General features: G+C 42.4%; 1 protein-coding gene across 1 annotated transcript; it reads left to right on the plus strand.

Annotated features, from left to right (window-relative positions):
* The first annotated feature begins 13,086 nt into the window (after positions 1–13,086).
* On the plus strand, positions 13,087–95,071 carry LOC140730956 (arrestin domain-containing protein 1-like). The gene is made up of 8 exons (XM_073052058.1): positions 13,087–13,241; positions 40,027–40,137; positions 60,598–60,648; positions 65,781–65,935; positions 77,489–77,671; positions 83,290–83,466; positions 87,814–88,213; positions 88,459–95,071. Exons 1-8 carry the CDS (start codon positions 13,124–13,126, stop codon positions 88,521–88,523), a joined length of 1,260 nt encoding a protein of 419 aa, XP_072908159.1. The 5' UTR covers positions 13,087–13,123; the 3' UTR covers positions 88,524–95,071.
* Positions 95,072–144,179: the final 49,108 nt, after the last annotated feature.

Consider the following 144,179-nt stretch of genomic DNA (forward strand, 5'->3'; position numbering starts at 1 on the left):
GTGGCTGTTGATAGGGCAAAATTGCAGTCAACAGGATGAGTTGCAATGCAAGAGGCAGACAAAATCGAAAAGGGTGAATACAGGACCAAAGGTGTTATACTTGAATGCACGCAGAATAGAGTAGATGAACTTGTAGCACAGTTACAGATTGGCATGTATGATGTTGTAGGCATCACTGAATCATGGCTGGAAGAAGATTATCACTGGGAATTTAATATCCAAGGATGCACATTGTATCAAAAGGATATGTGATGAGAGTCCTTGACGAGGATGATTTGGCTCCAAATGCTGGAGACTCCAAGGCTGGGATCGAGACATGGACACAAACAGGATCAAGAAACTGAGCACAAAATGAACGCTAGATGAAATCATTGCTAGGCTTACAATTGAGCATTGAACCCATGTTCATGTGTTCCTTAGATACTCAATTATTGGCACCCAAAACATGATTATCAATTAACAGGAATGTCCTAAACCCTTAAAGAGGCTGCACCAGCTATCCATTACCTCGTACAGTTAGAGCATTTAAATCTCCTCTCAGTCTTTATAAACAGAGGGGACTTTGACTGGTTTGGGTGTTGCTATTTTCTCCGTACCTTCCTCTGAGGATGACTCCTGAGACTTCTTTGGTGACAGGAGTAATTCAACAGGCTTCAGAGTCCTCTCTCTGAGTTCACCAAGTTCATCCGTGGAAGCAGTGGCCAAATCAGAGTCTGACTACCCCTCTGTACCCACAGGCAAAGGATCAGCATCAAGGAATCTTTCCCATCCTTGAGACCTGGTGGCTGGGTCCCTTCATCTTAGTGGCAAGTCTCCCAGACCGCTTGGGCACCTGCTTGCTCCTCTCCTAACCTAGAAAAGACCTCTCTCTAGTTCCTGTGGGATTCTAACTAGACTGTGCCTGGACTTGCACTGTCCCGTTGGCCAGAACCAGCTTGTCTGCTCTCGAGGACTGGACTAAGTTTCCAGAAGGTCTCCGGTTCCCTGGCACTAAAGCCTGTCCCCTTTCAGGTTGTTGGTCACTGGAGAGTCTAGGTGTTGGAACGCCATGCTGTAAACAAAGCCTCTTACAATGACTGGACCAGCCAATGATTCTCCCCTCTCTCCACTCCACGGATGAGTTATGCTGGGACAGCCAAGGGTACCCAAGGGTCAGGGGTACGAGTGGAGAGTCAATAAAATCGAAACAAATGTTTTCCACTTGATCTCCTATCCTTATTTGCAATTCCACAGTCTGATGCTGGACCAGCCCGGAACCTAGAAGTCAGCCATCCAAGACAGTCGTGGGCAAGGACTGGCTCAACTCCTGCAGTGGTATGTCAAACTGACGGACGTTTCCAAATCCAGAAAAATAACTCGCTCCCCTGAGTCCACAAAACCCACATAACACAGTCCACAAAAGTCTTCACCTGCCTCAGGTTCTTACCCCAGGTGAACTCCATCTTCAGCACAAATCCAGAATCTGTGGGATTTGGCATATTGGCTGCTACCGTCACAGTCCTCCCGACACTGGACAGTCTTAGCAGTTCCCCGGCTGACTGCAGCTTTGGGTATTTGGCCTGCAGGTGGCCTGCTTCCCTGTAGTAAAAACAGCAACATTGACTCCAGCACCGGGACCTCCCACGGGTGGAGAGCCTAGTGCAACCAACCTGCATGGATTCATGCAGTCCCTTCCATCATGATCGGTTAGTTTAGAAACTGCAGCTGCTTTTCCCATTGGTTAGCTGCCTGCTGTCCAGTTTCAAATATCCCAGGTGTACAAAGAGCACATATGGGGGATTTTTACCTCTCTCTCTTTGGTTAAGGTAAGTGGTGTACATGACCATTGGGAAGATATGCTCTGTGTGCTTTTAATTAAGTATGTTTGTTGAATATTCAGCTTTGTAGTTTCTGTAACCTGGGGGACATGAATGTTTGGTTAAATTTTTAATGTTTCCAAGTAAATGGTTAATACACTTATTTTCAGTCTGCGCTTTCTGTCTCACTTGCGAGACGCAGGAATCTGACTCAATATTACATTTTGGTGCTGTGAGCAGGATTTGGCTTTTTGAGCAGAAATGCATTGTAAAAGGTTATTTAAAAGAGTTGATCCACCCCCCCCACCACCACTTATGAGAGATGCAGAGTCCCCAGGGTGGACAGATAATGCCACAGGCTTTGGAAACTACTAATGGGCCATGGAATGCCGGTATTTTAAACTTGGGTATCCCACTCTTACTGAATGGAATTTAAAACTCCAAGCAGAATGGAGCACACTAGAGGGGGCACTGAAGTTCTACATTAGTAGGCTCTTATTACAGAATTCTACCGCAATAGTGGCATCCCGCCAAAGAATATTGAATTAACTCCTGGAGTGAGATGAGAGGACATGTGGCTTCTGACGCAGTTTTTCCAATAAAAGGGGTAGTGCTGTCTTTAATAGCACCAGCAGCTGGTCATCCTATAAGTACAGCGATTCAATTATTACAAGGTTTAGAGTGTGTAGAAGAGGGTGCGCATAGCCAGGTATGGAAGTTGGAGAAGCAGGCAGGGAGTGGGAGTCCCGCATATCTTGTAAATAAATGTTTTTAGCGTTGATTAAAGCTAAGATTCCGGTGTGCAGGTAAAAGGGGTTCCCACCCCCACCCTCTATGCAATGTAAGCAAGTGAGAGAGGCTGTTGAGGGGGAAGGGTTATTCTTCAAGCCCTCTGTAGATAAGGGCTCCTTTTGGCCTCTGCCAGATTCCTCGCATTCATTGAGTATTCCCTCCAAAGGGCTGTGGCTAATGTTCACCAGTAGTGGGAATTAGGGAGGTGGTTAGCTCCTCATTGTTGTATGGAGAGGGTCATTCGACCTGCATCCCTCTTCCCTGGAAATAGTGTGAATGATCTGAATGCAGAGAAATATTGTGTGTGTGTGTGTGTGTGTGTGTGTGTGTGTGTGTGTGTGTGTGTGTGTGTGTGTGTGTGTGTGTGTGTGTGTGTGTGTGTGTGTGTGTGTGTGTGTGTGTGTGTGTGTGTGTGTGTGTGTGTGTGTGTGTGCGCGCGCGCGCTTTACCTTTAAGAGATTATGTGAATGTGTTGGGCCCTGCCTAGTTGCATTTTCCTTCTCAGCTGTTCGCTGATGTGTACTGTTTCTCTGTGAGAAATTAACTGTCTATTTTGGGTCCTTACCATTTTCATACAAGGCTTTAAAGAAGAGTATAGCCTGGGTTTTGTGTACTAATCTGTCACTGTGTTTCACAAACAAGAAAATCTGCAGATGCTGGAGATCCTGCTTTTTCTGGCAGTTGATTTCAGTAGGTGCTCAGTGAAGTGGTCTCCCTATCTATGTTGGGTCTCACCAATATATAGGAGGCCACTCCGGGAGCACTGGACACAGCATATGACCCTAACAGTTTCTCAGGTGAAGTGTCGCCTCACCTGGAAGGACTGTTTGGGGCCCTGAATGGTAGTGAGGGAGGAGGTGTAGGGGCAAGTGTAGCACTTGTTCCGCTTGTAAAGTATAGGTGCCAGGAGGGAGGTCAGTGGGGAGGGATGAGTGGACAAGGAAGTCGCAGAGGAAGCGATCCCTGTAGAAAGTGGCATGGGGGAAATGAAAGATGTGTTTGGTGCTGGGATCCCATTGGAGATGGCGGAAGTTACAGAGAAATATGTACTGGGCATGGAGGCTGGTGGAGTGGAAGGTGAAGACAAGAGGAACCCTATCTCTGGTGGGGTGGCAGGTGGATGAGGGCAGACATGCGTGAAATGGAAGAGATTTGGTTGAGGGCAGCATTGATGGTGGAGGAACAGAAGCCCTTTCCTTTGAAGAAGGAAGACAACTCATTAGTCCTGGAATGAAAAGCCTCATCCTGAGAGCAGATGCGGCAGATGTGGAGGAATTGCAAGAAGGGATGGCATTTTTACAAGTAACAGGGTGGGATGAAGTATAGTCTAGGTAGCTGTGAGAGTCTGTGGGTTTATAAATTATATCAGTTGTCTGCAGATATCAGATAAAAGATATCTGAGGTAAGTTCTCTCCAGAGGTAGAGACAGAGAGGTCAAGAAAGGAGAGAGAAATGTCAGAAATGGACCAGGTAAATTTACGAGCAGGGTAGAAGTTGGAGGTAAAGTTGATGAAGTTGATGAGCTCCACATCCAGTCACTGACATAGTGCAGGTAAAGTTGGGGAGTGATACCGGAGTAGGCTTGGAATATAGCCACCCAATTTAATTCCACTTCCCATTCCCATTCCAACATGTCAGTCCACGGCCTCCTCTACTGCCCTGATGAGGCCACACTCAGTTGGAGTGTTATGTGTGACGAGCAAACCATGCGGAGATGGGGGTCCAGAGTTGACCCCCCTGTGAACTATGCTGCTAACGAGAGAGAGAGAGATGGGGGGGGGGGGAAGCATCCTGCTGCAGATGTGAGAGAGAGAGAGACAAAGATTTAAAGTTATGGCTCCATGGATGATTTAGTATTACGGCTCCATCGCTAATTGTTGACTTTAGCGCCAAGGACATTTGGCCTGTTTGTGTGGATCCCTGCTGACACAGCAAGGAGGCGCCAGCTGATGGACATGATGGATAGCTGGTACCCTGGCAGGGGAGATAAAAGACGAGTCTGCTGAGACACCGGCAGACACGCCACTGGACACTGAAAGAGTGTTGTGCACTCACAGGTGGGGGCTTGGAGGATCGATTTGGGGGAATCGATCAGAGGCTCACAGTGTGTGAAGGCAGACCGGTGGGGGCTTGTGTGTGTGTCCACCCTCGCCTGGGTGACAGGCTCACCACTGAAGAATGGTCTGGCCTGAGTTGGAGGGATCATAGTCAGCGACCACCACAGGACAAGAAGACAATGGAAGGTTTGCCTGCTGAAACTACTCATCTCTTCATCTCTCTCTCTCTCTCTCTCTCTCTCTCTCTCCCCCCCTCCCCCCCAAAAAAAAGGGTACAACAGCAACTACCTCGGATTAAAGTGAACTGAACTGAACTCTAGTTACAGTACCACCAGACTCCAACGTATCATTCCATTTCTGCTGGTTTGATAACCCGGTCACGGGGTACGTGACAGGAGAAGCAACACTTTGTATTCCATCTGGGTAGCCTCCAGTCTGGTAGCATGAACATTGACTACTCGAACTTCAGGAAATGCTTCTCTCCACCATTCCTCATTCCCATTGCCCTCTCTCACCTTATCTCATTACTTGTCACCAATCAATTTCCCACTCTTTATTTCACCCCTCCCACCCCCTTAGTTTCACTTATCACCTTGCGTTTCTTCCTCTTCCCCCCCATCTTCTAACTCTAACTCCTCATCTTTTATTCTCCGGTTCTGATGAAGGGTCTCGGCCCGAAACATTGACCATACTCTTTTCCATAGATGCTGACTGGCCTTTTGTGTTCCTCCAGCATTTTACGTGTGTTATTTCACCTATCACCTACTACATTGTATTTCTTCTGCCCCTCCCCCCAGCTTCTTACTCTAACTTCTCATCCTTTTTTCTCCAGTCCTGATGAAGGGTCTCAGCCTAAAACGTTGACTGTTTACTCTTTTCCATAGGTGGTGCCTAGCCTGCTCAATTCCTCCAGCATTTTGAGTTGGTTTAGTCAGTTGCTTTGTTACTTGTTTCCCCATGCAATTGGTTTTAGGGATGACTGATTTCATACTGGCCATGTGAAATTTGAGTTGATGGGTTAGAAATTTGGGCAAGTTTATTTAGATATGAGCATTCGGGGGCAATTCTAGTCCAAATGACTTATCTACCTTCAGACCTTTCAACTTCCCAAGCGCCTTCTCCTTAGTTAGAGCAACAACACTCATTTCCGACCCCTGACACTTAGACTTCTGATGTACTGCTAGTATCTTCTACAGTGAAGACTGACGCAAAATCCTTATTAAGTTTGCCCACCATTACTACCTCTCCCAAATCAAATCTGGCTCATTACACAACAAGCAATCCAGAATTGCATTTTCCCTAGTGGGCTCAAACACAAGCTGCTCTAAAAAGCCATCTCCTTGGCATTCTACAAATTTCCACTCTTGGGATCCAGCACTCAACCTGATTTTCCCGAACTACCAACATATTGAAACCCCTTATGACTATCGTAACACAGCCCTTATTACATGCCTTTTCTACTTCCCATTGAAATTTATATCCCACATTCTGGCTACTGTTCAGGGGCCTGTATATAACTCCCATCAGGGTATTTTTATCCTTGCAGTTTCTTATGTTAGACACACAAGAATTCTATATCTTCCAATCTTATGTCATCTCTTTCAAAAGATTTGATTTCATTTTATACTAACAGAGCCACCCCACCCCTCTGTCTACCTGCCTGTCCTTTCAAAATAAAGGTGTACCCTTGGATGTTCAGCTTTCAACTGTGATCTTCCTGACTCAAGAGAGGCCCACAATGTCATACCTGCCAATATCTAACTGCATTACAATATCATCCTTTATTCTGTATACTCCCATATATCCACCTGTGTAGCTACTTTCAGGGAGCTTTGAACTTGGACCCCAAGATCCCTCTGCCCTTATTAACCCTGAACAGTGTACCGTCTCTTTGCATTTGGCCGACCAAGGTGCAACACTTCACATTTGGCCGGGTTAAACTCCATCTGCTATTTCTCCGCCCCAATCTGCAACTGGTCTATATCCCATTGTTTTTTTGCCATCTATGCTATCCACAACATCACCAATCTTTGTATCATAGAACACAGAAGAGTACGGCGCAGAACAGGCCATTCAGCCCACAATGTTGTGCCGAACCAGCTAAAACACAAATCAAAAACACCCAGACACTAATCCCTCCCACCCACACCATGTCCATATCTCTCTATTTTCCTTACATCCATGGGTCTATCCAAACATTTCTTAAAAGCCTCTGATGAATTGGCCAGGTAGGCAGGCACCATACCAGGCAGCGCATTACAGCTATCCACTGAGTACAAAACTTGCCCCTTACATTCCCATTGAACCTACCCCCTTTTCACATTCAATGCATGCCCTTGGTATTGGACATTTCAACCCTGGGAAATAGATACTGTCTGTCCACTCTATCTATGCCTCTCATAATCTTGTAAACCTCTATCAGATGTCCCCTCAGCCTCCAGTGCTTCAGAGAAAACAATCCAAGTTTATCCAGCCTGTCATGATAACACATGCATTCTAAACCAGGCAGCGTCCTGGTGAACTCTTCTGCATCCTCTCAAAAGCCTCAACATTCTTCCTAGGGTGGGGCAACCAGAACTGTACACCATATTCCAGATGTGGCCTAACCAGAGTTGCAACATAACCTCTTGACTTTTGAACATAGTGCCTCAATTAATAAAAGCAATCATTCTATAAGCCTTCTTAACCACCTTATTGACCTGTGTAGCCAGTTTCAAGGAGCTATGAAATTGGGTCCCAAGATCTCTCTGCTCAGCAACACTATTAAGAATTTACCCTTAATAGTGTATTGTCTCCTTGCATTTGCCCTACCGAGGTGCAACATCTCACATTTATCTGCGTTAAACTCCATCTGCCATTTCTCAGCCCATATCTGCAACTGATCTATATAGTGCTGTATCCTTTGTCAACTTCTACACCATTCACAACTCCACCAATCTTGATATTATCTGCAAACTTACTAACACACCCATCTACATTTTCATAAAGGACATTTATATACATCACGAATAGTAGAGGTCCCAGCTTAGATCCCTATGGATTTCCACTTATGACAGACCTACAGCTTAAATAAGTCCCTTTAACTACTACCCTCTGTCTTCTATGTGCAAGCCATTTCTGAATACAAACAGCCAATTCGCCACAACGCCCATGCATTTTAATCTTCTGGATTAGCTTCTGTGATGGACCTTGTAAAATCAGAATCAGAATCAAGTTTATTATCACCATCATGTGTCATGCAGTTTGTTAACTTAGCAGCAGCAGTTCAATGCAATACATAACATAGAAGAATAAATAAATAAATAAATTTCAGTATACGTATATTGAATAGATTAAAAATCCTTAATTGAAATGCCTTACTAAAATCCATGTGAACAGCATCTATTGCCCGACCCTCATCAATCTCTCTCGTCACCTCATCAAAAATCTCAATCATGTTGGTAAGGCACAACCTTTCACACACAAAGCCATGCTGGCTTTCCCTAGTTAGTGCATGGTTTTCCAAATGCTCATAAATCATATCCCTAAGAATCTTCTCCAGTAACTTCCCTACCACTTACAGGAGACTCACCGGTCTAGTGTTCAGGAATATCTCCTGTTCCCTTCTCGAATAATTGAAGAACAATAGCTACTCGCCATTCCTCCAGGATCTCTCGTGGGGTTACAGAGAATAGAAGGATATTGGTCAAGGCCCCAGCAATTCCATCTCTTGCCTCCTTCAATAACCTGGAGAAATTCCATTAGGCCCTGGGGACTTACCCACCTTAATATTCATTAGGAGACCCAACACTTCCTCTTCCTTGACCTCTAACAGTATTTATACGCTCACACCGATCTTCTAGTCCTCCATGTGTTGGCGCGTGGCCAAGCACTTCAGGCATTCGTCTAGTTATCTGAAGGTCGCTAGTTCAAGCCTTGGCTGAGGCTTGCGTGTGTGTCCTTGAGCAAGGCACTTAATCACACATTGTTCTGCGATGACATCAGTGCCAAGCTGTAAGGATCCTAATGCCCTTCCCTTGGACAACATTGGTGGTGTGGAGAGGGGGGACTTGCAGCTTGGGCAACTGCCAGTCTTCCATTAAAAAAAACCTTGCCCAGGCTTGCACCCTGGAAACTTCCCAAGGTGCAAATCCAAATCTATTGAGACTAATGGAGTCCTACATACAGTCCTCCACATCCTTTTCCTTGGTAAATACTGATGTGTTACTCATTAAGGACTTCACCGATATCCTCTGCATCTAATGAGATGTTTCTCATTTATCCTTGAGTGGTCCTACCCTCTCCCTAGTTATCCTCTTGCTCTTGATGTACGTATAGACTGCCTTGGGATTCTCTTCAATCCTACTTGCCAGGGCTTTTAATGACCCTCCTGGCTTTCCTAATTCCCTCCCTGAGTTATTTTCTGGCTTCTTTATAATTCTCAAGGGTTCTGTGTGATTCTAACTTCCTAAGCTTTACAGACTTTTTCTTTTCCTTCTTGACTAAAATCATCACCTCCCTTGACATCCAAGGCTCTCTTACCTTGCCATCCTTGTCCTTTCTTCTGCCTGGAACACACCCGTCCTGTACTCCTTGCAATTGATCTTTAAACACCCTCCACATGTTAGATGTGGACTTGCCTAAAAACAGCTATTCCCAATTAACTCTCTCTGGTTTCTAATGCTCTCATAATTTGGCCCAATCCAGTTTAATACTCTCCTGCAAGCTCCATATCTACAGCTATCTTAAAGCTTTAGGAGTTGTGGTCATTGTTCCCTGTCCATTCGCCCACTGAAATATCGGGTACCTGGCCAGGCTCATTACCCAACATCAGGTCCAGAACTGCCCCTCTTCTTCTTGGGCCATCTACATATTAATTTAAGAAACCTTCCTGGAAGCACCAATCTGCTGCAACTAAACCACTTGCACTAAGAAAGTTCCAGTTTATATTAGGGAAGTTGAAGTTCTCCCATAACAACAGCCCTATTGTTTTTTCACCTTTTCTTAACCTGGCTGTATATCTGTTCCTCAATGTCCCGGTGGCCATTGGGAGGTCAGTGGTACAATCCCATCAGAGTGATTGCACCTTTCCTATTTTTGAGTTCTACCCATAGAGACTCAGTGAATGAGCCCTCCATTATGTCCCAAGTGCAGCTGTGATATTGTCTCTGGTTAGTAGAGCAACTCCCCACATCTTCTACCTCCCTCTCCACCTTTTTTAAAACAGCAAAACCCTGGGACATTAAGCACCCATTCCTGTCCTTGTCTCAACAAAGTCTCTGTAATGGCCACAACATCATAGTTCCAGGCACTGATCCATGCTCTAAATTCATCACCTTTACCCATAATACTTTCTAGCATTAAAATATATTAAAATCGAACTCTCCATCCCATCCCCTCCTTCCCCGCCATACTAGTTTAAATCCTTCTGAGAAGCACTAATGAACGTACTAGCCTGGACATTGGTCCCCCTCTAGTTTGGGTGCAACCCGTCCCCCTTGTACAAGTCACGCCTGCCCCAGAAAGGTTCTAATTATCCAAGAACTTGAAACACTGCCCCCTCGATACTATCCTATTCCTGCCCTGCTTAGAATGTGGCACTGGGATAAACTAGAGATTACTACCTTGGGAGGTCCTTCTCTTCAGCCTCTTCCTTAACTCCATATACACAATGTCAATTGTGCTAATGTGCACCACAACATTTGGCTGCTCACCCTCCCTCTTAGGACTATTCTGCAGCTGCTGTGAGACATTTTTAACCCTAGTCCCTGGGAGGCGAGAACTGGATTCTCTTTCGCGGCTGCAGAATTGCCAGTCCGTCCCACCCATCGAGTATCCTATCGCCTGGTTTTACCTTCTCTGCTGAGTCTCAGAGCCAGCCACAGTGACACTGGCCTGGCTGCTGCTGCTGGGCCCTGATAGATCCACCACCAACCCCTCCCTCCCTACAGTATCCAAAGCGTTGTACTTGTTGCTGAGGGGAATGGCCACAGGGAGCCCTGCACTAACTGCTTAGTTCTCCTGGCAGTCCCCCACTACCTTCTGAGTCCTGCACACTGGGTGTGAGCACCCCAGTGAAGATCTCACCTGTGAGGTTTCTCAGCCTCCTGAATGGTGCCGAGTACATTCAGGTCCAACAGTTCCTGACCGTGTCAGTCGGGAGCTGAAGTCAGGTGCATTTCCTGCAGAAGTAGTCGTCAGGGAGATTGTTATCCCTGAAATCCCACATCTGACTGGAGGAGCAGTCCACTGCTTTAACAACCATCCTGCCTACACTTGTTATACCTTTGGCTCTAAACTCTTAAGCTTAAGTTCTACCATCAACTAAATGATTCTAAACAACATCAATATTTCTGAAATGTTAAACCTGTTTAACAACCTCTGTTGAGGATTCTTGGCCTGAAATGTTGCCTGCTCATTTCTCTCCATTGATGTTACCCGACCTGCGGATTTCCTCCGTCATTTTGTGTGTTATTCCACAATGGCTGATGACATGGGTTTGTGGATAGTTTGTTAACATGAAACAGGAAGGATACAGATTATTGTTTTGTCAACCAGAAGTGATATTACTGAAACTTCAGCAAGCATACTCAAAAGGACTCAACCAATTAGTTTTGGCTGCTTAACCATTTATGTATTGTTCTTCGTGGGGTGTACGGGATGTCCAGGAAGGGATAGCACCTCTGGTGAAGGGGCTTGTCGTTCTTATTCACAGGCAGGTCACTCATCTTTGGTTCCCAATGGAGATTCAGCTCTCACCTGGGGCTCCAAGTAGCTGTTTACATTTGACAGTGGCCCCACCCTCAGCAGGTGAGGGTAACCTCATGCCAGTGAGATAGGAACATGTGAAGTCAGCTCTGGCGGATGAGATCTACAGTGAGAAGACGATACTGCAATGCTCTGTGGAGAGCAGAAGGCACGACAAGGTACAGGAGGCATCATGGTCATCCACTGTAACCAGGGAGAACCCCAGCTGTGACACTTGTTCATACCAATGGATCCGGACTTTTGAGGTTGAGCGAGTGGAGCTATCCCAATGCAACACTTTAAAAACTCTCCTACAGATTTCCTGTCATCATGTCAAACCACCAATGTTCTTCGAGCTACATCTGACACTGATACCTTAGATGCTATTTGTGAACAAGTCTGTTGTAAAAGTATCTGATTTTCATTAATCTTTTCCCTATATAGTATGGTATAAAGAAGAATTTGTAATTACACTTCCAAAATTATAAATCACATCTTTTTTACACTCAGGACATGTCATTTCAGATTGCTTATTTGCTCAAGGTCAATATTCTATTCATTCACTGTATGAATGTTTTACAATTGACACTGAATCAAACATTGCACTCACTCAAAAAGTATTTGGTGATGAGCCAAATTACAATGACACATCATTTCCTTGAATTTGATGGACAGCCAGATGCAAAGTGGGAGAAAGAAAAGTGGTGACAGAGAATGGTAGTGTTGTGTGCAAAAAAAATCCTGAAACACAATTACATTTGACCACAGCTGCAAATCAATTGCAGTCAGGGCAGGATTTGATCAGGGAAACAACACAACATTTTGCAATGAGGAGAAAAAATCAAGGCTTGAATCTTCTACTTTCATATCTCTTTCAGAATGTCCCAGATGAGGTACTTCAGAATTACCGGCAGTTATTAAATCAGAAAGCCAACAACTAATTGATAATTAGCAATGCCACACAATGTTATACCAACCAAATCTGTTTCGGTAACATTGGTTGAGGGATAATTATTGAACAGAAGACTCACACCGCCAGATTCAGGAATAGTTACCACCCCTCAACCAACAGGCTCTTTGAACTGAAGGGGTTAACTTCACTCAAGTTCACACCCCAACATGTTCTCACAACCTATGGACTCATTCAAGGACTCACCTCATGTTCATGATATTTATTGCTAATTTATTTATTGTTATTCTTTCTTTATTTTTGTACTTGCCCAGTTTGTTGTCTTTTGCACACTGGTTGAACACCCAAATTGGCGCAGTCTTTCATCGATTTTATTATGTATTTAATGATATGCCTACAAGAAAATGAATGTCAGGGTTGTATATGCACTTTGATATATTTTGAACTTTGAAGATGTTGGAAATCTGAAATTAAACATAAAGTGCCAGAAATATTCAGTGGGCAAGGCAGCATCTACATGGAGAAAAAAAGCAGTGCCGCATCTCCAGCGGGCACATTGAAAGACTCCAAGTCCCTCACTGTATGTATGTCTCACACCCCCACCCACAATCTCTGCTCCAGTACCCATTCAAATCCCCACAACACCACTCCTTGTCCCCTCACCCCTCACCCCATTCCAACCCTCCCAACAGCCCCCGACCTCTCTCGACCCACCGCACCTCCCCGGCCGGCTGGACTCGCCTCGGCGCATGCGCCACCGGGAGGGGCGGGGCGGAGCGGCTCTGACGTCGGCGGCCATCGGTGCGCCTGCGCGCTGCTTTGCGGGGAACGGGGCCGCGGCCATGGGGAAAGTTCAGGAGTTGTCCGTGACGCTGAGGAACAACAAAGTGGTGTATGGCCCCGGGGAGCTGGTGGCGGGGGAAGTGAGGCTCCGAGTGTCCGCGCACTTCAACTTCAAAGGTCAGTGCGCGACCCATTCCCTTCTCCCTTTGCCACTCTCGGCTCCAGCCGCAAGTTAGGGCTGTGGGGTGGTGGCGGTGGCGGGGGTTGTGGAAGCGGACGGGGTCCGGGGAGTTGGCGGGCGAGGTTGGAGCGGGGATCGTTGTTTGGTGAGACTGTCTGGGTCGGGGACCGTTGTTTGGTGAAGCTGCCTGAGTCGGGGGTGGGGCTGGGAGGGGTGCTGATGGAGCCCGAAGGTAGGGACCGTTGTGTGGTATAACTGTCAGTAATGAACCTGGGGTCCGGGGCGGTGTTTTGGTGGTTTTAGGGGTGTTGGTGGGGCGCTGATTGTTAGGGAGAACGTAACCTAGGCTATTTCTGGGTGAACCGAGAGAAGGGGCTGCTGCACAGAAGCCGCAGTGAGAAGCTCGTGTAAGGCGAGTCAGAATATTGACTTTCAGCCACTAAATGATCTGAGATAACATGCCTTGAGTGAACAAAGCTGTGGTTTATGGTTTTGGAAGGATAATCACAAATTTTACTAAGTATTACGCTATTTAGGGAAACTAGAGAAATGGAATCAAACATTAATGTGTGGAGTTAGACCTGAAGAAACAGGTAGTTGGAAAACTGACATTAATTTTCATTAACTGATACTTAAATTATTGTTGCTTTTTACATACAGTACTAAACCAGTATTCATAAATGGGTATTTGAGTAATCAATATTTTCTAAACTGTGAACTGTATCCAGAAACACCAGTAATGGATGCTGAGCAAATGGGCATCTTACCTGAAGAACCTTCTGTCCTTTACCTATAACTCAACTCATTCAGTGAAATTTTCATTGACTGATGTTTGGGAATATTTAAGAATAAAGGATAACCATATTCTGACTCATAAAGCAAAAGATTTTAGAAGGAGAGAAGTGTATTAGAGAAAACTTAAGTACCTGACATGAGAATAAAAGTTAGCATTAGGTTTCTTCATAGTCATAATGACAGATCTTACTGAATCAACACACAGTAATACAGATTTTTCTAAATGATAATTTAAACTTCTATATGGTAGAAAATGGAAGATTTTCCTACTTGGAAAACTGGAATGGTTGGGAATGGGAACCACAGCAGCTGAGCAACAGGTGGTGGGGTTGAGAGCAAGAAAGATGATCTGACAACCAGTTCAGGCTAAAGAACATGGTGGACTGAAGGGCTGAAGCATGTTATTTCAATGCTAGGAGTATTGTGGGAAAGGAAGATGAATACATCATAGGTGTCCGCCTACCCACTGCCAAGGACATAGAAACCGAAAGGTGCCAGAAAAAGGCCAGTAACATCATAAAGGAGCCCTCCCACTCTGCTCATGGATTGTTTGTCCCACGCCCGTCAAGGAGGAGGTTACGTAGCATCCATGCCAGGACTAACAGCTTGACAAAATTACTTCCCCCAAGCTGTAAGGCTGATCAACAGCTCCACCCACTAACCCACCCTTCCATACACCCAACAACCACTGCTTATCATTTCCTGTCAGCCACCTTACGGAGCATCACCTTACAGCTATGCAGTCTATGTTATCTTATGTATAAAGGTATTGATTAGGAGCAGTGTGTTGGGCGCGCCCATGTCTGATCCTACATCCTAACTGTAATGCGTGTGGGAGTTGTTTAAAAACCAGCTGATCAGAGTTCAGGATCGTCATGTTCCAATAAGGACAAGAATGTTAAGGGAGCCTTGGATGATCTGTGAGGTCCTAAATATAGTATGGAAGGAAAAGGAAGAAATTGTAAGGTTTAGGAAACTAAAGTCAGACTGGGCCCTTGTGGAATATAAAATTATAGGAAAATGCGTAAGCATGTTAGGAGGCCAAAACAACCCATGAAATATCCTTGACAAGGAGAATACCAGAGCATTTCATACTTCCACTAAGAAAGATAACCATGGAGAGAGTATGTGTACAGAGGAGTACATTTGTGTTTGGAGTCAGAGCAAGTGGTTTTTAGTATCATGATTTGGAGGACAGTGAAAGAGTGGGGCATGCTAATTTGCTTAGACATGTTGAGATTAAGGAGGAGGTGGTTTTGGGTCTTCTGAAGAGCATTAAGCTGGATAGGTCCCCAGGGTCTGATGGTTTATATTCTAGAATATTGAGATAAGTGATGGAATTATTTGGATTTTGTCAAAGATCTTTGTCTTCACTAGCAACAGGTGAGGTCCTGGAGAACTGGAGAATAGAAAATACTCTGCTTTTGTTCAAAGTAATCAGTTGTAGGCCAGCGAGCCGTACATCAGTGGTAGCAATCTATTGGAGAGGACACTGGATAGAATTTACGTGTATTAGAAAGGTGTGGCCTGCTTGGGGAAAGTCATCAAGGCTTGTATAAACAGGTCATGCCATACAAACTTGAATATGTTTTTTGAGGTTACAAAGGTGCTTGGTAAGGTCATTATCTTCACAGACTTTAGTAAGGCATTTGATAAGATCTCTTCATGGCAGGATGATTCAGACGATGAAGATGCTTGGATCCAAGGTAAATTTGGATTTGGAACTGGTCTGCCCAAAAGACAAGAGTGGAAAGCTGTTATCCTGGTTGGACGTCCATGGCAATAATTAGTGCTGGGACCTCTCATATGTGATGTATATTAATGATGTGGATGGGAATGTAGATGGTGGATTAGCAAGTCTGAATGTAACAATACTGATGGAGCTGTGGACAGTATAAAGGACTATCAAATAATACAGCGTGATATTGATCAGCTATAGGTATGTGAGAAAAGTGGTAAATGGATTTAATCCTGGCAAGAGTGAGATGTTGCACTTTGGGAGTCAAATGAGAAGTGAAAGTATATAGAAACATAGAAAACATACAGCACAATACAGGCCCTTTGGCCTACAATGCTGTACCGAGTATGTACGTACTTTAGAAATTACGTAGGGTTACCCATAGCCCTCTATTTTTCTAAGCTCCATGTACCTATCCAGTAGACTCTTAAAAGACCCTATCATATCTGCCTCCACCACCATTGCGAGCAGCTCATTCCACATACTCACCACTCTATGCATAAAAAAACTTATCCCTGACATCTTCTCTGTACCTACTTCCATATATTTAACAGTAGGCCCCTTAGGCCCAGTAGGCCACAATTTAAGAATAAGGGGTAGGCCATTTAGAACAGAGTTGAGTTAGTTGTGGATCTATGGAATGCTCTGCCTCAGAAGGCAGTGGAGGCCAATTCTCTGGATGCTTTCAAGAAAGGTTTAGATAGAGCTCTTAAAGATAGTGGAGTCAAGGGATATGGGGAGAAGGCAGGAACGGGGTACTGATTGTGGATGATCACCCATGATCACATTGAATGGCGGTGTTGGCTCAAAGGGCCGAATGGCCTACTCCTGCGCCTATTGTCTATAATAGCATTGATATACAGCAAAATTTTGGGGGCCACGTCCTTTGTTTCCTTAAAGTGGATAAGGTGGTTAAGAAGGCCTTCAAAAGTTAGATGTTGAGTGGAAGAGTAAGGAAGTCAGGCTGTAGCTATATAAAATTTCAGTCAGATTTCTCTCAGAGTATTGTCTGTAGTACTGGTCACCCCATTTTAGGAAGTATATGGAGAATGTGGGAGGGGTGCAGAAGAGGTTTACCAGGATGCTGCCTGGATTGGATAGTATGAATTATAAGAAAAGGTTGGCCAAACTTGATTCATTCACCCTTGAGTAGGAGTTCCCAATCTGTTTTATGCCATGGGCCAGTACCTTTAAGCAAGGGTTAATATTCTATTATGGATTTATTGAGTATGCCTGCAAGAAAATTAATCCCAGAGCTGTATAAGGAGACATATGTACTTTGATAATAATTTTACTTTGAACTTTGAGATTTGATGGAGGTTTCTTGAACTGTGAGAAGCATAGACAGAAAGAATTTTCTCTCCTAGGATATAAATGTAAAATACCAGAAGGCATTACCTCGTCTCCTTGATGTTGAGTGCAAGGATTTGTTGTGACATTACTCAATCAAACATTCCTGTAATCATTTTCATCATATCAGTGATTCTACAAACAATTGTAATCGGCCAATTTATGAATGTCTTTTTACGCAGTGTTTAGCCTCACAACCATGAGTGTAAAGTGAGTAGAGTAGTAGGCTAAGACACATCTTTTGTAGTGTGCCTGAGCAAGGAGCAGATGTTATTACCAATTTGCACTGACTGTGGTCTTCAATAAGGAAGTTCAGTATCCAGTTCAGAGGGAGGAGTAAGTTGTAAACCTTGATTATTAGTACTGAGGGAATGCTATGAATGCAGAGCAGTAATCAATCAACAATAGTAGATAACCTGACAACCTTGTTAGGCAGGGAGATCAAATGGGGAATTTGGGAAGGAAAGAAACAAAATGGTCATTATTTTGGTTTAGTTTTTCTTAATCATCATGTGTTCTGCCCTTTACAATACTCTTGCCATTTATAGTGCACTGCAATGTCAAAGAAGCTTAATGTGCTAGAAATTGCCTCATGAATCTTTTTGAACACCCATCCTCTCTCCAACTTAAAGTTAACATTTCTTTCTCTCAATTATGATGAAGGCTCCCAAATCTGAGACATTCTGTCACTCTTTTCACGAGCGATGTCAGATGATCTTTTAATTGTTCATAGCATTTTTGTTTTTATTTCAGAAAACAGGAAGTGAAAGTTAGAAAGATTTAAAAAATTAGAAATAAAAACCAACAGTAAATGCTGTCACTGTGCAGGAACATTATAAAATTTAAAGCGCTTTGTCTAAATGCTTGCAGCATTTACAACAATTTAAATGAATTAATGACATGAATAGAATTAAACAGGGAGATCTGATTATATTATGGAAACATGACTGCGTGGAACTGAATAAAGATATTCAGTCAGAAAGCATAGGTGGAGAATGAAAAGGAGGTTGCATAAAGATATTAATAATGGATGAAATTGCCATGTGTGTGAGAAAAATCTTAGCTAGGCATATGATGTAGAATTAGAATTGGTCTAAAGTTTAAAGCCTTTGGATCTAACACTGGCTTGTTAATATGTGACAGTGGTGGTAGTGGGTTGTTTTAAATGATTGGTAACCTACCACCAGTATTGTATAATGGAAGTAAGTGCTAGGACCACTGCTGTTAGTTATCTACATTAACAATTTAGATGACAATGTGTGGTTAGTAAATTAGTGGTGGTTTTAGACTATAGAGTGGTAATGATCAATTGGGCAGATAGAATTTAATCTCTCTAAGTGTGATGTATTTTGATGGCAATGAAGGCAAGCCAGGAAGAACTGAGGAAAAGGGGCTGATTAGGAAGGTACAAGGGATACTTGCTTTAACCAGATGGGGCATAGAACAAAGTTAAATGGAGTTTGGTATAATGTTGGTTAGGTCACAGCTGGGAATATTATGTGTATTTCTGGTTGCAAAACTGTAAGGACTTCATTGTTCTAGAGAGGGTTATATGGGAGGTTCACAGGATGTTGCCTGGTTGGAGTGTTTCAGTAATGAAGAAAGAACAGCTTGGCTGCATTGTTTTGTGAGATACAATTTGGAAGGGTGGGTACAGAAGGTGATACTTAAGAGGAATTTAGACAGGCACAAGAACAGTTTGCAACTCGGTTACGTCACCGCAAAGCAGTTCCCACATGGCAGAATGAAGAATTGAGGATATAAAAAAAAATCATTTTGAACCTAGGTAACCTCTGGTTAAAAGAATAATTGGGACTGAATAGGAATTCTTGAACTGAAATAAACTCTGTCTTCAGCAGTTAGCTAAAAAAAACCCCAGCTTATACTGGTTCTCCCTTGGTGTGCAGAGATAAACATTGAGAGCTGATAACATTATACGTTGTACCCTCGTTTGAGTAAGGGGAGGAGGACTCACCGATAAGGACAGGAATGAACCTCGGTCTGTAATTAAGTCAGGGCCTTGTAAAGGGAATAACCGATGAGGACTGGACAGTACATGCAAATGTAATTAAAACCTTGATTTCATGAACTCTCTTATCTGTAACTAAGTTTTGCACCAACAGACTTGGTGGGAGTACCAGTTCTAGTTACATCTGCAACAGTGATGTATGGGACTTACTATGTATAAATATACGGCTGTAACCAGACTAAGGGGTCCACTTGTTGGATGGTGGCAGTACTTACGTGCCTTCCCTTTGACAACTGGGCCTCAAACTCCTGCAGGAGGGTGTGCAATAAACTGGTGTAACTATAAGAAGCTGGTCTCCAGAGTTTTATTCATATTCGACTTTAACAAGAAGATGCCTGCAGCCAAAAGCAAGTGGCAAAACCATCCCTCCGGTTTCCCGGGACACACTCAAATGTACAGGTCAAGTATTCATGAGCCTTAAAGGACCCGTGCTGAGTAATTTTTATTTTTGGTGAGGAGTAAGCAGTTTAGACGAGATCTGAGGAATTCCAGAGTGTAATCTGGAATTTATCTTTGAGGTGCTGTGGATACAGGCACACTCAAAACATTTAAAATAATCTGGATGATCACTTAAATCACTAGCGTGTAGTATATAGCTGGTAAATGTGATTATAGTAGATGTGAGTCATAGTGCTTGTTTTGATTTAGAATCAGTCATGATTGAGCTACAGAAACAGCAAAGAAAACATGAGTTATTTGTAGGTCACCAAATAGTAGTTTACAAGTTTGTAATAGACACATCAAAAATCAGAGAATTATTGATTATAGTGGTTGGGTGGGGTTGAGATAAATCTCTACCAAAGGAGGTGTAAAACACTCCTTCCCTCCACTGGCCTGCAGGCAAGGTGTGGCAAGGTGATTTTGCCTCTGTCCTCTTGGGCAGGAAATTCCAGTGACTCAGTACCCTGTGAGAGAGGAGAGTTCTATGTACCTTAGTTTTAGAGGATTGGCTCCTTATTTTGTAGCTAAATTACCTTATTTGTGACTTTCTCACCAGTATAAACATCTGCTTCCCTGTCAAGTTCCATAGTATCTTGTATGTTTGATCAGCTAAAGTCACCCCTCATTTCTGTTAACTAAAGGAATACCATCATAAGCTGTCTGGCCTCTCCTGATGGGGCAGCACCCTTAGCCAAGCATCATCTCCAATGCTAAAATATGGCATTTTTTAAGGGGGCCAAAACTGCACATAGTAACAAAATCTCCCTATTCTTAAACCCCAGCCCCTTTGCAATAAGACCAGTGCTCCAGATAAGAGAATCCATATAGGAGAATGAGGAAATGGCAGAGGAATTAAATAACCAGAGAACTAAAGTTCTAGCAAAAATGAAGAACTGAAAGTACTAAGTATTGGTGGCAAAAAAAGTATGAGGTTAATGACTAAATGCTGGTAAATCCCGAAGACTTGTTGATCTACATTCCAGAAATCTAAAAGATACAGAGAACTCCATCTGCCACTTCTCTACCCAGCTTTGCATCTTGTTATAACCTGTGACAATGTTCCACATTGTCTACGACTCCACCAACCTCCGTGTCATCTGCAAACTTACTAATCTACCCTACCATTTCTTCATCCAAGTTATTTATAAAAATCACAAAGAGCAGGGGCTCTAGAATCTATTCTGCAAATACTTTGGAGAAACCATTAGTCACCGAATTCTGGGCAGAAAATGTGCCATCTATAATCAGCCTTTGCCTTCTCTGGGCAAGCCAATTCTGAACGCAGCCAAGTTTGCCTACTGACATTCTGAATGAGTCCACCATGGGGAACCTTATCACACCTTATGTCACTTATCAGCCCACTTTTTTAGCTGGTCCAAATTCTATTGCAAGTTTTGATAGCTTTCTTCCCTATCCATTACATCCCCAATTCTGGTGTCTTGTGCAAATTTGCTTTTCTAGTTTACCGCATTATCATCCAGATTTTTGATACAGATGACAAACTGACAGACCCTGCACCAGTTTCTGCGGCTCATCATCAGTCACAGGCAACCATCTACTATCACTGTCTGGCTTCTCCCATGAAGCTGATGTCTAGTTCATTTTACTACAGCATCCTCAATGCCAAATGACTGAAACTTCTTGACTAGCCTGTCCCTCTCCACACTTGCCAGATCCTTTCTGATAAATCAAAATTGGCTTTTCACCAATTCAGAATCTCAGCCCGAGGACCAGACCTATCCTTCTCCATAATTATTTTGAAACTAATGGAATATCGTCATGTGTCCAGCAACAATGAATATAGAATTGAGTCAAGTTTTGTAAACAAACATAAACATTAATTAAACTCCGCTCAACAAAAATGAAAAGTAAACTTACTAACTTAATCGGAAGTTAACTGCTATATGGCAACTCTGGAGCAGTTCTTAAACTGGTAAATTTGAACACAGTCGTAAAGTGATAAATACGAGAGTCCAAGTGATTTATACAGTCAATTAGGAGAGACTTTCCTGAAGCAACGAATTCCTCGACGACGTGACGTTACTGCTGATCCCAGCTGAAATATGCTTTGTCTGAAGGATTCACGACGAAGGAAATAAAAACAGCTTAAAGGAACTGACCTTTTCCTTGGTGAATGAACACTGCACAACCCTTTCTACTCTTACAAGCAGGGGTTATCTCAGATGCAGGTCACTATTTCCTGAACGAAGATTCAATAAGGTCGATCCTGTATTAAACCGCCGAACGACACCAACTTTACTCGATCCTTTGGGTTCCCGTACTTTGGTATAAGTCTTCACTCTCCAATACTTAGACTTTAAAATTAAATCAAAGATACATCAAACAAAACTAGCAGCGATTGGCGAAGCTGCTGGCACAACAATTCTGTACCTTACAGTAGAAAGTAAAACTCCACTTTAAAACGAAACTACGTCATGAGACAAATACGCAGCATAACGGAGTAACTGACGAATTAAACGACAACTCAACACAAAAGCTCCTGCATAACAGCAGGCTTTCCCATTTTATACCTGTTGGAACATGTTATCGCGTGACCTCACACTGGCAGGGAAATTACATCACAAGGCCATTACATCATTCTTACCAGATACTCAATTACATCATGGTGATAAGACAGTCACAAGATACCCATGGGGTATGTAACAATATTGTTCCTCCATAGCCTTCTGTCACCAGCTGTGTCTCATTCCCTTATAGAAGGTGCAGTATTGCACTGGACCATCCTGGGGTTTTCCTTAATCCTACTTGCCAAGGAATTCTTTAATTCCTTCCTGGCCATCTTGTAACTTTCTAGAGCCATGTTTGATTCTTGCTTTCTAAACTAAGTATGCTTCTTTCTTTCTCTTGACAAGATGTTCCATATCACTTATCAGCTGTGGTTCCTTCATCCTGTTATCCTTTTCCTACTTCAATGGAACAAACTTATCCAAAACCCCATGCAAGTTCTCCCTAAACACCCTCCCCATTACTGTCGTACGTTTCCAAGTATATCTGTTCTCAGTTTTATGCTTCCAAATATCTGCCTCAGAACGTCATAATTCCTCCTCTACCAATTAAGTACTTTCTCATACTGTCCTCTACCTGCCTCCAAGGCTATGGTAAAGGCGAGGGAGTTGTGGTCACTCCAAAATGTGCACCCACTGTTAGAGCACATGGAATTGGGAGTTAGTTTAGTGACGTGGACAGAAAGCAAGGAATGGAAATGAACAATTTTTATTATTTATTTATTTAGGAGTGCAGTATGATTTTAAAAAAAGGGACTCTTGACATGCTTAATGAAAATGTGGACTAAAAAGGGCCTTGAGCTGTCACTGGAGTATTGTGTGCAATTTTGATTTCCTCATATTGTAAGGACATCCCTTTTAGGGAAGTGTTGCAAACATTCACCTGTCTCATTACGGATTTACCATAAGTGGCGATTAAGTAGACTAGTTCTGCATTATCTAAAGTGTAGAAGAATGAAAGATGTTAATGAAACTTGGAAATTCTTAGAGTTTGGCTAGTTGGATGCAGGAAGGATGTTTCTAGAACAGTTGTCACAGGGTCTCGACCCGAATGCAACTGTCCATTTCCCTCTACAGATGTTGTCTCTCACACAGTTCCTCCTGGAGTTTGGTTTTGCTCTCGATACCAGCAACTGTAGTCTCTTGTGACTTAGAGCTGAGGTGAAGCAAAATCCCTTCACTCACCAGAGAGTGGCAAAGGTTTCCATTTCTCTCTCCTGGTGGGGTGTGGGAATTGGACTCATATTCATTCTGTGCAGCAATTAGAAATTTTTGGGTATTATAGGAGTTACAGGATATGGACACAAAATAGGAAAATTGTGGTTGAGAGGGATAAATTAGCCATGATGGAATAGCAAAGGAGACTTAATGGGTCAAATGGCCTAATTCTGCTCTTATGACTTATGGTCTTTTGGAACATAGTATTAAGATAAAAGTTCAACTCTAATCTGATCACTGGGCATGAAGGTTCAAAAGCAATAAAGTGGCCACTTCCTCCTATTTCGAATGTTCTTAAGGAGGCTTGTTCTGCTGTTAGCCGAGTTCTAAGCTATTTCCCCTCCCAGCCTTAGTTTGTTACCATTAAATCACTTAAGTTTTGAGTAGGGTAACAAGTACTTGCTGGTGTTTAGGGGAAGTGAATTTACTGTGGCAGCACAGGGTGCTGCTTACCAATTCCAATGACGTTCACTTCCAGTGCTGTCTTTATGGAGTTTACACATTCTCCTTGTGATTGTGTGGATGAATCTTGGAGAGAGTTGATGGGAATGTGGGAGAATGCCCTCTTCTCATCATCTTCACCAGGAGACCACAGTTAGTATGGATAAGCGATATCACCTCCTTGTTGACAATCAACATGGGCGCATCTGTAAGATGCATGCTTAGCCCACTGGTCTGCTCTACTCTACATTCATGACTGATGCTGTCTTTAAATAACAAGATGACACCACTATTGTTGGCAAAATCTCATGTAGTCAAGGAGGTGTACAGGACTGAGTTCGGCTGGTTAAATGGTGCCACAACAACAACTTCGCAAGCCCAAGGAAATGATTGTTGATTTAAGGGGAAGTTGGAAACATCAGCCGCCTTTGAGGGGTTAGCAGTGGAAGTGGTGAGCAGGTTTAAGCTTCAGGGTGTCAACATCTATCCTGGGTCCAACATATTGTCATGAAGGTAAGCCTTTGTTAGGTTTACCTTACTTTGTTATACTTAGGAGTTTGAGGAGGTTTGGCATGTCAGCAAAGACATAAATTTCTGTAGATGTATAGTAGAGAGCATTCTGACTGATTACATTACAGCCTTGTATAGAGGACCAGTTCACAGGATCAAAAAGAGGGTGTGACCTCTTCTTGTTACTATTGTCAGGGAGAAGGTAGAAGAGCCCAAAGACCCACAATGAGCATTTTTGCAACAGCTACATTCCCTCTGCTCCTCAGATTTCAGTACAGTCCAGTATTCAATTAACACTATCTCAGTACAGTCAGCCCTCCTTATCCACGGTTTCTGCATGCGTGGATTCAACCAACCGCGGATTGGGAAAACCCGGAAGTTCTCTCTCCAGCACTTGTTGTTTGAGCATGTACAGACTATTTTTTCTTGTCATTGTTCCCTAAACAATACAGTATAACAACTATTTACATAGCATTTACATTGTATTAGGTATTATAAGTAATCTAGAAATGACTTAAAAGTACAGGCAGTCCCCGGGTTATGAATGAGTTCCATTCCTAAGTCCCCATTTAAGTCGGAACAGGTACATCCGGTATTATTTAGCGTCAGTTAGTCAAACGTTTTTCTTAGTATATAGTACATATTTTACCTTTCTATGCATATAAAACACTTAAGAAACATACATATTTCAATAATTAAACCACTGCATTGCTTAGTAATAATTGGAGCTTTCATCGGGGCAGGGCCTTTCACAGGCTCTATTAAAGTTGACTGACTGTAGCCTAACTGTAGCTCTATTACAGTTGACCGACTGTAGCCTAACGCTTTTCTGGTGACTGATGGCATTTCACCTCTTTCCGATCGCTTTATTACTTCCACCTTATTTTCAATCGTGATCGTGATTATTTTTGTGAACAGAAACACCGCGGATTCAGAAATGCACCGCCAGGTCCTAATGTCCACCGCACTGAGCATGTTAAATAAAGTACGGGGTTCCGCTGGGTCCCAAAGACCACCACACTGAGCCAGGTTAAATAAGGGACTTGAGCATCCGCGTTTTTTGGTATCCGCAGGGGGTCTCGGAACCAATCCCCCGCGGACAAGGAGAGCCGACTGTATTCCCTTTGCACTATTTATTCCAATAGCCTGACTTGCATGACAGTAGTTTTACTTAATGAGTCAGAAAGCTGTGCCCAGAAACTGAATATGTAATCAGTATTGAACCTGCAGTACAAATTGAGTAACACACAAAATGCCAGAGGAAATCAGCAGGCCAGGCAGCATCTATGGAAAAGAGTACAGTCGACGTTTCGGCCCAAAGTATCAACTGTACCCTTTTCCATAGATGCTGCCTGGCCTGCTGAGTTCCTCAGGCATTTTATGTGTTGCTTGGATTTTCAGCATCTGCAGATTTAGTCTTGTTTGTGATTGTACAAACTCCATAGCTGATGGGACATAAAAGCAAGTTTTTGCGTATACCACTCTATAGGATTATAATATCTGTGGCACTTTTTAGCAATTCTCTCATTTCCTGGGTAATTTAAAGAAAAAAAAAAGCTAAATAAACTCAATGTGAAGATGTATCCAATTTTGCTTAATCAAAGGTTCCCATTACAGAAAATTGCAATGCAGAGGGTTTTCTAAGAATGTAACACTTCTGTGTCATACTGTATAATTTGTGAGATACATTTTTGTTAAGAGGAAATTACAGATTTTGTTAGTATGGATTGTTGTCTTTGCCTTTGTTATTTTCCACTTTTTTTCTAAACCCCTACCCGACTTTTGAATAAACATGAAGAGGTTAATTTCAATCTGTTTCTTTGGTGACTGGGTGCTCAAGGAACCAGGCTGAAAGGTCTTCTGGAAGGTCCAGTCTTGACAATAAGGTGCAGAATTTATAATGTTAACAGGGAATGGATTTCAACTATTTGTCCATCCTTTGCTTTCTACATGGCCAGCAAACAAGGTTCGATAAACAGACTGAAATCCACCCCACCCACCTTTCCCCTCACCTGGTCTCACTTGCTAGCTTGTACTCCTTCCTCTCTCCCACCTACTTATTCAAGTTTCTGTCCCCCTCCTTTTCAGTCCTGATGAGGTGTCGGCCTGAAACATCAACTGTTTATTTCACTCCATAGATACCTTCTTAGACCTGCTGGGTTGCTCCAGTATTTTGAGTGTGTTGCTCCAGATTTCCAACATCTGCAGAACCTTTGATCCTAAATATACCTGTTAAAGTTTTGAGATTTGGCTCCCTGAGTATGCATCAAAATATTAAATGGTAGAAAGGACATGTCCTGAACCATTTTAAGTGCCAGGGTTATTTGTTGGTATAGAAGATAGCGACTTATTTAATGTCTTCCTTGAACTCATCATGAAGTTTTCAATAAGGGCCTTTTATAGTTCAATTATTGTCTTCCTCGGCATGGTCACAACGGTACAGAATGAAAATGCCTTACACTCAGTGATTGGCCCCAGTGGCCTAAAGAATCAGCAGAAGTTAAATTGAAAGATATCCAGGAGTTAAGACTGCAATCACAAGTCTTAACTTGTGTTTAAACTTAATCAAGACCAACAAATGCATGGGAATAGAATTGCTGATGAGGTACTTCAGAAGGATTTCTTGGTGATGATAAAGATCCAGGTTCATTATATTTGCTGTGCCTGTCTGCTAGTTGGATGCTAGTGAAAATATTGATTAAACACAGTCAAAATCTCATTTAGTGAGACAGGAGAACCTATTAGAAGCTTGGGTTTGAGTCACCTTTTCATCGCAGATTTGCTGAAATTAACACGCCTTACATTACTCACATAGTAAGTTTCTATTTGGCATACTCAGACTTCCCAGGCCAGCATTTTTTCTTGATTATTAATCCCACAGCATTAGCATTATTGGTTTACTTAAAAAAAAATTATTCATAATGTGATACCTTAAAGTGAACCCAGAATGTTTAAAGGGAGGTTGGGAAATGGGGATATGGCACACTGCACCTTGTGTGCTAGAGGATGTACACAGAGATTCACCAGGATGTTGCCTGGATTGGGTGACTTAACAGGCGAGGCAAGGATTGTTGTCCCTGAAGTAAAGGAGAGGGAGTTGATCTTGATGCAAGATTATGAGAGTCATAGATGGAGAATTAAAACTTTTCCCATGGTGAAGGTTAAAGGTGAGGGCAAGAAGGTTTTTTTAAAAAAAGGATCTAAGCAATGTTATTTGTTCAATGTTATCTGAAATGTGCTAGCAGAAAAGTTGGAGTCAGATACAATTAATTTTAAGAGCAATTCAGAAAGACACAAATAGGCAAGTCATAGAAGGATGCACACCTAATGTGGGCAAATGGGATGAGTGCAGATGGGCACAAAGGTTGTGTGTTGCTCAAGGTTATCTTCCAGTTCGTTTGCTGTCCAATTTGTGCACTCTGCAACAAAGAACAATTCCCAGTAGTTAGATAGCAACTTATTGGAGTTCTACTGTGTGTGAACTGCAAAACACTTCTTTGAGGAACTGTATTTAATTCACATTTATAAGCATTAACACGGATTTCATTGTCTCCCACAAAACCTATTCCATAGAAGTATCATAGAGGGACAGCACAGAATCTGCCCTCTGAGTCCATGCCAACTATCAGCTACAATAATCCTACATTAGTCAAAGTAAATTTATTATCAAATATAGTATATGTTACTAAATACTTCCATATGCTGTATTTTTGTAGGCATATACAGGAAATAGAATTTATGAAAAACTATATACAAACAAAGACTGACAAATGACCAAATGTGCAAAATAAGACATTGTGCAATTAAGAAAATATTGAGGACATGAGTTAGAATCCTTGCAAGTGAAGCTGTAAGTTGTGGAATCAGGTTGAAGTTGAGATGAGAGTGAAGTTATTCTCACTGGTTCATGACCCGATGGTCGTAGGGTAATAACTGTTCCTGAACCTGGTGGGGTGGGACCTATATCTCCTGTACCTCCTTCCCAGTAATGTTAACAAGAAGAGAGCATGACCTTGGATGATGTGGTTCCTTGATGATGGGTGCTGCTTTCTCATGGCAACGTATCTTGTAAATGTGCTCAATGGTGGAGAGGGCTTTGCTTGTGATGGACTAGGAAGTATCCGTCACTTCCTTTAGATTTTTCCATTCCTGGGCATTGGTGTTACCATACCAGGCTGTGATGCAACCAGTTAGGATACTCTGCGCTGTGCCTCCTTAGTAGTTGAATGTCCAATCTACCCAATCTGGGGTTGAGAGGGAAAATAAATCGGCCATGATGGAATGGTGGTGGAGACTCGATGGGCTGAGTGGCCCGATTCTGCTATCTCTTATGGTCAAACTTATAAGAAATTGGAGGCGCTGTCATGCCTTCTTTGCGATGGCACTTGTGTGTTAGTCCTAGCAAAAAGCCTCTGATATGATATCACCAAAGAATTTAAAGTTACTGACCCTCTCCATTTCCAATCCTCGATTGAAGATTGGCTTTTGGACCTCTGGCTTTTAACTCCTTTAGTCAAAATCAGCAATTTAGTTCTGTTGATGTCAGGTGAGGGGCTGTTGTTGCATCATTTCAGTCTGCCTCCCATATGCTGAATCATCACCACCATTTCTGATTTTAATCCTATTTTTCATTCTCCCTATATTCTCATCAACTCTGTCCAGATTCTTCAAGGCTAGAGAGTATTGATAGTGACTAGCTAACCTACCAACACATGTCTGGGAGAAAACTGGAGTGGCCAAGGGAAACCTGCACAGTCACAGGAGAATCTGAAAGTCTTGTGCTACCAGCAGGATTGAACCTGGATCTTTGCCTCTATGAGGCAACACTTCATTTAGCTGAGATACTACTACACCACCTATGTTACTGCAGATTAGTTTTGAATTGCTATCACTGTAGGGACAGTTGTATCCTATGCTTCCTGTGGTGGTTGGTCTATATTATACTATTTCTTTCAAAATACTATACATAGCAATTTAGCACATTGCAGCCTTTTCTCCACTGAGAACGTGCCCAGTAGTTATGTCATTGTGTCGCCCATGAGCTGCTAACTTGTTTTTGCTTTGAAGTTTTGGATCAGTGTTATCTAATCATTACCTGAACTATCTTTTAACAGGCAGATATCTGTCACTGTGGGCATTGGGAGCTGGTGTTTGCATTAAAAGTGCAAGCTGTTAAGAAAATTGATTTTTCATACATCTCAAATCATTGTGTGATGTTCTTTCTGACTGGTGGGTACAATTAACAACTTCTCTCACTTGTAGCTCTACAGTGAAATTTTCTCCCGATGCCTGGTTTATGACTCAATTTATTTCTTCCTCTAGAAATTTTCTGGTATTTCAGGATTGGTGCTACATTTACTTATATCTGTAGACTTTCCCAGGTTTAAACTGATTCTCCTGCTGCCCATGATGCTCACTTTCCTCTCTGTAGATCCCGAGAAATCCTTTGTTTTGGGTCCACAAAACTGCATTGTTAAGGCTTCTAAATTGGGCCAAAATTTTGATAGAAAAATTCAAATGCAGATGCTAATGCCTTCGCAGAATTTATCAGTGGTGTAGACATTTTGGTGTAATGTCTAATGTTACTGTCCTGAGGAATGTTCAAAAATTAGTTGTACTGTACTTTTGCAAAATTATTTTAGTAAATTTTAAAAATGAAAGATCTAAAGAATGGTTTTGCCACATACATCAAAACATATAGTGAGTGCATTGTTTTGTGTCAAATGACCAACACAGTCCAAGGATTATGCTGTAGGCTGCCCACAAGTGTCACCATACATAACATAACAAGCCCATCACTCCAACCCTAACCATATCACTTTGGAATCTGGGAGGAAACCGGAGCACCCAGAGGAAACCCACGTGGTCAATGGGATAACATACAAACTCCTTACAGACATTGGCAAGAATTGAATTCTCATCAGAGATCACTGGTGTGTTGTACAACTTTGCTCTAACCACTCTTACTATGCTGCCCAGGAGCACCCGGAGAGAGTTGACTTCATAAACACATTTGAAATTTTTAAAAATTCTTAATAGAGAGCTCAGTTGTGTTTGTGATGTTGTATTTTCTATATCAATTAACGAATTCACCTTGAATATTGCTGGCAGTTTACTCATTAAGCATTTAACCTAACTTTTGGACCATTTTGTCCAAACTCATTCAAATCAGTGAGAGAAGAAAGAAAAATGCTTCATCATTCTAAAAGTGATCTGAACCTGCTTTTCAGGAGTGATAGGAAAATATATGGCACTTTTGTAAAATGTGTAAGATTTGAATGGTGACCATGCTTACTATGTGCGTTGCTTTGACTTTAAAATGCTGTCCTGTTAATTTAGAACAATATTTTCCCTTTGGGAATGTTTCATGTAGAAATGGAATAGTTTCTGTGTTACATCTACTACCAGCACAACTTTGAAGGGCATGTGTATTTTGATGTGCTCTTTGAAAGTGTTGCAGCATGTTTCAAGCTATTGCAAGTCTTCCAGGAAGAGGAGAAATCTATGACTAACTTCTGTGGAGATACGTCAGTAACACCACTTATCTTGCTTTATCAGCAAACTTATCATATCTTGTATAGTTACAAACAAGAGAAAAGCTGCAGATGCTGGAAATTCAAGCAACACACAAAAAGCTGGAGGAACTCAGCAGACCATGCAGCATCTGTGGAAAAGACTATTGCTGACATTTCGGGCCAAAACCCTTCATCAGGACTGGAGGAAAAAAAGATGAGTCAGAGTTAGAAAGTGGGCAGAGGGGAGGAAGAAACACAAGATGATAGGAGAACCGGGAGGGGGGTGAAGTAAAGAGCTGGAAAGTTAATTGCTGAAAGAGACACGGGGCTGGGGAAGGGGGAATCTGATGGGAGAGAACAGAAAGCCGTGGAAGAAAGAAAAGGGGGAGGAGCACCAGAGTGACTCACTGTTGGGGTAGATTTCTAGTGCGTTGAATTCTTAATGTCCAGCAGGATCTTGTGATCATAAACTATATCTTTCAAAAGAGACAAAACATATATACTCTTAACTTTGGTTAGCAATGACTTATCACGTTCAAAGCCATGTTAGCTACCCCTAATCATCCCTGTCTATCTAGATACACATAGTTGTGTGTATTATATGTGTTTGGATAAGCAGGAATGATTAAAGATAGTCAACATAACTGTGTGGTAAGTAATGTCTACCCTTATAGAGTTTTTCAAAGAGATTGCCTGGAAAATTGATGAAGGAAAGGCAGTTGATGTGTACATGGACTTTAGTAAGGCTTTTGATCAGGTCCTGCGTGTGAGGTTGCTCAAAATTATTCAATTGCTTGGCATTCAGGATAAGGTAGTAAATTTGATACAACATTGGTTTTGTGAGAAGCCTGAGAGTGGTAGTAAAGGGTTGCCTCTCTGACTGGAGGCCTGTGAGTAGTAGTGTGCCACAGGGGTCCATGTTGGATCAGTTGTTGTTTGGCATCTAATGTATATTAACAGTCTGGATGATAATGTGGTAAACTGGATAAGCAAATTTGCTAGAGATGCCAAGATTAGGGAATCATAATTGACAGTGAGAAAGGCTATTCGACCTTGCAGTGGAATCTGGACAGGTTAGAAAAATGGGCTGCAAAATGGCAGATGGAATTTAAGCAGACAAGTGTTGTACTTTAGGAAAACAAACAAAGGTAGGATTTACACAACAACTGGTAGGGCACTGAGGAGTGTGGTAGAATAGAGGGATTTGGATATACAGATCCATAATTTGAAACTGGCTTCACAGGTAAACAGAGTCATACAGAGATCTGTTGGCACATTGGCCTTCATAGATCAAAGTATTGAGTATAAGAGTTGAGATATTGAAGTTGTATACAATGTTTGTAATGCCAAATTTGGAGTATTGTATGCAATTCAGTTCATCCGTCTACAGGAAAAATATCAATCAAGAAGATTGAAAGAGTACAGAGAAAATTTACAAGGCTGTTGCTGGGACTTGAGGACCTGAATTAGAAGGAAAGGTTGAATAAGTTAGGACCTTATATCCTGGAGCGTAGGAGAATAAGGGGCATTTTGATAGAGGTAGACAAAATTATTATGGATAGAAGACCATAAGACATAGAAGGAGAATTAGGCTATTCGTCCCATCGAGTCTACCTGCCATTTGATCATGGCTGATTTATTATCTCTCTTAGCCCTATTCTCCTACCTTCTTGTAACCCCTGATGCCCTTACTAATCAAGAACCTATCAATTTCCTCTTTTAATATACCCATTGTCTTGGCCTCTGCAACCATCTGTGGCACTGAATGCCACAGATTTGCCACACTCTGGCTAAAGAAATTCCTCTCATCTCTGTTCTAAATGGACATCTTTCTATTCTGAACCTAGACTCCTCTATAGGAAACAACCTTTCCACATCCACTATCTAGGTCTTTCAATAGTCAATAAGTTTCAACGCGATTCTCCCTCATTCTTCTAAACTCCAGGGAGTACAGACCCAGAGCTATTATATGCTCATCGTACATTAACCCTTTCATTCTCAGGACCATTTTCACAAACCTCCTCTGGATCCTCTCCAATGCTGGCACATCTTTTGGATATGGGGCCCAAAACTAATCAATACTCCATGTGCGGTCTGACCAAATGCCTTATAAAGCCTCAGCATTACATCCTTGCTTTTATATTGTAGTCCTCTCAAAATGAATGCTAATATTTTATTTGCCTTCCTTGCCACTGACTCAACCTGCAAGCTTGAAATCTTCATTGCAGGGAATTGTGCACACGGACTCCCAAGTCCTTTTATACCTCAGATTTCTGAATTTGTTCCCTGTTTAGAAAAATAGTTTATGCCTTAATTCCTTCAAGCAAAGTGCATGACCGTGCAGTTACTTCCCTACATTGTATTCCATCTGTCACCTTGCCCATTCTCCTAATCTAAGTACTTCTGCAGACTTCCTGCTTTCTCAATGCTACCTGCTCCTCCACTTGTCTGTGTTGTCCACAAACTTGATCACAAAGCCATTGATTCTGTCATTGAAATCATTGATATGTAATGTGGAAAGACGTGGTCAGAATACTGGCCCTACAAAGCATTACTAGTCACCAGCAGCCAACCTGAAAAGGTCCCTTTATTCATACTTTTTTTCTCTGCAAGTTAGCCAATCTTCTGTCCATCTTTCCTGTAATCTTTCCATGGAATCATAGCTTGTTTAGGAGCTTCACATGTGACACTTGTCAGTCAACACACACAAAATGCTGGTGGAACACAGCAGGCCAGGCAGCATCTATAAGGAGAAGCACTGTCGACGTTTCGGTCTGAGACCCTTCGTCAGGTCCTGACAAAGGGTCTCAGACCAAAACGCCGATAGTGCTTCTCCTTATAGATGCTGCCTGGCCTGCTGTGTTCCACCAGCATTTTGTGTGTGTTGTTTGAATTTCCAGCATTTGCAGATTTCCTTGTGTTGACACTTGTCAATGGTCATTTGAAAATTAAACGTAAACAATATCCACTGATTCTCCTTTGCCTATCCTGCCTGTAATTTTCTCAAAGAATTCCAACAGATTTGTCAGGCAGGATGTCCCCTTGAGGAAACTATGCTGAGTTAGGCCTATTTTATTGTGTGCCTCCAAGTACCCCAAAGCCTCATCCTTAATATGGACTTCAACATCTTCCCAACCACTGGAGTCATGCTGACTGGCCTGAAATTTACTGTCCTTGGTTCCATCTTTTCTTAATGTTTTGAGTGACATTTGCAATTTTCTACTCTTCCAGAACCCATGCAGTATCTAGTTATTTCATGAAAGATCATTTTGAATACCTCCACAACCTCTTCAGCTACCTCTTTTAGAGCCCTGGGGTATGGTGCATCTGGTCCAGTGACTTATCTTCCTTCACACCTTTCAGCTTCCTAAACATTTTCTCCTTTAGTAATACCAGCTACAGTCTCCTCTGCCCTCTGATACTCTGGTTTCTGGCATATTGTTGGTGTCTTCCACAGTGGCGACTGATGCAAAATACTTATTGAGTTTGTCCCCTATTATTATCTCTCCAGAGTCATTTTCCAGTAGTCTGATGCCCACTCTCAGTTCATTTACTTTCTTTATGTCTGGGGAGGGGGGGGATAAAGAACTTTCAGTATCCCCTTTTATATTATTGGCTAGCTTACCTTCGTATTTCATCTTTTCTCTCCTTGTGGGTTTTTAGTTGTCTTCTGTTGGTTTTTAAAAGCTTGAGTTTGATAACAGTATGATAGAAGTTGTCTTTGAACCTGGTAGTACATGCTTTTAGTCTTTTGTATCTTCTACCCAATGGGGAGAGGGCAGAAGAGAGAATGTCTGGGGTGGCTGGGATATATGATTGTGCTGGCTGCTTTTCTGAGGCATCTGTTAAAGTCGAATATGAATAAAACTCTGGAGACCAGCTTCTTATAGTTACAACAGTTTATTGCACACCCTCCTGCAGGAGTTTGGGACCCAGTTGTCAAAGGGAAGGCACGTAAGTACTGCCACCATCCAACAAGTGGACCCCTTAGTCTGGTTACAGCCGTATATTTATACATAGTAAGTCCCATACATCACTGTTGCAGATGTTATTAGAACTGGTACTCCCACCAAGTCTGTTGGTGCAAAACTTGGTTACAGATAAGAGAGTTCATGAAATCAAGGTTTTAATTACAGATGGGTGTATTGTCCAGTCCTTAACAGTTATTCTCTTTACAAGCCCCTGACTTAATTACAGACGGATGTTCATTCCTGTCCTTATCGGTGAGTCCTGCACTCCTTACTCAAACGAGGGTACAATGTATAATGTTATCAGCTCTCAATGTTTATCTCTGCACACCAATGGAGAACCAGTATAAACCGGTTTATTTTAGCTAACTGCTGAAGACAGAGTTCAAAAATTCCTATTCAGTCCCAGGTATTCTTTTAGCCAGAGGTTACATAGGTTTAAAATGATTTTTATATCCTCAATTCGTCACATCAAGAAATATAGACATTGAAACCATGGAGATTGCTGTGATGTGCTGAGCTGTGCCTGTAACCCTCTGCTTAGATAGGATATATACGGTAGTCACAATCTGTTTCCCATCGTACAAATGTCAAATACAAGAGGATCTGCATTTAAAGTGATGGAGAAAATTTAAAGGAGATATGCGGGCTGAGTTTTGTTTTACATAGAAATTGATAGATACTCGGAACAAGCTGTCAGAGCTAGTGGTGTAAGCAAATATAATAGTGGTGTTTAAGAGGCCATTTAATAGATACACCAGTATGCAAAGAATGGAGGAACAGGCAGAAGAAATTTTGTTTAATTTGGTGTAGTGTTCAATGTAGACATAGTGGGCTGAAAGACCTGTTCCTGTTCTATATTCCAGTTCCCTGAACAACTTTGGATTTGTGTCAGGCAGGCTGCCTGCCGCCTCTCTTCTGTTGTGTTTGTGCTGTTTTAGACTCAAGACATGCCTTTTAGTCCGTGTTGACTTGAGTACAGATCTGAGGTAATTCGATTAACTATTAACAGGTATCACCTGCCATAGGATAAAGTTTCTTACTATCTATCCTTTTGATGCCTCTAATAAATCACCTCTCATTTTCATATGTTCCAACGGAAAAAATCTAGTATGACTGACCTCTCCCTATAGCTCAGAGCTTTTAGTCCTGGCAACATCCTCAAAATCTTTTCTGCATTCTTACCATTTTAGTCACATCTTTCCTATAAGAGGATGACCAAGGTTGTACACAGAACTCCATGTAAGGCCTTACCAATGACATCTCATTGCACCATAATTTCCAACTCCTATACTCACTGTCATGACATGCTAAGTGCCTTTTTCACCAAAGTTCAAAGTAAATGTAAGTACATATGTCACCCATATACAACCCTGCAATTAATTTTCTCGCAGGCATACTGAATAAATCCATAGAACAATAACTATAACAGATCAATGAAAGGCTGCACTAACTTGGGCATTCAACCAATGTGCAAAAGACGGCAAACTATGCAAATACAAAGTGAAAGAAATAATAGTAAAAAATAAATAAGCAACAAATACCTAGAACATGAGATGAAGAGCTCTTTAAAGTGAATCCATAAGTTGTGGGAATATTTCAAAGATGGGGTGAATGAAGTTATCTCCTTTGGTTCAAGAGCCTGATGGTTGAGGGGTAATAACTGTTCCTGAACCCGGTGGTGTGGGTCCTGAGGCTCCTCTACCACCTTACTGATGGCAGCAGTGGGAAGAGAGCATGTCCTGGGTGTTGGGTCTCTGATGATTTTTTGATGCTTTCCTGCAGCAGCATTTTCTGTAGATGTGCTCAGTGGTGAGGAGCGCTTTACCCGTGATTGACTGGGCTGTATCCACTAAGTTTTTTAAGATTTTTGTTGAAGGGCTTTGGTGTTTCAATACCAGGCTGTGATGCAGCCAGACAATATACTCTCCACTACACATCTATAGAAGTTTGTCAAAGTTTGAGATGTCATGCCAAATCTTCGCAAAATTATAGGGAAGTAGAGGTGCTGCCGTGCTTTTTTTTCGTAATTGCACTTACATGCTGGGCACAGGACAGGTCCTCCAAAGTGATACCACCGAGGAATTTAAAATTGCTGGCATTCTCCACCTCTTATCCTCTGATGAAGACTGGCTGATGCATGTCTGTTTTCCTTCTCTTGAAGTCAATAATCAGCTCCTTGGTCTTGCTGACATTGAGTAAGAGGTGGTTATGGTGAGGTTTTCAATCTCCCTTCTACATGCAGATTCATCACCTTACATTTGGCCTACAACAATGGTGTCGACAGCAAACTTAAATATGGTGTTGGAGTTGTGTTTAGCCACACAGTCATAAGTGTAAAGCAAGTAGATTCTTCGGTGGTATCATTTCGGAGAACTTGTCCTGTGCCCAGCATGTAAATGCAATTATGAAGAAAACACTGCAGCGCCTCTACTTCCCTGTAATTTTGTGGTGCACCTGTGCTGATAAAGATCATAGAAGAGATGTTGCCAATACGAACTGACTGGGGGGGTGGGGGTCTGCAAATGACCCCCCCCCCCGCATACCTGTGATGCCACTTTAAACAAATTAGGAGCTCATACACTCCATAGGAGTCTATCATTCATGGGACCAATCCTTCCACACTAGCCTGTCATGTGGGACCCTGTCAAAGTCCAAGTAAATAACACCCTTCCTACCCCATCTACTTTTTGGTTGCCTCTTCAAAACACTGTTTTGAAAGTATGACTTCCTGCACACAAAACCACACTGTTTTCTAATCAGACTCTGCCTTTCACGTGCTAGTAGACCCTGTCCTTTAGAAATCCCTCCAGTCTTGCTTGTGGAGTGTTTGTTTGCAAGAAGGCCTGGAAAAGGATGCAGTCGTCTTCACTGAGGTTCATCCCATTGTAATTGCCGTCTGTAGACTTTGAATGAGAAGGCTGATCACATGGAGAGAAACTGAGGTGAACACCTGACTGTGGCAGGAGGGTTATGAAAGACAGTTTGGCCTTCCTGAAACAGCTTCGTGCATTACAAGGAGATTTCCTTATCAAAATATTGTAGACAGAGATTTTCCAAGGCACAGACTTGCAGCATTGAGAGCTGCACTGAAACTTGGTTTAAACAATGCAAAAGCTGTATGGGGAAAGGCCATGACTTTCATTAAAGGACACTGAGGGGCTAGGCTTTGTGTAAAACAAAACTTATTGATGGAGTGTTGCTGCAAGTTAAATATTATGAGAAAATATAATGTGCTGGAGACAGTAAGTAATGAATCATGTACATTGTAATATTGCTGGTTTTATGACTATATTACATCATGCATTGCAACACTATTCTTCGTGAAGTACTTAAGTTGCTTGTAAGGTGCTTTATAACATCATGACTCTGTGATATCTTTTAAATAACTTTTGAGCAACTATCTGCAAATTTTATTTGAAAACATGGTGACAGATACCAGCACATTCCAAAATATTTGGTTGCATGCACTTAATATTCAAAAACCCTGTGCAGACAAATATCTTCTTAGGGTGTGTAACTTGATAAGATCTAAACTGTTAAATTTAATTTCTCTTTTTCTTCCTAAGCTGTGTATACCTTGGTTTCAGATAAGTAACTTGTTCCAGACTTCTACAGTATTGTTCTAAACTGTGGAGTGATGGCCTGGGATTTTGTTTGTGTTTGTCTCCTATTGTCTTGTAATAGTGGTGAAAATTGATAATACGGTTGCGTAGCTGCGTGCTCTGTGTCGGGTGAAGAGTTTATGGCCTTGACAGCTAAAATAGTTGCACAATGCCATAGCTGTTCAATTTGGGACTGGATTAGAAACTAGAATTTTGATTCAGATCTTGTGTACCTTGTAAAAAAATAACAATAGCAATTTGAAAACAAGGGAGTTCATGACAAAACTTCACAATAATGACATATTCCATGAGTAATACCTATGTATGTGCACGTACAGTCCTATCTTTTAAGACTGCTTGAGGAAGTAAAATGGAGATATTGTTTCAGAGGAGCTGATAAGTTATTGTAATGCTAATTGTATGTGGAGGCAGCTTGCCAACATACAAGGAACACACTTCTCCGACTTGACCCACTACCTTCCTTAGCAGCTTTAATTATAAGCTAACATAATTTATTCAAAGATTTTACCAAGATGTCGTGTGTTACTGTAGAAATTTAATACTGTGTGCATGTTGGTTCTTCATTAATGAGAATGGTTCTTTATTAATGAGGATTGTACCAATGTACTATTGACAGTGCACCTGTAGCTTAAGAAAAACTAAGCAATCCCTTAAATATTAGCTAACTGTTCAAGTGCATCACTGAATAGTGGTATGGGTACAAGGGAAGAATATACAGTATGTAAAATGGTAAATTAAGAGCTTATTTCAGAAACTTGTCTTACTGAGTTGCTTGATATATGTGCAACACACACAAAATGCTGGAGGAACTCAGCAGGCCAGACAGCATCTGTGGGGGAAAGAAGTACAGACAAATTTTCGGCTCGAAACATCGACTGTACTTTTTTCCGTAGATGCTGCCTGGTCTGCTGAGTTCCTCCAGCATTTTGAGTGTGTCACTCGGATTTCCAGCAGCTGCAGATTTTCTCTTGTTTGTGCTTGATATATGTTTTGAATCTACTCTATCGCTGTACACCTGCAGTCTTTCCTCTTCCCTCTCAGACTTAATGTAGGGTCTCAACTCAATGTTGACTTGCACTTTTTTTGCCACCATAGATGCTGTTCAGCTCGCTAAGTTCTTCCAGTGCTCACTAGTTTGTTTTATATTGCAAAATATCGTTGAAAGCTAGAAATAAAGCACAATATCCGTTGCTGATATGTTTTTACTCCGATTACTTACGACAAGTGGGAGCTATTCTTTTAATGCCAATGTAATTATGCTTGAGCTTCATTTCTTTGCTAACACCCATGTTTGAGTTCAATTTAAAATAAAGAAGTGAAGGAACTGTGAAAAAATTGTATCAAATGTCCAAGAACATTTGGCACAGGTGTAACACAAAGTGGAGGGAGCCACTGCAGTTTTCTGGTATTTATTAAATCCTACTTTGCCAGCTGCTATACAGTATAAATATACTTGTGTTTTTGGCCCGGTCTTGCAATCTTTACAGAAAACTAAGCTTAACCAATGATTTCATTTTGTGCACAATGTTTATTTGAAATATTTGATCTCTGCTCATGCTAATTCCTAGGTTTAATAATAAACTAAGCTTCTAACTTTTTCTTGTTTCCTTTTTCCTTTCTGGTAGCTCTGAAAGTAAACTGCATTGGATCATGTGGGGTTGCCAACAAGGCAAATGATACGGCATGGCTGGTGGAGGAGCAGTACTTCAGCAGCACACTCAGTGTTGCAGAAAAAGGTGAGTTGATTTGAAATGCTTGGGTCAGTAGCTTACTTGACTTTGGTACTTTACAGTCGTGATGTTGCTCGTGAGTGGTTTTGTTTCAGAGCTTCAAAGTACAATTATTATCAAAGTATATCTACGTTATGCAACCTTGAGATTCATCTCCTAAAAGACAGCCACAACATGAAGACATCAAAGGAACCCATTTTAAAAGAGACACCATCGAACACCCAGCGTGCAGAGAGGAAGAGAAACAAATCATGCAAATAATAAATGCAAGCAAATGGTGTTCTGAGCTGAACTCCACAAAGAGTTTGAGACCCACAGTTCAGCACAGAGCTGAGTAAATAATGTGGAGCAGCAAGCTGAATTGGCCCGTCCCTCACTTTGGTGCCTGGCACTTAAATCATCATTCAAACATCGGGTTCTGTTGCTTCAATACACTCTGGGCACCAGACCCCGCTGCCTCGATTCAGACTGTACCCGACCTTTTCAATTCACTCGGCACTTAAATTGATAGAACCTTGGGCCTTCCTCGCTCTTGGTGACTGACCTGCTGCCTCGCTTCATCAAATTCATCAAAAAGGGGACTTGTTTGCAATGATTGTTTACCAGAAAAAGAGTGATTCACAAAGTATTTATTTTTTGTTTCATTAGCCACCAGCCAGAAGTTGCTGAGATTCACCAGGGCCATCTATTCTTAGATTCTTAGTATTTTTCAGATGTATTTTGATATCACTTTAAACAAGATAACTAAAACAGAAGTAACATTAAAATACTTTTCAGTTGCGAGTGCCACATTTTTCTTAGACAAGTAATTTAACGTCTGTCTTAAGAGATAAACAATCTGATTGGATGCAAAACCGAATAATAATGCTTGAAAATGAAGGCAAGATCATTTGAAAAATGTGAGCTGAACCTTGCTGGCTATTGTCATTTGTTCTGAAAGTAAGCAGTCATATTCTGATGCAATACCATATGTGCTTTGGAGGAAGGAAGCATTTCTCCCATTTATGCATAAGTAATGTACACTAAAGTTACTGTGGAGTTAAAATTTCAGATCTACAATAATTTGTCACATGGTTGTCAGCCTGAAACATTAACAATTTGCTTGACTTGAATAGTTCTGGCATTTTCTGTTGTCCTGCTTGACTGTAATTATTTCAGTTTAAATTTCCAGGATGTAATGAGCACCATTATTGGTGCTTAACCAGTTCATGGCATTAATGATAGTATACATAGTCACTAGCTTCTGGTGAACTCCCTGCCTTTGAGAGGAGGCAACAGTGATTCATCAGCTCTTGGTGTATAATTGGGTTGTGAAAATATGCTGCCTTTTACTGGAATCCAGGAAATGCTGTTAAACTTTTTTCCACAGTTAGTTACTGTAAGTTATACATTCTGAAATAAGATTACAAAACCAGAATCATTTTTGGAATAACAAAATTGCATACACCTTGAAAACTTGTTTTTTCTAGAAGCCTTATAGTAGAAACTATTTTTTGTTTTGCATATTTGTATTAGTAATACCATTTGATCACATGGTTTAGCGAGCAAGTGCGAGCTCGAATAATATTGAAGCATAAAAACAATGAACTCTCTGGTACACTTTTTAATCTGTGATTGGAATACCCAAACAAGATCCCAATTTTTTAACTGAGAAACTTGTTTTCCATTATGATTACTGGGGTTGTTTGGAATTGTATATATGAATAGTATTTGAAGACACTATTGTAGCTAGTTATAATAAAGCAAGAATTTAGTAACCTACTATTACTTATAACCTCCTAGACCATATTTTTGCAGTGTCTTCAACAGCATTCCAGTGAATAATGCTTTATGGGGAGGGGGGTAAACAGAGTCCGGACCTTCAAATGAGGATTATGTAAAGGACGCAATGTTTGAAATGAGAATCTAGGAACATCTTCTAGGAACTTGTAAATATCATTAGGTAGTTTAAGAATAGCAATATTAATGTAAATGAAAGAATGTATGCAGGTTTATTGTTTTTTAGTTAGATATAATTGAGATGTAGCATTTTATGCACTGTGCAATTTAGATCCATAATCCTAGGTTTGGGTTGAATTCCTTAAATAATTTTTATCATGAATATTGCTTAAAATGTTAGCACTCTGATAATGAGGTACCCCACATAAGTTGTAGAATTAATTGACAGTAACAGGTATGATTAATTTAGCTTAACAGGAAACATCTCTCATTAAAGTATGTTTACAGTTGCTTTTCTTCAGACTACATTAATTTCTAACCAATTACCAAGGTATTCAGAATATTGTGTTGTGAAGATGGGTCACTCTTTGGGTGAACTATTCCCAAGCAGATATACTGTCCCTGAGCAATTACAAATAAATGGATTTTTTAAAAGTTGCAGGTATTGGAAAACTCTAGGTCAGGCAGTATCTTTGAAAGCAGAAGTAAAAATTAAAAGCAAACTTCTGTTAAAACTTGTTAAAGATGAAAGAATAAGGAATAAGTCATGAATTTAATTTTGATTTGTTTTCAAATGGACAGTATTTTGTATAGGTTGAGGTTGATAGCCTTTTTAAAGTTTAATCAAGTTGAATTAAATGTCTACAATTAAAATACCGTTTCCATGGCAATTTTGGACTTTGAGCAGATTATTTTTAAATATATGAAGGAAATGTGGATAAGGTTATTTTCCCCATTTCTGTTATTAATGATTATTTAATTAGAATAAACTGAATGCTAGCTATTAATAATTAACTATAATCTCTTCCAAATCTAGAAATTCCTCATGTAGGATTTATTTTCAATATAAGAATGTTTGAACTGATGTCATTCTTTTGCTTTCATATCTCATGTCTGCTCAGGATTGAGTTTTAGAATTGGTGTTTTTGCAAAAATAGATTATGAAAATGGATTTTGTATTTTTTTAATTTGTTCACATTTTTTCATCTGGGCTTTGCTGGTAAGACCAGCATTTATTCTTGAAATGCCAATTACTGGGCCACTTCAGGGTTACTGATAAGGATGGTATAGTGGCATTCACACCAGACTTTGAGGTGAGTGGTCACAGGTTCAAATCCAACCGGATCTTGCACACTTTCCATCCGTGCCGGGTTGAGCGTCGAGCTAGCAACTTGGCCTTGTAAAAAAACAGACAAATGTTAAAGAAGTGGCAAGGTTGCCACTGATGCACCACAAGGTGAGGAGGGGAACTCAACAACTCAGGTATTGAAGAACGAACCATATTAGAAGGACTAGAGTCACAAAAGCAAGACCATAAGGATGGTACTCTTCTACCTCTGAAGGATGTTGTGTATTTAATATTTAAGCCACATTTGAGTAAGATTGTAAATATATTGATTGAGCATTATCTATGTAATTCATTATGGTTATATGTTAAAAAGATGTTCATTGCATACATCATGATGCTACCATGTGATATGTGCATGCCTCGCTTGAAGCAAAAAAAAACAAGTTAGACTAGCCTTTTTGGCTTTGTTTTCCTTTGAATTAGTTCAATACCTTTGAGTTACAAAACCTTAACAATGGTGATGAGCTGTTTTTAAGATGAGCCCAAGGTGGCTACACTTCAGTTGAAAAAAAAATCACGTTTTCTTTGGAAGGGGAGAAGACATTCAAGTTTTTTTTTTAAAAAGGCAGAAAAAAGAAGAATTTGCAGCTTTATAAACAGTGAATACCGACTGAAAGTAATCATAAAAAAAAAAGAGCAGTAATGGCTGGCTACGTTGGAAAGAAAGATGCGTTCAATTGCTCAATAGACAAGGACTGTGCTTACACCAGAAGTGAATTGCAAATCAATTAAATTTCATCTGTTTCAGTCATTCCATGAAACAGCATTTCAAAGATACTGAACTGAAGCCTGCAGAAAAAGATAACCCCATGGGAATAACATTCATAACAGTGAAAAATACAACAACCTTTAAGCCACATTGGGCTTGTCTGTGATAAAATCAGGAGAGCCAACATTGTGCGGCATGATTGGCTGAGACAACTACAACTTGATTGGAGATCCATCCACTATTTGCATGCCATATCCCCTGCAATAGAGTCAACTGAAAGCAAATTAAGGTACTGGATGGTGCCCAATTGCACCTGTGTGACCTACAAATCGGAATGTTTTTGGAATGTGGGAGGAAACCAGAGCACTCGGAAGCAACACACAAAATCATGGGGAGAACATACAGACTCCTTACAAGCAGCAATGGGATTGGAGCTTCCCTTTCAAATTAAATGAGTTGTTTGTCACTTACACCAAGGCGGAATGAAATTCCTTTTTGTCGTGGAGCTCATGCAGTAAACATGGCAAAAATAAACACAACGAGCAATGGCAAATTGGAGATGGGAAGCCTGAGAAGGCATAACTCACTCTGGTTCAAGGATTGAGTAGAAAAGGCAGCAACTTGGGATTGATTGGCAAGAACAAATTAAAGTAAGGCGGGTGCAAGCAAGATGGCCATTCTTGGAGTGGAGAGAGTTAGAGTGGGGTTTTGGAGGCTTTAGCTCTTCAAGGCTTCAGTGTGGGGAGGCTTGAGTGGGAAAAGGAATAAAAGCTGTAAGTAGTTATTTTTTCTCCCCCACAGTTCATTGTTCTTCCTCCTTTATTTGCTCAGTTAGAGCAGTAGAGATGCTAGGCATCTGAGTCTGGCTCTGACTCAGAAGGGAAGGCGGGAACAGAAGAGGTGAAATGCGTGATGGGGATTTGTTAGGAGAGCGGACAGGAGGTTCTGTGGGCAAGATCAAGATTCCTAGATGGTTTGTGGCCTCCTGGGTACCAGGGTCCGGGACATCTCGGATTGAGTCTGCAGCATTCTTAAGTAGGAGGGTGAACAGCCAGAGGCCATGGTCCAAGTAGGTACCAATGACATGGGTAGGGAGTGTGACAAGGTTCTGCAAAGTGAGTTCAGGGAGTTAGGTGCTAAGTTAAAGGATGGGATCTCCAGGGTTGTGATGTCAAGATTGCTACCCGTGCCACATGCTAATAAGGCTAGAAATAGGAAGATTATACAGTTTAACACATGACTAAGGAGTTGGTATAGGAGGGAGAGTATTGGATATTTGGATCATTGCGCTCTTACAGCGAAAGTGGGACCTGTACAGAAGAGACAGTTTGAACCTGAACTGGAAGGGTACTGATATCCCAGCAGAAAGTTTTGATAGTGCTGTATTGGGTGGGGGGAGGCGGGGTTAAACTAGTGTTCCAGGGGGATGTGAACCAGAGTGCCAGAACAGATAAGGAAGAGGTTTGGAGATAGCTGATAGAGTCAGGAATCAAATGGTTGAGCATTGTGCGACTGATGTCCTGAGTATCGTAGGTAAGACAGATGAGACGGTATGGATTAACATGGAATTATGATAGTGTAGCCATTGGTGAGATTTGGTTGCAGGAGGGTCAGGTCTGGCAGCTCAGTATTCTGGGGTTCCACTCTTTTAGATGCAACAGGCTGGAAGGGATGTCGTTACTGGTCAGACAAAGTGGCACAGCAGTGTTCAGTAAGGACAGACTGGAGATTTTGTCTACTGAGGCATTATGGGTGGAACTGAAGAATAAGAAAGGCATGACCACAGTACAGGGCTATATTATAGGCCACCCAATGGCCCACTCGATTTAGACGGACAAATTAGTAGAGAGATCGCAGGCTGTTGCAAGAAACAGGATTGTTATAGTAGGTGATTTTAACTTTCCATATATTTACTAGGGCTTCCACGCTGTAAAAGGAGTAGATGGAATAGAGTTTATCAAAAGTGTTCATGAAAGTTTCCTTAATCAGTACATAGAAGTCCCAACAAGAGAATGTGCGATACTTGATCTCCTACTTGGGAATGAGACAAGGCAGATGACATAAGTTAGTGTAAGGGAGCACTTTGCTTCGAGTGATCATAATGCCACTAGTTTCAAAGTAATTATGAAAAAAGATAGGTCTTGTCTGTGGGTTCTTATTCTAAATTGGAGAAAGGCCAATTTTGATGCTATCAGGAAAAGAAAAAGGATCTGGCAGGTGTGGATTGGGACAGGCTGTTTTTTGGCAAAGGTGTAGGTAGGAAGAAACAGCAGGTATAGGCAGGTAGCAACAAATGAGTTGCTATGGAGTATAAGAAATACAAGAGGGCATTCAAGAAAGAAATCAGGAGGGCTAAAAGGTGAAGGAGAATCCTGAGGGATTCAGCAGATATATTAAGAGCAGAAGGATCACAAATGTCAAAATTGTTCATCTGGAATATCAGCATGGTAATCTGTGCATGGAGCCAAAAGAGATGGGCAAGATCTTGAATGGGTTTTTTTTTGCATTTGTATTTTCACAGGAGATAGACGCAGAGTATATAGAAGTAGGCAAAGCAGCAGCGAGGTCATGGACCTTGTACAGATTACAGAGGAGGAGGTGTTTGCTATCTTGAGGCAAATTAGAGTGGATGAATCCCAGGGCTTGACAAGGTGTTCCCTTGGACTCTGTGGGAGGAAAGTACAGAAATTACAAGGGCCTTAGCAGAGATATTTAAATCATCCTTAGTGACAGGTGAGGTACTGGAGGATTGGAGGATAGCTAATGTTGTTTCTCTGTTTAAGAAAGGCTCTAAGAATAAACAAGGAAACTATCGGTCAGTGGGGAGCTATTGGAAGCTATTCTATGAGTATTTGGATAGACCTGGACTGGTTAGGAATAGTTAGTATGAACTTCTACATGATAGGTTGTTTCTAACCAATCCCAGTTCTATATTCCATCTGCCACTACTTTGTCCAATCTCCTAATCTAAGTCTTTCTGCTTTTGCAACACTACCTGCCCCTCCACCTAACTTTATATTGTCTGCAAACTTGGCCACAAAGCCATCAATTCCATCAACCAAATCATTGACATATAATCTAAAAAGAAGTGGTCCCAACCCAGACCCTTGTAGAACATCAGCAGTCACTGGCAGCCAACTAGAAAAAAGCTCCTTTCATTCTCACTCTTTGTGTCCTGCCAATCAGCCAATGATCTTTTCATACTACTATCTGTCCTGTAATACCATGGGCTCTTGCCTTGCTAAGTAACCTCGTGTGGCACCTAGTCAAAGGCCTTCTGAAAGTGCAAGTATACACCATGCACCGGTTCTCCTTTGTCTATCCTGGTTCTTATTTCCTCAAAGAATTCCAACAGGTTTGAAGGATTTGTCCATAAAACCATCTCTCTTAGGATCCAAAATCAGAACCAACCTGATATTCCTAATCTGCTTGCATATTGGATCACCTCCCCCCCCCCCCCCCATGACTATCGAAACATTTCTATTTTGACATTCTCTTCCTTTGTAATTCATAGCCCACATCCTGGATACTGATCAGAGTCCTGTAAAAAGCTCCCAGTAGGGTCTTTTTACTTTTGCAATTCTGTAACTATCCAATCCTGTAACAATCTTATGTCACCTCTTTTTATGGATTTTTAACCAACAGAGCCACACCACTCCCTCACTCCCTCTGCCTATCTGTCTGTACTTTTGATACAATGTGTATCCTTGGATGTTAAGCTCCCAACTATAATTGTATTTCAGCCGTGACTCAGTGATGCTCACAATGTCATACCTGCCAATCTCTAACTGCACTATAAGCTCATCTACCTTATTCGGTATATTGCATGCATTCAAATATAATGCCTTTGGTCCTGTATTCGTCATCCTTTTCAATGTTGTCCCCGTTTTCCTGCAACTCATTCCACTGACTGCAGTTTTGCCCTAACATCTGCCAGTCCTTCCTGATAGTCTTATTACACAGTGCCTCTTTGTATTCCAACTGCCCCATACTCAGCCCTCTCGCTCTGGTTTCCATCCCCCTGCCAAATTAGTTTAAACTCGCCCTAACAATTCTCAGCAAACATGTCTACAAGGATATTGGTCCCCCTCAGTTTCAGGTGTAAACAGTCTCTTTTGTACAGGTCCTACCTTTGGCAGAAGAGATCCCAGTGATCCATATATCTAAAGCTCTCTCCCCTGAACCAGTTCCTCACCATGCATTCATCTGCCAAATCATCCTATTTTTGCCTTCAGTGGCACAGGCAGCACTCCAGAGATTACTACACTGGAGGTTCTGCTTTTCAGCTTTATACCTTGCTCCCCAAATTCTTTTTTCAGGACCTCCTTTTTTTCTGCCTATGTCATTGATGCCAATATGTACCAAGACTCCTGGCTGTTCACCCTCCCCCTTTAGAATGCAGTGGAATCAATCTGAGATCCATGATCCTGGCACCTGGAAGGCAACATGCCATGTCTCTATACTGTCAACAGAATCTCGTATCTACTCCTCTAACTATGGATTCCCTTGTCTTATCCTTATCTCTGCTGCAGTTCTCTTCTCCCCCTTCCCTTTTGAGCTACAGTGCCAAGCTGGTGCCAGTGACCAAGACACTGTGGCTTCCCCCGGTAGGTTGTTCCCCCCCCCCCCCCCCCACTTGTATCCAAAGTGATTTACTTATTATTGAAGGGAACATCCACGGAGATACTCTGAACTATCTGCCTGTTTCCTTTCCCTCTCCTGACAGTCACCTAGGTACCTGCCTCCTGCAACTTAGAAGTGACCCCACCTCCCTGTAGCTCCAATCCATTACCTTCTTGGTTATCGGCCTGCACTCCAGTTCTTTAACGTGTTATCTCAGGAGCTTCAGCTTGGTGCACCTGGTATAAATGCTGTTATCTGGATGGCTGGAGCTCTCCCAGAACTCCCACAACTCTCTCAAAAAACACAACACAGCCCCTGGAGCCATTCTTACTGCTCTAACTATGTACTAACAGATGAAGAAAGAAGAAGACATTTACCAGATTTATACCTTGCCCAAGCATGTTTCTCGCCAAAGTCTCTCTATTCTAATACTGGGCCACTCACAATGGCTGCTCCACTTGTCCCTACCTTATCTTTATTTGTACTTGCCGATGAATCATTCTTTAATTCAGCTGCCAGAAAATGCCGAAAGACCATGGATGCTCCTTTTTAAATCTCATTCACAGAACTGTGAGATGTCTCCTCTCTTGCTCCCAATTGGGCCACTGGAAAAATGACAAAAGCCTGTAATCACTCCTTTTTAAAATCTCACTCAGACCTGTGAATTGTCTCCTCTCTCACTCCAAACTTGATTAGGCTGCTGAAAAAATGGTCTAGGTTAACTGGGAAAGTGGTAAAGGAATGGCAGATTGGACTTGTGCTAAGTGATGCTTTTGGGAAATTAAATCAGGGTAATACATTCACATTGAAATGCAGTAGTCTGTGGGGATTTATAACAGAAAGTGGCAACACAGGTAGAAAGGATGCTGAAGGTGTATAACAAACTTTATTGGTCAAGATTCAAGGTGGTTTTTTGCCATTTCCAGTACACTATTGTAAGGAGAATGAAGTAATTATTACTTCGGATCCGATGCGGCACAAAAACCCCCCCACTAAAGATGAACACAATTTAAAAAAAACACACAATAGATATAAATGCACAAGATAGCTTTTATACAACAACACACACAAAATGCTAGTAGAACACAGCAGGCTAGGCAGCATCTATAGGGAGAAGCAATGTCGACGTTTCGGGCCGAGACCTGACGAAGGTCTGATAGATATAGATGCTGCCTAGCCTGCTGTGTTCTACCAGCGTTTTGTGTGTGTTGTTTGAATTTCCAGCATCTGCAGATTTCCTCGAGATAGCTTTTATACTTTTATTGTATGTCCGTAAAGTGATGCTGGGCTGTATATAAAGTCACTGATGTGAAATAAAAAAGTAGCGGTGGAGTTAATGGGTGGAGATGTTGATCAATCTTACTGCTTGGGGAAAGTAACTATTTTTGAGTCTGGTAGTCTCGGTGTGAATAGTATGTAGCCTCCTCCTTAATGGGAGTTAGACAAACAGTCCATGAGCAAGGTATGTGGTTGGATCTTACATGATGTTACTGACACATTCTGTATATATGTCCTTGATGGTGGATAGGCTGGTGCCAGTGATGTGTTGGGCAGTTTTGACTACCCGTTGGGATATTGAGTACAAGGGTTAAGACGTTGTGTTACAGTTGTACAGGGTATTGGTGAGATCTCACTTGGAATATTGCATGCAGTTCTGGTTGCAATGCTTTAGGAATTAATTAAGTTAGAACGAGTGCAAAGAAGATTCACAGAGAAGTTTCTAGGATTGGAAGGTTTCACATAAGGAGAGACAATAAAGGCTGGGACTATTTTGCTGGAATGAAGGAAGCTGAGGGATGGAGGTTTATGAAATCATAGAGAAGGAAAATGGTCACATTTTTTCCCAAACATGAGGAAATCTGCAGATGCTGGAAATTCAAACAACACATACAAAATGCTGGGGGAATGCAGCAGGCCAGGTAGCATCTATAGGAAGAAGTACAGTCGACGTTTCGGGCCAAGACCTGATGAAGGGTCTCAGCCCGAAACATCGACTGTACTTCCTATAGATGCGGCCTGGCCTGCTGCGTTCCATCAGCATTTTGTGTGTGTTGCACATATTTTTCCCAGGTTAGGGGAGTTTGTGAGAGGGGAAAGCTCTAAATAGGATCTGAGGGGTAAGCTTTTCCACATTGAGGTAGTGGTTAATGGAATGAAGTGGTAGCGGCAGATACAATTAAAATGTGTAACAAGCATTTGGATAGGTGTATGAGAGAGGGGTCAACTGCAGGGGAAAGGGACCAGCACCTTGGTTGACATGTTTCTGTACTGTATAACTCTGACTCTGTTTAGAATGCAGGAGAATGAAATTGTATCAAACTTAGCATCTGTAATATCTGATTTTAATTGTAGAGTACTGAAGCACAATAACAAGCATGTGTCATGTTCTGCAATTAGAATTGACAAACAAATTTGAAAGTACTGGGGTTCTTGTCTGCAAATCTGTTTTAATTGTTTACCTTCAGTATCAGATCTCAAGGGGATAATTATCTCTTATGTTTTGTAAATAAATGTTTTAATGAGGAAGCTAATTAATCTTTATCCTGAAATTGGAATTTATCCAGATTTTTTTTTCCGGTGAACCTTCTGTGTGATGTTTTTGAAATCTGTACGTTCTGTACAGTCTGATCCTCCAGTGAGAACTGATTCACCTTCAGTGTGTTGGATATTTAAAAAATTGTAATATAGTTTGTATTTGAAAATAATCAGTTCCTTATGTATTTTGCAAATTAAACTTGAATTACTGTTTCCCTTTTAATTCACCAAATTTACATTATGGAAACCAATAACCTTGGAGTCATTTTTTTTGTCATTTATTTTTTATTGAAGTTCATCATCAAACAAACATTTCCATAAGATGTATTTCAGACATTGTACACATATATATTATAATCATTTATATCACAAATCTCCACAGAGTATTTATCTGAGGTATACACTTATAGAAAAGAGCGGAAAGAAAAAACAAGCAAAAGGAAAAAAACTGTATAGAGCAACACAGTCACTATGAGATGTTAATGGGCATGACAGCCCACACTGGCACATCCGTCTGTATTAGGTCACTTTATCAACGTGAGTTGTGAACATTATCTACTTTGTTCCACTGCCTACTCACTTTATCAGCGTGAGTTGTGAAAATCATCTACTTTGTTCCACTGCCTACACACTTTATCAGCGTGAGTTGTGAAAATTATCTACTTTGTTCCACTTTGTTCTTTTCATTCTGCTTGATGCTTACCATACCTGAGGGAGTCTGGTGAAAAAGTCTCGATTGGTTGACCCAGAGATTCCTGAAAATAGCTTCCATCAGTAATCAGAAGTCCAAGTAAGGAGGGTCCTCGAGTTAAGATCCTAAACTGGATGAAAGCTGATTCCGATAACGTGACAACCTGACCTAGCAAAAGTAGATTGAGAGTAGCCGCTTACCCTAAGAAAAACATCCAACCATTTAGAATTCAGAGCTGTCATGCCCATTAGGGTGAAAGGCAAAATGGAAAAAATATAGGGAACTCTGCCTGGCCAAAGTTATTGAGGGTTGGGTTTGGTGGAAGGTCCTTTAGAAGAAAAGGAAAGTGACAGGTATAGGTGAATAAAAACAAGAAACACCCTTGATTATAGAAAATAATTTTTAAAGAAAAGTAAGATAATTAGGAGGGCAAAGCTGGACCCCAAAATATCACTGGCAAATGTGATGAATTAGATTTGTAAGGCATTTTATAGGTTCACTCTGAGTAAGACTGTAACTAAGGAATGGGGAAGTCCCCTGGTGGCCAAAGGGCTAAAATATGCTTGGAACTGGGTGGGGAGTGGTCTTTAAGTCAGGGGTTCCCAACCTGGGTAATGATCTATGGCATAAAAAAGGTTGGGAATCCCTGATTTAAGTAGTCTTAATTGAATCTATATTCATTAAACAGGAAGATGTAATAGACAGTGTTCAGGAAGATAAATGGTGTCAATCTAGAGCATGGAAGTACATGAGGAAGAGATTGCTCGGGCCCTGATGGAGAACTTTTGAATCTTTGTAACATGCTAGATGACTGGAGGGTAACAAATGTGGTTCCTTTATTCAAGAAGGGTAGCTGGCAAAACCAGTGAGTATTACAGCAGTGGCAGGAAAATTATTGGAAAACATTTTAAGAGACAAGATTTATTTATACTTGGAAAGCAGGAATTAAGGATGGTCAGCATGGCTTCGAGTGAGAAATTCCATCTCATTGCTCTGATTGAATTTTTGAAGAAAGCAATGCATTCAGTATTCTCTTTGTGGACCTTTGTAAAGCCTTTGAGGTTCTGTGTGGTAGGCTGGTCTGAAAGGTTAGAGCTCATGGGATATGAGGCAAACTGACAAGTTGGGCTCAGTAATATGTTTGTTTCTGATTGTAAGTCCATAGCCAGGTTTGATGCCAAGACCATTGAGTTCTGTGATGTGTGTTGATGACTTGGATTTGAATGTAGGAGATATGAATAGTAGGTTCATAGATGATGTGAAAATTATGGCATAGAAGATCGTGGCAGGGTTGTCAGATTCAGATTTAAATGAGCTTATTGCCACATACACCAGTGCGCAATAAAACTTCTTGCTCACATGAAGCTCAGGGTATGCATGGTAATAACAAGTACAACAGTGAATGCACTGAGTACCAGATATATAGTACAATCTGAAGTATTGAAAAAAGAAATGCTAGGGTGACAGTAATGGAATAAATGAGTTAGAATTACAAGTGTAAGAATGTGGTAGCACCACCAGAAAGAGGTGTTTGATTAGAAGTCTGATAACTGGGGAAGAAGCTGTTCTTAAATATGGATAGACAATCTTTCACGTTTTGTTATATTTTCTTGAAAATTGAATAGAGAAAAGGGAATGGCCACAGTGCAGGCATTCGTCGTGGATTCAGATCAAAACTTGTGCAGCGCAGTAGCAGATTGAATTTAATCCTGACAATTGTGAAGTAATATATTTTGAAATGTTAAGTGGGAGTGGGGGTAGGAATGAAGAGCTTTGTCATGTGATGATGAACAGAGGAAGCCCAGGTACATCCATAGATCTCTGAAAGTGGCAGCACGTGTGATGCTTGCCTTTATCAGCCATGGCCTACAATGTGAAAGCAGGGGAATCATGTTACAGTTTAATAAGGCATTGATTAGGCCTTATCTTGTAAACATTTCTGGTCACCACACTATAGGAAGGAAGTGAGTGCGCCAGAAGGGATGCAGACAAATTTCACCAGGATGTTGCCTGAATTAGAGTATTTCAGTCATGAGAGATTTAACAGGGTGTGTTTGTTTCCCTGGAGTCGAGGCAGCTAAGAGATACCTGAGGGACTGAGAGGTGGCTGGTTTAGAGCAGATCTGAGGGGATTATTTTCCTACAGTGGGAATCTATAGTGTGCTGTCAGAGGAAGTGTTGCTTGCACGTACTCAGCAGTACTTAAGCATAGTGATGAGCAATTTAATCAGTGGGAAATTGGAAGATTGGGAAAACTTTAAAAAGCAAAATAAACACTACGCAAACTATAAGAAAAGATAGATTATGAAAGTACGCTGGCACAAAATATAAAAGCATGGTAAAAGTTTTTATAATTATATAATAGGGAAAAGAGTGACTAAAGTGAACATAGATCCTTTGGAAGATGAGAGAGAATTCATGTTGGGTAATGTAGAAATAGTCAAAGCTTTGAACGGCTATTTTGTGTCAGTCTTTGCGTTGGAGTGAAGGATATGTCTAATATTCCAAAAGGAGATCTTATGGATGTGATGGGAGGTGATAGCCTTGGTGCAATAATTATCACTAGCGGTATTGCTGAGCAAACCAGTGTGCCTAAAAGTGGTTAAGTCCCCTAGTCTTGAGGCCAGGAAGCTAAAAAAAAATGGCAGAGGTTATAGTAGAGGCATTAGTGATAATTTACCAAAATTCTCTGGCTTCTGTAGATTTGAAGATAGCAAATGTCATGCCACTCTACTCTTTAAAAAAGGAGGTAGACAAAAGGCACATGACTAGCATCTATAGTCAGAAGATATCACTAAGGAAGAAATAGCAAGACACCTGGGTAAAAATGGTTCCAATCAGGCATACAAAACATGGATTCAGGAAGGGTAGGTCCTGTTTGAAGATGTGAGTGCAGTGAATAGAGGATGGATAGAGCATATTGTATACTTACATTTCTGGAAGGCATTCAATAAGATGCCACATAAAAGGCATCCATAAGATAAGGATGCATGGAGTTGGTGAAAATGTATTAGCAAGGGGAAAGGATTGGTTAATTAATAGAAGACAGCAAATTGGGATCAATGGATGTTTCTGTGGGTGTCTTATCAGTGGAGAGCGGAATGCCCATAAGGGTTGGTGCTGGATCTGCATACTCACAATTTACTTGATTTGGAGGAAGGAACTGAGTGTAGCATATCTAAGTTTGCTGATCACAGTAAGTTGAATGGGAAAGCAATTGGTGCAGAGTCTGCAGAGATACAGATAGGTTATGTGAATGGGCAAGAAGAGTCCAGCAGACAGAGTACAATGTTGGTAAATGTGAAGCAGGCTTGATGGGTCAAATGGCTGCCTACTCCTACTTCTCATGTTCTGATCACAGAAGCTCAGTTGGCTACAGGCCAACGATGGGGTTGATATAGGTGAGCACAGTGTTCAGCATGCAGGTAGTGGGTTTTTGGACTTGTGCTCTATTGTTCGGTGACTATTATCCACAGAAATAGGTTTGTGAATTATTTGTTAAACATATTGCATTTTTATAGAATGACCAGCTGTGTTCAACAACAACACTTCTAAAAGGTTCTGATAACACTTGCTGAGGGAGTTCATCAAAATAGCCCTCAAGACTTTTGAAGCAATTAACTCTATTTTGAAGTCTTAGCTGCTGCTTAGTTAATAAATTTCACAACACATGCCGGTGATAATAAACTTAATTCTGATAGTTTTGCTCAAGTTATATACCTGTCAGTAAATGCTTGGTTTATAGCTCACCTATGTAAATTGCCACTGTCTATACAATTGTATTTTCCATTTGTATCTGGAACAGCCACAAATAAAACTCCAATAATCTTGCATACAGAGTACTTTGGAGCTAGACATTCTCATTGAAACCTATTGAATATTGAAAGGCTTAGGCAGAGTGGGTGTGGAGAGGATGTTTTCTATAGTGGGGGAATCTAGGACCAGAGGAGACAGCCTCTGAAAAGAGGGAAGTCCACTTAGAACAGATGAGAAGGAATTTCTTTAGCCAAAGGGTGGTGAATCTGTGGAATTCATTGCCATGGACAGGTGTGGAGGCCAAGTCATTGAGTAGATTTAAAGCAGAGGTTGATAGGTTCTTGGTTAGTCAGGGCGTCAGAGGTTATGAGAAGAGAGGAGAATGGGGTTGAGATGGATAATCAGCCATGAAGAATTGGAGGTCACATTCGATGGGTCAAGTGGCCTACTTCTGCTCCTATGTCTTATGGTCTTACAGACTTGCATATTTTCCATATATTGGATATTATTGAAACCCTAATGTGCTTTACGTTCACTATTTTTTTGGATATTACTCAGCATTGTAACTATTTTTTCCAGTGAACCAGGAAGTTTAAGGAATGTAAGGGAACCGGGCTTCCAGGGAGTGCAGAAAATATTACGTGTGAGCCAGATACTGAACTAATGAGACTTAATGAAGACTAAGTAGATTATTGGAGTGTCACTGCATATTGAGTCTGCTGTCAGTGCCTTGCGTCCAGCCAGAAAGGTGTCAGTCTGTAAGCCTCTTAAGCCCCCTCAAACACTTTAAAGTTAAAATGCAATACCCTTGAAGTCATTGATCTGAGGCTTGGAGAACTTGTTCTAAATTATACCCAAATTGTGGTGAATCATATCCGGAGTAACAATTATTTTGTTCTCCTTTACACTTGTATACTGGAAATGACATTATGCAGTCTTGAATCTTGAACTGTTTTAATATGTGATATTTTTGGCATATGTTTAAAGTGGAATGAGCAATACATATTTTTCTTCATGGGTTTCCATGAAAACTTTAATGAGCAGTTTTTGCTAAAACTGCTTTATTGGGGTATTCAGGTTCAGAGTCCTGTAAGATGCTGAGTGTTGTCTTAGTGCTGTTTATTTGCTTTAGTCTTGGCAATTTGTCATTACAACTGAGGCTGTTGAGCAAATGTAGTTTATTTACAGTGCCTTGAAAGAGTATTCAGCTGCAATAACTGTTTTCACATTTTGCTATCTCATTTTCTAATTTTAAATTGTATTGAAGTGGGACATTTTGAAGCTGATCTACAAAACATTATGCATTATGCCAAATCAAAAGAAAAATTTCAAAACCTGTCAACAAATTGCTAAAAATTAAGAAACAAAATTGAGGCTGGAAAAAGTCTTCATCACTTTTGTAATTAACTACACTAACTTTCCTCAGGTGCAATAAACAGCATAACCTTACCAACTCACCCAATTTGTTGATGTAGAAAATTGGAGCATCCCCTGGTCTCAATGAATTCAGAATAATAAATTCCACTGCTCTCTATAAGCTCCAATAGTGTGGTAGCTTTTCAAAAGACAAAACTAAAATTTAGACAAAAGAGCAATCAATGCAAGTCAGGAAAATGATAATAGGGAAGCATAAATCTGGAGAAGGGCACAAGACCATATCAAAGGCACTGAACTGATAAGTTTCAAGACTGCTTCAGTGTGTATAGATTAAACTGTGTACTGGTTCTGATTCAGCTTCCCTGAATTCAAGGAACTTTCACAGATTGTCAAGGTAAATGGAGACATAAGAGAAAGCAGTTGTTGGAACCTGGAACAAAAACAAATTGGTAGAGGAACACAGTGGGTCAGGTAGCATCTGTAGAGGGAAATTTTTACCTACATGGCCAAGGTTTTTGATACTGTTCTACTACACATTAATAACACTGGTGCTACTTGTGGCATTCTGGGTTAGTGTACTAGTGACTACAATAATTGAGAGGCTCCCTCCCTCTCCAGTAGGAGAAGAGCCTTCCCCACCGAAGTACTATTAATATAGGAAGTACGTGCTGTCACTACTCTCCTCACTACACGAAGAATCAGAAAGACTGAAACACCTCATTTCAATATTAATGGGTTTTGAAAATGAAAATGATATTGGACTACACTGGATTAATTCTTGATGGTATCACAAAGAAAATGCTATCCAGTGTAAGGATTCTCATTAATCGAGCAATATTGGAGCTTATGTAAATGTGTAAGCTAATCTATGTGTAAGCTTGGTCAGAGTATTGGAGTAGGAGTGAGCTGCATGGACCCTCAGCATGTTTTGCTGTTCTGTAATATCATGGCATGTCTGATCTTGGCCACATCTAGTTTGTTTCCTATAATCCATGACTCTCCTAAAGTCAAAATGATAATGCCCTTGAATAAATTCACCTGTCCAGTCACCATAGCTCTCTGCAAAAGAGATAATTCCAAAAATTCATAGCACCATTCTGACATTGTCACCTGTACTTGGTTCCCCATAGGGAAAGCGTTTTGGCATTTGCCCCTCAGAAGCTTATTTTTTTCAATAAAATCCCCCCCTCCTTCTGAACTCCACTATATGCACAGCCCAACCATCTCATGCAAGGAATTAATCCATGACCCTTCTCCAAACTCTTACTGATACAAGTATATCCTTCTAACACAAGACCAAAACTACACAATAGCCAAGAAATATTTTCACTATTGCCTTATACATCTGAAACAAGTTCATTGCAATTTCCCAGCAGAAGGCCAGCGTTGTTCTCCTGCAACGTGTTCTGATATTATGGTGCTGAGTATTCCATCTTTTTCTTTCGTTTAAAATATTGTTCTAAAGTTAAGTCAACGCCAACCAAGTATTACAAACTGATGCAACATGAGATTAGAAGAATTTGCATTTTTTAAAATGGTGTTCACAACCTGGTTGAAATTAGCTGACAAGCTTGAAAAAAACCTACTAATTTGTGGTCAGCAAGATCTGACAAACAGCGACAGGTCTTGATTACATAATCTGAACTAGTGATGCATTTCAGGAAATTGATTCTGTCTAGGTTACAGAAGGAGCCCCTTGCATACTGAAATTGTGCACTATCTCCCAATGGTAGAATGAGCTTCCTATCTGAAGGATGTGAGTTTGACAAATAAGCACACGATCCAAAGGGCACAAATTTCCCTCTGTCAAGTATGGCAAGTCAATGCATTTAGCTCTGTCAATTTTGGCACTTTGTCATGACGGAATTGTTTAAAGAAAATCACTGAGATAAATTTTGATGTGTGCTCTGCAAGCTTGGAATCTGCGGAAAGCCTAAGCTGTAAAGTTGGTTTATATCAAAGGTTGATTTCATTGGCTCTGCTTGTATTTGCCTGTAAAATTGCAACTGTGTATATTTGAAGAACTGATTGCTCATTAGCAGTGTATTAAAGCTTTTAGATTCATTTTCAATTATTTAAATCTTGGAAGAGTTAGGTGCAAGGTTGTATCTCACACTGCCTTTTTAAAGTTCTGGTGGTAGAAACATGATTAATACTCAGTATCCTGGTATACTCTACCTGTGTTTCCAAATTTCTGTACTTCTATGGTTAAATTTTATAGAAAATGTTACTAAAACTTTTTTATTAACTGTACATGGCTGCAAAATGTTATGGGAAAGCATCATCTTAGTACAGGAAGCAGTTATACCAGTGAGAGGGTTGAGATCTTAAAAGAGGCAATTTACAAGTAGGAATGAATTTCAAATGTGGAGCTGTTAAGCCAGATGTTGGTGTTGGTCACCCAGATAGGATCATATCTGAGATTTGATTGATACCGTTTGGTATGTGGGATCTCAAGGAAAGTCGCCAAGGAGTACTATTAGAATAGTGGAGACTCTAGCTAAAAAGAACATGAGTGAGATTTCAGTGTAAAGGTAGGGTGGATGGGGTAGATATTACAACAGAGCCCTGCATTTATGTCTTTAACATGGCAAAATGCCCCAAGATGATTCGTAGCGTAACAGGCAAAATTTGACTGTGGACTACAAAACAAATGTTCTTAACATACGAAAAACTATCTTGAAAAAAGAATCAGAATCAGGTTTAATATCACTTACATATGCTGTGAAAAGTTGTTGTTTTGCAGCAGCAGTACATTGTAATACATAATGAAAACTATAAACTATAAGTATATATAATAAAGAAAAATAAGTACTGCAAAAAGAGGGGGAAATACTGAGGTAGTGTTCATGGGTTTGTTGTCCATTCAGACATCAGATGGTGAAGGAGAAGTCATCGTCCTGAAATATTGAACAAATGTCTTCAGGCTCCACTACCACCACCTTGATGGTAGCAATGAGAAGAGGGCATGTCCTGGGTGATGGGAGTTATTAATGATGGATACTACCTTTTGAAGGTGTTCTGAATGCTGTGGAGGCTAGTGCCCACGATGGACCTTGCTGAGTTTGCAATTTTCTTCAGCTCTTTCCAATCCTATGTAGTGGCCCCTCCATACCAGACAGTGAGCCATAATTTAGAATGCTCTCCATGGTACATCTGTAGAATTTTGCAAGTGTTTTTGGTGACATACCAGTTCTTCTCAAACTCCTAATCAAATATAGCTGATTTTGTGCCTTACTTGTAATTGCATCAGTATGTTAGGCCCAGGATAGATCCTCAGAAATATTGACATCCAGGATCCTGAAAATGCTCACCCTTTCCACTTCTGATCTCTCAATGTGGACTGGTATGTGTTCCATTGACTTCCACTCATAAAGTCCACAATCAATTATTTGGTCTTACAAACGTTGAGTGCAAGGTTTTTGCTGTAACACCACTCAACCAGCTGATCTATCTTGCTCCTGTATGTCACCTCATCACCATCTGAAACTCTGCCAACAAAAGTTGTGTTGTCAGCAAATTTATAGATGGCATTTGAGCTGTGCCTTGCCACACAATTGATGGTATAGAGAGAGTAGAGCATTGGGCTAAGCAGGCATCCTTGGGGTGCATCAGTGTTGATTGTCAGCGAGGAGATGTTATTTCTGATCTGCACAGACTGCGGTTTCTCAGTGAGGAAGACAATTAATAAAATTCCTATCTCTACAGGATCTCTGTCAGCTGGAGAATATACTTACCCATTCCAATTTCTTCTATCAGGTAAGCATATATTTTTGTATTCTAAGAGGTGTTAAAATTGCACAGTCTAACATTATTGATTGGAGTGATATTTTTGTCATAGAATATGCCAGTGTCAGAGCCTTTGTCTTTTATTATAATAATTTGTTTTCAGAGGAGACTGCTTAAATCTTATTGTCCCATTCCTGGGATAAGCATTTGTTCATAACCCTGTTGCTTCTATAGTTTGTCTTGTGTTTGATGCAGGGTGTTACTGTTTTGCTTGTATGAAATCCTGGTTGCATTTTCTCTGGATTTATTCTTTCTATGTATGCACTTCATATACTGGGAATCCACTTTTGGATATTGCTTGTGGGAACTTATTCTAAAATAACTTGGTACTTAAATAAAGCTGATCGTCTTAACTTCACACAGCTATCTTGATGATCTCAATCAGCACTCATCCCATTTATGAACAAGACATGCCAATTCAGATTTATTTATTTTATAATGCCTTTCAAGATGAATTCAAGGATTGAAAAGAGAGCTGCATAGAACAGGACAATGTAGAACTGGAACATGCACCAACCATGATGCCAATCTAACCAATGTCATTTTCCTGCACGTGATCCCATTTTCCTCTCTATTCCCTGCCTGTTCACGCGTCTGTCTAAATGTGTCTTCCTCCCCTAGCAGTGTGTTCCACGCACTCAAATAAGCACATATTTAAAGCAAAGCTTACCTCATATATCTCAAAACTTGTGCCTCTCATCTTTATCTATGCTTCCTTGTATTTGACTTTTTTACCCTGGGGGAAAAAGATTGACCATCTACCCCATCCATGCTTGTTATAATTTTATATATATCTGTCAGACTGCCTCCGACTATCCAGGCTTGCTGAACTTCTCCATGTAGCTAGTTACTGTTGTTACGTACCCCGTAACTGGGTCACTTACCAGCAAAGATAGAGAGGTCCGTTGAAGTCTGATGGTACTATTTTTAAAAGTATTTATTGATAAAGGGGCACAAAAATAAGATTAATGCAAACATACAGATAATATACGTCATCAATACTAAATCTAAAAGCGCGGGTATAATAATAATCAGTAAGAAATAGCTCTATCGTTGTCTAGGGGATAATGTATTGTCCGATGGAAATATAACAGTCACTGTTAGTTCGTTCAAGCTGCAGCGTTTTGGGTTTAAGAGAGAGATGGTTTTAAACTTGCCCAGGTCTTTTATGATGCCAGTCCTTTGAGTCGAGGGAGTTGATTTCCCCGTTGCTAGCTAAAAGCCGTTTTCCGTGGTACCAGCCACCAGTCCCATGCAACGGAACTGAACGCACATGGCCTCCTTCAAATGGCTTCCTGCTATTACGGGATCGCTAGCGTTTCTTCTGGTGCGTCTGAGGGGCTGTTCCTACAGACCCTCTTTTATCCTGACTTGCAGGGTCGTAGATGTCAATCAGGTTGGGGTGATGCAATCTCTTTCTCACCCAGCCCACTTTGCCTGAGGGCGTTCACGTAGCATAGTATCTCAATCCACAAATTTGTCTCCCAAGAGACAATGGCCATGTCCCGTAGCTTTACATCGCCGGGGAACGAGACATTCTGCACGTCTCTCTCTCATTTCCTGGGTCCCCTGACCCAACCCAATAGTGATCTTGCGATTCTCACAAAGGAGGGGGCTGCAGGCATAACACTGTCCAATCTTGGCACTATCCTGGTGATCCTGTCTTGGAGACTCTCCAAAGCCTATGCATCCTCCCTGTATTGTGATGACTAGAATTGTGCATAATACGACAACTGTACCCTGACAAAAGTTTCATGCAGTACTTTTGTACTCAATACCACAACTGATGAAGGTAAGCATGCTGTGTTCCTCCTTTATCATTCTACCTACTTCTGTTGCCACTTTTAGAGAGTTGTGGAATTGCACTCCAAAATCCTTCTGTACATCAGTGCTTTTAAGGATCTTGTCATTTACTGTGTACTCTCCTCTTACAATTTATCTCTCCAAATGTAACACCTCATAGTTTATCCAGATTATACTTCATCTGCCATTTCTCCACCCAAATTTCCAACTGGACTTTACCTCACTGTGTATCTTTTGATAACCATCTTTCGTGGTCACTATTCTACAAATCCATCAATCTGCAAACTTGTTAGCCAGGCAAAACTTACTAATCTGATGAAACAACTTTAAGTTGACAATCCTGTTGTAGTACAATAGTTTGTATTATACAATAATTCATACCAAGGCAAATAGACAATGGCAATAAAGTTTGTAAGTAGTTGTTAAGAATCATCAACTCTTAGCTATTTACGAATTTTGAAGTTGCATGCAAATTCATTTATTTTCTTCCCAGCTGATTTTGGGAAAGGTTGGTATCAGCTGTTTCACTATTTATGGGTAGTTGATGCGTACAACGTTTTGATAATACTAATAGAAGCATCCCATCATTGCTCTTCCACGTTTAGTCAATTAACAAAATGTGAATTAACCAAAGTTGTTTTCTGACCTTTACAAATGTTTAAAAATAGGGAATTTATTTCATTCCTTTTTTTGTTCCTTCACCTTTTCAATCTAGTGTTACGTTCTGCAGATAATTACTAATCTAGAGCAATAGTTATCACATTTTTAAGTATGTGGTACCTCCTTGAAAATGTTGATTTGGGTATTCACTGTTTGAACATTTAACAAAATGTTGTTCATTTCCCAAAAATTAATAGTGTCAGGATGTCAGAAATTTTTATTATTGTACACTATTGAAACTTTAGTGTTTAAGTTACAATATCCAACATCTGCCTGAAAGCTCAACAATATTTGCAAAGTTATGAACAAAGGGAATGATTCCAGTGATGAAGGTTTAAGTTATGTTGAATAAACCAAAGAAGTTTTGTTGTCCTCCTCAGAACAAATGAAAAGACATCTGATTAAGTGTATTTGAAGTGATAGAATGTCTAGACAGTAGATAAAGAAATATTTTTCCCCATTGATAGAAGAGCCAAAAACTAGACATCCTAGAACGTAGGTGATTGGAAAATGAACCAAAAGTAATTCTTGCATAGAGCCAGCATAGATTCAGTTCACTGAATGGTCTCCTGTGTGGTAACCTTGGCGATTCTGAAAGACTGCTGAGATAAAGTGCACAGTTATCCAAGTGTCCAGGTACATCAGCGTTGTTTACAGGACAAGTTGGGCAGATAGAATTAAAGCAGAGATCATGTAAGATCTCGGGTTATGATATTAAATTGTAAAATTTAGGGTTCTAATGACAGCATGCTTTGGGAAGTGTTGCTCAAAATCCATGCTTTGGAAATTGTGTTAGCAGAGCAGTCTAATTGTGCATTTTTTGTATTATGATTTTGTCTGTTTTTGAAGATGATAACAAAATGTCAAGGAATGATTGACAGTTAGACCAAGTTAGGTTGGGATTGGATCGTGTGATTTTTTTTTCCTCACCAAAGATAAGTGTTCTGAAAATTCTGGCCAATTAATGTTCCAGATGTGACTGAACTACATAGAGGTTGTCCATGTATGTAGTCACTCAGCACTCATTATCCACAGAGATGTTCTGAATCTCCCAGCCTTGTTCTCCCAGAATTAATTATTTTACTGCCCTGCACTGTTTTGTGCACTTTATGTAGTCCTGTGTAGGTCTGTACTCTAGTGTCGTTTTTGTGTTATTTTACGTAGTCTAGTGTAGCCTTCAGTTGTCTCTCATAGTCTAGTGTAGTTTTGTGTTGTTTCATGTAGCACCATGGTCCTGGAGGAACGTTGTTTCATTTTTACTGTGTACTGTACCAGCAGTTTATGGTCGAAATGACAATAAAAGCAACTTGATATGAGAATTCATTCTGGGCATTGCAGAGTGCAACACTGCAGCATTTTGGAGGAAAGTGTGTAATTATTATTACCCAGAATTAAAATCTAATCGTCAACCCAATGATTTTGAGCAGTCATGTAAAAGTATCCAAGCTGTCTAATAGTCAATGGTTGCTACAGTCACGTGCACAGAGGATATATTAGGGTTTTTGTAAATGTGACTGGCATTCCCAAACAAACAGTGAGCCACCCTACCCTCTGTGAAAGTCTGACACCACAGTTAAAAACCCAATCTCTTCAAAAGCAGTGCACCAAGAATGAACAAACACGAGGAAATCTGCAGATGCTGGAAATTCAAACAACACACACACAAAATGCTGGTAGAATACAGCAGGCTAGGCAGCATCTATAGGGAGAAGCACTGTCGACGTTTCGGGCTGAGACCCTTCGTCAGGACTAACTGAAAGGAAAGATAGTAAGAGATTTCAAAGTGATTTCAAATCTCTTACTATCTTTCCTTTTGGTTAGTCCTGACGAAGGGTCTCGGCCCGAAACGTCGACAGTGCTTCTCCTTATAGATGCTGCCTAGCCTGCTGTGTTCTACCAGCATTTTGTGTGTGTGGTTGCACCAAGAATGAAGCTGGGTTTGTAATTGATGTTCCATAGAATAGAGAAAGAAAAGGCAAAAATTGCCTCCTTTTGACCTGTGTGAATCCTGCACCCCAGGATGGATAATGAAGTTAGACAGCAGAGAATGCTGCTCCCTCAAATCTCCCAACTGCTTCACCTGCAGTCTGGATATCTGGAACTATCGGGTGAAATTTGTGATTTTCCCTGTGGTTACGTGGGTTTTTCCTGGTTCTCTCCCCCCACCGGCTCCCACATCCTGAAGACAGGATGATTGGATGGTGAATCGACTACTGAAAGTTACCTCCATTGCAGGTGTGGTGTGGACTTAATGGGCATTTGAAGGGGAGCAGGTTACTACTGTATAAGTGTGGACTGGAATTGATGTATTACTCCAAGAGCTGGTATAGACTTGATGACCAAGACCCAAATGTTATACAGCTTCAGGTACATCTTTACTGGATGAAGTTAGCTCTTCTCTACCTTAGTTGAAGCATATTTTCAGAAATACCCAACGGGGTAGAAAGTAATCCAGTGGAGGATTCCAACAGGGGATACAAGTTCTTGCTATACTGCATTTGCATGGCAGTTTGTACAGCAACGCTAATAACATTATTTTTTAAAATGATCTTAAAGTACATTTGAAAAGGAATGTAGTAACTATGGTCATTTAAAGACTGAATTACAGCCACTTAATTTGTGTATGTTTTCTTCCAAAGCTACGATACCAACTTCGTTTGAAGGTCCCTTTGGGAAGATAAGCTATCGTATCAGGGCTACAATAGAAACTGCACGATTCTCTAAAGATTATAAAACTGAGAAGGTGTTTTACATTCTTAATCTGCTCAATCTGAATGAGATCAACGATATTGAGGTAAATTGATGATATGCACGTGCTTGCGTATATTGCATTTAATTTATATACTGCTAAGTGAAAATGTATTCCTGCAATCATTATTGTTCCATGGAGTGCAAGTTTTCTGTGTGAAAGGTCTATAAACCATACAGATCTGGGCAAGGCATGATAATTATTTAATGTAAACTAAAGTGAAACAAAGTCTTTGATAACCATTCTAACTATAAGAAAGAATTGTTCTAGTTACAAAAGACATTGATTCTGCACCATGTCCTTAAGTCTTAGCAGGTGTTAGATCAAAATTACATGTTTAAAGTTTTCCCAATGTCACCTACGATTTTCTACTTTTTGTCCCACCCCTGGAACTTTTGCATGTTTTGGTGGAGCTGATTGGGCCACATATCACAGCAGCATCATCTAGATCTTATTGACCTTATTCTGTGACTGGAAGGTGAAGATTATACCAGGCAGTTATTGAAATGTGTAAGGGTCGGGCCCAGTGTGTATCTTAACATCTCATGGAATACCAGCCTGTTTTTTTAACCTTAGTGTTATGACAATTATAATGTACCTGTAAGGAGTTAATTTGATTCCAGTTTTTCATTATGCAAGGTAATATTCCTACTGTAAAAGAAGGAATCTAGAGCAGGTTAACTGTGAGTAGCAACCTGATTTAAAGCTAAAGGGTTTGGCTTTAGTCTCTCTAGAAACTTTGAAAGCTGTAACCACTGGCTTGTTCAGTTTGGCCTGGGGAATTGTGTTTCATAAAATCAAGTAAAGCTTTTGGTGTAGTCTTCTGAGAATTGCTGTTTGAAGTGCTAATCATTGCTCCAGTTATTAGAGTAGTAGAGCTTCACGGATAGCAGACGTGAGACTTGCACAGTCCTCTGACCCATTACGTCCATGTTAACCTTCTTTGCTCATCTAGAGTAATACCATTTGCCTGGAGTACATCTATATCCATCTATCCCTTGCCTATCCAGTACTGTGCCTGTCTAAATGATAGGTTGTAGAGAGAACTGGTGGATGAGTGCTGTTCTGCACTGTAATCGATAGCAAGTGACATTTACTATAGTGGTTGCTGCTCATAATACGTACAATGGACTTAATTGAGAATGTCTGGGGTATGGTTAGTAAGTATGCAAATGCATTAATAATTGGTGGAGTCATAAATAATGGGGTTTTCTAAGGATATAGTGAGATGTACATAGATCTGCTGGAAAACTGGATGGATAGTGACAGTTCAATTCAGTTGAATGTAAGGTTAATGTGTTTTGGATGGTCAACTTCTGGTCGGACACATAGGATAAATTGTGGGGATATTAGAGTGGCGTAAGAGACCTTTTATATATGTGCCTCTATAGGCTAAGACATTGAGTGTAAGAGTTGGGATGTCATGTTGCAGTTGTACAAAATGCTGGTTGCACTGAACTTGGAGTAGTAGCGGTTCCAGTCACACGTGACAGGAGGTGGTGGCATTTGAGGTTAACCAGGGTCTCCCTAGAATGGAGGTCTGTGGTTACAAGGAGAGATTGAATAGAGGATAGAAATACAAGGCACAGGTTTAAGAGAGGAAAATTTTTAAATGAGATCTGAGGGAAAAGTTCTTCAACACAAAGGGTGATGGTTATCTGGACCAAAGGATTGAAGAGGTAGCAGAAGCAAATACTATTACAATATTTAAAGGGTACTTGAATTGGAAAGGTGTAGGGGGGTACAGGTATAATTAAGCAAATTGGATTAGCATATTTAGGCATATTAGTTGATGTGGACAAGGTCACTGTAGGAGGGGCTATAAGGACTTATTTCTGCACTGTATGTTTCTATAATTCTATGAAGTGATTGAATTGTACTGCTGTACCAACTCTGCCAGCCAGTTCCAGATAGCAACCACACCATGTGTGGGAAGTTTTGCCTCCAAATTTATTTTAAAACTCCTTTCTCTCACCTTAAACTTACACACTTTTGTTCTTGATACCATTGAAAAAAGACTATCTACCCTGTTGATGCCTCTTATAATCTTATGTACTCCTGTCAGGTAACCCCCTCAGCCACTGCTGTTCCAAAACAAAGAAATGCAGCCTATCTAATCTCTCACACAACATACAAGTACAGTATAGAACAGGGCTTTCAGCCCACAATGTCTGTGCGACCAAGATGCCAATTATAAATTTTCCATTTGCCCTCATATTGTCCATATACCTTTATCCCTGTCTGTTCAGCCTCTTAAATATTACTCTTGTATCCCCACTTTTCCTGGCAGCATGTTTCAGACACTTAGCATTTTGTGTGAGTGTATGAAAAATACTTGCCTCAGATATTTTCTTTAAAGCGTTGCTCTGTACTATTTTGCATTTCCACCCTTGGAAAAAGTCTATCTACCCTATTGATGCCTTTCATAATTTAATAAACTATCAGGTCACCCCTTAGCCTCTGACACTCTGAAGAAAATAAGCCAATTGTCTCCATCCTCTCCTCATATCTAATACTGTCCAATCCAGGCAACATCTTGATGAACCTCTGTATCCTCTACAAAGCCTTCAAGTTTTTTTGTATAATGCGATGACCAGAACTGTACACAATACTCCGTATGTGTCCTCACCAGGTTTATGGAGCTTCAACAAAACTTGCCAACCTTTAGGTTAAATGTTTGGACCAATGAAGGCAAGTTCTTTACCACCCAATCCATTTGTGTTGACACTTTCAGGGAGTTGCTCACCAAGATCCTGCTGCATATCAGTGCTCTTCAGGGACTTTCCATTTACTGTATACTTTGCTTCCCTAAGTCAAATGTAAGAAGATTGTTACATTCTAACCAAGTACTCCTCAGACTAGTCTGGATTAAACTCCATCTGCCACTTCTGTACACTTAACTCCATCTGATCAATATCTTGTTCTATCTTTCCACAGCACTGCCAATTTTTCATCTGCTTACTTACTAATTAGCCTACCTGTATTTCAACAGAGATCCCAGCAACTGAACCTTGCAGAGCACCACTGGTCACAGACTTCCATTCAGAATAGCACCTCCCCACCACTACCTGCTCTACAATGGCAAGACAATTTTGAATCCAATCTATCAAGTCTCTGTAGATCCCATGTAACTTAATCTTGCAGGTCAACTTACCATGAAAGGCTTTTTCAAAGGCTTTACTGAAGTCCAGGATTTACCATGGAAACTACACTTACTGCCTTATCTTATTCAATCATCTTTGTCACCTTAAAAAAAGGCTCGTTTGTCAAAAAAAGGCTCAGTCATCTTTGTGAGACGTGACTTACCCTACATAAAGGCGTGATGACAAACCCTACCAAGTTTGTCAATATGATCCCTAAAACTCTTCAATAATTTCCCTACTGCTGATGTAAGATATACTGGCCTATAAATACCTGGGCAACACACAAAGTACTGGAGGAACTCAGCAGGTCAAGCAAAATATGGAGAGGAACAGTCAACTGTTTATTCCTCTTCATAGATGTTACCTAACCTGCTAAGTTCCTCCAAGCACTTTGTGTTGCTCACTAATTCCTGCACCTGCAGAATCTCTTGTATCTCTAATTTCCTGTGTTGTCCCTGTTACCTTTGTTAGACGAAGCAGTGTTGTGGGTTATTCTCTTCAACTCTCTGGGACCTTGTCTGTGGCTAGAAAGCCCCAGAGAGCCTACCTGAACCTGGGATGGATGCCATCAGGCTCTGAGAACTTGACCACCTTAATGTTCATAGAGACCCAATATACAGTAGCATAATGGTTAGCATAATGTATTACAGTGCCTGCGACCTACGTTCAGTACCTGTTGTTGTCTGTATGTTCTGCCCGTGACCACTTGGGTTTACTCCAGGTGCTCAGGTTTCCCCCAACATTCCAAAGATGTATAGGTTAGTCGGTTAGTTGGTCACGTGGGTGCAGTTGGGTGGCATGGACTTGTTGGGCCGAAAGGGCCTGTTAACATGCTGTATCACTAAATTACAATTCTCTCCTTGATACTAGTGTACTATGTACTACCTCACTATTTTCCATGTCCTTCTCTTTGGTGAATATTGATGTGAAGTACATGCTCAAGCATTTCCTCTGACTGCAGGCGTATCTCCCCTCCTTTGTCCTTAACCAAGGTGTGGCAGGAGAGAGGAAACATTTTGCTGGCAGCTGACAACAATGTAATTGAATACTTGAGATCTGACCTTTTAAACCTGAAAACTTCTGTGAAAACTTTCAGTAAATAATGCATTTTTCAGCAATTGTGTAAACCTTTGGACAGAGCCAGCAGACTGAGCAGAACAGACATTTGGAAGGTGAGCACAGAAGTTGGAAACATTGGGGAAGACCTCCACTGTGCCAGAAAATGTGCAAGGTAGAGCTTCAAGTCAGACTGAAGCCCAGGGTCTTATGACCCTCTTCCCCCCAGCATCCTCCTGACTAATGTGTAGTCATTAGAAAACCTCCACATGATGGTGACATAATGTAAGGGACAAACCTACAGCTTCTGCTTTATAATAAACTCGTCATGGTGAATGGACAAGGTGGTCCTGTCTCATTTTGCTCATCCCAAACTAGTGAAATGCTGTCCATTCTACCTACTGCAAGAGTTCCCCACCGTCATCCTGACTGCAGTCTACATCTCACCTCAAGACCGCTGCATCAAGGGTGCCTATCTTGCCCACATTTTTGTAAATCTGACCACCTTGCTATGCCCCTCCTGCCTACCCACAGACAGAGATTGAAGAGCACAGTGCCGATGAGGAGGACTGCAGAGAGTTGGATACAGGTGGAAGAGTGAACTTGGGACTTCAAGTCAGTGGACTGGACCATGTTCAAGGAAGGATTTGACACCTGACCTAAATGAACTATCCATATTTGTCATTGACTTCATAAGGTGATGCATTAAATGTTTGTGTTGGTACACCCTTGCTGGAGTCCATGAAACAAAAGCTCTGGATGAATGAGGAGATTCATAATTAGCTGAGGGCTGGATATGTGGCATTTAGGGCTGGTCATAAAAGAACTCCAGGTACCACCTCTGGATGGTCATTGCAAGTGCAAAGAGGCAATTTCGAACAAAGTTGGAATCTCAGATGGGCATTCAATGGCTCTGATTGGGCTTGTCCAACATTACTGCCGATTACTTATTCGTTAGCCTAAGTAGAGATAACCCATCTCTCCCAGATGAGCTCAGTGCCTCCTTTGATAAGAGCTGTGACACACCCACATGTGAGTCCCCACATCTCCAGATACCCCTAAACCTCGGTATTTGAGGCTGATGTGCAGCATCCTTCAGGAAGGGGAATCCACGAAAGGCATCTGGACAAGATGGTTTACCTGGCTGACTACTTAAAGATCTGTGCGGACCAACTGGCTGCTCTATTTATACATAAAGTTGACATCTAGCTTCTACGGTCTAAGATTCTCATCTGCTTCAAAGAGGTATCTTGTACCAGTGCCCAAGAAGAACGTGGCGAATGTCGACTACCATCCGGCAACTATCATGTCAACAATAATCAAGTGCTTCGAGAGGTTGGTTGTGGTGTGAGTCAGTTCCTGCCTCAGATTACCTGGATCTGTTCCAATTTGCCTCCTGCCACAACAGGTTAACAGCAGTTATAATTTCTCTGGCTCCTCACTTTGCTCTAGACCATCCGGGCAACAACAACTCATCGATTGCAGCTGAGCCTTCAACATAGTCATCCCATCCGAACTGATCATACTTCAGGACCTGGGCCTCTGTACCTCACTCTGTAACTGGATCCTCAGCTTCTTCATTGGCAGACCTCAATCGGAATGGATGAATGATAACATCTCCTCACAGAGCATCAGTACAGGTGCACCTCAAGTCTGCATGCTTAATCCCCTGCTCTCCATTCTATGCACATATGACTGTGTGGCTAAGTCCAGCTCCAATGCCATGTACAAGTTTGCTGACAATGGCACTGTTGTTGGCGGAATTACAGAAGGTGATCTGTCAGGTAACTAGAGTGAGAGAGGTCACCTGGTGACATTGGCAGCACAATGCTCCATGTCAGAAAAGCTAAGGAGCTGATTACTGACTTCAGGGAGGGCAAGGGGAGTGAATATCTTCCGGTCTATATTGCTGGCTTAGCGGTGGAGTTAGCAATATTAAATTCCTGGCTGAGCTCACAGATACAGTCGCGATGAAGGTGCACTAGTGTCTTTTTTAGGCTAGGAGGATTGGCATGTTACTGAATGCTCAAACCTCCACAAATATACTTTGAAACTATTCTGACTGTTTGTATAATGGTCTGGTATGGCACTTCAAATGCACGGGAACATAAGGAGCTTCAGAGTGTGGAGGACTTGGTGCAATCCATCAAAAGAAGAATTCACTGGAATTCAGAAGAATGGGAGGGGGTGGGGTGACCTATTTGAATTATATCAGATGGTGAAAAATCTTGATAAGAGTGGATGTGGAGAGGATGTTTCCTATGGTGGGGGGAGTCTAAGACCAGTGGACACAGCCTCAGAATAGAGAGTCTTCCTTTTAGAATGGAGATGAGGATCTGTTCAGCCAGAGAGTGGTGAATCTGTGGAATTCATTGCCGCAGGCAGCTGTGGAGGTCAAGTCTTTATGAATATTTAAGGCAGAGATTGATAAATGATTGATTGGTCAGGGCATGAAGGGTTACGGGGAGAAGGCAGGAGATAGAGGCTGAGAGGAATAACGGATCAGCCATGATGAAATGGCAGAACAGACTCAATGGGCCAAATGGCTTAATTTTGCTCCTGTATCTTATGGTCTTGTCATGGGCATATCCCTGCCCAGAAATGGAGGTATCAAGAAGGCACCTTCATCAAACACCTCCACCATACAGGCCGTGCCATCTATCACAGCAGGAAGTACAGAAGGGTGAGGGCCCAAACCATCAGCTTCAAGAGTAGCTGCTTCAACTATTCGGATCTTGAACCAGCTTGCATAACCCTCATCACTACTCAGCATCCTATTGGATTTTGTGAATAAAACATGTTAGAGTTGTTTTATGTGCTTAACAAAAGTGCAGCCCTTTACTTCCATTACGAACAAGCTCAAAAGAATCACCTTATGCTGACATTATGTCAGACACCATCTCTTAAAATGAACACAACAACTCAATGACAGTTTTCATAAATTATATGGAACAATTTCTATTATGAACACGTTTAGTGTCATCTGTTATATTATCCTACACAGCGCCGCCCCCCCCGCCCCCCCAGAATTCACCAACACTGGCACTGAGGGTCTGTCTGGAACTTGATCGAGCCATCTGGCTTGGGTCCTATGTGCTTGTTTGGAGTAACAGCAGGCTCTTTTGGCTCGACCAGGGGTGTGCTGTCACGCTCGTGGATATGGTAGTGGAACGATCCAGATCTTTGTGGGCTGGTTTAAGGTGATCTACAGAAATACATTCAGGTTTATCCTTCCTATCTACAATAAAAATCTTATCACCCTGTTCCAAAACGTGGAATGAGCCATCATAAAGGGGCTTAAGCAGGACGTTGACGTGCATCATGGCTGACAAAAAATGAACAAGGTAGAACATAGGTCAACCAGAATGTGAGCGCTATACGCCATGATGTATAGAAATATGTGTGAAAGAATTGAGTTTACTGAGGAGGGCAGAACGCTGCTAACATGTTGACCATGTGGTTGTCACGTCAGAAATAAAATTGCTTGGCAGTAGCAGCTTCACAATGACGAACTCAGCTACAGAGGACTGCAGGTCTCAAGCCATTCTGAGCCCCAGCAGGACCCACGGGAGACAATCGTACCAGCACTCGCCTGCTAGGGAAGCTCTCAGAGCAGCCTTTAAGGAACGGTGAAACTGCTTGTACAGGCCGTTGGACTACAGGTTATACTCAGTGGTGTGATACAATTTAGCATTGAGGCTCTTAAGCCATTGCGACCCAGAAGTCTGAGATGAATTGGAGACTACGGCTGGAAGAAATATCAGATGGGGTACCGAAGTGAGCAATCCAGGTGTTGATGAACGCCCAAGACATGTCTGCAGCTGTCGTCAGTGCTAGAGGGACAAACTCTGGCCGCCTGGTGGTACGGCTCACAATGGTAAGGAGAAGTGTGAAACTGTAGGGTGGGGGAGAAGATCAACCAGGTCCACATTGACATGGTCAAACTGTCACTCGGGGAACTTGAAAGGTGCTGATGGTGCCTGAACGGGACAGTTAATTCTCACCTGCTGACACACACAACACAAGGTGCACTCCAGGCTTGCAACTAGGTTCTTTGAAGCCTTCATACTCCGATGGGAGGGGCCATGAATGGAGTTAAAAACAGTACACCTCCAGTTCACAGGCACTATGGGGTGAGGGCAACTGGTTGTGACATCACACAGGAGAGAAGCTCCTGTGTCCCTGTGTATGCATCGACGTTGGCTGTGAGAGGCAATCTGCCATAGTGTTATTTTTCCTTTCAATGTGCTGTATATCATCATGAATTCCGAAATGCAGACCAGGTGGTATTATTGCCATGCAGACTAGAGGTCTGACCCTTTTGCTATCGCGTACGTGAGAATTTTGTGGTTCAGTGAATGCTGTGAAATACCAACCCTCCAGTGGAAAATGGAAATGGCAGACGGCCAGGTCAAGACCAAGAAGATTGCAGTCAAACGTGCCATACTTCCTCTTTTTTTGGTGGGGAAGAGGGGTTGTGACAGAGCTGCTGGCTGAAGAAGGCAGGCAGTTGCCACATGCCTCCAACCCACATGCACAGCACCCACAGGATAGTCTGAGGCGTCATTAGTGATGACCATAGGTGCATTGGGAAACGGGTATGCCAGTAGGACATTCAGATGCTCTAGTCATGTCTGCTGACCACTCAAGCATGCAGTTAGGGGCACTGCCTTTGAAGGTACTATACAAGGGGAGCATACATTTAGCAGCTGGTGGAATGAAACAATGAGAAAAATTCACCAGACCTTAAAACTCTTCAAGGGCTTTGGTAGTGCAGGTCAGCAGAAAGTCAATAGTAGACAACCTTGTGGTAAACCATGTATATCTGTCTGGACACGCCCCTCTGCTGACTGCTCCAGTGGCTCCTCCCACAGACCCCTGGATAAAGGCGATTGTGTCACTGTTCCTCCCACAGTCCAGGGCAGTCATCCGGCATTGGACGTGGTCCATTTTACTGCTAATAAAAGCCTTTCAGTATTTACTCTACTTCCAGTCTTTTGAAGTTATTGATAGTGCATCAAACCTGAACTGGCATTCAGCGGGGTTAATAAACAGCCCAGGTTGGCTTAAGCACTTGAAAAGTGTGCGGAGATGTGGCGTTTCCGGCTTTAGTTATGCTGGCAACAAGTATGTCATCCAGGTAAACAAGAAAAATCTCTTTTATCACAGAGTCTTATTAGTCACTAGAAAGTCTGCGGCATTTTCAGCCCAAGCGGTGTGCACAGGAACTCAAATAGGCCAAATGAAGTTATAACAGCCGCTTTGAGAACGTCCTCAGTGCACACAAGCACCTGATGGTAGCCTCTGACTAAGTACACTTAAGAAAAAAATTCTTTCTGACTAAACTTGCTGGAAAGTCTTGAAAATAAGGGACCGGGTCATGATCGGGCAGTGGCGGTGGTAATCGTCAGATGGGCAGCAACCACCATCGGTCTGAAGGACAGTCTAGAGAGCTGAAGCCCAAGGGCTATTCGACCTACATACAGTGCCAAGCACTCCCATGTTGGGAAACTCAGCCCTTGTACTGGCCAGCTTTTCTGGGTCCAGTGCCTTGACTAAAGAGTCCCCACTCATTTTAGTTTGCCTGTCCAAAGTGTTTCAGAAAGGGCAGCCACAGGATACTCCTGCTCTATCTACCTGCCCTTCCTGGTGGTTACGCATCTGTTTAGCTGAACCCACCTCTCTGAGTTCCCATCTCTAATACGCTGCATCATTTATGCAGCTCAGTAAGTGCACCTGCTGCACCAACCAATCCACGAGATCTGAAAAGAGCTGCAGCCAGACACACTTCCTGCAGATGTAGTCATCAGGGGCACTTGGCTTCTCCCTGATCTGTCTCGGGCAGCACAGCGCTTTACCGTACTGGTGACCCAGCTTCATTTCCTGCCGCTGTCTGTGAGGAGTTTGTACATTCTCCCCTGGACCACGTGTGTTTCCCCTGGGTGCTCTGGTTTCCTCCCACAGTCCAAGGACCTACTGGTCAGTAGGTTAATTGGTCATTGTAAATTGTTCTCTGATTAGGCTAGGGTTAATTTTCAGGTTGCTGGGCTGCGCGGTTTGAGGGGTCAGAAGGGCCTATTCTGCACTATGTCAATGAACAAATAAATCTCACAGGGGCACACTACTTACTGTTGTTACTGCCCCTTTAATAAACAGTGAACTACAGAGAAGGGAAATAAAACTATCATGCCTTCCCTTATTTGCCTTCCTCACCAAAGCCCACGTTTCAACCTCAAACTAGCGCTTCTCAAAATGCTGCTCTGAAATAATCAATCCAAATGAACGTGCTTCCCTCTTATTAATCAACTCTGTCAAAACGAGCAGTTGCTTATCTGTAACTCGCACTCCCCATAACCAAGGCCTTCTAATCAGACAACCTCCTTCTCTGCACTCTCCCCTTCAGTGCAACCTCATAAAGTGACAACTGAAATGCACATAGTAATCCACAAGTGCAGCCTGTTGTGATTCATTAAAGAGTAACACCATTAGGTCATTGCAATTTGATAAACATGGCTGAGTAATGAACCCCCCATAAACTGAAATTCTGTCATACTGCTTATTTATGATCTGTATGTTGGGGATGTTCATTGGGGCCTTCTTGATACCTCTATTTCTGAGCAGGGATAAGACCATAAGATATAGGAGCAGAATTAAGCCATTTGGCCCATCGAGTCTGTTCTGCTATTTCATCATGGCTGATCCATTATTCCTTATAGCCTCTATCTCCTGCCTTCTCCCTGTAACCCTTCATGCCTTGACCAATCAAGAATCTATCAATCTCTGCCTTAAATATTCGTAAAGACTCGATATCCACTGCTGCCTGTGGCAATGAATTCCACAGATTCACCACTCTCTGGTTGAAGAGATCCTCATCTCCATTCTAAAAGGAAGCTTCTCTATTCTGAGGCTGTGTCCACTGGTCTTAGACTCCCCCCACCATAGGAAACATCCTCTCCACATCCACTCTATCAGGATCTTTCACCATCTGATACATTTCAAATATCTTTGTTCTTTATCCTCCCTTCAATTATTCCTCCAACCTTCAACTCATTTCTCTGCATGCCATGTTAAGAATTAATCTTGTGTTAACTCTACTGCCTTCAATGGAGTGGGAAAGCTGGTTTGAGCTGGAAGCTAACTGCAGAAACTTCACTTAGAATCCTTGAAACTGGAAGCATTTAGGTGGGAAGGTTTAGTTTTCACCTCAGTTGGGGTTGTGAAATGGCCCAGTGTAGCAGGTAGTTCTCTTTCCAAGGGACCTAAAGGACTTAATCAAATATCTGTATATGAACAGATGCTATGTCATTAAAGGAAATCAAGAGACCCTTTACTATGGAATAATTTGTCATCACATTGTCATATTTTGAAATTAACTTTTGAAGCATTTATTTCTTCACAGCAACCAAATATTGCAACTGTAACCAAGAAGTTTAGCTACCTGATCGTGAAAAGTGGAATTATCACTTTAACATTGAGCACTGATCTTAAAGGATACACTTCAGGTCAAATCATTCATCTTACAATGGACATCCAAAACAAATCTGGGAAGGATATAGGTAATATTGTCGCTGGTCTCATCCAGGTAATCTGCATTGAATTCTAATCTTCAATACTCTTGAATTTTAAGTCGATCTTTACTGACATGATTGCAGTGCCTCCATAATTACTGAAAAATGTTAACTAAAGCAACTTCCATTTACAGGAGTATTTTCAGACAAAAGAATGTTTAGCTGTGTTAGGAGATACTTCGTCAGATGGAGAAATTTTAGGAGAGGATTCAAGCTTTAGGCCTTTGAAGCTGAGGCCTGCCTGCTACAGACCAAGGTCCTTTTGCACATCAGAAGGTCATTGATGGATCTGTGAGAAAGAATAGAGTATAAGGAAATAAAGTGAATAATCAGTGAGATGGGAATGCTGGCTCAGGATAAAGGACCTCCAAAGAGAAAGTATTGGAATAACATCGAAAGATAGATATTTTATTGATCCCACAGAAAATTACAGTGGCACAGTAACATTACAAGTACAGAGATATACAAATATTAGAAGAGAAGTAAGAAAGAAAAAGTAAGTTATCTCCAAACAGTCAATAGGAGGTCCTCACTTCCCCGGCTGTTAGTTTACTCATTATAGAGCCTAATGGCTGAGTATGAGAATGACCTCATATGGAGCAGCTCAGTTGTCTTAGTCTGTCACTAAAAGTGCTCCTCAGTTCAGCCAAGGTGGCATGTAGAGGGTGAGAAACATTGTCCAGAATTGCCAGGACTTTCCACAGGGTCCTTTGTTCTACCACAGCCTCCAGCGTGTCCAGTTTGATTCCTATAACAGAGCCAGCCTTCTTAGTTGATTCATTGAGCCTGTTGGCATCACTCACGTTGATGCCATTGCCCCAGCACAGCACCACGTAGAAGATTGTACTGGTGATAACAGACTGGTAGAACATGTGAAGGAGAGGCCTGCATAGTCCAAAGGATCTCAGTCTCCTTGGGAAGTAGAGGTGAATCTGGCCGTTCTTGTACGTAGCCTCTCTTTTGATCCTGTCATCCAGGTCCACCCCTAGGTACTTTTAGGTCATCACAACATCCACATCCTCACCATCAATAGTAACAGGGAGCAGTGCAGGCTTAGTCTTCCTATAGTCCATCACCATCTCCTTTGTCTTACTGATGTTGAGCTGCAGGTGATTGAGCTTGACAAAGTCCTCCACCAGGGACCTGTATTCATCCTCCTGGGTCATCAGGGAATTTCTGCAGATAACATGACTCAGTGTTGTATCCAAAGTCCAAGGTATACAGGGTAGACAAGAAGGGAGCCAGTACAGTCCGTTCTGGGACCCCATTGCTACTTGTAGCCATGTCTGATGCACAGATCTGAAGCTGCACAAACTATAGTCTGCCAGGAACATGTGTATACCATACAGTCCCACTGTACAAGTGTGTGGACCATACAGCCCTTTGTGCCTTTTCTTCATTCAATGGAATCATGAAATGACTTTGCCTTGAGCTCCACCTAAATCATGACACAAATAAACCTCTTTCTTCTGAAATAGATTACCATTTATTCTAAAGCTGCAGCTCACAGCTCAAACTTCCCCCCGAGTATCTACCCTGTCTAAGAACTTAATCTGAAATGTTGACAGTAAAATTGACAGAGCACATTTGCACATTAAAGCACATTTGCAGTATAAAATTATGCTGTTGACTTTCTGATGGGACAGGATCAGTAGCTATTGTGGGCGTGGGCTATTGAAAGTCACTAACTGGTTGATTCAGCTATTTGTAGTTGTAGAGATCAATCCAGCAAAGGGCCTTGTGCATCATGGAAGGGGCTGCTTCCTGCTGTTGTGAGGTTGCAGTCAGCAGCACTTTGGAGGAAACTGCCAACTCCCCATGGCAGTGTGAACAGTGAGCTTTGCAAGTGCATCCGTAGGGAGATTCAGCCGACTTAAGATCACCTCTTATTCTTAAGCATCAATGAGTAAGGTCCCAGCTTGCTCAACTGTGTGAGACAGCACCTTTATCCCAGGAATCAACTGAAAGAGTCTTCTTTAAACAGCATCCATGGCAAGTGTAATACATAAGTGGACCAAAGCTGGAAGCAGAACTCCACTAAGGCTGGTGCAGACTAGATGGGCCAAAGAGCCTGTTTCTGTTCTGTGACTTTCATACCAGCACAGTTATAGCAAAGTCTATCCAATTTTCACCCTCCCTCCCATGGAATGAGGCCATCAGATGATATTCCGCCCCAGTTACTTACCATACTTTCATGATAACTTTGTACTTCATTTATGATGAAAACCCGATCACTTTGATTCTCTGCTTTTGGCCAATATGTAGCTTTTAGTCCTTCCCAACTGCACAGCTCAACCAGAACCTTTGGTAGTTGCTAAGCAAGGTTAGAATACACCGCAGAGAAGGCAGAACCATGCAAGGATGAGAATTGTATGGAGCAAGTGCTGGCCGAACACCTGTGGTGCAAAGGTGAACAACTCTTTCAGCAGAGCTTCGGATGAACTTATGTTTACAAGGAATAGAATGTGGAAAGCCAGCAGGGAGTAGTCAAGTCTAGAGATAATGTGTCTGCCAGCAGCAGGTGAGTGAGACAGAGCCAGAGTCTGCTGCTGCTTATAGTGGTGACTTTGAAACTAGCACAGTGTGAGGAGCAAAGAAGTAGGAATCATATTGATGCTAAAACATTGAAAAGATTGGGTGTCTTTTATTCATTAACTGGAGCAGGATTGGAGTTATAAACAGAATGGAGTTTGTAGTGGATACTGACAGTAATTATCTCATTTTTCACTATATTTACTGGGGGGAAATTTCCGTTCATTTATGTTGAGTTTCAGCCAAACAGTCTCACAGTATTAAAAAAAAGAGGCAGGTTGAGATGCACTGTGAGGTGGAATATGGGCATAATCAAAGTTGCTATGTTTTTTAGATATTGCTAAGAAGCTTGAATGTAGAGTAGAAATGAGACCTACATTTCAATGTTAAATTTTAGACTGATCATTTTATTTTGTGCAGGAACAATGCTTTTCCTCTGAGGTATAAATATGTAGTGGCAGGAGCTAACTGAAAAATGACAAAGCTGTCAGCAGTGGAAATAAATCATCCAGCAAACACACATGCAAATTTAGCTCTTGATGCTAAAAGAGTTCTGTCTAACGAGTGAGTAGGCAATTTGAAGAGAGTTTTCAGATATGCAGCATAAGTTCTGTTGAAAACATCTCCTCCACAATTTCTGTCAGCGCAGGTGCACCACAAGGCTATGTGCTTAGCCCACTGCTCTACTCGCTTTACACTTATGAATGTGAGGCTAGGCACAGCACCAATGGCATATTTAAGTTTGCTGACAGCACCTCTGTTGCTGGCCAAATCAAAGGCGGTGACAAATCAGCATGTAGGAGGGAGGTTGAAAATCTAGCCGAGTGGTACCACATCAAACTCAATGTCAGCAAGGCCAAGGAGCTGATTATTGAATTCAGGAGGAGAAAACTAGTGGTACATGAGCCAGTCCTCATTGGATGATCAGAGGTGGAGAGAGTCAACAACTTCAAGTTCCTCAGTGTCATCTGTCCTAGGCCCAGCATGTAAATGCAATTACAAAGAATACACGGCAGCACCTTTACTTCCGTAGAAGTTTGCAAAGATTCAGCTTGACATAAAAACTGTCAACTTCTATAAGTGTGTAGTAGAGAGTATATTGATTGGATGCATCACTGCCTGGTGTAGAAACTCTAATGTCCTTGAATGGAAAATCTACAAAAAGTAGTGGAGATGACCAGTCCATCATGGGTAAAGCCCCTCTCATGATTGAACACATATTCAAGGAGTGCTCTTGCAGGAAAGCTGCATCCATCATCAAGGACCCCCACATCCCAGGCCATACTTTCTTCTCACTGTTGCCATCAGAAAGAAGGTACAGGAGCCTTAGGACCCACACCACAAGGTTCAGGAGCAGTTATTACACCACAGCCATCAGACTCTTGAATCAGTGGGTTTAACTTCAGTTGCCCATTGCTGAACTGTTCCCATAACCTATGGACTTTCAAAGGACTTTTCACATGTTCTCAATATTTATTGCTTATTTATTTATGTATTTTTTTCTTTTTGTATTTTCACAATTTGTTTTTTGCACGTTGGTTGTTTGTCCATCCTATTGGATGCAGTCTTTCATTATGTTTCTTGGATTTACTAAATATGCCTACAAGAAAATGAATTTTCAGGGTTATAAATGGTGACATATATGTACTTTGATAAACTTGCTTTGAGCCTTGAACTTTGAAAAGTAAATTTTATTTAATTACATTAAATTCATGAAACTGCAATACTTCTGATGAACCATGTGTGATGAATGAAGTTGCCAAGTTTAAATGTAATTATTTAGTATTTGACTAAATTTTTTTTTAGTTTTTATCTTTGATCTACTGGCTTTTTGTGATTAGTGGTGAGCCATCAGCATGTGCTTTTTCAATTAAGAAGTGTGGACATGTCTTCACTGTTGTCCAGTGTTAACTTGGGGGCAAAATGCAGGCAGATCTTTCTGTAAACTTTGCATATGTTTGCTGTAAGTATCATAATATGGAGCAGTTGGGTCAAGATCTATCCACAAAATCAGAAACAGGCTGAGGGGCTGTAACCTCAGACTTGGCCTTAATGCTTAGAGTTTAAACTTATTTTTTAAATTCAGAAATTTAATAGTTGAACATAGACTGACAGGGTTGTTATGTTTGTTCTTAATAAAGGCAAACAGCAAGGGTAAAAATGGTAGTACGTATTTATTTACAGTAAATGGCTTCAGCCTAACACGAGCGTGTGCAACCAGCTCACTAATGTGACTTCCATTTCTGGGGTAAACAGCCAACATTGCCCACTGGGAACTGAAGTTCCTTATAATGTGCATATATAATAACACAGGGGTGACTTGATAGAAGTTTATAAAATCATGAGAGGCATGAATAGGTTAGACAGAATCTGTTTCTCAGAGTATAGTTGTCAAATACCCTTAAGACATAGATTTAGGGTGAAAAGGAGAAAGTCTAAAGATGTAAAGGGCTTTTTTTAAAAACAGAAGTTGGAACTAGAATATACTGCTGGGGGAGTGGTGGAAGCAGATACGATTATGGCATCGAAGAGACTTTTAGACAAGCACCTGAATATGCAGGGAATGGAGGGATTAGTTTAATGCAGCATCATTTTGAAAAGGACATCTAGGACCAAACGGCCTTTCTGATACTGTTCTGTGTATAAATAACTGAAGGCTTTTTATCATTTAAACTTTATACAATTAGTGATCAATAAATCAATTGAATGATTTTATTTAGAAGTTCTTCCATATGACCAAGCATTTGTAATATTTGCTACTTTCTCTCTCACAGCCACTTATTTCCCTGTAAATCTTCATATGAAAGGTTTGTTTTTGCCTCCTTGGATTTCTGTATCCTTAGAGATAGAAATCTCGAAATTTTGACATGTAACCAGAAGTAGACTATTTTAACACTCCAGCCTTTATCACTTTTCATTTAGTTCAGAGTTGCTAAATGTTTTTTGCTTAAGGCAGCTTTACTGCAGAACACGATTAAAACCAATGTTTTGCTTAAATTGGACTCTTTCATGGCACACCAGTTTTTGATGAGTGTATTGCATTATACTGTCTAATTTTAGTGAAGCTTTCCTCATTAAACATCTTATCATTTTATTTCAGAAAGTTACCTATAAATCAAAGCGAATAATCTATGACCTGCGGACGATTGCAGAGGTTGAAGGGTCTGGAGTAAAGTCTTGGAAGCAAGCAGAATGGAAGGAGCAAATCATTGTGCCACCATTACCTCAGTCATCTCTGCATGGTTGTAATTTAATACAAGTGGATTATTTCATTCAGGTGAGGACAATGTTATTGCTTACAATCTAATCCATATAAGAACTACTTTACCTCTGGCCCTCATCACTGAAGCTAAAACTAATTATTAAATGTTTGCTGACCTTATGCAAATACAAAACATTGTAGCATAGTCAGTGATTTAGCATCTTGCAAGAGTGATTGGGAGTTACTGCATACACTTAAGTCAGTAAAGTAGTAAATAGGAGCCAGATAGAAGATATTAGGATAAGTGCTTGATTAAAGAGGTGAGCTTTTCAAGTGCCAAGGAGGAGTACAAAGGCAGTGAACTCAAATGGTCTCTGAGCGGAATTCCAATGTTCAAGGCTTCAATGGCTGAAGATGTGTTGGAGAGATGTAAACACGAGGAAATCTGCAGATGCTGAAAATTCAAGCAATACACACAAAATGCTGGTGGAATGCAGCAGGCCAGGCGGCATCTATAGGAAGAAGTACAGTCGACGTTTCGGGCCGAGACCCTTCGTCAGGACTAACTGAAAGAAGAGATAGTAAGAGATTTGAAAGGGGGAGGGGGAGATCCGAAATGAAGTTTTGGTAGAGTATAGAGTGTCAGGAGGAAGTGAGCAAAATGGATGAGTATGCCAGGCTCTGAACACGGTGATGGGATCTTAACATTGTGGCTTTGTAGTAAATTGGGTTAAGTGAATGTTAATCTTGTATGAGTTTGCTGATGATGCCACCATAGTGGGCCATGTCTCAAATAATGATGATTTGTAGTAGGAAGGAAATAGATGATAGTTTAATAACATAATCCAAGAGATCTCTCAGTGTCAGCAAAACAAAAGAGCTGGTCATTGACCTCAGGAAGGGGAGTGGTGCAACAGTGCTGAGGTTGAGAGCTTCAAGTTCCTGGGAGTGAACACCACCAATAGCTTTTCCTGGCCCAACTATATTGATGCCACAGGCAGCTATATTGCTTCCTCATGAGGCTAAAGAAATTTGGCATTTTCCCATCAATCCTTACCAGTTTTTTGATGCATCATAGGAAGCATCCTATCTGAATGAATCGTGGCTTGGTATAGCAGCTACTGGATGCTTCGTGGCTTGGCATTGACCACAAGAAATTGTGCAGAGTTACAGATGCACCTCAGCACATCACAGAAACCAGAGTCCATGGACTCTGTCTATCCTTTTAGCTTCCTCAGTAAAGCAGCCAGCAATAGTCAAAGAACCCACCTACCCCAGATGTTCTCTCATCTTCCCTCTTCCATTGGACAGAAGATACAAAATCTTGAAAGCATGTACCACAGGCTCAAGGATAGCTTCTACCTCGCTATTATAAGACTATTGAGTGGTACAATAAAATGGACTCTTGACTCAATCAACCTCGTTTGCCGAGTTACAGGCAATTACTGAACGGATAGTGCCAGCAGCATAACTCTGGATTAGAGAGGAAGTCATTGTTGTAAACTGTCATTCAAACTTGGGAAGGGTATGTGGTTGGTTGGCAAGGAACAAGTTTGCAGGGGGAGGTGAGGTAGTGGTTTTGCAGTTCTTGGTGCTAAACTAGAAGAAACGTTGTCTTATTCAAGGTTGTACACCAGGTGGTGTTAAAGCATGCAGTTAGTGAAGCGATTGAGAGAGATGATAAGATGGGTACTATTAACATAAATATGGAATCTGACATGGTTTTGCAAGGTATCGCAGGGATTTTTTTAATGACAGAATTAGATGAATTGTTGCTTGAAATGCTCTGGTAATGATGAGATAGGTAAGAACCAGTTGAGGGGTTTCCACTGAGCTGGATCACAGAAACAAAGCACTGAAAAATGTACAGTACTGTGCAAAATGCTCGAACATATGTGTTACACGTGTATGTATGAATATGTACCCACACTCACACCCCCACCCCCACCACCCCCTCAAGGTGCCTAAGACTTGCACAATGCTGTATTTGTCAATGTGGAGTGGATATTGATCTGATGGGAGCAAAGGATACTAGGAGTGGCAAGGGTGGAGTGCTGCTGGAGGGACGTGGGACAGGTGGCAGAGAAAGGAGTGCTGGTGGGTGGGTGCAGACACACACCCAGCCCTGGCACACCAGGCAAGGACTTTTGATTCCAAGTAATTGGTTTATTGATCATTACAGAATATCACTCTGGTGCTTCCCATTCCCTTCCCCTTTTCCCAACCATGATTCCCCTCTCCCTTCCCCCTTCCCACGCTCAGTCCACAATAGAGACCCATATTGGAATCAGGTGTATCATCCTCACATGTCGTGAAATTTGATTTCTTTTTACTGCAGCAGTACAGTGCAATACATAAAACTACTACAGTACTGTGCAAAAGTCTCAGGCACACTAGCTATTTATGTGCCTTTTATAAGCTGTAGGTGCAGACAAATGACAGGAGGTCATATTGCAATTTTATAAAACTCTGGTTAGTCCACATCTGGTCGCCCCACTATAGGAAGGATGATGAGGTTTTGGAATGAGTGCAGAGGAGGTTTACCAGGGTGCTGCCTGGTTTAGAGGGCATGTGCTATCATGAGAGGCTGGATAAACTTGGGTTATTTCTGGAGCACTGGGGAGATCTGATAGAGGTTTACAAGATTGAGAGGCGTAAGATAGAGTGGACAGAAAGTATCTGTTTCCCCAGGGTTGAAATGTCTAATACCAGAGGGCATGCATTGAAGGTAAAAGAGGTGAGTTCAAAGGTAATGTGAGGGGTATGTTTTTTTAGTCAGAGGGTTGTGAATGCCTGGAATGCGCTGCCTGGTATGGCGGTGTCCCACATGGCTAGTTATAAGAAAAGCTACTTCCTTTCAACGTTTCAGTTCTTGAACCTACACAACCCTGATCACTAGTCAGTGCAGCAACACTATGACCTCTCAGCACTACAATTGACACTTTTTTTTCTTTCTAATTGTTCTGGCATAACTCTGAATAATTTGTTTTCCATGTGAAAATTGCATCTCTAATGCTATGCACACGTGTGATGCTGCAAGTAAGTTTTTCATTGCACGTGTTCTTGTGTCTATGACAATAAACTCAACTTTGACTCTCTGGCACAAATCACTCCAGTAAAGCTCCAAGAATGGCAGCACACTCAGAACTTTACCAATCACAAATTTTTCAGATTATTGGGTGTTGTTGATACCCCAAATACCCTTTTCATTCACTTTTTAGTGTTACGTACTCGTGACACATGACAGTGGTACCCTTATCACGTGACTGGGGTTGAAGCTATACTGGACTTGAGGTAATGGTCTTGTGATGGTGGAGTGACGTCATTTTCCCGCCAGTAGAGATCATGTGACAGATTTTTTTTACAGGGTATAAAAGGAGGACCCCTCCCTGTGAGGAGGGGCAGTTCGTGGCTGGATTTGCCATGTTGACTTCATGCCACTGCGTGATTTAATGTGATGACGCAGTTTAGTTGAAAGATGAAGTTTTATCTAATGCCTAAAGTTTAAAAGGTCATTGCCAGCAGTTTCTTTACAATACTGCTAGTTGAGAATCAGTGGAGAGTGAAGATCGGAGTTCGGGAGTTAAAGATTGAAGAGAATCGATTTTCGACGGTGAAACGGGTTCAACCTTGTTTGATCCTTATTCGGAAGGATTTCGTTGACTATTCTCGTGTTAATCCCTGGGATTCCAGAAAGGATTGAGAATAGTGCAGTAAAGGAAAGATCAGTGCCTTTAAGTCGTTTCGTTTCGTAAAATTCTTCGTGGGAAAAGTTCGACTTTGGAAACTGAAGAAAAACGACGTGAAAGAGAATTTAAATCGTCTTTAAAAGTCTCTCCCTTAAATGGACTGTGAGCATTTTGAACTTTTGGCAATACTACTTTAAAGAACTGTTCTTGCAACATCGCTTTAAGGACTGTAAGCTTCATTGCTTTAAGAACTGTTTAAGCTGCCACACAACAGCTGATTTCCGGTTACGTTAGTGATTTGTTTACTTTTGGGGGGTTTGTTTTCGGTGTTTAATAAACGTGTTATTTGTTATAAAAACCCTTGCCTAACTCATATATTTATTGTTGCCTGAATACGTAACATTAGACTATTGCCATACGTTAAATTTTCCATTGAGTTTAAAGGAAGTAAAAGAGACAGAGCCAGATGATTGAGACATCCTGACTTCTAAACAGATTATTGGCCTCTTACTGTAGTTGATGACCAAAAGTGAAATGGCTGACCTTTATGTCATCATGTTTCCCCTGTGCCTCTGAGCCTCATCTGATGTGTGAGCTAAAAGGATCAGTTCACCACTAACCTAGCAATAAAGGTGGTATTTCTTATCATTACTACTGTAGATTTCTATTGATTATTACTTAAAGAACTATGGGGAAAACGGGAATAAAATGGGACTGATATTGTGTTTTGCAGGTTTCTGTCCGATCACCAGAGGTTTTAGTCAGCTTGCCAATTTATATTGGAAATATTGCAATCAACAGTCCACCACTGACACCTTCTAGGCAGTCCCAGCTTCCAGAGGCAGTGATACCTACTGCTCCTCCAGCTGAGGAGGTTGGGGCAATAGGTTACCAGCCCATGGATAGTGTCGTTCTTCCAACCAAAAGCCATTCTCAGCAGCAGACTTCACCTCAAGCTTTCAGCTACACACCTGGCTTTGAAAGTGATGCTGGCACGCAGATTCCTGTTCCTAGACTTTGTATTTCGACGGGTGCTACAGTCCCATACTATGCAGACGGACCTGTTGTCGCAGATTTCACAGAAAATCCCCTGATCTTACCTCCTGAATATAGTACATGGGCCCAGCCATTTGGTAAGTTGTCTCCCTCTTACAACAAACCTGAAATGCATAAACTATCAATAGTTATCTATTTTTATGTAATTTTGCTAAATAAATAGTGCCTTAATAAATACAGGCCAAGTTATGGATTTCCTGCTTCAGATATGATTATTCTTGTGTTTTAAAAGTCTTTGAATATTTAGAAACATCGGTTAGGGAAAACGCCAAGCTGCTTGCAGGTTTGAAGGATGTATAATTTGATTGTTGTCTTTTAACAGATCCTCCTCCAACATACGAAGAGAGTTGCAGCAGTGCTAATTCTAGCATGAGTGCGGGAAACTAACCTACAATAGACTTCAAAAGGTGTACTGCAGATTGTGTACAGAAATGCCTCTTAGTGACATTTTACTGAAAAGCACAGCCTGACTTTATGATTCACCACTGCAAATGCATTCTGAGTTTGAAGAAGTTGATATTTTATTCTCAAGATGCATTATCAACACTCACAGGTATTTTCTCCAGCTTTGTGGAATGTCTGCCTTCTGCTTCCCTGCTGGAAGCATAAACTATTTTGGTATATTAATCTGAGTTCTTTCCTTACGAGTATTTTTGGAATGCAAAGCACTGAAGGGTTATAATATAAATATTTAAAGCCTTTCATTTCATGTATATAAATAAATATAATTTTACTCTTGCTGAATAGCTCCACCTTATAATAAATAGGCTGTTTATCTGATCAGTCTAGTTCTGTAGAGGAAGCTGAAAATGATTGAGCCTTAAGAACCATAAATAAGTGATGATGCTTGCTCCTTGTAATTGCTTGTTTGGACAAAGGAATATCTGTGATTATAGGTGGACTGTATGCAATAGGAATTAATTTCCAATTCTGATCAAGTTTGAGCCTTCTTTTTTACTTATCACTGTAGTGGGTTATTTACACCATGTGCTATAACAACTGAGCTAATGTTATACTGGCCTTTTGGAAGGACCAATACCAGCCAAAATGCATTAACAATCCTTTCACCTTGAAGTGTTATTTTGCACTTTTTGATAGAATATTTTCCGAAAGAGAGATCCATATATACTGTATTTATAAAGTGTATGTTTGCTGAGTCATATTGTCATCTTTAAACTAGCACATAAAAAAGGCAAGTTCAAAATTCGGCACATTATTATAACTTAAGCCTTACTGAAGTCAGTTGAAAGCCAAACCACTTACTGGAATGTTTACTTAGTGCATCTTTTTAACTGCTGTATTTGTAACCTTTTGGAATTTTACGTGCACAGTTTGAAGTGCTATATAACATTTAAATTCTTAAGCACAGTACTGAAATATATTTTAGTGGTCGAACCAAGAAATCAGCAGTCTGTGGCAGGTAATTTGTAGATAAGTGGATTACCTGGAGTTCCCATTTTATTAATGGCTTAAAAAATTGAGAGTGTGCATTTAGATGCAAGGAACCTAGAAGCATGTTGATTTAATTTTTCACTTTGATGCTTAGAGTTTGAATTAACGTAACATTGCTGTTTTGAATAAATTCCTATGCAAGCTCTCAATTAGCTGTTTGGTGCAATACCACCAGGAGTACTGGCTGCCAGCTTTTCCTGTAGGGTGGGGTTTCCATCAGTTCCTTGGGGAACATCTACAGAAAGATGTAGATTTATGAAAAGGATGGATTGGGAGGAAGCTTGACGGGCAGAAGTTAAGAGGAATCACTCTTGAAGAGTATACAATGAGCAGTGTAGGGACATTGGTGAATCTGAAAGTAATTACTTTCATTTGCTAGTACCACAGTGTCCTGTTATTGAATATAATTCAAGATACATTCATTGCTAGATTTATAGAGTGAAGTAAAGTATTTTGTCTTGAAACTGGTGGTACTAGTGGTTAAGGTCACTCTCATTTTGCTGCTACCCATGTGTAACAGATAGGATCTGAATTTATTCTACTCAGTTTTGTTCACTGAAGAGTATTTTCCTTTGCAAGACTGAAAAATGAGGCTGGAGCTAATTTTAATCTCACTATTATAATTAAGGGTTTTTAACTTTCCTTACGCTTTGTAAGAAAAAAATTGAAGGGAACAATAACTTTTTATCAACTATTTGTTACCGTTGGCCTGGAATTTCCAACTGTCATGACCTTGTTTCTTTTGTATACAAGTCTTCTCCCATCTATAGGCACAAATTATAAATATTTTAGCTAACTTTGCAGTCATTTCAGTACGTGCATCAGCTGGGAATTTGTGAACTATATTGCTCAGTTCCAAGGATGACAGTAGAAACCAGTGAAACTCATTGCTTCTGATTTTTTTCCTGTCCCACTATGAATCACAAGCACCATATCTAATTAGAATAATAATAAACAAAGCTTTCATATTTATGCAATATCTTAGGAATTTGTCCAGGTTGTGGAAAAGGGACGCTCACAAATCCAATTTACTGCTAAGTTAACCGTTTTATCTTGCAGATTGCACTAATGTGGGCACTACAGCCTGATTAACAAATGTACTTTGGGAATTTGGGAGGAAGGGAAGGGTATTCCTGTGCAATGTACCATGGAGTAACTGGATGCACAGGTTGTTAAGTGGCACCAAGTCACTGGTGTGTAGTCGGCGAGGAAGGAAAGCAGATTGAGGGAAAGGGCTGCAGTAATGAGTGAGCGTGCAGCATGCTGTACTCTCTCCAGCAGCAAGTTGTCAGACAGCTTTGTTAAATCCGCTTTGCAAAACTGAAAGTCATTTGGTAGCTGCTTCTAGCTCATCTGATACAGGATTACTGGAAACTGTTTACGTTTTGAAGCTGATTATATTAGGAACAACTCAGGACATCCAGATCTCGTCATAAACTGTAGAAAATAAAACACTGCATAATTCCAGTGGCTTGCCCTTGCTCGTCCACCTGTCATGTGCTTGCTGTGAACTGTGTGTAAACTTTTCCTGACTTGAATACTTGACTTGAAGGGTTGACAGGAAAGGTCACAGATGGTAAATGTAACTGACTTTGGGGAAGACTCTCTTACTTTAAATTGTAACAATGCATTTCTTAAAGAAGACCAAAGGTGTCCAAAGTGCTTATAACAGTCGACCACTGAAGTCTCTCACGGTCTCTAGCCTTCAGGAATGAGTGAGAGAGAGATGTGAACTGATCTATAGCTGCAGTCATTGCATCATCGAGTTGTCCAGCCCACCCTTTTGTGCATCTACTCTATTCCCATTAGTACTGTCTCTGTCAATACCTTGCCGATTAAAGTGCCTGTCTGAATGTCTCTTAAATGTAGTGATTGTGTCCAACAAAACCATTTCAGGTATCAGGTATCAACCACACCTTTTTTTAAAAAAGACTTTCCTGTCAGATCTTTAAAACTGCTTCCTCCCAACCTCTGCCCCTTGTGTTTTTGATTACCCTCAACATGGGAAAAGAATAACCAGCTACCTTATTGATGTCTGTCTTATTTTTATATTCCTTGATCAAGTCACCCTTCAGCCTCCTTTTCTTGTGGGGAAAGCAGGCCTAGCCTATCCAATCTTTTCCCATCACTAAAGTCCTGCAGTCCAGGCAACATCCCGATGAATCTCCGCTACACTTTTTCCGATGCAAATGCATCCTGTAATGCGCCCAACACTCCAGTCATAAGGTCATTTCAAACAACTCCTCTTCAGCCCATCATGACTTGATAATTCAAATGCCCTCCTATCTTAGAGACCACTTCCTTTAGGAAAAATTTCTTACCATCTACCTTATCTGTGCCCCACATAATTGCGATAAGGATGAGGCATATACCAGCTCTGTTAGGGCCCTGGAGAGAGTTAAGAAACCTTGGTGTGCAGGACCAAGGTTCTTTGAAGGTCTAGGTACAATGTTATAAAAGATTGATTAAGCCACAGCTGGAGTATTGTGCATGATTCTGCTTGCCACATTATAGGAAACATACCGAGATGATTCCTCCCCCTGGCCCCATCCTGTGCTCCAGGGAAAACAAACCCAACCCCTCCATAGCTGTAAAATCTCATCTCAGGTGGCATCCTAGTGAATCCCCTCTTCATTCTCTCCAGAGCAACCACATCCTTCCTATGGTGTGGCGAACAGAACACGCACAGTACTCCAGCTGTGGCTTAACCTATCTTTTATAACATTGTACCTAGAACTTCAGAGAGTCTTGAACTTGCACACTAAGGTTGGTCTATTTCTCAATTCTGTCTGGGGCCCTAACAGTCCTGGTTATATGCCTTGCCCTTATCAGACTCCCCCTCCCCCCCAGAATTGTATCACCTCTGTGCCCAGTTTATCAATGTTCTGCTGTGCTCGAATACTACACTCATAATCAGCAGCACCAGTGTTTGTGTCATCTGCAAACTTACTAATTATGCCTCCTACATTCACATAAATTGGTGTGTATAACAAACAGCAGGTGTTGGTACAGGGTCCTTTCAAGTTACGGTCACCATTTTTGCTAGTGGGCCACATGAAGTGGGAGCTATTGCAATTGAAAATCCCTACGGGGGGGGGGGGGGAAATAACATTAATCAGCTGCCTCAAGTATCTTCACTTTTACTTCAATGAATGAAATAGTTAAAAGTAGAATTGCTCAGCTCACTGAAACCTCCTCACTCACCTTAGCCCGCACTGAGACTGTGCCACTCTGGGATCCACGGTGCAGAATAGAAAAGAACATTTTCTGAAAAATCTCCAATCTCAGAGAGTAATGTCTAGCTGCAGTTTAAAGCGTAACTCAATACTTGGTTAACTTAGCAAGGCATAGAAGCAACTTTTAGATTTTCCTCATCCAGTGCCAGATGGGAGAACTTGGCAAGGTAGAGACATAGAGAGAGCAGTACAGCACAGTCTAGTTCTTCAGCTCGTGAAGCTGTGCCAGCCCGGTTTAAACCCTCTCCACAGTCAGTCTAACCCTTCTCTCCAACAGAGCCTTTTATCCTCTACTTTTCCTGCATCCGTGCACTTAAATGTCCCTATCATGTCAGCCTGTGCCACCACCCCCTGCAGTGCATTCCAAGCACCTACAACTGTGTTTTTTAAAAAAAAAACTACCTCTAACATCTCTCCTAAACCTTCCTCCACTCAATTTAAACACATGTCTTCTGGCATTGGCCGTTGCTGCCCTGGGTCGAGGGTGCTGTCTGTCCACTCTGTCTTTTTTTATAATCTTATGACTCTATCAAGTCATCTCTTATTCTCAGTCACTCCAAAGAGAAAAGTCCTAGCTCGCTCAGCCTTTTCTCATAAAGCATGTTCTCTAATCCAAGCAGAATCCTGTTCACCAAACAATTGATTAATAGCTACTTACTTCAAATGCAGTCATTATGTTAAAAACAAGGAAACTGTGTGCATAATTTGTGTTCCACCTTGTCAAGATAGTGTGCTGTACCAGGGGAAAATCTCTCCGAAAATGTTTTCCCCTTGGGGTGAAGCCCATGAGCAGTATAACTTGAGGTTGCGCCTCTTTAACTTTACATTCATGTCTGAAAATTAAAGCATTTAGATGGCAGAAGAAGGAGATGAATTAACATTTAAGTCAATGTTTTCCACAGTCAGAAAGCTTGGGTTGGTAAAATATGATTGAAAATTACTGTACACTTGTCATTTAAAGGAGAAATTCAACCCCCAAGCTGTGTACTGCACTCCAGCATCTATCAAAGGGATTATAGTTTAAAATGTTTTTCAGTGTTGTGTGCCTTTTGTACTATTTAGAATGGCATTGGAGTATTTCTCTTGTGTTTATATAACCTCATTAGGATCCAGTGAAAATTCTAGTAATGTATATTTTATCTAAGTACAGTACTTTTTTCATTGTTACGGCTTGGGAAAGATATTCTCTCCCTGCTATCTTCATTCCTGTATTAATATTAACTTCATTGAATCTTAATCATGCTTTATCAATTTTGTCTTGTGCACTGGAGTGAATTATTGCCTTAGCAACATATTGTAATTTGATCCATCCAGGCGATTAATAAGCACATGAAAGTTTTTTTAAATTTTGTTTCACTTGAAGTAGATATGATTCTGAAGCAAGCCAACCACATTTTTAACTCGGATGCAATTTGCAGAACTCTGGGTTGTGTTGGAAATAGAACGAGGTAAATATAAATCAAAAAATTGTTCAGACTAATTCCTCAACTGTAAAATTACTAACAGGTACAAATCCTCAAGGATTATTTATGTTAAAATTATTTCTGTTATTAATTTTTTGTCAGTAACTACTATATTTTTTAAACTCTTAGCATCTTTTTATGTTTTCAGAATCAAAATTTATAATTTTTTTTAAAACTGGTTTTAATTTGTATTTTCCACAGCGCAAGCCGTTTTCTCATGGTTTGTTGTTTCCCAATAATAGAACTATTTGTTCTAATTGATAACAGCATAAGCTGCTGTACATCTGTTTGTCCCAATGAACTCTCTGGATTTTTTCTTATCTTCTTTCCCACCCTACAGAGTCCAGGATGTTCAGTTCTTGGCGATGTCAGCTTGGGTAGCATAAGGTTTCAAAACTGTGAAGTTTAAATGTATTCAGTAACCACCTCTCCCACAAAGCCCAGCTCATTTATATTATTTTTCTTGGAAACTGGTCTGAATTTGAATAGGACTCATTCCAGTACCAGAGTTTTTGTATGATGTCGAGAAGGGAAATGGCTTTAAACAGTGCTGAAGCACACTTTGGGCTCGTAGCTTTATGGACTTGCCTTTCTTCCTTTCCTGGGTTAATTATTCTCAGTTTGAACTCTTCGTAGAATGCATTGATGTCATATTTTTTCCTCTGCGATGATTTTGTAATAAACTGATATATTGATGCACTTTAGTGTTTTAGAATTTCATGTAATTGTTTGAAAATGTAAATTGAGTAATTCAACACCATACTAATAAATTTTTTCAAAGTAATTATGCTGTGTCTCTTTGATGAAATGTAGCTGAATGTAGAAAGTGATCTAACCCTGAAAATGCCCTTTTGGAGAATGATGTTTAGGGGTGAATAAGTCAACTTGTTGAAGGTTACCTGTTTTTTATCACCATCTCAAACAAAAACAGTGCCGCAGGATCGAGGATAGGTTCCGAGTAGTCAATATGGGTCCCTTCTGCTGAGGCAAGCATCTGGTAGCTTGCAAGTTGGCAGTCTTCTGTGGCTTACACCAGGTTTCTGTGTGCTCTGATCTTACTGAGATGAACTCATTCTGTAATGCTAGGTTCACTTCATGAAAACAGTGCCCCTGTAGTTTTTGCCTCCGGAGGTGATGTCAGTCCTGAGTGATAACTAGTGAGTGGTGTTCAGATCTGTCATTGTCAGTTGGAGCTCTGACCTTGCAAATCTTGATCTTCACGCTAAGAGTGGAGTTGCTCAGGCACAGTCCCTGTCAACATATTTGCACACCATCTACCAAATGGCTTCACCAAGTGAGAACTTGATCTAGTGCTGGGGAAACTAAGGTGAGTGGAGGCCCAGGATCTGCTCCCTGGTGATTAATGCTCACATGCACATGGCACATTTGCAGGTGCCACACAACTTGTTTTCATTGTCTTCTCATAAACAAACCCTCCCAAATCTCAGGATCCACCTGTCAGTAAAGGCAGACAGTGATTCTTATCTTCCTCAATGCCCTGGTTGGTGGAAAAAGAGTGAATCTAAAGACCAAGGCCTCAGACGTAGAATAAAATTCATCATCTTACAGATGGCAATGATCCCTGCTTTCCTGATGCTTCTACGACCTGAACTACCTCCTGCAGGCATCTCAAAGCACTGAAAAGTATCAGAATATTCAAAATTGACTGGAAAACAGCAAAGCAACATTACTGCTCTTTCCCAGGCCAACACCCGGAGACTGACAGCCAAATGTTCCACCGTACAGGTACTAAAGACTAGAAAGAGGGGAAGGAAAAGGAGGGGAAGTTGTATTTCTGAGTAAGGGCAATGCAACAGCAGTCTTGAGAAGAAATTACTGATGAATTGTTGTGTGAGGCTGTGTGTGGAACAGAGCAGTAAAAAGGGGATTCTATTAAAGGTCCCCTGGTCATTAAAGGCCCTGGGAGCCGGAGCAACAGGGAGATCATCAGAGTTTTCATTTAGGGCTTACATGGGATGGAATTTTTGTGTTTTCAGGAAGGTTTCCTCAGGCAATATATAGAGGGCCCTACTATTAAATAGTAGGCAAAGTTTGGCTTATTCTTGGTTAATAGGGTGGGCAGGTTTCTGCAGAGTCAGTGGGGGAGTAATATGCAAGCAGTGACCATCGTTCTATTAGTTATAAAGCAGTTGTGGAAAGAGACAGAGCCGGTGCAGTGGTTCAAATTCTAAATAGGGACAAGGTGAATTTTAAAAGTGTGAGACAAGATTGTGCGAAATTTGATTGGGGAGGTTACTTGTGGGCAAAGAGACTACAGACAGCTGAGAGGCTATTAAAGGTGATGTAGGAGGAGTTCAGGGGCCACATATGCCTGCTGAAGGGCAAGGCTGACAGGACTTCAGAGCAGGGAAACCATAAGACTGAGAAGCAGATACAGGCTATTCAGCCCATTGAGTCTCCTCTTCCATTCCATCATGGCTGATATATTATCCCTTTCAACCTCATTCTCCCACCTTCTCTCCGTTACCTTTGACGCCCTTACAATCAAGAACCTGTCAACCTCTACTTTAAATATACCCAATATCTTGGCTCCCACAACCATCTGTGGCAATGAATTCCACTAATTCATCATGGCTAAAGAAATTCCTCCTCATCTGTTTTAAAAGGATGTCCTCCTATTCTGTGACTGTGTCCTCTGGACCCAATATAGGAAACCTCATCTCCATATCGATTCCATCTAGTCCATTCAATATTTAATAGGTTTCATTGAGATTCCCCGCCCCCCCCCCCATTCAGGAGGGCAAAAAGGGAGCATGAGATATCCATGGTAGAGAAGATTGATGAGTATAAAAAGGGATGTAAGTATATTGAAGAGTATCAAGGGAAAGAATAGGGCTCATGAAGACAAGTGAAAACCTTTGTGTGGAACTGCAGGAGTTGGGCAAGGTCTTCAATGAATATTTCTCTTGTTTTACTATCGAGAAAGACATGATGACTTTGGAACCAAAGTTAATGGGGATATCTTTGGAATAGTACTCTTTTCAATGGAGAATCTTTTCAATACACCTTCAGATGAATGAAGGTAGACAAATCAAGGACGCTGTGGAAGGCGTGCAAAGAAACTGGGAGTCCTGGCTGAGATACTGTATATGCATCATCATTAATCATGGGCGAGATGACTGAAGGATGAGTAATGTTGTGGCCTTATTTAAGAAGGACAGCAAAGAAAAACCTGGGAACTACAGAGCAGCCAGCCCAATATCTGCAGATGATCATCCCTCCCTAGCATACTACTTCCTAACCTCCAGGCCATTGAGAACAATGCTGATGAACTATGAGTGAGGTTGATGTACCATAGAGAACTGAGGGATTGCTGTGTGTTCTCTGTCTCACTGAAGCATGACTAACACCTGCCTATACCATTAAACCTGATGGTTTCTCACCACCAGATACACTGTACAGCATCCTTGGGCAAAGCAAGAGGTAGAGGGGTCTACTTCCTAATCAACTACTTGTGGTGCTTGGATGTGATAGTTCTGGCAAGCTCCTGCTTGCCCAGTATGGAATACCTTAAGTTAAAATGTCACTTCAGCTGTCTCAATGGCAGACTACATTTCACCTCAAAGGCACATGAAGCCAATCAGTCAATAAGCAATATTCTGGTCAGTAGCCATGAAACGGGATATCTTTCAATGCTGTTGGAAGATGGCGCAGAAGTTCTGAGTTTTATGCAAGGTTTAATGGACGCAGTTTGTAAATTAGACTCTAGTTCACATTATGATGTGTCTCAAATTTTTTTGGGTGATTTTGAATTAGGCAGTCAGCAGATAACGAACACTGAGCTGAATTGAATATGCCTCGATGCTTTCAATTTTGTGTTTTATATTCTGTGATTTTTGCTTGTATTTTTGGTGCCATTTGCATGATTTTTTTTCTTGTGTGTAGGGGGAGTTTGATTTTCTTTGAACGGGTTCCATGGTTTTCTTTGATTCATGGCTGTCTGTGGGGAAGACGAATCTCAGGTTGTATACTGCATATGTACTTTGATAGTAAATTTACTTTGAATCTTTGAATCCTGAAGCCCTCTTCATCATTGCTGGTAACTAACTATATAAGAGTGTGTTAGTAAAATATGACCACCACATCCCCTGTCCCAGTGGGAGCCCAAATTCCCTCAACCATTGTTACCCAACCATCAGAGAATGCCTACTGAGGCAGTCCTCACGCACTCTCTCATGCACACTCACTCTCTCTCTCTCTCTTACATCCTGCATGCAAACAGAAGATAAAATAGGAGAATCCACTAGAGAAAGTCCTAAAGTGCTGCTCTGAAGAAACATTTTGCTACCAGCAGCCCCAGGTAGGCAAAGGACCAAGGTACTACAATGCAAATTTGTGGAGTTTGGTGGCTGTTTTAAGCTTGAAACCCCCGGATTACTTCCAGTTTCATACACCTGAGTGTAGGAGCTGGAAGAAAGGCCAGATGAATGTGTGGCTAAAGGGATGGTGTGGTGGGGCATGTGGATGTTGTTCGGGGAGGTGCTTCCAGTTTTTGGATCACTGGGACCATCTTTTGGCTAGATCGGTCCTGAGCTAGTAGGTTGGGTTGTACCTGAACTGGACTGTCTCCAATAGCCTTGTTGGGAGGTTGGCCTCTGTAGTTGGGATGGTTTTAGGATGTTTTGACAGAGGGCTGGATCAGATTACAGCTGAAGGGGAGTCTCCATCAAATATAGACAATAAAAAACTGGGTCAGACCCTTAGGCTGAGCGTACATGGATGTGGTAAGACACATGGAAGTCTAAAGTACATTTAGTTTACTACAAGGAACCTGGCTGGTGAGGCATGGGCAATGCATTACTGGTCATCAGTGTTCATCACTGCAGTATGAGGGAGGAGGCTCTTCAAGTGAGACCATGCGGATAGAGCTTAAGAATAAAAAAAAGAGGATAACTTTGCTGGAGATATAGTACAGGCCTCCAATGGTGATTGAGAGCAAATATGTTGGCAAATTGTAGTAATAAGGTAGTTCAACTTATCCGATATTACCTGAGATCACCTTAATGTGAAAGGATTAGTCAGGATGGAATTTTTAAACCGCCTCAGAGAACTTTTGCACCTGTAAGTAGTCGAACTAGGGAAGAGGCAGTGCTAAGCCTAATCCTAGGGAGTGAAGCTGGGCGAATTCAAGAAGAGTCAATGGGTGAGCACTGTACAATAGTAACCATAACCTGGTAAGTTTCAAAGTAGAGCATACTGTAGAACAATACAGGTCAGTACAGGCTCTTCAGCCACAGTATTATGCTGAAATTTTAACATACCCCTTAGGAGGAAGGGGTAATTTTAACATACTCCTTAGGAGGAAAGGGTCCCATAACCCCTTCCTCCTGCATAGCCCTTAACTCTTTTTTCTTATATCCATGTATCTATCCAAGAGTTCCTTAAATGTCCATAGACCATAAAATACAGGAGCAGAATTAGGCCATTTGGTCCGTCGAGTCTGCTCCACTATTTCATCATGGCTGATCCAATTTACCTCTCAGCACCAGTCTCCTGCCTTCTTCCCATATCCCTTCGTGTCCTGGCCAATCAGGAGTCTACTTCTGCCTTAAATACATAAAGATTTGCCCTAATTTCAAATAATAACAAGGCAGTCTACAGAGAAGAAGTCATCATCCTGACACAGTGGTGTCAAGAAAACAATCTCTCCCTCAATGTCGCCAAAACAAAGGAGCTGGTTGTGGACTACAGGAGGAATGGAAATAAGATAACCCCTGTTGACATCAATGGATCTTAGGTTGAGAGGGTGAACAGCTTTAAGTTCCTCAGCATACATATCACCAAGGACCCCACGTGGTCTGTACATACTGGCTGAGTGGTGAAAAAAGCACAACAGCACCTCTTTCACCTCATGGTTGAAGAAGTTTGGTCTGGGCCCTCAAATCCTAAGAACTTTCTATAGGGGCACAATTGAGAGTATCCTGACTGGCTGCATCACTGCCTGGTATGGGAACTGTACCTCCCTCAATCACAGGTCTCTACAGAGAGTGGTGTAGACAGCCCAGCACATCTATAGATGTGAACTTCAGGATATTTACAAAGGCAGGTGTGTAAAATGGGCCCAAAGGATCACTGGGGACCCGAGTCACCCCAACTGCAAGGTTACCATCTGGGAAACAGTACCACAGCATAAAAGCCAGGACCAGCAGACTCCTGGACAGCTTCTTCCACCAGGCCATCAGACTGATTAAGTCACGCTGATAAAACTGTATTTCTGTTATATTGACGGTCCTGTTGTACATACTATCTTGCCCAGGCTTGCACCCTGGAAACTTTCCAAGGTGCAAATCCATGGTCTATCGAGACTAACGGAGGTCTACACACATACTATCTGTTAGAAATTGCAGATTGCACATTTAGACAAAGATTTTTACTCGTGTATGAAGGATGTGAGTAATAAAGTCAATTCAATTCAATTCAATTTCACAGCTGACGGTGGAAAGGTTTTACACAGATTCACCACCCAGGCTAAAGAAATTCCTACTCATCTCCGTTCTAAAAGAACACCCCACAGGGGACTGTATTGGCTCCCTTTTTGTTTACCCTGCATACCTCGGACTTCAGATACAACACTGAGTCATGTCATCTGCAGAAATTCTCTGATGACAGCAGTAGTTGGGTGTATAAAGGAAGGATGGGAGCTGCAGCTCAAGGTCAGTATGACAAAGGAGATGGTGATAGTATTTAGGAAGACTGAGCCTGCACTGTTCCCTGTGACTATTGATGTTCAGGATGTGGATGTGGTGACAGCCTACAAACACCTAGGGGTGCATCCGGATGACAGACTTGAGCGAAGCACCAACGCAGGCTGTGTACAAGAAGGGCCAAGTTGCCTCTACTTCCTAAAGAGACTGAGATCCTTTGGAGTATGCAGGCCTCTCCCTCACATGTTCTGCCCGTCTGTTGTTGTCAGTGGAATTTTCTATGCGGTGGTGTGCTGGGGCAATGGCATCAACATGAGTGATGCCAACAGGCTCAATAAACCAACTAAGAAGGCTGGCTCTGTTATAGGAATCAAACTGGACACGCTGGAGGCTGTGGTAGAACAAAGGACCTCATGGAAAGTCCTGGCAATTCTGGACAATGTTTCTCACCCTCTGCATGACACCTTGGCTGAACAGAGGAGCACTTTTAGTAATACACTTAGACAACTGCACTGCTCCAAAGAGCGCTATATGAGGTTATTCTTACCCTCAGCCATTAGACTCTATAATGAGTCAACCTATGGCTGGGGAAGTGATGACCCCCTCCTGTTAGACTGTTTGAGGTAACTTTTTTTTATTCTTTCTTGCTTCTAATACAGTATTTGTATATCTGCACTTGTACTGCTACTGTGACACTGTAATTTCCTTTTCAATTAATAAAGTATCTATCAATCCAGTGTCCTCTGGTCTTAGACTCTCTCACCATATGAAACATCTTCTCCATATCCACTCTATCAAGGCCTTTCACCATTCGATTGGTTTCAGTGAGATCAGCCTGCAAATTAACTTTTAGGAAATCCAGCATGAGGACTCCCAAGTCCCTTTTATGCAACAGTTTTTTTTGTATTTTCTCTCCATTTAGAAAATATTTAAGCCTTTCAATTCTTCTACCAAAGTGCATGATCATACACTTCTCGACAGTACTGTATTCCATCTGCAATTTCTTTGGCCATTCTCCTAATCTAAGTCTTTCTGTATCCTTTTCCTCAAAACTACCTGACCCTCCAGTTATCTTCATATTGTCTGCAAATTTTGCAGCAAAGCCATCAATTCCATCATCCAAATCATTGACATATAACATAATATAATCGGTCCCAACACAGACTCCTGTGTAACATCACAAGTCACCAGCAGCCAGTTAGAAAAGGCTCCCTTTTTCCCCCCACTCTTTGTCTCCTGCTAATCAGCCACTGCTTTACTCATGCTAGAATTTTCCCTGTAATGCCCATGGGCTCGTAGCTTGTTAAGCAGCCTCATAAGTGGCACTTTGTCAAAGGCCTTCTGAAAATCCAAGTACACAACATTAATCAATTGTCCTTTGTCTGTCTTGCTTGTTACTTCAAAGAATTCCAACAGATTTGTCAGGTGAGATCTTCCCTTGAAACCATGCTGACTATGGCCTATTTTATCATGGGTCTCCAAGTACCCTGAGACCTCATCCTTAATAATTGACACCAGCATCTTCCAGTCCACTGAGGTCAGACTAACTGGCCAATAGTTTCTTCTGCCTCTCTCCCTTCTTGAAGAGTGGAGTGACTTTTGTAATTTTCCAGACTTCTGGAACCAGTCCAAAATCTAGTAATTCTTGAAAGATCATTCCTAATGCCTCCATAACCTCTTCAGCCACCTCCTTCAGAACTCTAGGGTGTACACCATCTGGTCCAAGTGACTTATGTACTTTCAGACCTTCAGACCTTTCAGTTTTCCAAGAACCTTCTCTCTAGTAATGGTAACTTCATGCACTTTATGCCCCCTGACACCTGGAAGTTCCACCATACTGTCAGTGTCTTCCACAGTGAAGTTTGATGCAAAATACTTAATCAGTTCATCCACCATTTCCTTGTCCCCCATTACTAGCTCTCCAGCATTGTTTTCCAGCAGTCCAATATCCACTCTCACTTCTCTTTTTATACTTTATATAAAGAAATGTCCTCTTTAATATTATTAGCTAGCTTTTGTATTCCATCTTTACCTTAATGACTTTTTAGTTGCCTTACCATAGAACCATAGAACACTACAGCACAGTACAGGCCCTTCAGCCCTCCATGTTGTGCTGACCCATATAATCCTTTAAAACAAAGTACTAAACCTATACTACCCCATAACCCTCCATTTTTCTTTCATCCATGTGCCTGTCCAAGAGGTTCTTAAATACCCCTAATGTTTTAGCCTCCACCACCATCCCTGGCAAGTCATTCCAGGTACTCACAACCCTCTGTGTAAAAAAACTTACCCCTGATGTCTCCCCTAAACTTCCCTCCCTTAATTTTGTACATATGCCCTCTGGTGTTTGCTATTGGTGCCCTGGGAAACAGGTACTGACTATCCACCCTATCCATGCCTCACATAATCTTGTAGACCTCTATCAAGTCCCCTCTCATTCTTCTACGCCCCAAAGAGAAAAGTCCCAGCTCTGCTAACCCTGCTTCATAACCTTGCTTTCTGTTGGTTTTTAAAAGCTTTCCAATCCTCTTAACTTCCCACTAATTTTTGCTCTATTATATGCTCTCTCTTTGACTTTTATGTTGGCTTTGACTTCTCTTGTTAGCCACAGATGAGTCATCTTTCCTTCAGAATACTTCTTCCTCTTTTGCCTTAAGCTCTCTAATCAATTCCAGTTTATTGCACAACACCCAGTCCAGAATCGCTAATCCCCTGCTGGGCTTACCCATCAGCGGCTCTAAAAAGCCATCTTGTATGCCCTTTAGAAGCTATCTCCTCTCCCTCCCCCCACCCCGTAATCCAGCACCAACCTGATTTTTCCAATCTACCTGCACATTGAAGACCCCATGACTATTGTAACATTGCCCTTTTGGCGTGCAATTTCTATCTCCCATTGTTATTTGTAAGCCACATCCCTACTACTGTTTGGGGGTCTGTATGCAACTCCTGTCAGGGCCTTTACCCTTGCAGTTTCTTAGCTCTATCCACAATGATTCAACATCTTCTGACCTTATGTCACATCTTTCTAATGATAAGATTTAATTTTTTTTACCAACAGAGCAACACTGCCCATCTACCTTCCTGCCTGTCCTTTCGATACAATGTGTATCCTTGGACATTAAGCTCCCAGATATAATCTTTCAGCCATGATTCTGTGATGCCTACAACATCATGCCTGCCGATCTACAACTGTGCTGCAAATTCATGTACCTGATTGTGTACACAGCCTGTATTCAGATACGGTACCTTCGGTTCTGTATTCACCTTTTTCAAAATTTGTTCTCCTTTCACATTGCAACTCATCCTGTTGACTGTAATCTTACTTCGGCTGTCCATCGATTTTCGATGATGACTGAGGCCTGGGCAGGGTTGTATGGAAGACTGGCAGTTGCCCGTGCTGCAAGTCTCCCCTCTCCACGCCACCGATGTTGTCCAAGGGAAGGGCATTAGGATTCGTACAGCTTGGCACCGGTGTCATCGCAGAGCAATGTGTGGTTAAGTGCCTTGCTCAAGGACACAACGCGCTGCCTCAGCTGAGGCTCGAACCAGTGACCTTCAGATCACTAGACCGACACCTTGGCCATGTGGCACACACTGTAGTATTGCCCTATCAAGAACATTTCCTCACTACACATTGCCTCTATTTGTAAAGCAACTACCTCATCTTCAGCACTATTATCTGCCTTTCCTACGATACTTCTTACATTAAGATATACGTAGTGGAGGACAGAATTGCACCATGCTCAACCTTTTGATTCCTAACTTTGTCTGAAGCCATACCAACATCTGTCTCCACAACCTCTCCACTAACTGTTCTAACACTCTAGTTCCCACCCCCTGCATGTCTCTAATGTACCAGCTTCTACCCATACATTCCAGTTACCATACTCTATTTTTAAAAACAACACCTCTATTATCTCCCCTAAATTGCCTTCTGCTCATTTTAAAAGGATGTCATCTTACATTAGCTATATTCCCAGCTGACCTGGGAAAAAGATGCTGGTCGTCCACTCAATCAATGCCTTTTATAATATTATGCTCCTCTATCAAGTCACTTTCCCTTACCCTTTCATCATAGGACATGTTCTTCATTCCATCCTATTAAATCTCTCCATCTTTTCTGAAACTTCCACATTCTTCCTATAATGAGGCAACCAGAACACAATGCTCGAAGTGCAGGTGAGCCAGAGTTAGAGTGGGGGATCTTGAGCTTCTGGTTCAAGAGGCTTCGGTGAGAAGAGGCAGAGGCTAAGGTAAGTTTCTGGTATCTATCTTATTGCACAACTAGAGCAAAGGGAAAGCCAGGCAGGGCAGTGGAATGCTCCGCTTGTGGGATGTGGGAAGACAGCAATCTCCAGTATCCCTGATGGCTACACTCGCACAAAGTGCATCCAGCTTCAGCTTACAGGCCATGTTAGGGAATACACCTAAGGTTCAGGATCCAGGCAACAGGATGACTGTCAGGAGAGAGAGACAGGGGATAAGCAGCCAGTGCAGGGTACCCTGTGACTGTTCTCCTCAATAACAAGTATCTTGCTTCTGATATTGTTGGTGGAACTTAGCAGAGGGAAGCCACGGCAATCAATTCTCTGTCGTCGTCTAGCTCTGTGAAACAGAAGAGATGGGAGGATTCATTGGTTAGGGGAACAAACAGGAGGTTCTGCCGATGTGAACAACATTCCCAGATGGTAGGTGCTAGGGTCAAGGAAATCTCTGATCAAGTCCATAGCATTCTCAAGGGGGAGGGTGAACTGCCAGAGGTCATGGTCCACGTTGGTATCAATGACACAGGTAGGAAGGGTGCCAAAGTCCTAAATAGTGAGTACAGGGAGTTGGATGTAATGTTAAAGGACAGGACCTACAGGGTTGTGATCTCAGGTTTGCTGCTTGTGCTACATGCTAGTGAGGCATGAAATAGGAAAATAATACAGTTTAGCAAGTGGTTAAGGAGTTTATGCAGGGAGAGGACTTCATACTTTTGAATCATTGGGTTTTTTTTCTAGGGAGGGTGGAACCTGTATAGACAGAATGATTTGCACCTGATCTGGAGGGCACTGATATCCTTGCAGGAAGGTTTGCTAGTTCTCCTCTGGCAGTTGGGGGTTTAAGCTAAAGTTGCAGGGAAATGGAAATCAGAATGCCAGGGCAGATAGTGGAGTGGTTGTGGGGAAAGATGACGCTAAGCCTACATGCAAAGTCAGGAATCGAAAGGCTGAGCATGGTGCGAATAATGTTGGGTCTATTTTAATGCAAGGAGTATTGTGGATAAGGCAAATGAGCTTCAAGCATGGATCAACATGGGATTTATGGCATTGGTCGCAGGAGAGCAGGACTGACAGCTTAATGTTCTGGGTTCCCTTGTTTTAGACATGATAGAGGGGGAGATATTAAAGGAGTGGAGTTGCAATACCTGCGAATGGAAATGTCATGGCAGTGCTCGGAATAGAAAGAATAGAGGGCTCAACCACTGACGCCATGTGGGTGGAACTGAGGAATGAAAAAGGAATTACCATGTTAATGGGGTTATGGTACAGACCACCCAATAGTCAACAGGATTTAGAGGTGCAAATTTGTAGGGATAGCAGAATGTTGTAAGAAAAATAACGTGATAGATCATTTTAATTTTCCACGGAAAGACTGTGACTCCTATACTGTAAGAGGACTGCATGGGATAGAGTTTGTCAAATATGTTCAAGAAAGTTTCCTTAATCTATATATAAAGGTCCAAAGTAGAGAGAGTGGGATAGTGGATCTTCGATTAGGAAATGAGACAGAGCATGTGCCAAAGGTTTGTGTCGGGCAACACTGGATCTCGTGATTAGGATTCACTTAGTTTCAAGATAATTATGGCGAAGGAAAGGACTAGTCCTCAGTTTGAGATTCTAAATTGGAAAACAGCAAATTTTAATGGCATCAGAAAGGATCTGGCACTTGTGGGTTTTGATAGTTTGCTTTCTTGCAGAGTGTAAGAAATGCAAGAGAACATTTAAGAGGGAAAGCAGATAGGGCTAAAAGAAGACATCAGACAAGGTGGAGAATCCCAAATGCTTCTAAATATATATTAAGAGCAGAAGTATATCAAGGGACAAAATTGGTCCTCCTGAAGATCAGCATGGAGCCAAAGAGACGGGAGGGATCTTAGATGGATTCTTTTTTTTTGCATCTCCATTTACTCTGGAGATGGGCACTGTCTATAGACCTGAGGCAACAGAGCAGTGAGGTCATGGAATGCAAATGGATTAGAGAAGAGAAGGTGCTTACTGTTTTGAGGTAAAATAGGGTGAATAAATCCAAAAGGCCTAGCAAGGTATCCCCTCAGACCTAGTGCAGAAATTACAGGAGAAATTACAGGTAGATATTTAAAATGTCCTTGACCAAGGATGAGGTGCCAGAGGACTGAAGGATTGTTGTTCCGTTGTTTAAGAAACATTCAAAACAGAAATGGGGGAGGCCCTTTAGTACAGAAAGTGTAGAGTGAAGTACTACCTTAAAAATTAGAGCAAAAGGGCAAAGAGGGGGCATGAAGTATCACTGGCAAATAAGATCATTGAAATTCCTAAAGGATTTTATGGAAGTGCGAGAGGAAAGAGTGGGACCAATTAATAGTTCTCTTCTATATGTGGAGAAGGACGTTGTAAATGGAGGTTTCTGGGGAGGAGCTATGAGGAACATCCTGGAAATGTATTATCATTAAACAGGAGAGGGTATGAGATGCCTTACTAGACAAAAAACTTGGATAAGTCCCATGAGCCTGACGAAATGTGTCCCAGCTCCTATGGGAAGCAAAATGTAGAGATTTCTGGAACCTTGATGGAAATTTATATTTTTCATTGGCCACTGTGACTTGCCCAAAGACAGAGGACAGTAATTATGATTCCTTTATTTAAGGACAGCCGGGATAAGCTAAGGAATTCTATAGGGCAGTAAATCCTACTTTGTAGTTGGGATTCTGAGGGACAGGATCAAATCGATCTTAGTCAGCTGAGCTTTATTGTTGCAAGATCCTGTGTGACTAATTTAAATGTTATTTTGGAAATGGAATTGTTTGTTTATTACTGTCACATGTACATAGATACAGTAAGAAGCTTGCAAATCATTACCCAGTGCTTGAAGCAGAGCACAGTCAAACAATAACAGTACAGAATAAAGTATAACAGCTACAGAGAAAGTGCAGTACAGATAAAGGATAAGATGCAAGCTCATAATGAGGTAGATTGTGAGGTCAAAAGTTCACGTTATTGTACCAGGGAACTATTGTACCAGGGAATGATTTGATAGTCTTATAACAAAGGGGTAGAAACTGTCCTTGAGCCTGGTGATGCATGCTTTCAAGCTTTAGTTTTCCTTTTAGAAGTATAAAGTTGAGGACACTGTGGTTGATGAGTTAGCATGGAGTTCGGTCAAGCCTGAACGCAGTCCAAAAGATAAGATCCCATGGATCCAAGGTAAATCAGATTCAAATCTGGCTTGGTAATGGGAGAAACATGTTGGTTGAAAGGTGCCTTTGTGACTGGAAGCCTGTGAATAAGAGGTAGTGCAGGATTGTTGCTGGGATACTGAATTGATTGTGATATGCAGTAATCACTTGGTGATTAATATAGGTTTGATTAGCTGATGACACAGTGGCATTGTGGATAGTGAGTAGGGTGGAGATACAGATCAGCTGGTATGTTTGGCAGAACTAGGTAGAAATTAATCCTGATCAGTGCAAAATGATACATGCTGAGAGGCCAACTAAAGGAAGAACACATACTTTTGGTAGGATCTAGAATGTACTGAGAAGCAGAGAACTTGGTGTGCAAGCCTAAAGTTCCCTGAAAGTAGCACAGATAGAAGACAATGAGGAAGGCATACAAAATGCCAGCTTTCATGATAGTTATGGTACAACTTTATGAAGCGCTGGTGAGAACATATCTGGAATGTTGTGTACAGTTCTTGTCACCTTGCTAGAGGATGAATGTGATAAGGCTATAGAGGGTGCAGAAGAGACCTACCAGGATGTTATCCAGACTGGTGGGCTTGGGTTATAAGGAGACACTGGACAGGTTGGGACTGGATAGAGGTGACTTTATGGTTAGGGAATTTAGTAAAGAACTTTTCCGGTGACAGGATTGTGTAAGACCAGATGTTTAAGATAAGGAGTAAGTCGTTCAGAGGAGATATAAGGAAGAATTTTGTTCGGCCAGAGGGGATTTTGTACCTGGAAGTCACTGTTGCAACATTTAAGAAATACCTAGATGGACTGACAACACGTATCTGCTGGTAAACAAAATTAGCACAGAGTACCTGGTGACCAGCATGGACACAGTGAGCTTAAGGGCCTTTTTCTGTGCTGCACAGCTCTGAGATCTTATCTTGAAGCGCATCTTATTTAGTTCTTCCTATTGCATAAAATTAAATAGAATAATGGACGTCATTGAGCAAAGCTTGAAGTATATTGCAGCCAAGCAATCATTGTACACAAGTTCTCAGTTCAGATGTCTCAGTAAATTGAAAGCTGTTATTTGATACTGGAGTTTGAGTCTCTGCTTTGTGTTCCAGATGCAGAGCTGACATTCCAACTGTACAATGGCACATTATTTCCAAGGCCACGGTACAATGGCCCACTCACGTGACCTCGTGAACATTGCTCTATGTGTCATTCTACCTCAAAAACTTTTGACTGGGGTGAGCTGGACCCTTTGAGTCTGGCAGCTAGGCCAGACTGGGACTGTGCTGGGAGGTTCCGCACTACTCCAAGGCAAAACTCTGCGACAATTCCTGTCATACAAACTCTTCTTGGGCTTCCAGCCAGGTCCAAGTATCGATCATAACTGACGTTTCGATGACAAACTCTGCCATCTTCTTCAGGGATGAATTTATTTGTCACATACACCGGAAAAGCACTGGATCCTTTTTCAATTCCTGACAAGTTTGGGAGATGGGGGAACACTTACCCCTGTATCGGGCTGAATCAACAGATCATTAAATAGTAGTAACTAAATATTGTTACAGTGAATTTGATGTGTCAAGTCCATATATAATATATAATTGAGTTTTTTGTCATGTATATTCAAATCTTTATGTTGCAACGTGGCTGAGGGACACCTTACAGAGGTTGATAAATTGAGGGGGGAACAAACAGGGTGGATAGTCACAGGCTTTGTCCCATGACAGGAAAGTCTAAAACAAGAGGACACAGGTTTAAGGCGAGAGCAGAAGTATTTAAAGGAGGCCTGAAGGGCAATGTTTTCAGACAGTGTGTTGAGTATATAGAACGAGCTGCCAGAGGAAGTGGTAGAGACGGATACAATTGCCACACTTAAAAGACATTTGGGGAGATACAGAGATAGGAAAGGTTTAGAGCAAGGGTTCCTAAATCTTTTTTTATGCCATGGGCCAATACCATTAAGCAAAGGTTCTGTGGACCCCAGGTTGGGACCCTGGTTTAGAAGGAAATGGGCCAAACACAGGCAAATTGGACCAGCCCAGGTGGATTCTGCAGATGCTGGAAATCTTGGGAAACACACACAAAATGCTGGAGGAATTCAGCGAGTCGGGCAATATCTATGGAGGGGAATTTCCCTCTATATATGCTGCATGACTTGCCAGGTTCCTCCAGCATTTTGTGTGTGTGCTGCTCAGGTAGACACTGTGGTCAGCATGAACAAGTTGCGCTGAAGGGACAGTTTCTGAGCTGCATAACTGTATTCCAAACACACAATAGTTCATACAGTTTGATGCACCATCAATAACTCTCTGAGACGGGAGGCGAGATATCGGCTTTTATTGACTGGAAGAAAGAACAAGCAGTAGTTGACCACCATACTACATCCTGGAGACTGAGGGCAGGGCTCAGGCCTCAATCGCCTTTATACCGGGGTCTGTGGGAGGAGCCACAGGAGCAGTCAGCAGGGGGGCGTGTCCAGACAGGTGTATGTAGTTCACCACACAGTTGTGCTGAGGATAGGAGACAGGGAGTGTCTCTGGTATGGAGATACTAGTATAAAATGCAAGGTCATTCGAGGAGTGGCAACACAAACATATCGATGGGTTCTGTTTTTCAAGTGTCCATTGCTTCCAAATTCCTGAAGTCTAATATGTTAAGGGATGTAAAGTGGAAGCAGTTTATTGTAGATAGGGAAAGAGCTGCGAGTATTTGCCCCTCACTGTGAAGGTAGATAGATAGAAACAGAGTGAGTTGAGATGCTGATGTTAGATCAGAAAGTGGGCTGAGAGAGATGCAAGAGACTGCAGATGCTGTAATCTGGAGCAATAAACAATCTGCTGGAGCAACACCTTATATTCCTTCTCGGTAGCCCTCAACCTGATGGGATGAACATTGATTTCTTGAACTTCTGGTAATTGGTCCCCTCTCTCCTTCACCATTCCCCATTCCCATTTCCCCCTCTCGTCTATCTTATTACCTGCCCATCACCTCCCTCTGGTGCTCCTCCCCCTTCCCTTTCTTCCGTGGCCTTCTGTCCTCTCCTATCAGACTCTGAGTTCTCCAGCCCTTTATCTCTTTCACTGATTAACTTCCCTACTCTCTACTTCACACCTCCCTCTCTCCATTTTGCCTATCACCTATTACCTTGTATTACTTCCTCCCCTCCCCCCCCCCAGATGTGTCTCAAGGAGGCCATACCCAAGAATGAAGATCCCCACCATTTGGGCCATGCCATCTTCTCACAGCCCTCACTGGGTAGGGGGTACAGAAGCCTGAAGTCCCACTCCACCTCATTCAAGAGAAGCTACTTCCTTTCAACCAGTCAGTTATTAAACCAGCTGGCAAAATCCTGATCACTGCCCCGGTAGTGCAACATTATGACTACCTTGCACTAAAATGGATTTTTATTGTGTTCAAAAATTGTGCATAATTTATATTTAATTTGTTTGATTTACTTTTCTTGTGAATGTTACCTGATGCTATTTGCCCATGAGACATAGGAGCAGAATTAGGCTATTTGGCCCATTGAGTCTGCTCTGCCAGTTTATGATGTCTGATCCAAATTTCCTCTCAGCCCTAATCTCCTGCCTCCCCCCACCCCTATCCCTTCATGCCCTGACCAACCAAGAATTAATCAACCTCTGCCTTAAATATGCATAAAGACGGCCTCCACAGCTGCCTGTGGCAAAGAATTCCACAGATTCACCGTTCTCTGGCTGAAGGAATTCCTCCTCATCTCTATTCTAAAAGGACACTCTCTATTCTGAGGCTTTGTTCTCTGGTCTTAGGCTCTCCCACCTTAGGAAACATCCTCTCCACATTCACTTTATCAAGGTCTTTCACCATTCAATAGGTTTCAATGAGGTCACCCCTCAAATTCTTCTGAATTCCAGTGAATATAGGCCCAGAGCCATCAAATGCTTTTCATGTGACCAACCATTGAATCAAGGAATCATTTTTGTGAACCTCCTTTGAGCCCTCTCCAGTTTCAGCACGTCTTTTGTAAAATAAGGGGCCCAAATCTGCTCACAATACTCCAAGTGAGGCCTCACCAGTGCTTTATAAGTTCTCAACATTACATCCTTGCTTTTATATTCTAGCCCTCTTGAAATGAATGCAAACATCCCATTTGCCTTCCTCACCACAAACTCAACCTGCAAATTAACCTTCAGGGAATCCTGCATGAGGACTCCAAAGTCCCTGGGCACCTCACTGTTTTGCATTTTCTCTCCATTTAGGAAATAGTCGCTCCTTTCATTTCTCCTACCAAAGTGCATGACCATACACTTCCCGACACTGTATTCAATCTGCCAGTTCTTTTCCCATTCTCCTAATCTCTCCAAGTCCTTCTATAGCCTTTTTATTTCCTCAAAGCTACCTGTCCCTCCACTAATCTTCATATCGTCTGCAAACTTTGCAACAAAGCTATTAAATACATAATCCAAATCATTGACATTTAACATAATAAGAATTGGTCCCAACACAGACACTTATGAAACATCACTAATCACTGGCAGTCAACCAGAAAAGGCTCCCTTTATTCCCTCTCTTTGCATCCTGCCAATCAACCACTGCTTTATCCATGCCAGAATCTTTCAGGCAATGCCATGGGCTCATAACTTGTTAAGCAGCCTCATGTGAGGCATCTTGTCAATGGTCTTCTGAAAATCCAAGGACACAACATAAACTGATTCTCCTTTGTCTATCCTGCTTGTTGTTTCTTCAAAGAATTCCAACAGATTTTTCAGGCAAGATTTTCCCTTGAGGAAACCATGCTGACTGTGGCCTATTTTATCATGAGCCTCCAAGTACCCTGAGACTTCATTCTTTATAATCAACTCCAACATCTTCCCAACCACTGAGGTCAGGCTAACTGGTCCATAGTTTCTGTTCTTCTGCTTCTCTCCCTTCTTGAAGAGTGGACATTTGCAATTTTGTAGTTGTCTGGAACCATTCCTATAACTTCCAATCCTCTAACTTGCCACTAGTTGTTGATCTATTATATGCCCTCCTGTTGGCTTTTATGTTGGCTTTGATTTCTCGTGTTAGCCATGTTTGTGTTATCTTTCCTTTAGAATACTTCTTCCTCTCTGGGATGTATACATCCTGTGCCTTCCATGTTGCTTCCAGAAATTCCAGCCGTTGCTGCTCTGCCATCATCCCTGCCAGTGTTCTTTTCCAATCAATTCTGGCCAATTCCTCTCTCATGCCTCTGTAATCCCCTTTACTCCACTGTAATGCTGATACATCTGAACTTAGCTTCTCCTTCTCAAATTTCAGGGTGAATTCGATCATATTATATCACTTTCTCCTAAGGGTTATTTTACCTTAAGCTCTCTAATCAATTCTGGTTCATTGCACAACATCATGTGCCATACTCTGCCAGAGCCTCGGCGACCACTTTCTTCCACTGCGATCTGTCGGCAGTCAAACCTCTTGCATCTCTGGCGGTGAGGCTGGTCCACTTCTTGATGTTGTCGATCCGGGTTGTCCTCTGTCTGCCTCGGGAGCGGCTTCCTTCTACTCTGCTTTCAAGTACAGTATGATTCAGTGTGTCATCAGTTCTTAAGATGCGTCCAAAATAGCGAATTTTCCTTTGGATAACGGTTTCCAGAAGTATTGGTTTTGTACCAATCTTTTCTAGGATGAAATTGTTGGATCTCCTTTCAATATATAATACCCTGAGGATCCGTCTATATGTCCACATCTCAAATGCAGTCAACTTCTTTTCATCAGCTGCTTTTAAGGTCCATGTTTCACAGCCATATAGGGTTACTGGCCAGACGAGACTCTTGAGGAGGCCTATCTTGGTGTCAATGCTCACAGATCTATCTTTCCAGTTGTTCCAGAGTTTGGTAGTGCTTGCGCGTGCCATTGCTAGCCTTCACCTTATTTCCTTGCTGCATTCATTTGTATCATTTAGGTCTGCACCAAGGAGGACACTTGTTCGATCTTGTCGTTTGCGATGTAGATGTCAGCTTGAATTGCAGTTTTACTTATCACCATAACTTTGGTTTTTTTGCCATTTATCAGCAATCCAAATTCAGCAGAGACTTTTGCAACATTATTGAGTAGTGCTTGTATGTCTTCTTCTGTTGTGGCTAGCAGGGCTGTGTCATCTGTGTATCTCAAGTTACTAATGGTTCTTCCTATTTTAATGCCAGTGTTGGCTGGAGTTACCAGTCTCATGATCATCTCAGTGTAGATGTTAAAAAGGTGTGGAGAAAGGATGCAGCCTTGGCGGACTCCTTTCCTATTGCAGAATGATTCAGTCTCGCCAGATGTGGTCCGGAGGCTGGAGGATTACGTAGCATACAGTGTTTTTAGAAGAGCCACTAGGTGTGGTGCCATTGTCGACCACAGTTTGGTGTATTGGACGCAGTCAAATGCCTTTGAGTAGTCTATGAAGCAGATGTACAGGGGGGTATTGACCTCTCTCACTTCTTCCATTATTAGGTGCATGTTGAAGAGCTTGTCCCTGGTGCCTCAGCCACTCCTGAAGCCAGCCTGTTCGAGTGCGATTTCTCTATCTGTGTAGTTCTTTAGTCTCTCAGAGATGATTATGAGTAGAACCTTGCTGGCGTGTGATATCAATGCGATTGTTCTGTAATTACTGCACTGCAGGAGGTCCAGTTTCTTGGGAATTGGAATGCAGACAGATTTGCACCAGTCTGTTGGCCATTTGCCAGTCTTCCAGATTGTGCAGACAATGCGGTGCAAGGTGTGGGCCATTGAGGTGCCTGTTGCTTTCAGTAGTTCTGCTGGTATGTTGTCTGGACCAGGTGCTTTATTCTTTTTAATCTTCTATGTTGCTCTTTCTGCTTCTGACAGTAGTGGCTCTGGTTCGTGTTCCAGTGTTGTCCAGTCAATGGCTTTGTCACGGTTTTCATTCTTGCGATTTTCATAGAGTTTCTTGGTGTATCGAGCCACCTTTCCCTCACATCTGCATTTTCTGTCAGAATTTTTCCTTCGTCATTTTTGATTGCACCAATTCTTGGGGTGAAGGTGCTGGTAAGTTATTTTACTGCGGCATAAGCTATCTTGCTGTTGCCTTTGTTGGCCTCATTTTCCCTGTTGGAGCAGATGCGTTGTAGGTTTGCCTCTTTGTCAAGCCTGCAGTGTCATTGTACTTCACACTTCAGCTCCTTGTATTCCTTACTTGCTGCTCCCTTCTGACCTTTCACCAATCTCTTCTACTGCATACAGCGTTTCATTTGTGATCCACTCTGTGCCTTTGTGCTTGCGTCGTGTTGGAATGTGTTTCTCCGCTGCTGTTCTCAATGCATCTCTTGTTGTGTTCCACAGTTCTTCTGGTTCGACCTCTTCTTGTAAGTTCAGCAGGGCTTCGAAACTGCTGCAAGCCTCTATGCTGAGAGAGTTTGGTATGTCTGAGAGATCGTATCTGGCTGGTGGTTTTGCTTGTTTTCCGTTCTTAACCCTGAGCTTCACCTTGGCCAACAGCAGTTGATGATCAGTATCCCAGTCAGCTCCCGGATAGGTCCTGCATTTCAGAATATTTGATTTCCATCTCTTGTTGGTGAATATATAATCAATCTGCTTCCTGGTTTTACCATCAGGAGCTGTCCGTGTGTATTTGTGCCGAGGGTGTTGATCAAATATTGTGTTCATTATACAGAGGTGGTTTTCTTGACAGAACTCAACTAGCCATGTCCCCCATTCATTTGGTTTTCCTGAACCGTTGTTTCCCATGACTTCCTTATTCAGAGATGTTTGACCTGCTTTTGTATTGAAATCACCTGGAATGAGCACAACACCAGTTTTCGGAGTATCATCAATGAGGCCTTGCAGTTATAGTGTCCCTCAAGCTCTTCCTCCTCTGCATCGCTAGCTGGTGAGTAGTGGACAATGAGTGTGATTGGGAAAGGCTTGCATTGTATACGTATGGACATTAGTCGTTCGTTCAGTGGGATGTAGCCTAGTACTGCTTTAGCTATTCCTTGCTTCAAGATGAATGCAACATCTGCTCTTCCTCCTTTCTCAGGGCCGGAGTAGTACATTGTATAGCTGTCCTTTGTTGTAAAATGTCCTCTGTCAGACCATCTGATCTCTGTTGTTCCAATGATATCGCAGCTGATTCTGCCAATTTCATGGATGAGACAGTGAAGTTTCCCTGTGCTTCTTAGAGTGTGAAGATTCCAAGAGCCAATATTGATATAATGTTTGATAAGTCTGAGGGTCTTCGTTCCAGCACTGGTTGTGTCAAATTCTGGGGTTCCTGGAAGAGGATTTCCCCCAGAGTCGTCATTATGACCAGAGGTACTTGAAGTGCCATCAGCCTCTTCCCCAGTAGCATTGTTACCGTGATCCAACCTGTGGGTCCCACTGCCCACAGAAAGGTTTTTGTCATTCATTGGTCCTGTCATGGAGTGAAAGTGGTTGTCTTGGAGGAAAGAGGATTCTGTGAGTGGCCCCCCACGTCCTTCTCACAGCGCAATGGTCACTCACTGACCAATTTGCCCAGCCGTTGATGCCATTATGTCATTCTTCCGCCTGCGCAGTTGACATTATTGCCATTGACCTGCTGAGTTCCTCCGCCAATGCTGACATCCAATACCTTGCTGCCAGTGTCTTCACCGTAACCCTGGTAAGGGAGGCTGACAGGTGCCAGTCCTTGCCCAAGGGACACCTGGGAGTACCAGTGACAGTTCGAGGCACTCCATCATCCTCGTAGCCCTTGTGGACCCCTGCGCCTGGATGCAGTTTAACGTCCTGCCCAGCACCCAATCCAAAACAGCTGGACCCCTAATGGGCTCAACTATGAGCTGCTCTAAAAAACCATCTTGTAGGCACTCTAGCAATTGCCCCTCCTGTAATCCAGCATCAAGCTGATATTACCAGTCTACCCCTTGACTATTGTAACAATGCCCTTCTGGCCTGCATTTTCTATCTCCTGTTGTAATTTGTAGGCCACATCCATCCTACTGTTTGGGGGTCTGTATACAAATCCCATCAGGGTCTTTTTACTCTTGCAGTTCCTTAGCTCTACCCACAATGATTCAACACCTTCCGACCCTCTGTCATCTCTTTCTAATGATTTGGTTTCATTTTTTTTTTACCAACAGAGCAATGCTGCCTCCTCTGCCTTCCTGCCTACCCTTGTGTATCCTTGGACATTAAATTCCAAGCTACAATCTTTCAGTCATGCTTCAGTGATGCCTACAACATCATACCTTCTGATTTGTAACTGTGCTGTTCATCTACTGCAAGTTCATCTACTTTATTCCGCATACTGCGCGCATTTAGATACAACTCCTTTAGTCCTCAATTCACTCTTTTTGATTTTGACTGCCGTTCATGTTGCAACTCATCCTATTGACTGCAAGTTTGCCCTATCACAGCCTCTCCTCACTACACATTGCCTCTGTTTGTAAACCAGCCACCTCATCTTCAGCACCATCATCTACCTTCCCTATGATTCTTCTTGCATTGAAATATTTGCAGCTCAGGACACTGGTCACACCTTTTCATTCCTAACTTTGTCTGAGGTCTCACCAACATCTGCCTTCACAATCTCTCCACCAACCGTTCTGGCACTCTGGTTCCCATCCTCCAGCAACTCTAGTTTAAACCCCACCATGCAGCATTAACAAACCATCCAGACAGGATATTAGTCCCCCACCAGTTCAGATGAAAACTGTCCCTTCTGTTTAGATCCCACTTTCCCTGGAAGAGAGCCCAATGATCCAAAAATCTTATGCCCTCACTCCTACACCAACTCATTAGCCACGTATTAAATTGTAGGATCTTCCTAGTTCCAGCACACAGCATGGGTAGCAATCCTGAGATCACAACCCTGAAACTGTAGAACCTCATATCAGTCGTCCAACCCAAGATATTGGCACCTACATGGATCACGACATCTAGCTGTTCACCCTCCCACTTAAGAATGCTGAGGACTCGATCCAAGATATCCCAGACCCTGGCACCCAGAAGGCAGCATACCATCCAGCAATCTCATTCTCGCCACAGAATCTCTAATCCCCTTCCTAATGAATCCTCTATCACCACAACGTGCCTCTTCTCTCCACTTCCCTTCTGAGTCACAAGCCAGACTCGATGCTAGAGTCCTGACCACTTCGACTTTTCCTCTGCTAGGTCATCCACCCCAACAGTATATGGGGGAAGGGAGAGGGAGGGACTTACCGGAGGTTGGAGAATACAATGTTACCAGAAGTTGGAGAATTCTCCCTTCCCCCATCCCACCTTCACTCTGTCTCCTCTTCTAGCTGCCTATCTCCTCTCATGACTGCCTTCCTCTACTACCCATAGTGCTTTCCCCTTAAATTCCTTCTTCACCTTTCCTGCCTATCCCCTCACTGCTTCCCCTCCCCCACCCCTTGATCTTTCCTCTGATTGGTTTTCCACCCTCTCCCCGCTTTCTTTACAGGGCCCCTGCCCCCTCCTTCTTCAGTCCTGACGAAGGGTCTCGGCTCAAAACGCTGACTGCTTCTTTCAACAAATGCTGCCTGACCTGCTGAGTTCATCCAGCTTTTTTGTACGTCTTGATTTGACCACAGCACCTGCAGTGTACTTTGTGTTTATAGTTCAGATGTAATCTGGCATGAGTTCAAGATTTTTTTAAAGACATAATATTGAGGAAGGCAACTGAGCATTTTCTGTCTGACCTGTTTAGCTCTCAGGGACAATCTACACATTAGGCTTGTTGAACTGGTTTTATTCTTGGTTTTAATTTAACTCTGATCTCCAAGCAAATCACTGTTTACCCTTTATGAGCTGGTTGATCCTAAAGCATTTTTGCAAATATAGACCAATAAGAACACGGTACAGAAACATAAAAACAGGCCCTTTGGCCCATCTAGTCCATGCAGAAATATTTAAACTGCTACTTGTGTCGGCCTGGGACCGTAGCCCTCCATATACCTACCATCCATCTATTCATCCGAACTTCTCTTAAACATTGAAATCGAGCTCGCATGTAGCACTTGCACTGACAGCTCATTCCACGCTCTCACGACCCACTGAGTGAAGAAGTTGTCCCTCAAGTTCCCCTTAAACTTTTCACCTTTCACCCTAAACCAATGATATCTAGTTGTGGTTCCACCCAACCTCAATGGAGAATAGCCTGCTTGCATTTAGCCTATCCATGCCCTCATAATTAGGTGTACCTCTATCAAGTCTCCCCTCAATTTTCTCTGTTCCAAGGAATAAAGTCCTAACCTGTTCAACCTTCCCTTCTACCTCAGGTCCTCTGCACTCTTTCAGTCTTATTTACATATTTCCAAATTCTCCACATTAGGCCTCGCCAATGTGTTTTACAACCTCATAACATTGATTTATGAAGGCCAATGTACCAAAAGCTTTCTTTGCAAGCTTGTCAGCTTGTGACGCTACTTTCAATGAATTATGGTATTCCCGGATCCCTTTGTTCTACCGCACTCCTCAGTGCCCTACCGTTCACTGTGTAAGCCTACCCTGGTTGGTCCTACTGAAATGCAACTCCTCGCACTTGTCTGCATTAAATTCCATCTGCCATTTTCGGTCCACTTTTCCAGTTGGTCTAGATTCCACTGTAAGCCATAATTGTCGTCCTCGCTGTCCACCACACCCCCAATCTTGATGTCATCTTCAAATTTACTGATCCGGTTAACCACATTATCATCCAGATCACTGATACAGATGACAAACAACAACAGCACCAGTCTCTGCAGCTCACCACAGAGTACAGGCCTCCAGTCAGAGAGGCAACCATCTACTGCCACTCTCTGGCTTCTCCCATTTAATCCAATTTACTATCTCATCTCGAATGCCAAGCCACTGAAACTTCTTACTCAGCCTCCTATGTAGACAACATCCATTGCCTTGCCTGCATCAACTTTACTAATAACATCCTTGAAAAACTCCATAAGATTGGTTAGACCCAAGCTACCACACATGAAGCCATGCTGACTATCCTTAATCAGTCCATGTCTATTCAAATATTCATATATCCAGTTCCTTAGAACATCTTCCACTAACTTTCCCATTACTCATGTCAGACTCACTGGCTTATTATTTCCTGGATTACTTTTAGGGACTTTCTTAAATGGTGGAACAACAGTGACAATCCTCCAATCCTCTGGTACCTCATCAGTCGCTAAGGATGATCTAAATATTGCCAGCAATGTCTGCACTTGCCTCCCACAGGGTCTGAAGGAAGATTTTGCCAGGCCCTGGGGATTTATCCACCCTAATTTGCCTCAAATCTGTACAGGGTCCTTGAAGCCGATGCTGTTTTGCCTCACTCCTATAGACTCCTGAGTAAATACAGAAGCAAAAATATAATTTAAGGTCAGTCCATCTCTTTTAGCTCCATATGTGGTTACCATTCTGATCTTCCAGAACACCAGTTTTGTCCCTTGCAATCCTTGTACTCTTAACATATCTGTAGAATCCCTTAGCCCTGTCTGCTAGGGCAACCTCATGCCTTCTTTTAGCCCTCCGGATTTCCTTCTTCAGTGTTCTCTTGCATTTCTTACACTCCATGAGCACCTCATTTGTTCCAACCTGCTATGCACCTTTTTTTCTTAACCATGGCCTCAATATCTCTTGAAAACCATGGTTCCCTAAACCCCTGTTACCTTTATCTTTTACTCGACAGCCACATGAAATCTCTCTCATTGGGACTTCTTCGTGCAGACTAAGGAAACAATTCCTGAAATAATTTGACAGACTCCATCCCATGTAGTCATTTTACAGTATGGGAGTCTCAGTCAATATGAGGGAAGTTAAAATCACCTACTATAACAACCTTCTGTTTCTTGAAAAGGTCTGTGAACTCTCTACAAACTTGTTCCTCTAAATTGGGGTGGTCTGTAATATAGCGCCATTAAAGTGGCCACACCTTTCTTGTTCCTCTTTCCACCCGTAAAGCCTCAGTGGATGAGCTCTCCAGTCTGTCCTGACTGAGCACCGCCATGACATTTTCCCTGACTAGTAATGCAATCCGTCCTTCTTTAATCTCTCCCGCTCTGTTGTGTCTTAGCAGAACCCCGGTATTGAGCTGTCTGTCCTGCCCCTCCTGTAGCTAAATCTCACTAACAGCTAAGATATCATAATTCCATGTGTTAATCCCTACCCTGAGCTCATGTACCTTTCTTGCAATTCTTCTTGCATTGAAATATACGCAGCTCAGGACATTAGTCACACCATGTTTAACCTTTTGATTCCTGTCTTTGTCTGAGGTCTTAACAACATCTGTCTCCACAACCTCTCCACTATCTCTTCTGGTGCTCTGGTTCCCATCCCCTTGCAACTGTAGTTTAATCTCCCCCCCCCCCCACCCCCACCTCCATGTAGCACTTCCAGTTCAGGTGCAAACTGTCTCTTCTGTACAGGTCCCACCTTCCCAATGATCCAATAATCCTCCTACACCAAGTCCATAGCCATGTGTTAAACTGTATTATCTTCCTATTTTTGGCCTCACTAGTACGTGGCATGGGTAGCAATCCTGAGATCACAGCAGTGAAGGCCCTGTCCTTTAACGTGGCAACTATCTCCCTGCATTCACTTTGCAGAATCTCATCACCCTTCCTACCTATGTCATTGGTACCAGCGTGGATCACAACCCACTTAAGAATGCTCAGGACTCAGTTTGAGATATTCAGGACCCAGGCACCCGGGAGACATCATATCATCCTGGAATTTTGTTCTCTTCCACATAGCCTTCTTTCTGTTCCCCTAACTAACAAATCGCCTGTCAGTACAGCTCGCCTCTTGTCCCCACTTCCCTTCTGAGTCACAGAGACCTGACCACTGTGACCTTCCTCTGCTAAGTCATTCTGTTGCAACAGTATCCAAAGAGATAAACTTGTCGATGAGAGGGCTGGCCATAGGGGTACTCTGCACTGGCCCCTTAACTCCTTTCCCCTTCCTGATTGTCACCCAGTTTCCTGTGTCCTGCATGTGTTGGGTGTAGCCACCTCTCATCTATCAACCCCTCAGCCTACTGGAGTTCACCCAGTTCCAGCTCCAACTCCCTAACGTGGCTTGTTAGAAGCTGCAGCTTGGAATGCACTTGTCATCAGGGTCACTGGAGTTCTTCCTGCCTTCCCACATCTCGCAAGATGAGTATTACTACTGTTATAACTAAGCAAATGTAAAGAAGGAAAACAATAAATTAATGTGGGATGGGGGTGGGGGGGAGTGCGGCAGAAAAAATCTACTTACAGCTTTTTCACCTTCTCTCATTGAAGCCTTGAAGAGCTAAAGCCTCAAAATTCCCACTCTAACACTGTCCACTCCGACACTGTCCACTCCGACACTGTCCACTCTGACACTGTCCACTCTAACAGTGTCCACTCCGACACTGTCCACTCCGACACTGTCCACTCCAACAGTGTCCACTCCGACACTGTCCACTCCGACACTGTCCACTCCGACACTGTCCACTCTAACACTGTCCACTCTAACAGTGTCCACTCCGACACTGTCCACTCCGACGCTGTCCACTCCGACGCTGTCCACTCCGACGCTGTCCACTCCGACACTGTCCACTCCGACACTGTCCACTGTAACACTGTCCACTCCGACACTGTCCACTCCGACACTGTCCACTGTAACACTGTCCACTCAACACTGTCCACTGTAACACTGTCCACTGTAACACTGTCCACTCCGACACTGTCCACTCCACACTGTCCACTGTAACACTGTCCACTCCGACACTGTCCACTCCGACACTGTCCACTCCGACACTGTCCACTCCGACACTGTCCACTGTAACACTGTCCACTCAACACTGTCCACTCAACACTGTCCACTGTAACACTGTCCACTGTAACACTGTCCACTCCGACACTGTCCACTCCGACACTGTCCACTCTGACACTGTCCACTGTAACACTGTCCACTCAACACTGTCCACTGTAACACTGTCCACTGTAACACTGTCCACTCCAACACTGTCCACTCCGACACTGTCCACTCAACACTGTCCACTCAACACTGTCCACTGTAACACTGTCCACTCCAACACTGTCCACTCCGACACTGTCCACTCCGACACTGTCCACTCAACACTGTCCACTCAACACTGTCCACTCCAACACTGTCCACTCCAACACTGTCCGCTCCCACACTGTCCGCTCCCACACTGTCCACTCCGACACTGTCCACTCCGACACTGTCCACTCCGACACTGTCCACTCAACACTGTCCACTCAACACTGTCCACTCCAACACTGTCCGCTCCCACACTGTCCGCTCCCACACTGTCCGCTCCCACACTGTCCACTCTGACACTGTCCACTCCGACACTGTCCGCTCCCACACTGTCCACTCCGACACTGTCCGCTCCCACACTGTCCGCTCCCACACTGTCCGCTCCCACACTGTCCGCTCCGACACTGTCCGCTCCCACACTGTCCACTCCGACACTGTCCACTCCGACACTGTCCGCTCCCACACTGTCCACTCCGACACTGTCCGCTCCCACACTGTCCACTGTAACACTGTCCACTCAACACTGTCCACTGTAACACTGTCCACTGTAACACTGTCCACTCCGACACTGTCCACTCCACACTGTCCACTGTAACACTGTCCACTCCGACACTGTCCACTCCGACACTGTCCACTGTAACACTGTCCACTCCGACACTGTCCACTGAACACTGTCCACTGTAACACTGTCCACTGTAACACTGTCCACTCCGACACTGTCCACTCCGACACTGTCCACTCCGACACTGTCCACTGTAACACTGTCCACTCAACACTGTCCACTGTAACACTGTCCACTGTAACACTGTCCACTCCAACACTGTCCACTCCGACACTGTCCACTCAACACTGTCCACTCAACACTGTCCACTGTAACACTGTCCACTCCGACACTGTCCGCTCCCACACTGTCCACTCCGACACTGTCCGCTCCCACACTGTCCGCTCCCACACTGTCCGCTCCCACACTGCCCGCTCCGACACTGTCCGCTCCCACACTGTCCGCTCCCACACTGTCCGCTCCCACACTGTCCGCTCCCACACTGTCCGCTCCGTCACTGTCCACTTCCACACTGTCCGCTCCGACACTGTCCACTCCGACAAAGGCTGCTCCAACAAAGTCTGCCCCTGCCTTATTTTATTTTGTTCTTTCCAAACAATCCCATTAGTTGAGTGGCTGCTGCTCAAAACACCAAACTGCCTCGAGTCGATGCCTTATCTACTCATCGGGGAGCTGAGGGAGCCACATCTTCTCATGCTCCGGATCTCCGATTGGCCAGTGCTCAAAAACATCACATTTTCATTTTACCCACTGGTTTTTATTCACTGATTCAAAGGCTGCCTGCACAACCTTTCAAGGGGTGTTCTTACCTCCCTCGGATAAGTTTCTCACAACTATTGGGTTGCATTCTCGGCTTGGGTGAAACAGAAAATGTTGTACACACTTGGCAGGTCAGACAGCAGGGAATGGAAAGAGAAACATTCAAGTTGAAGGCAAGGGGTCTCCAGCATGAAAAGTCAGATGTTTCTTTCTCCAGAGATGCTACCTGCCCTCCTGAGTGTTTCTGGCATTCTCTGTTTTGTATCAGATTCTCGGTCTGTCTAGTTGTTGACAGATTGCATGCCACCATATATCACAATGCCCTACTCACAACATTTTTGTACAACAGAATCAGGAGATGGCAAGTTTGCCACGTGAAGTGAGATTAAGTGAGATAGAGCTGCACTACTAATCAGGGACAATATTGCAGCTGTACTTAGAGAAGACATAATGGAAAGGTCAGAAACTGACCTTAAAGGGGTCAGAGTCCATTTGGGTGGAACTCAGGAATAGGAAGTGTGCAACCACACTGATGGGATTATACTACAAACCTCTAATAGGCATCGGGGCATTGAGGGACGGATGTGTAATCAGATTAAGAAAATGAGTAAAAATAATAGGCTTGTCGTCATGAGGGATCTCAACTTCCCTAATACGAGCTGGGACTTTCTTGGTGTCAGGTGCTTAGATGGGGCTGAATTTGTTAAGTGTATCCAGGAAGGTTTCTTAAATCAATATGTGGATGGTCCAACAAGAGGACCTGGTGATGAGCCTGGGTAGGCAACTGACCTTTCTGTGGGTGGAAGGTTAGGGAACAGTGACCAATGCTCTTTAAATTTCAGGATAGTTATAGATAAGGATAGGTATGGTCCTTGTGGGAGAGGTTTTAATTTGGAGTAGGGCAAATTATGAGGGCATTAGGCAGGAACCAAGAAGTGTTAGTTGGGAATACCTTTTCTCTGGCAAGTCCACATCAGACATGTGGAGGGTGTTTAAAGACCAATTGCACAGAGTACAGGAAAGGTATGCTTGTTAGAAGGAAGGACGGGGATGGACAGATAGAGAACTTTGAATGTCCAGAGGGAGGATGAATTTAGTCAGGAAGAATAAGGAAAAGTACGTAAAGCTTCGGAAGTCAGGATCAAACAAAGCACATGAGGAATATAAAGAGGCCAGAAAAGGAGTTCGGAAAGCCAGGAGGGGTCATGAAAAGTCCTTGGCGAATCCCAAGGCATTCTATATTTAGATCAAGAGAATAACTAGGGAGAGGGAGGGACCACTCAAGGATAAAGGAAGGAACATTTGTTTGGATGCAGAGAATGTGAGTGAGGTATGTAACCCTCAGGTTCCATCAGCTGTGTAAGTCCAGGGAAGACCATCTCTGGCCCCAGAAAACGTGTGAGATTGAGGTGCCAAACCTCCTGTTCGTGTGGATGCTGCCTGATGTGTTACAAATGTCATGACCTCAGCCCCCTCCTTTGTGAGAATCGCAAGAGAGAGAGAGAGCCTTACGGTTTGGAATGTGGGCTGGTCGCTCAACAAGACAAAAGCCTCGGACATAGCCATTGTCTTGGGAGACACCTTTGTGGGATAAGGAACTGGCCTACGTGCAAAATCTCAGGGCAATGTGAGGTGGGTGATGGGGGAAGGATTGCCTCGCCCCCCCCCCCCCCCACCCTGATGGACATCTACAACCCTGCCAGTCCAGATAAAGGTGGGCTGCCGAGGCGGGGCGCCAGACGCACCAGAAGACGCGCTTGAGATCCTGTGACAGCGTTTTGATAGCGACAGCCGGTGGTGGGGTTCGTGTGCGTCTTTTCCTTGCCTGGGATTGGCAACCCCACAACGGAAGAACGGCTTAGCTACAGGGGAGGCCACAGATGAGCATTCATTCCCCCAACGAGGCTCCGACAAACCGAACTCCTCCAGGTTGGAAATCCTGTCGGGTAATTGTTTTACCCCATCTCTCTCTCTCTCTTTCTAACAAAAGTGCACCAACGCGACACCGCAACGACGGCAGCTGGTGGAACTGCAGTGACTGCAAAAGACTTTTAGATATCCAGTAAACAATATATATCTACATTACCCCTAGACAACGATAGAGCTTATTTCTGGTTGATTATTACTATACCTGTGCTTTAGATTGAGTTGTGACGACGTATATGATCTGAATGTTTTGTATTAACCATACGTTTGTGCCCCTTTATAAATAAAAGCGTTTGAAAATAGTAGCATCAGGCTTCGGTGGACCCATCTATTTTTGCTGGAAAATTACCCGGTTACTGGGGAACGTAACACAAATCAGTACCACGAAATAACAGATGATACACCATTAAACAATTTAGCTTTATAATTCTTAATTTGACTACAGGGTTAGTACAGTAAAACAAAAAGAGAAGGGCCCATTTTATTGAACCAGCCTAACGTGCACAAGTTGGAGCTCACAGCTTCCCTTTCGCCGAACCTCCAGCGATTTCCCCGGGCTTCGTCAACTCCCAGCTCCACTCCTTTATGGTGTCTGCAACCTCTCCTTTCTGGCATCTTCTCTCTCCATCTTCTGCTGAACCAAAGACCTCGATCAACTCGGTATCAGGCACACGGCATGAAAAACAGTCCCCTCATTGGACGGCTCACACTCCAAAGCACCGGTGATCTCTAACCATAACCCAAACGCTGCTTCTACAGAGAGACCATTACATTAGCAGTGAAACCTTTCCCATGGTGCTACAGGGACTTAATGAGTACTTTTCTTCAATCACCGTCTTCGTGGCTATCCCTCGAGGTCGAGGATGATGGTCTTCATTCCGTTGATCTATTTATGAGCCCAATCTTGGCTTTGAAAGTTCTTCCGCATTCAGGACAGGTAGTTCCAGATGGCAGATCGGGCTTTGGTTGTTGCTGCCTCTCTTTCCATTTTCTTCTCTTTTCTTCTAATTCTGCACATCTGTTGGCTTCGGAAGTTGCTGTTCCTTCTCGGATGATGGCTTGCCAGAGTTTCCTGTCCTTGGCATTGGTTTCCCAATTGTTGATGTCGATGTTACATTTCTTCATGTTGGCCTTTAAGGCATCTTTGAATCTCTTCTGTTGTCCGCCTCTTTTACGTTTGCCTTCTTTAAGCAGAGAGTAGAAGATCTGTTCCGGCAGACGTTCGTCTTTCATCCGAACAACGTGACCGCTCCATCTTATTGATGACGCAGGCTCCGATGCTCATTGTTTTTGCTTCATTTAGCATGCTGACGTTGCTTCTTCTATCCTCCCAGCTGATATTCAAGATGTTTCGAAAACAGCGTTGATGGAACTTTTCAAGTGCCTTCAGATATCGTCAGTATGCTGAGTGTATTAATACACTCAGAGGGACGCCTCACGTCTTAATAAGCTGGTAAGGAAGGCGGGCTCTGTCGTGGGCAAAGTACTGGAGAGTATCACATCGGTAGCTGAGCGAAGGGCGCTGAGTAGGCTACGGTCAATCATGGAAAACTCTGAACATCCTCTACATAGCACCATCCAGAGACAGAGAAGCAGTTTCAGCAACAGGTTGCTATCGATGCAATGCTCCTCAGACAGGATGAAGAGATCAATACTCCCCAATGCCATTCGGCTTTACAATTCTACCGCCAGGGGTAAGATATGTTAAAGTGCCGGGGTTATGACTGAGCTTAAGTTACCATTCAATGTATTTTAGTAAACTATTTAAGAACTTTTTAAAAGCTATTTATTAATGCTTTTTTTTGAGAGGGTGATTTTAGATGCATATCATATTTATACTGAGTTAAGTATTGTATGTAATTAGTTTTTGGTACAATGAGTGTATGGGACATTGGAAAAATTTTGAATTTCCCCATGGGGATGAATAAAGTATCTATCTATCTATCTATCTATCTATTAGGGCATTTAGAGGTCAAGGAGACGGAAGTGATGGGCCTCTTATGAGTTTTAAGGTGGATAAGTCCCAGGGCCTGATGGTCTTTACATCAGGTTATTGAAGGAGCACAAAACAAGATCGCTGGGCCCTTTGTGTCCTCTTCCCCCCACAGGCAAGGTCCTGGAGGACTGGTGAGTGGCTAACATTCTAACTCTGTTTAAGAAGGGAACATGGGAAAACCTCGGGAACTATAGGCCAGCGAGTCTCATGTCAATGTAGGGAGATTGCTGGAGAGAATTCTTAGGAATAAGCTGTATGAGCATTTGGAAACCCATGTCCTAATTAGTGAGAGTCAGAATGGCTTCATGCATTGCAGGTCATGCCTTACCAACTTGACTGAGTTTTTTGACAAGGTGACAAGAGATTGATGAGGGTAGGGCAGTGGATGTTGTCTACATGGATTTTAGTAAGGTGTTTGACAAAGAGCCTCATGGGAGGCTAATCCAAAAGATTAAGATGCACATGATCTGTGGCAAATTGTCTGTGTGGATTCAGAACTGGCTCCTGCATAGAAAACAGGGTCATGGTCGAGGGCCCTTATTCGAGCTGGAGGTCTGTAGTTAGTGGTGTTCTGCAGGGATCTGTGCTGGGATCTCTGCTGTTTGCAATGTGTATAAGTGGTCTGGATGAAAATATAGATGGGTGGGTCAGTAAACTTAGTACGTGGAGTTTAACCCAGGTAAATGTGAGGTGCTGCACCACAGTAGGGAAATGCAAAGAGAAATACACTGTTCAGGGCAAGGTCCTTAACTGTGTTGCTGAGCAGAGAGATCACAGGATCCAGGTTTATAGCTCCCTGAAAGTGGCCACGCAGGTTGATAATGTGGTTAGGAAAGCTGTGGAATGCTTTTATTAGTTGAGGCATTGAGTTCAAAAGTCAGGAGGTTGCGTTGTAAACTTATAAAGCCCTGGTTAGGTCACATCTGGAGTATTGAAAGGAGTTCTGATTGCCCCACTTTAGGCTTTGGAGAGGGTGCAGAAGAGGTTTACCAGGATGCTGCCTGGTTTGGAGGGCATTTGCTATCACGAGAGGCTGGACAAACTTCAGTTGTTTTCTCTGGAGTGGTGGAGGCTGAGGGGAGATCTGATAGAGGTTTATGAGAAGCAGAGATAGAGTGGACAGAGAGTATCTGTTTCCCAGGGTTGAAATGACAGAGGGCATACAATGAAGGTGAGAGAGGTTAGGCTCAAGGAGGATGTGAGGGGTATTTTAGTCAGAGGGTGGTGGATGCCTGGAATGAGCTGCCTGGTGTGGTGGTAGAGATAAATATATTAGAGGCTTTTAAGAGACATTTGGCTAGGCACATGGATGTGAGGAAGATGGAGGGATATGGATATGGTGTAGGTAAGAGGGATTAGTGTATGGGTGCTTTGCATTTGCATTTTAGCTGGTTCAAAATGGCCTGTTCCTAAGCTGTTCTGTTCTTTTAAAAAAAATAGACTGGGACTATATTGTCTGTCGTCTAGAATAATCTCATTGAAATTTACAACATCGTTGAAGGGTTTGACAGGATGTGTGCAGGAATGATGGTTCTCGAATTCATGGGCACATTTTGAGAGTAAGGGATGAGCTGACTGGAATGGAGGCAGGGGCAATCTTCTTCACTCAGAGGGCTCTGAACCTCTGGAATGCTCCACTTCTGACATCTGGGAAGAGTTGGTCACAGCGCCCGATCTAAGTTAAACAAGATCTAAGGCCCCAATGAATAGTGGAGCAAGCTGCAGGAGACCGATCCTCTCCTCCCACTGCAGGTCCTTATTTTCCTGAAATAGGACAAGAAGTATTCGATGAATTAAAACATCAGTAGGGATTAGTGCAACAAATGAGTGTGCAGGACAGATAGTGACTTCAGATGTTTGGAAAAGCTGGGACTTTGGGTGTGGCGATGTCTGATAACTACAGCTGAACTACTCTGATGTACAAATTTCTTTTACATGCTATTTCTAATAAATATTTCTGTTTCCTCAAAAGAACTTAGCAAAATATTCAGCGGAACAGCATATTGGTGAACAGCCCATGATTATTTTGAAACTTCTAAAATAGGAAGGGCAAATTGTGATTTGTACTTAATTTGAATCTGTTACATACTGCATAATTCTGGTCTCGTACCAAAAGTGAATTAAAAATCATGCACTATCATATGGATTGAAATTACAATTTTCATTGCCTCATTTAAAAATGATATTTAAGTAATTGACAGCCTAGCAAGTAATTACACTAAATGAAGGTATTACCCTCATTAATAAAGATTGTTTTATTCACTATGGGCTAAATTTAGTGAAAAACCACTGTCTCGCTCCTTTCTGTATTAAAAATACTTCTTCATCTCAGATAGTTTGCATTATTCAAAGGTGCATTTAATGTCAGAGAAATGTGTACAATATACATCCTGAAATGCTTTCTCTTCGCAGCCATCCACGAAAGCAGAGGAGCGGCCCCAGAGAATGAATGGCAGGTAAATGTTAGAACCCCAAAGCCCCCCCCCCCCAGCTCCCCCTCCCGTGTGTAAGCGGCAGCAAAGCAACGATCCCCCCTCCCCCCACCAGCAAAAACAAGCAGCAGTGCTCAAGTGTGCAGCAAAGCAAGAGCAAAGACACAGACTTGCAGTCGTTTGCATCTGTATGGCCATTTGCATTGCTGCAGCAGTATTCATCTCGAGAACTCAAGTTCAGAGCTTATCCATTATACAACCTTGAGGTGGTTTCTTGTCAGGCAGCCTTGAAACAAAGAAGCCCCATATATGTATATGAAAAAAAGACTGTCTAAAACCCAATGTGCAGAGAATAAAAAACGCATCAAGCCCATAAAAAAATAAAATAACTCATGGAAAAAAGCCCGTCAAACACCCAAAGTGCAGTGAAAACAAAACGTCATGCAAGCATACAGCATTTCTGAACTGAAGCCTGCAAAGGGAGTCCCATATTTCAACACAGAGCTGAGCAAACATCTCGGGACAGTAATCCAAACCAGCCCGGACCTCACCTCGGGCCCTGACGCCCTGAACTTTTCAATCCGGCCCGCCACTTAAATCTCCGTCCGAACGGCAGGTTCTGCCGCATGGAGGCGCTGGACTTTGCTGCCTCGATTCAGCCTGTAAATCTCCATCGTGTCGGTACTCCCTGGGGTCTGGAGCACGGGAACCTGGGGGCTTCGATCCGGTCTGTGCCCAACCGTTCACAACCTTCCATGCTCTCACCGCCTCGCCTCACCTCGGTTTCGCCACATCGCGTTGCCTCCAAGTCCAAAGGGAAGTTATAGACTATTGCTTGTGATGATCGTTTGCCAGAATAAGTGTGGCTAACAAAGTGTTTAGTTGCTGCCCTTGTTTCAGTAGCCACCATCCAGAAGTTGCTGAGGTTCACCGGTGCCATTTTAAACCGAAGGCTTATATCATCTATTGCTATATCTAATGCGAATTTTACCTCTTTAGATAGAGGTAGAACAGAGGTGTGTGCAAATAGAGCACCAGACACAGTACAGGCTCTTCAGCTCTCAATGCTGTGCTAACTCTTTAACCTACTCTATGTCATCCATGTGCCTACCTAAGAGCCCCTTAAATGTTCCTAATGTATCCGCCTCTACCACCAGCTTGGAAGCACGTTCCATGCACCCACCCCACACTGTGTTAAAAACCTCTCTCCGATGTCCCTGTTATACTTTCCTCCAGTCACCTTAAAATAATACCCTCTTGTATTAGCCCTTTCCAGCCTGGATAGAAGTCACTGGCTGTCTACTTTATCGATGCCTCTTATCATCTTAAACACCTCTATCAAGTCACTACTTACCCTCCTTCACTCCAAAGAGAACAGCCCCATCTCACTCAACCTATCCTCATAAGATATGCTCTCTAATCCAAGAGGTGTCCTGGTAAATGTCCCCTGCATCCTTTCTAAAGTTTCCACTCCCTTCCTGTCATGGGCAACCAGAACTGAACACAATACTCAAAGTCGTAAACGTAAGAGATTGTGCAGGTGCTGGAAATCCATAAAAATACGCACAAAATGCTGGAGGAACTCAGCAGCTTTGGTGACATCCCTGGAGTCAGCACTTTAGGCCAAGAGCTTTCATCAGGCCTGGAAAGGAAGGAGGGAAAAGCTAGAAGGATGAGAGGTGACATGAGGCATAGAGAGTGGTCAGCCTGCACCCTGTCCCCAGGGCAGCAACACCAGAGTACATCCTGAGTGAAAGAAATTTTCGGGGAGGTGTTAGAGGTACGTTTTTTTTTTACAGAGAGCCAAGTGCCTGGAATGCACTGCTAGGGGTGGTAGTAGAGGCTGATTCAATTAGGCTCTAAGATAGGCATGTGGCTGTCAGAAAAATGGAGGCCTATTGACTGGGTTGAAGGGAAGGGTTAAATTGATCACAGAGTAGGTTAAAAGACTGGCACAACATCCTGGGCTGAATGGCAAGTATGCACTATACTGTTTGGAGTTCTGTGTTGAGTTTAAAGCTTCCTTGTAGAAATGCAACTTCCCCAGAGGAAGGATTAACTCTTCAGGCTGATGAGCTATCATGTTCTATGAATTGTTTGCATGACTTGTTACTTTTCACACATTGGATGTTTGCCTGCCTTTGTGGTGTGGAGTCTATCATGAATTCTATTGTGGCTGCCTGCAAGATGATGAATCGCAAGGATGTGTATGGTATACAGTACATACTTGGATCATAAACATACTTTGAACTTGTAGGAAAAACCATGCATGTGTTGACTTCAGTTGAAATAATGGTCTATCAGATCTTTGGAAAACCTCTGGAAAAGTTATTCTTCTTGAAAAAAATTGTGCCCCTCGCAAACAGATCCCCTGATCAAGTCTGTGAACCAAAGTCAGCTGTGGTTGCACCAACGTTCCAGTAACCTTCTGTGATGGCTGGAAGCTGCACTCACAATCCAGGGGTTCTAGTGAGCCAAGGCATCAGGTAGTAAGCTGTCTGGCAGGTTGTCCTTCACGGTCAGGGTACTGAGTGTCGGAGTTGGGAGGGTGGAGTAGTTACTCAAGACGATGGTGAGGACATACTTGGAATAATGTGTTCAGCTTTGGTCAGCCTGTTGTATAAAAGATGCCAATAAGCTGCATCAAGTACAAAGAAGATTTATGCGAGTGCTGCCAGGTCTCGAGGGATATAGGACTATAGGGGGAGGTCAGGCAGGACAGGACGCTATTCATTGGAGCAGAGGATGTCAAAGTCTTTACTGAGGTATATAAAATCATGAGGGGCAGACATGAATGCATTTGATCTTTTCCCTGGGAGAGGGAACCAAAGCTAGAGCTTATAGGTTTAAGGTGAGAGGAAAGATTTAATGTAGACCTGGGGGGGGGGGGGGGGGGGGGGCAACTTCCTCAAGCACAAGATGGTGAGTATCTGGAATGACTGCCAGAGGGAAGTGATTGAGGTAGGTACAACAGCAACAATTAAAAAATTCTTGAGCAGGTACGTGAATAGAAAACATATGGGTCAAATGCTGGCTTATGGGACAGACTTAGAGGGTCAGCATTGCTGAGTTGGGCCAAAGGACCTGTTTCTGTGCTTAAAGACTCTGTGACTCCAAATCACTGTGGCTGCTGCTGTCATGAGATCATCGAAGAAAATATGAGAGGAGGCAGGGATCAGTACTCAGTAGTCTCTATAGTGGTCGGCAGGGATCAGTACTCAGTAGTCTCTATAGTGGCCGGCAGGGATCCGTACTCAGTAGTCTCTATAGTGGTCAGCAGGGATCCGTACTCAGTAGTCTCTGTAGTGGCCAGCAGGGATCCGTACTCAGTAGTCTCTATAGTGGCCGGCAGGGATCCGTACTCAGTAGTCTCTATAGTGGCCAGCAGGGATCCGTACTCAGTAGTCTCTATAGTGGCCGGCAGGGATCCGTACTCAGTAGTCTCTATAGTGGCCGGCAGGGATCAGTACTCAGTAGTCTCTATAGTGGCCGGCAGGGATCAGTACTCAGTAGTCTCTATAGTGGCCGGCAGGGATCCGTACTCAGTAGTCTCTATAGTGGCCAGCAGGGATCCGTACTCAGTAGTCTCTATAGTGGCCGGCAGGGATCCGTACTCAGTAGTCTCTATAGTGGCCGGCAGGGATCCGTACTCAGTAGTCTCTATAGTGGCCGGCAGGGATCCGTACTCAGTAGTCTCTATAGTGGCCGGCAGGGATCAGTACTCAGTAGTCTCTATAGTGGCCGGCAGGGATCTGTACTCAGTAGTCTCTATAGTGGCCGGCAGGGATCCGTACTCAGTAGTCTCTATAGTGGCCGGCAGGGATCAAGGATCAAAGAAAAGGAGTCAAGGAAATTGTTACTGTACTAATAAAATGCTGTAACAGAAACACTGGGCTGGGGAGCCAATCACTTGTATACTTCAGGAACCCAAGGTCAACATTAAGAAATCACTTATATGGTGGAATTTAAAGTCTTTTCTAACATTTTCCAATTCCAAATTCAGAAATCATCGATGAGAGAGTTCTATTCTCTATTGCTGGCTTTTGGTGAAGCTGCCAAAGATGAGAGTGAGATTTGTAGAGAGGAAAGATGCCATGTCTTCTGTTCTTTAATTCCCACAGACAAGAAACAGCTTGTTGACCCACTGGTCTCTTTCTCTATAATTTATGCAGCAGCTTTCTCATTTGCCTTTTATTCTGATTGAAGAGGGCTGACTCTGTGTCGATGAGTCACCCATTCGAAATTCAAAGTACACTTATTATCAAAGTATGTATATGTTATACAACTTTGAGTTTGTGCCTAACAGGCAGCCACAAAACAAAGAAACCCAAAAGAACCCATTAAAAAAATGAAGACCATCTATCACCCATCGCGCAGAGGGAAAAAACAGGTCATGCAAACAATACTCACAAGCAAATAGCGTTCTGAACTGGAGTCCACAAAGAGAGTCCGTCCACCGACCCTTTGTTCTGCGCGGAGTCACATCCTCCACCTTGAACCCTGACCTTTACAATCTGGCCCAGCACTTAATCGTTGCCCAAACATTGAGATCAGTTGCTTGGATACGCTCTGGGGCCTGGAGCCCACGGCCTCGATTTGGCCTGTAGCCAACCTTTCCAATTCGGGTCAGCACTTACATCGTTGTCCAAACATCGGGTTCATTTGTTTCAGTACAGACCTGGACCCCGCCACCTTGATTCAGGCTGTCCCCAACCTTCTTAACAAGGCACAATACACGATACCAGCAAAAAACAGTTCCTTTCCGTTTCACTGTTGAAGAGCAGTGCAAGAGCATGTGCACGCACACGCACACGCACACGCACACACACACACACACACGCACACGCACACGCGCACGCGCACGCACACGCACACGCACACGCACACGCACACGCACACACACACACACACGCGAACAGTAGAAAAGCAAGTCAAGAATGCCATGTTAAAGGGAATCCAAAATGATTCGGTGGTCCCACCTGGAGCACACTGAACTTGGATGCGGAACTACATACAGATTTCCACAATAATGGCCAGTCTCATCACTCATAGAGAGACTTCTGATGTTACCATTTGTAATAAGATAACAGTCAGCTGCTCAGAGGGGATTCAGCAGACCTCTTCAGTATTCAGTATTCCAAGTCAAAGGCCACCGCACCAAACCAACAGGAATCAGATGTAGACCATAAAACCATATAACAATTACAGCACGGAAACAGGCCATCTCGGCCCTTCGAGTCCGTGCTGAAAGCTTACTCTCACCTAACCCCACTGACCCGCACTCAGCCCATAACCCTCCATTCCTTTTCTGTCCATATACCTATCCAATTTTGCTTTAAATGACAATACCGAACCTACCTCTACCACTTCGACTGGAAGCTCATTCCACACAGTTACCGCTCTCTGAGTAAAGAAATTCCCCCTCGTGTTACCCTTAAACTTTTGCCCCCTAACTCTTAACTCATGTCCTCTTGTTTGAATCTCCCCTACTCTCAATGGAAAAAGCCTATCCACGTCAACTCTATCTATCTCCCTTATAATTTTAAATACCTCTATCAAGTCCCCCCTCAACCTTCTACGCTCCAAAGAATAAAGACCTAACTTGTTCAATCTTTCCCTGTAACTTAGGTGCTGAAACCCAGGTAACATTCTAGTAAATCTTCTCTGTACTCTCTCTAGTTTGTTGATATCTTTCCTATAATTCAGTGACCAGAACTGTACACTATACTCCAAATTCGGCCTTACCAATGCCTTGTACAATTTTAACATTACATCCCAACTCCTATACTCAATGCTCTGATTTATAAAGGCCAGCATACCAAAAGCTTTCTTCACCACCCTATCCACATAAGATTCCACCTTCAGGGAACTATGCACCATTATTCCTAGATCATTCTGTCCTACTGCATTTTTTCAATGCCCTACCATTTACCATGCATGTCCTATTTGGATTATTCCTACCAAAATGTAGCACCTCACACTTATCAGCATTAAACTCCATCTGCCATCGCTCAGCCCACTCTTCTAACTGATCTAAATCTCTCTGCAAACTTTGTAAACCTACTTAATCATCCACAACGCCACCTACCTTAGTATCATCTACATACTTTCTAATCCAATTTACCAGCCCATCATCCAGATCATTAATGTATATGACAAACAACATTGGACCCAGTACAGATCCCAGTTTTCAGGTACCAAGACTTGCAAGCTGCTGACATGAAATATGTGGTTGTTTGTAATTGAATATGAAACAATACATTGTGCAAAATCTTCAGATTTACAAATTCTGATACGATTTATGGCTGATACAAAGGAGCATCATTTTACGTTGATTGGAGGGAAGTATTGGGGAGTATTGGGCACTGTCTGTAAGGAGTTTGCACGTTCTCCCCATGACTGTGTGGGTTTCCTCTGGGTGCTCCAGTTTCCTCCCACAGTCCAAAGGCATGTGGGTTGGTAGGTTAATTGGTCACATGGATATAATTGGGTGGTGCAGGATCACTGGGCTGGAAGGGCCCATTGCAGTTCTGTATCCTAAGTAAATAAATAAAATAAAATCCCAGGGGTACTGTAAAGTCTTTACACAGAGAGTGGTGGGTGTGTGGGACACTGGGGGTACTGCGAGTTCTCCGTGGATTGTCACGGTGGAGAAGCTTGTGTGGTCCTGAGATCCCGAGAGCGATGCCGTCTGGAGCTATGCCAACTCTGGACGCTAAAGATGAAGTAAAGGTGAATTTCTACGCCCAGCTTGACGACGTCCTTTCCTCTGTTCCCAACAACGACAAGATCATTCTCTTGGGAGACTTCAATGCCAGAGTCGGGAAAGATCATCGGCTCTGGACTGGAATAATAAGCAAGGAGGGAGTTGGCAAGGTCAACGCCAACGGAACACTCCTCCTCAGCAGATGTGCTGAACACAACCTGGTGATTACAAGCACCCTAGTTCGCCAGAAAAACTGGCACAAATTTTCCTGGCAGTATCCACACTCCAAACACTGACTCCTCATCGACTACATTATCGTACGATCTCGGAACCAACAAGATATACTGATAACAAGAGCTGTTACTAGTGCTGGACAGACCATCAACTCATCTCGTCCACCATGAGAATGAAGGTTCGGCCCGAAAGGAAACACCAAAATCAGAACACTATTAAGAAGTTCAATGTTGACTGTTACGAATGCAGCAGCAATGAATATGAAACTGAGCCAGGGTTTAAAACAAATCCCGAGATTTATTAAACTCTGCTCAAACCTTAGAAAAGTAAACAAACGACTAACTTAACGGGAAGTTAACATTTAGGCGGCAATATCTAACAAACAGTCAAACTTAGAAACTGTTCTTAACGGGTTCTCATCCAAGCACAGACTTAAAGTGATCAATTCAAAAGTCCATGTGATTTATACAGACAGTAAGGAGAGACTTCCCCGAAACAAACGATTCCTTCGAAGTAACAATGATCTGCCGAGTCCACAGCTGAGAGGTGCCTTGTTCGAAGAAATCACGAGGAAATAAAAGGAACTGACCTTTTGACTGGAGGGTGGTCACTGCACAAACCTTCCTGACCTTGTAGGGGTTTAACTCGAATGTGCGTGCCACAATCCCTGAACAAAGTCACAAAGGTCGATCATTCCCCAAAACGCTGAACAACATTAACTTTATCCAATCCTTTGATAACTCCGGTAATGCCTTCACTCTCCGATACTGGACTGTAAGGGAAAAATAAACATACAACAAGCAAAACCGGTGGAGCCTCCACACCTCTGACCGACAACAACAACGTTGCACACAAATAAAAATGAGAACTGCGTCACAGTCGCGAGCTTTGGTTTAAATACTGTTTGGTACATGCCATCACATGACATAACATCACCCCATGGTCAAGAGACAATTACTTCATCCCGCTCACAAGACTATTGCATCATCCCACTATCCTGCGTTCAAACTGTGAGCATGTAACATGACATCCTTCAAGACATCAACCATGTACAGAAGTTCCAACAAAATCTTCAAGAACAACTGCCTCAACAAATCCCACCATCTGCAGAAGAACACTGGAATCAATTGAAGAATGCTATCATCACCTCCTGCAAAAATACAATTGGGTTCAAGATGAAAAAACATCAGGATTGGTTCGATGATAACAACAAACTACTCCAACAATTCATCAACGAAAAGAGAAAAGCTTTCATCACCCTACGAAATGACCAACAATCGGCTACCAAAAGGAAACACTATCAGGAATGCAAGGCTTCAGTCTAGAAGAGAAACCAAAACTTGCAAAACCAATGGTGGAGGAAGAAAGCGCAGGAAATCCAACAATTAGCAGATGCCAACAACACTCAAGGCTTTTTCAACGCAACTAAAGCTATTTTTGGCCCATCCACTCACGGTCAAGCCCCTCTCAAAAGCAAAGATGGTTCAACCATCCTGAAGAGCAATGCTGACATCAATTCTAGATGGAGGGAGCACTTTGAAGAGCTTCTAAATCAGACCATCTCATTTGACAGGAATGTGATTAACAACATTCCAAAACAGCCTGCTGACGAAATACCAACACCTGAAGAAGTCAAGGAAGCCATCAAAACCTTGAAAAACAACAAGGCCAGTGGATGTACCAGCTGAGGTCTACAAAATTGGAAGTAACCCGCTTCCTTACCAACTGCATCATCTTCTCATCAAGATCTGGATAAATGAAGACGTACCACCAGACTTTAGAGACTCAGCAATCGTTACCATCTACAAAAGGAAAGGTGATCGATCCGAATGTAGAAACCATCATGGAATTTCCTTGTTAGCAACAGCAGGAAAGATCCTCACACGCATCATGAACAACTGGTTCAAACCTTTAGCCGAGAAGATCCTTCCGGAGACACAAGCCAGTTTTAGACCATCACGTGGAGCAATCGACATGATCTTCACAATGCGACAACTACAAGAAAAATGTCGTGAACAACTTCAACCTTTGTACATGGCATTCATCAACCTCACCAAAGCCTTTGACTCGGTATCAAGGGTATTCCTATGGGATGTCCTATCCACTTATGGATGCCCTGATAAGTACATTTGAATCCTGAGACTCCTCCACGATGGCATGCTTGCCACAGTCATGGTCAGCAACAGTAACTGTGAGCCTTTTCAATTCAGATCAGGAATAAAACAGGGATGTGTGATTGCCCCAACATTGTTCACCATCTTCATTGCGACAATCATCCACATCATCAAGGATGACCTACCCCCAGGAATCGAAATTGTCTACAGAACAAATGGCAGACTTTTCAATCTTCCGTCTCAAGTCCAAAATCAAGACATCCACGAGTTCCCTCATCGAGTTCCAATACGCAGATGACAACAGTGTTGCAGCTCTTTCAGAAAACCACCTACAACAGATTCTGACTGCCTTCAACCGTGCATACATGAAACTTGGACTTACCATCAATTCGAAGAAGACTCAGATCATCTACCAACCGTCACCAACTGAGACAAATCGGATAGAACCAAAAATTCAACTTGGCGAAATAAACCTGGAAAACGTGGACCACTTTCTGTATCTTGGAAGTCATCTCTCCTCCAATGTCGACCTTAATGACAAGATCCAACATAGTCTTAAGTGTGCTGGAACAGCTTTTGGACGTCTCCGAACAAAAGTCTTTCATGATCGTGACATCTGAACAGACACCAAAGTGTTAGTGTACAAAGCAGTGGTGATCCCAACGGTCCTGTATACATCAGAAACCTGGACAACATACCGACGACATCTGAAGGCACTTGAAAAGTTCCATCAACGCTGTCTTCGAAACATCTTGAATATCAGCTGGGAGGATAGAAGAAGCAACGTCAGCGTGCTAAATGAAGCAAAAACAATGAGCATTGAAGCCTGCGTCATCAAGAACCAACTAAGATGGAGCGGTCACGTTGTTCGGATGAAAGACGAACGTCTGCCGGAACAGATCTTCTACTCTCTGCTTAAAGAAGGCAAACGTAAAAGAGGCGGACAACAGAAGAGATTCAAAGATGTCTTAAAAGCCAACATGAAGAAATGTAACATCGACATCAACAATTGGGAAACCAATGCCAAGGACCAGAAACTCTGGCAAGCCATCATCCGAGAAGGAACAGCAACTTCCGAAGCCAACAGATGTGAAGAATTAGAAGAAAAGAGAAGAAAACGGAGAGAGAGGCAGCAACAACCAAAGCCCGATCTGCCATTTGGAGCTACCTGTCCTGAATGCGGAAGAACTTTCAAAGCCAAGATTGGACTCATAAGCCACTTTAGAGCCCATAAATAGATCAACAGAATGAAGACCATCTTCCTCGACCTCGAGGGATAGCCACAACGACGGGGGTACTGTAAGGTCTTTACACAGAGAGTGGTGGGTGTGTGGGACACTGGGGATACTGTGCGTTCTTTACACAGAGAGTGATGGGTGTGTGGGACACTAGTGGTGGTGTTACAGATAGATGCATAAGGGGCTTTTAAGAAACTCCTGGATGGATGTTAGAAAAATGGAGGATTATGTAGGAGGGAATGGTTGTTTTGACCTTCGAGTACGTTAAGAAGTACTGTGGTGTAATGTCTTGTGTAATTAGATCCCTGAAATAGTTTTTGTAGCTCTGATATTTGTTTTTCAGCAAATAGATAACGTGCTCTCAACAGGGGTCTGACAAGAGCGGGCGTCAACTGTGAATGGGAAATAGTCAATTTTCTGTTTTTTTTCTGTAGTCCTGATGAGAGCTCTTCAGCCTGAAGGGTTAATTCTTCGTCTCTCCACAGCTTAGAGCTGAGTCAGTGGGGAAGTTGTGTTTCTTTAAGGAAGTTCTGTATTCATCCTTCGGTCACTCTTCTCACCTGGTAATTTCTACTCGCAGCAGAGCTACGTGATTGGGGACACTGGTGTCAGGCATATATCATGTGTATAACTTGGCCTTTCCTAGTGTCGTTGCCTGAATGTGAACAGGAACTCGATGCTGGGAGGCTGGCCTGTTGTTGGTTCACTAACACTTCTATAACCACTGTCCCTATTATTCTTCTTAAATAGAGGGTCAATATTGTCCATTCTCCAGTTCTCCAGGGCCTTACCTCTGGCTAAAGAGGATGCAGAAATCTCTGCCAAAGGCCCAGCAAGCTCCCCCCTTACCTCTCTTAATAATATGCAATGGATTCCACCAGGCCCTGGGGACATCCATCTCAATATTAGTGAAAGACACAACACTTTTCCTCCTTGATATTAATGCGTCCTGGAATATCAGAACACTCCTCCCTGATCTCTACTCATTTCATACCTGAACACTCCCCTTGGCTCCAGGCATAAATTTCCTTCCTTTGTCCCTCAACCTGGCTACCTTCTTGCATCTAAAATGTGGAATAACATGCCTTGGGATTCTTCTTAACCCTACTTGTCAAGAATATTTCATGACACCGTTAATCCCTCCTGATTCCCCTGTTGAATTGGCCTGCTGCATTCCACCAGCATTTTGTGTGTGTTGCTTGAATTATCTCCTGCTTCCTTTCCCCCTATTGTGGCTGCTGTTTTTTGGGGTTCCTGTGTGCTTCAAGTAGTTTTAGTGGAGGCAATGATGAAGATATTTTACAGTTTTTTTTGAAATGCTGAGGGAAGGTTGGTCAGATCTCAGAAACATACAAAAGGAAAAAGCACTGCTGCTAAAAGGACTTTGAGTTTTATGCAAAGTCCCAGGTTTTGATCTTCAAACATCAGAAGGTATGTCACACTAATAATGGGACATGGCACTGGAGAGGTAGTACGGGAGACAAAGAAATGGCAGAAAAGCTTAATAAAAGGTTTTGCGCCAGCCTTCACTGTCGAAGACACCAGCAGTATAACAGAAATTTGAGCGTGTCGGGGGCAGGAGTGAGTGTAGTTGCAATTAATAAGGAAGCTGAAAAGTCTGAAGTTAGGTAAGTCAACTTAACTAGATATACTACACCCCAAGGTTCAGAAAGATAGTCATAGAAAAGTACGTATGTGTCAAGCTATTTAAACAGCCTACTTCATCGACCTGCACTGCGACCACAGCCCTCCATACCTCTCCATGTACCTATCCAAACTTCTCTTAAATGTTGAAATTGAGCTCGCATGCACCACCTGTGCTGGCAGCTCGTTCCACACTCTCACCACCCTCTGAGTGAAGAAGTTTCCCTTCATGTTCCCCTTAAACTTTCAGCTTTCACCCTTAAAAAACCTGCCTGCATTTACCCTGCCTATACCCCTTATAACTTGTATACCTCTATCAAATCTCCTTTCAGTTTTCTACGCTCCAAGGAGTAAAGTCCTAACCTATTCAATCTTTCCTTACAACTCAGGTCCTCCAGACTTGGCAATATCCTTGTAAATTTTCACCGTACTCGTTCAACCTTATTTACATCTTTCCTGTGGATAGGTGACCAAAACTCCACACAATACTCCAAATTAGGCCTCAGCAACATCTTATACAGCTTCAATGTAACATCCTAACTCCCGTACTCAATACTTTGATTTATGAAGGCCAACGTGCCAGAAGCTTGCTTTAGCTGTAGCTGAAGTGACTGTGGAGGCATTAGTTAGTGATCATTTGAAAATCACAAGATTCTGGAATGGCTCTAGAGGACTCCATTCTTCAAGAAAGGAGGGAGGCAAAAATCCAGACATTATAGTCGAGTTAGCCTGAATTCTGTGATTAGGAAGGTTAAGGATATCCATTATTAAGGATAACATTTCAGGGTATTTGGAGGCACATGATCAAAGTAGGCCAAAGTTTGTATGGTTTCCTTAAGGGGAAATCTAGCCTGACAAATCTGTTGGAATTATTTGAGGAAATAACAGGGAGGATAGACAAATAGTCAGTAGATGTTGTTTACCTGGACTTTCAGAAGGCTTTTCACAAGTTGCTGCATATTGTGCTGCTTACCAAGAGAAGAGCCCGTGATATTACAGGAAAGATATAGAATGGATAGAAGATGATCTGACTGGCAGGAGGCAAAGAATGGAAATAAAGTGTTGACTGCCGGTGGCTACTGTTGTTTCATAAGTGTTAGTGTTAAGATGGTTACTTTTGATGTTACATGTTAACGATCTGGATGGTAGAATAAATGGGTGTGTGGCCATGTTTGTGGACAAAGCAAAGACAGGTGGAGGGGCAGGTAGTGTTGCAGAAGGAC

The sequence above is a fragment of the Hemitrygon akajei genome, chromosome 7, assembly GCF_048418815.1.
Source record: "Hemitrygon akajei chromosome 7, sHemAka1.3, whole genome shotgun sequence".
NCBI classification, from domain to species: Eukaryota; Metazoa; Chordata; class Chondrichthyes; order Myliobatiformes; family Dasyatidae; genus Hemitrygon; species Hemitrygon akajei.

Bases quoted from the DNA above. Each gene is read 5' to 3' on its own strand.
- LOC140730956 (XM_073052058.1), top strand. From the start codon at position 13,124: ATGGGGAAAGTTCAGGAGTTGTCCGTGACGCTGAGGAACAACAAAGTG. The intron at 60,649-65,780 runs GTAAGCATATAT...TTTCTTCCAAAG, and splicing joins ATTCCAATTTCTTCTATCAG to CTACGATACCAACTTCGTTT. The intron at 88,214-88,458 runs GTAAGTTGTCTC...GTCTTTTAACAG, and splicing joins TACATGGGCCCAGCCATTTG to ATCCTCCTCCAACATACGAA.